Source organism: Salvelinus fontinalis, chromosome 15, assembly GCF_029448725.1.
Source record: "Salvelinus fontinalis isolate EN_2023a chromosome 15, ASM2944872v1, whole genome shotgun sequence".
In the NCBI taxonomy this organism is placed as follows: domain Eukaryota; kingdom Metazoa; phylum Chordata; class Actinopteri; order Salmoniformes; family Salmonidae; genus Salvelinus; species Salvelinus fontinalis.
In genome coordinates this window covers 22,499,447-22,640,613 of record NC_074679.1, presented here as the reverse complement: position 1 = coordinate 22,640,613, position 141,167 = coordinate 22,499,447, and the positions used below count along the sequence as shown (strand labels likewise).

Below are 141,167 nucleotides of genomic sequence, written 5' to 3'. Positions count from 1 at the left end.
TGTAAATTGCGCTGATAACACGATTTTCGTGGTATTTAACTCTTAGAATTAAAAGATTAGGCTACCCCCCGATTGGTCACTGAATAAGCGCACCGAGCATCCATTGGGTAACTCCATGGCTGAAGAAAGTCATCCTGGGATACGTGGTTTTCCTCGTTATGATGTAAGAACGCGAGAGGTCACGACTCAATTGTAAATTACTACAATATCCAGCCTGCTACGCTATAGGGCCAACATGTGGGCAAACATGCTGACTACCTGCTCACAGGGGATTTGTATTGTTGCAATGTTGAATGTTGAACAGGGCTGCAGTGTAGAGGCTTACGTCAGAGTCAGAGAGGGGATTAAAAAAAAGTGACAAAACGCATAATGCTACTAGCTGGCAATGGGGAGGGGGGGGGGGGGGGGGGGGTAGGCGAAATTTAAAAGCACATCACATTAGTCCCAGGGTTCTTGGGGTGGATCATCACACTACAAATGTTGGCAAGAAATAAGCTATGAAATAAATTAAACTCCTTTTAATAAAACATTTGCATATTGAGTACCTTGACATGTATCAAATTATTTAAAAAATTGCTAAAATGTAAAGTGTTTGTAGGTAAAAAAAAAAAAAACACAATATATTATAAAAAAGAAATATGGAGTGAAAACGCTATAAAAAAGGTAGATACAAAATATATGCATGTCACCATGAGAGAAAAGTATTTAACAGTGAGGAACTTTCACAGTATGCAATGCAATTTGATATTCTTTGGGATGGATGAATACCTATCTAATTCATGTCCATAGGAGCATAGTTTTCTCACAAAAAAAGTTTTTATTTGTTCTCTTCCTCAACAGTCAATCAACCAGGATGAGTGTCACTGTGTGTTCCATCAGTCCAGTGTGTCACTGTATTTTTCGACCCCAATTTATCAGTGTTTTCAACTTGCCCCACGGCACTCAATGACAAGGTTCCGCAACTCCTCCTGAGCTTTCTCTAGGTGCACAGCATGTTGGGTCCAACGCAGGAACAGACCTGATACACATCCAGACAGAGGAATCTTGGTAGTAAATAATGTATTTATTTACATGATCTACCATTTCATTGCTTAGTACTCATCAATTAAGACATTTCCTTATTTGATACTCTTAATGTAATAACTATTCAAATTCACCCATCCAACATACTGTATGTCAGAGGGCTGCAGTAAGGGAAAGCAGACTCAGATCTGCCTGTGTTACTATAACTCACCTCTCCAGAGCTGCAGGGACTGTGGCTGAACGGAAGGCCAGATGGCCAGCTCAGTGGGCTCATACAGGGGGTTAGAGTAACGCTCCCTCTCACTGGGCTTCAGGAGGAACTGGAACAGACAGTGGGTTCTCTCCTTCACCCCTGCAGCACACCTGATGAGAGCGAAAGAAAGAGGGAGAGATTAAGAGTAAGTGGAAAGATACAGACAGATGGACAGACGGCCGTGGATTTAGTGTGGATACACTAAACTCTTGGACAATGACTGTGGATATAAGGACAGTCTGGACAACGCATGAATGTCTCACCTCTCCTGGTCACTGTTGCAGAGGAATGTGCCATAGTCTGAGGCGTAGACCTCCATGGCCAGCCGCAGCAGCAGAGGCTCAGAGAAGCCCATGGCCAGAGGGAACTGTCGTGCCAGCTGCCACACACAGTCCAGCAGCAGCACGAACACTGGAGCCTCCAGCCTCAGACGTGCGTGGGAGTAGGCTGAGTGGGCACAGCGCTGCTGGAACGGGTGACCTGCCTGTGGAAAGGGAGTACGCACACACATCAACAGATCAAAAACACACACACTGAGATAAAAACACAGATAAAAACATACACACAGCTTCAGCTAGTATAGCTAGTTAGCCATTGAATGTACACAGGACTAATGTACACATTACCAGCTGTCAATCTACAGTATATGTGGGTTTGAAATAGTTGTGACATAAGAGGTAGCGTGTGACTATTTTAGTGGTCTCACCAGTAGCCACTCCCTCTCTAGGAGGCCCAGAAAGCCGGCCAGTGTGCGTGTCTTGGGGTCCAGGATGAGCTGGGCCAAAGAGCTCACCAGAAGGGTGGTATCTGTGCCCTCTGAGCCATGGACTAGAACAGAGTGGCCATCTCTGGCCAGAGCACCATAGAGGGTTACATAACATAGAACAATGTTACACGTAAACAAGATATTGTACAATACAGGAAACAAAACAGCACATCAGCCATTTAAAAAAAGCAAAACAACACACATTATGACTCAGTGTAAGACTATGCTGCACAGTGTTCAAATCAAATTTTCAAGAATTATTTCAGAATGCAATGCGATCGGCATTTGATAGTGAGGTATTCCAGATCAGGAGAACAAAATGACTTGAGTTCCTGTATGTTACCACAATCACACCACTAGTAGTTCATCATGAAACATACACAAGAGCCTTTTCCCTGGAGAGTCCTTTCTTTCTGTCCGCACGAGAACCCTGCTGGCTGTATGGACGGGAACAGTATATCCAGAAAGAGCCATGATTCCGTGAAACAGAGCATGTTACAAGTCCCTGATGTCTCTCTGGAAGGAGATCCTTGCCCTGAGCATGTTTACTTTATTGTCCAGGGATTTAACATTAGTGAGTAATATACTCGGAAGCGGTGGATGGTATGCACGTCTCCTGAGTCGGACTAAAAGCCCACTCCGTATTCCTCTTCTCATTCGGCGGCGTCTTGGAGTAGCCCATTACACAATGATGTACTATAATTTTGTTATTTTATTTAACTAGGCAGGTTAGTTAAGAACAAATTCTTATTTACAATGACGGCCTCGGAACAGTGGGTTAACTGCCTTGTTCATGGGCAAACCGTCAACTTTTTACCTTGTCTGCTCGGGGATTCGATCTACCAACCTTTCGGTTACTGGCCCAACGCTCTAACCACTGGGCTACCTGCCGCTCCATTCTGAAAACATTACATTTAGGGTTCTGAGAGTGGAGTGCACATCTACCTCTCCACACACTCTGCCAGTAGGCCTGCTGTGGCCAGGGCAGTGTGGACGTGAGAGAGCCATTTGGAGTTCTCCAGCTTGCTGAGCCAGCGATCCACACTGTGGGAGTGATCCCCACAAGCCTCCACCAACTTTATCAGACTCTCCTGGAGCACCTTCCCCCTGGGGACACACACACACAAATATAACTATTCAGTCAACAAGCATAGAGCTACAAAAAAGGGGTTGGTTAAAGCAGAAACACCCTGGCAACTAGGTTAGATATACGTAGCCACAAACAAATGAAAAAACTCACACACAACAGGCAAACACACAGACAGACACCTTTCCAGTTGACGGTGCAGTCTCTTCCAGCAACTGTAGCTAGATTTAGATTCAAACCCGCCCCCTGTCATCCTGGCCTGCTGAGCCTGTTGGTTGGAACGGGTGTCAATGATGTAACCCAGCCCAGAGCCGTTAATCACCGCCTGGAGGAGGAGCTCATCCTCTCTGCAGCGCTTCCTATTGGCTCCTGTCAGGGGTTGGCTGCTGCGCATGATGACCTGGGAAACACAATTTTGCTATTTGATAAAGAAGGGTTCCCGAGTGGCGAAGCGTTCTAAGGCACTGCATCTCAGTGCTATAGGCGTCACTACAGACCCTGGTTTGATCCCAGGCTGTATCACAACCGGCCGTGATCGGGAGTCCCTTAGGGTGGCGCACAATTGGCCCAGCATCGTCCGGGTTAGGGGAGGGTTTGGCTGGGGTAGGCCATCATTGTAAAATAAGAATTTGTTCTTAACTGACTTGCCTAGTTAAATAAATAAAACATATATTTTTTTAAACCATCTAATGTCAAACAACATTAATTACTGTACATTGTAGTGACGTAAAAGTATTTGTGTGTGTGACTAAGTGGATCCATGCGTATCTCACCATGCCATTTTTCCTGTGGTAATAACAGAGGACAGGGAAGCGGCCCCCTTGTCTGAACTTGGCCACCTTCACCAATGTCTCATCGTCTATGGAGTGAGGGACAATAACAGCAGGGGGGTAGGAGGGACACACAGAGTAGTCCTTGTTCACATGACTCAGTCTCCACCTGTGCTGCTGCAGAGAAAGAGAGAAGATAGGAAGACACAACACAGATCAATAGGTACATATTGGTCACTGTTAAAAATAAGGGTGATTTAACATTCTACAGTATAAAGAACGTTTTTGAGGGCCATATATGAAGCGAGCCATTGAACCCTTTTGGTTTTAAATAGTATGATTTCTTCTAACAGTGCCTACACCCACTATCTTGATTCTAATAGCGATCCCCAGGTTATGTGTTTTAGAACTAGAGTAAATTCCCCATGACAAGGGCTCCACAGGAAGCTGACTATATATATGAGCATGGATTCATGTCGTTTCTCACATGTATTGTTTACACAGTCATAATGCAGTAAGTGGAACCACATGTAATCGGCTGCAGGGCTGGTATTGTGGCCTCAGCCGGATTGATTTATCTTGACGCCTCCGTTTGGTCTCCCCAGTGAAAAACCCAGCAGCGTTACAGTTCTTTACACAAACCGGTGCGCCTGGTACCTGCTACCATACTCCGTTCAAACGCACTTAAATCTTTTGTCTTGCCCATTCACCCTCTTGAATGGCACACATACACAATCCATGTCTCAATTGTCTCAAGGCTTAAAAATCCTTCTTTAACCTGTCTCCTCCCCTTCATCTACACTCATTGAAGTGGATTTAATAAGTGGCATCAATAACGGATCATAGCTTTCATCTGGATTCACCTGGTCAGTCTGTCATGGATGTTTTGTATCCTCTTAATGTTTGTGATGATTGGCACTGATTGTTGCATTTACTCTAAAACGAAAGGACATCTGTGTGTGTGTGTGTTTGTGCTGCACTCACTAGCTCCTCCATTTGAGCGTAGTTCTGTTCAGCCGATGAGAGGCCCCACTGGTCCTGCAGACTGAGTTTAAGCGGTCTGTAGAAGAATGGATACATATCGGACACAATGTCCAGAGAAGAGAGATACTACAGAGAGAGAGAGAGAGAGAGAGAGAGAGAGAGAGAGAGAGAGAGAGAGAGAGAGAGAGAGAGAGAGAGAGGGGGGGGGGGGGGGAGATAGAGAGAGAGAGAGAGAGAGAGAGAGGGGGAGAGCAGGGGGGCAAAAAAGTTACTGTCTAGTCAAAACAAAAAGCAAAAAACTAATTGTAATGTTGTTAAACCTTTATGACTGTAAAACTAGTTTTTACATGCTGGGTATGTATGTACAGCCTGTGTGTATTCTACCACCCTGCTACTGTACCTCAATGGAACGGGCAATGTTCAGGCACTCCTCCATGCCTGGAATGTCCAGCTGCAGAACACACAGGTCCTTACACTTGAGGGTGATTGTTCCAGAGGACCCGGAAGGCCTTCATATGAAATACACACACATCATTATAGGGCTTCTGTCTAACCCCACATATTACCCTCAACACTTCCCCTCAGGGTTCCATGATCTAGGCTGCCTCCCCTCCAAAAAAGCATTCAAAAAAGTAAGTCCAACCCAACCAGCTGGTGGGAGTGGAGATTCTCTAAGAGAAAGGATGTGAGGCCCGCATTTCCCCTCCATATCAACTCTTTGTCTGCACTACACCTCCAAATGTACTGTCTGAACCAGATTCATAACTGCAGTAAATGAGCACTGAAATTCCTGCATTTGGTTCTTCGCAGTTCATGACACAAAGCATATGGAGAGGATTCAAAAAGATGGCATGTGAGACAGAGCTTGAGCGAAGGTGGGATTGGTTATTATTCCTGCAGCATCAAAATCCTGTTATTTTCGCACAGTGCTGCACAGGACATGGATAGCAGCACACTGCAAAACGCACAAACACACACAGACTCACACGCAAGGTGTCACACTTATGTCAAACCTTTGACTCTGGCCTGTACTAGAGAAGAGACTGGAATAGCCCAACAGGTTTTCCACACTGGGTATGGAGGGAGAGAGACAGCGAGAAGGATGGAGGGAGAGAGACAGCAAGATGGGTTAGTGAGACATGTTTATCAACAGGCTACACAGGCACCCTGACCCAACATTCAGACTGATGTTAACTGGGAAAATATGAACATGTTAAACACTTTATTAGTAACTATTAGTTTCCCCAATGTGACAATTCGCTGTCAGCACATTGAAATACGGGGTTCAGGCAATATGGCAGCAGTTCTGTATAGTGCTATATGGTCCATCATTACACCTTTGAATATGACATTTAAATACTTTAGTGGAAAAAGCGGTCACTTAATGCCCTCGCCCCACTTACCTTTTCTCTATGGCATCGATGTTTCTGAGAAGTAACAAGACCAGCCGCGAGCTGTCTCCATCTCTGTTAGAGAAGAGCAGGTGGTGGCCAGTGACACATAACGTTCCTTGCATCGGTGGATGAAACGGCCGTCTCAGAACGACATCTTCAACGTTCGCGGTCTTTATGTGCTCTGAAAACTCCATCGCATCAGCGCAAGATGACACGCGCACGGAGATCCAAGTCGCGCGCGGCAGAAAAAGTCTTCACAGTTTATTTTCCTCTTCTGAATCTTGTTTAGGCTACTTATCTGAATTATTGAAATTAAACCACTTGACACGGTCCAAATGTTGACTGTAGCTTGCTGTAGCTACAGCTAGGCGAAGTGTTTGTTTGAAGTTAATAAGCTCTTCATAGCAGTTATTTCCTTTCGTTTTCTCATTAACCCACCCTGCCTGTGGGGACACCTCTTTAAGCCATACTTGGCTGCTTTCCAACCAGCCCCTAAAATGTGAAAACATCTTGTGGTTACAAAAGAAGGAAGTGAGCGTTTCCTGAAAGCAGTGGTGAGAGAACACAAAGTCAAAGATCCTATCTATACGGGGCAATTCATTTCAAAATGCCTATTAGTGTGTAGCCTAATATTGGGTTTGCATTTTGTAGATAATCTTGCCTAAAAAAGTTCATACAATTCATACTCGGTTCATATTAATACCCAGTTCATGATAAGATAATGGTATCGTCTGCATCTAGTCAGTCATTATAGCGTATCAACAGGGCCCTGGTACCTGCTAAAGAACTGACAGTCTAAAGACAACAAACCTCAAGACAGCAAACCTCACCACTTGACCATTGGAGTTGAGTATGTATAGAAATCACATGCTAGATTTTTTGAGTGAAATCAGCTGCTGACTGATTTCTGTCTCTTTCAAGCTGTTGTTGAACCGTCCCAGACTAGTTAGTTTACATTACTCATTGATTTGATTTAGTAGCCTCTGCTTCTAACCAAGTCGATGCTACTCTAGTGACTTCAGGTCACTAACCTAAAGCAATACCCTTCTCATTTCCTGTATGTGACCTAGTCTTTGATTTAAAAAAAAATATATATATATATATCATCTGGAGATCAAGTAATAGGTGAGTAAATGTTTACACTCACATATTGTCTAAAACATGCAGCATATTGCTATCCCATCCATCTTTCCAGCCCATTATTGGGCAATTGACCAGAAGTGTGTTCGAAAATTACCACTAGATGGAGGCATTGCCTCAAATTAGGACATTCCAATCCCTATTTCTAAGGAGTTTGTCAGCTGTTTGTCTGTCAGGAAGACCATTAACTAATTACATGATGTTTGTGTATAGCTACCTGTACCTGCCCTATTAAACATGGAATGGCTACACCACAATATTATCTGATCAAATAACATATTTGAATTACAAACATTCCATTTAAACCCTAAATGTATCGAGGAGCCATCTTAAAGAGATTCTCAGGTACTTTTGTATACTTTTTAGCCAGTAGTTCTGAAAGTAGCACTCAGGATACAAAAGTAGTCCCGAAAATTGCATACTATGTCATATGTGCACCAGGTCATTGCTCTCACTCTCTTTCTCTCTCTGCTGTGTCCACTGAGCGTTGGGCCCACACTGCAACCTTATTGGATAACGCTGGACAGGCCTCTCGCTAGCTTTCACTCAAATGTGAGGGGCTGTAGCTCATTGGCTCGAACTGGAATTGCTAGGGGCTGGCCCAGGTGGTGGGAAATGTAGGGAAAACAGCTTCAAGATAACAGTTGCTTTCAAACTAGCGATTTTGTGGCTAATTGAGGTAAGACAGTAAGTCTGCTCATAGATGATGCATTTATGAACTACACATCCTGCCCAAAGCGGGAGGTTTCAAAAATACTTTTTTAGTCGCCAAAGTACAGCAGCATGTCTTTAACATAAAACGTTTAAGAGATATGGCTACATCAATTTCATCCCATTGCCATTTTAGTGTTTAAGGAATTTAGAGGGGAAATTATACAAAACCTTGGAGCCATTGACATGTCAAATCATTGCATTCCAATGTTAAAAGCTGCACCTGGGTGCTGCCATAAGTGGACACAGCAAACTATTTGTTTCACCTTGGTGTGGTCAGGTGGATATCATGGGGGAGGCTACTTGCATGAACTACATCTCTTCTCCATAATGGATATGGGAGGCCACTTCTACTTCTCCTTAGCATTCTATAAATAAAGGATCACCAGTACACTCCAATCTAGAACTGGCAAGCCCAGCGACAGAACACTTCATGTGCTTCAAGAGGCATCGTGCTCTGTGAATAACTAATTCCAACTTTTTTGCAGCCTCTGAAATGTATTTTTACGCAGATCCTTTTTAAACGTCTAGAGCACTTGCAATGGATTTTAAAGAGCTGGGAGGTGAGGATAACCCCGACGGAGATACTGAGGGAGAAGCTGAGGATTTGAACAATGTGAAAGCACTTACCGAAAAACTAAAGTTACAAACCCGCAGACCATCATACTTTGAATGGCAGGAGCGCTTGCAGAGCCAACCATGGAAGGAGAACCCAAATGGTTCAAAAAATATCCAAGCGACTGCAGAGAAATATGTGCTCTTGCCTGAAATTATGCGGGATGAGAACTCAGATCTAACCATCCGCAACATCTGTGGCTTCGATACCATTAATGACGCGTTGGAATTTCTTAGGAAAGAGTTGGTGAGCACACATTTTTTGAATGCCGAAATTCAACATAATTACCCTTTTTTCTCCAACTCTGACACGGTTATTTGTACATGGACATGTTAGAAAATAATTAGGCTACACTTTCTCTGCATTTCCTAGATATGTAGAATACAATGAAAATATTATTGTACATATGAATAAGCAGTGGTGTGAAGTACTTAAGTAAAAATACTTTAAAGTACTACTTAAGTCGTTTTTTGGGGTATCTGTACTATTTTTACTATTTATATTTTTGACTACTTTTACTTTTACTCCCCTACATGCCTAAAGAAAATAATGTACTTTTTACTCCATACATTTTCCTTGACACCTAAAAGTACTTATTACATTTAGAATGCTCAACCAGACCAGAATTAGGGCACTCTTATCAATATAACACTTTGTCATCCCTACTGCCTCTGATCAGGTCGGACTCACGAAACACAAATACTGTGGTTGTAAATGATGTCTGAGTGTTGGAGTGTGCTCCTGTCTGTCCGTAATTAAAAATTATAAGAAAATCGTGCCGCCTGGTTTGCTTAAAATAAGGAATTGGGTGTATAGCAATTACTTTTACTTTGTACTTTTACTTAAGTATTACTTGAATACTTTTTCTACCACTGTACTTAAGTACATTTAAAACCAGATACTTTTAGACTTTTACTCAAGTATGACATTTTAGTACTTTTTCCACCACTGTGAATAAGAGGCAGTGCAACTATTTGGCAAACGTAATTACCAGGTAGTTACACTGGTTTGGTTTGGCATCCTCATGATGCACACGTGCCAGAGCATAGAGTCTCTGTGTCAGATGCCACTGTTGTGTGACGGAGAGATTTATGGGAAATAATCGTGCTTTCACTGTTTAATTTTGCTTGAATGCTTGTCTGACTAGAGCATGACTTTGTGCTATCTTTGCATCCAAAATAATGCAAACATGCTAAAACAATAGGGACCTTGTGTTAATTTCAGAGTTAAAAAATCCCCAAATAGAAAGGCAAAGTATTTTTTCACATAGATCATGTGATTACACATCAATAGCACCCACTAAATGCAAAAACCTAATCCTGGGGTCCGATTGCTAGAATTTTATATTTGATGACTGATTTCTACCCATTCTCTCTCATCTCTCTCCTTTCCGCCTGCCATCCTCAGAGGGAGATGCGGTTCCAGGACAACCGTCTAGCTCGGCAACTGATCCGCCTGCGTGTGGAGATCCACCGGCTGAAGGTGGAGCAGGTGTGTCACCACCACAAGGAGATGCTGGACGACGCCACCTACGAGCTGAAGGAGTGTGGTGAGGAGTCTGACCTGCTCTGTGACATCCCCATGAAGGCTGCCTTCGCCCTCTCCACCCCCCTCAAACACCTTGGCCTCACCAAGATGAACATAAACTTCCGACGCTTCTCCCTCTGTTAAAACATATTCCACCCTGTGAGGATGGATTTGCTGTATTAACACCTCTGTCTAATCTACGCAGGGTAATTTGAGGTGTTTCACTGCAAAGGTTTCTGTTATGACACGAGAGGGAAGACGAATGGCTGGAAGAGTGTGCAGACAGTAATTAGCCAAGTGGGAGGAAATGGAAATGACTCCTTTGATTCGTGCCCTAGCCCTGACTTGAGAGAGATAGTTACAGGCTTCCATAGTAAAGCCCTGTAAGGGCAAAACATAAACCCATCGCATAGCAGCACCTTTCTACTGTACCTCAAGGAAGGTGCTGACTGATAGGTCAGAGTAGACAGGGAAGATAGTGATGAGGTGTGGATCTGGGATAGAGTTGGTGCGAGTCTGGATCACCATGGTGTCAGATCAATTGCACTGTACAAAAGCAATAGTTAAGATGACCCTCTGATAGAATGAATAAGACTGCCATGATGGTGAACACAACTGTAACTAGAGATGTCTCTTGAGAGTTGCAAAGGGGAATTCTCTTTCTTCAGATGCAGAAAAATCTATCACAGCGCTAACACTCACTAACTTGAGTTCCATACTGTAACCCCAGCCCAGGAGGAAGTATATATAAGACACTCGTCACATCACTAGGGACATGTTCCCAAACTCTGTTGAAGGCCAGGCCCCCCACCTCTGTGTTGGCAGAGTCCCAGACAGCAGTCCACAGGAAGCTGGAGGTCACATTCCAGCATTCTTTCACCTCTTTAGAGACCAAAAATAACAAGGACCTCCATGGGGTCATGGCTTCAATGATATGACATAATTGGAGGCTATGTCCTATGTACTCCATGCATTTTATTTTCCATTAGATGAAGATAGATCACAGTCCAATGTGACAATGTTGTGTCAGATTATCAGGGTTGAGTTTAGATGTGTTTAAAGATATTGTTCTCAGGAAGAGAGATAGGAGGAGAAACTGAAAGTATCTTTGGGGAAATTAAGAGGGAGTTAATTTTGAACAGGATTTTGTGGGTTTTTATCGATGTTTGCTGAATATTACCCAACAAAGTTTAAAACTTAAAAAGTTTAAAACTTTGTTACAAAGTTGTAATACATCAAAATGTAGATTTGTAAGTGTCTTAAGTACAGAGTTTTCACCTATATAATGCAGGAATATGTTATGGTTATCATTTAATCTATGAGGGAAATATAAATGATTGGAGACAGAGCTGTTCTTTCGAGATGCTTGTTGTTAAAAGTTTTTTTGTTTGCTATTAACTCACATGTAAAAAGGCAACAAACTTGAAATTGAAAATAATGTTTTTTTTAGTTGTCTGTCAGTCTGTCTATCCATTAGAGAACTGGGTAAATGACCTATGTCATTACCTGTGACCTCACTGAGTGCTCATTTAGCTGTATGATCCTAAAATTTCATTAATGCACAGTTTCATGTTTCAACTGCATCAGGCATTAATCTTTTTTAAATGATGTGGTATAGGCTTAACTTATCAGAAAACCCCTTAAAGGTCCAATGCAGCCATTTCTTTTCTCAATATCAAATCATTTTTGGGTAACAATTAAGTGACAATTGGTTGAGCCCCACCAGCCTAACCCGGACGACGCTGGGCCAATTGTGCGCCGTCCTATGAGGCCACTCAGGAGGTCATTTCAAACAGTTCTTACACCATGAGGGCAGTTGTCATAATTGTCACAATTTCACAGTATTATTCCAACCTCATAGTGTGAAAACATAACTAAAACACAAAAAAATCACATTTTTGACTGCACTGGGCCTTTAAGGGGTACAAGCATAAATTGATAAGTTCATAACCATGTCAAGTTGTTATCAATTATTGTACAAAATGGGTACATATACAAGATGTGTGAAGTAGACGTGATATACTAGTTTATGAGATGACCTCATGTATGACGTGAGAGAGAAAGAGAGAGAACCAGGCCAATTGGAACCATTGCAATGAATGGCAGGATAAATACAGGGTACACAGGGTCTCAGGTAGTACCTTAAGGCCTGGTCCTTCATTGGATATCCTCATGTCATTTCCTGTGTAATGTGGCTTCTATTTCTAGTGTCTCTCACCTATGCTGTTTCCATTTGTCATAAAGTTCATCTGCCCTGCAGTTAAGATGGTTTTCTCTGTCCTCACTCCCCTCATATGCACTGTTAATCAACTAATAAACTGATAGCCCTAAGTACGTTATATCTTGACTGTTTCAGCATTTTTTTTTATCCTCCAGGCTAGGGTAGGCCCACTCAAGTTCATTTCCTTTGTCTGCAATCAAATACATGCAGTTGTAACTCCCTCAAGTAACTATAGTGACACTGCATTGTGTGTCTGTAGGGAAGACAAATGTAATTTCTGTCTATGTTTGTAGATTAGTTACGATACATAGAATATTCTCACAGTGCAGCTTGTGAAATATTGTAGTGTTTACTGACTTTATTGTCCCCTTAGGGAAATTATGTTGGTGGCATTATCTACACGTGATGGTTGTGTGCAATAAAATGCAAACACCACACAACTCAATGTAAAGTTTAATATTGCAAACTGCAGGCCAGCCCACTGGTCTTATTGACAAATAATACATAAGACTATGTAATATAACTATTTTAACCAGACATTCAAAAATTATACATACCGTACATTTTCAGTAAAACAAAGATAGGGTGACAGTAGCTTACCACCCCTATGATTTAATGGAGCAGATCAGGAAGCTTACGGGAAACAAGAAGCATAGCACAAAGCATTGTTTAGTTTTGAGAATAGCGGTAAGCTCATCCACTCATCAGCAGCCAGATAACACATGTATCATAAAGAAAAGCACTAAAGTGACAGGGTTTGAAAATGGGTTTTACTGCACCTAGATAGTTATCTCAATGAGCCTGCGTAAGAGATGTGATTTCAAACCCAAGTTACGAATAAGTGACAATAATCTGTAGTAGAAAAGAGAAGAGGAATCCCCCTGATTTAGACAGATGCTAATTGCTTGAATAGTTTTTTCATTTTCTGTCAATAGTTTTCACTCATTGTAGCTGCAGTCACTGTGAATGTCATGAGATTTGAGTCACAGAATCACTTCACCAAGGTGAGGGCCTTACAATAGATTCTGTTCTGTGCCTGCAGAATTTTATTTATATGGGGATAGTTGAGACATAAAGCCAGAAATGTGTGGCATGTGCTTCTCCTAAAGAGGTTCCCTCAGAGTTCTGAGGAAGGGTTAATCAGTTCACTTAAAATGCACTTCAAAAGAAATTCCTTAAAACCTTAGACTACCTGCAGGTATTGGATTATGTTTGTGACACCAACATTACTTATCTGAATAGACGTTTACACTGAATTAGCCTTGTTGCAGACCAGGCTTCCTGAAAACGGGAAGCCTGGTGAAGATCATTTTGCTTCTTTTTCTTCTTTGGAGTTTAACGGAGGTCGTCATCCAATATGTTGCATTACCTCCCCCAACTGGACTATAATATAAATCCATTATACTTTGTGATACAAAATGGGGGGGAAAGAAAACACCCTTCCAACTAACCCTACACTCATTAAAAACCCACTAGCCCATTCCACTACTTTGATCCTATCTACTCCTGCACCATGCCAACGGCCTGGGAGGACGGGACACCACCACTCAACACACCCTGTAGCTTCTCTGAAGTCAAATCTTGTATACCCAAATACTTCTCTGCAGATGCCACCACATCTATTTTCTGTGATTTACATTCCATTTATGTGGTATAGTGGATAACCATTGCTATGACCGCTAAGAAGCCAAACTTACTGAAGCATATATCACTCGTTGGCCTCTCCCTCTGTGCTGGCACAGATCTACTACTCACAGGGATCCTCTCAGGATCCCTCACCCTTGACCCATCTTCCTCTACTTTCTTCACTGCCACAGCATACGGCACTTTCTTCACAACTCTGACTCTAGCCACCTCAACCTGCCTCTTTCGCACCGGACACTTCTGATCCCCAGCAACATGGGCACCCCTACAGATGACACACACAACTTTATCCACCGAAATTACACAATCCTCTATCCCATGCCCTGCTGCACCCTTCCCACATCTTGGAATCTCCCTCCTACACACTGCTGCGACATGACCATAAACGTTGCACCTGAAACAGCGCAGTGGATTCTGCACAAAAGCTCAAACAGGATAACTGATATATCCTAACATGACTTTGTCGGGTAAGACTGATTCAAAACTCAAAAAGGGCTGACAGTGACTCCTCTGTTTCACCACACTCACCACTGGGTCTGCGTCACACCAAACAGCGGGCATCACAAACTCCAGGAATCTTCAACTTCAATTACTCCATCTCCACACTTAACTATACCCCAGAAATCACTCCTTTCAATGGTGGCCTGTTCCTAAGAGCAAAGCAGATAACAGATCTTGACCCAAGTTCTGTGACACAGAGCGCCTGCTTCCTCTGGTCAGAGGAAACACAAACAAATATCACAAGTCCACTACAGGTTACCTTCACTGATTCAACTGCACACAACTCCTTTCCCACCCACCATGAAACCACAAATGGATCCACCAAAAGGCAAGGATCCACTTTCTCCAAAAATGTCACTACTACTGGACCAGATTCTTCTTTATCATGTCCATTACTGCCAGGCTCAGGTTCCGAACTCTTCACCACACCTTCCACCTCACTTAACTCGCCCTCATTCACTTCCATTTCCCCTACAAAACTAGGTCGGGTGCTGGGTTTACTCTGTTTTGCACTTGACACCAATCTTCTTCGATACCACATCTCCATTTTTATTGCCCTCTTCCTGATATTCAAATCCTCATTCTGTTAGACCTCTTCTTCCTCTTTTTTACCCTCCATTCCTTCTCAGAAATCGACCTTTCTGTGTCCTTGTCCCAATATTCCTATTCCGAGAAAGCTCCATAACACCATGGCTGTACTAAATTCTACAGGGACTTCAGGTTACAAAAAAAAAGAAGGTATGGGAACTGTAAAAATATCTGAACATTATGAAATGGATATGAACACACACGTACTCAATTACATGCTTGCTTACACATACTGTATGGACTTATACATACACACACACACCTGATCTCGCTCTCTTCTCTCACTCCCTCTTTCTCTCTTTTCTCTTCTCTTCTCTCCCTCTCTCTCTATTGTCAAGAACTGTTTTATAATTTAATGTGTTTATTGTTTGTCTGTCTTTTTTATGTATTTGTCTACAAGTTTATATACGTTTACAACAAGCAAGGGGAAGATATCAGAATAGGGGCATTGGGAATAATAACATATTGTATGGAATACATTTGTACTGTAGTGAAGCCATCTCTAGAGTAATGCAATGTCTCTTTCATGATCATGTGAAACGTCAATTGCTATGGAAATGCTGGGATGTGTTTTTCAATTATGTTAAAGGTAATTATGATGCAACTATGATGGTGATACGATATGGATTACAATTATCATTATGAATATTAAGGCTATACGCACTACATGTTACACACACAGAAACTCAACTATGCAAATTGGAAGAGTTATTATTTATTTGGACATCACACATTATAGTCTTACTCTTATACAGACATCGTACACACTCTCACTAAATCACATCCAATATCATACACATCAACCTACTCAGATTTGCTACACACATAATATCTTGTCTCAATTTTCTAACATCTGTGGCATTGACTCACAGGCAAACAGTCAAGGGAATAAAACAAATATTGCTAGAACCTATTTCTTGAATTCTAAATATCAGACATTTGAAAGCTCTAGTTTTGACCTTCATAATATCTCTGATGGCAGTAACTTTACAAACACTAATTATGGTCAATTTAGACTGAGAATAGTATCTAGTTATGGTAAGGGGTGAAATAAGTATAGCCAGTTATAATTGTAACGGTTTAGCAGATTATAAAAAAAGAAGATCAGTCTTTACATGGCTTACTAGAAAAGGAATATAACATTTACTGTTTACAGGAAACTCACTCTACATCCTTAGATGAAGTTGTGTGGAAAAAGGAATGGGGTGGTGAAATAATTTTCTGTCAAGAACAAAGAAACTCAAATGGTGTGATGATATTAATTAACAAATATTTCGATCTGAATGTGCAAATAGTCAGGAATGATTCGCAAGGAAGGTGGATCCTTTTAAATATGAAAGTGGACGAAAAAGAGATTTGGCTCATTAATCTATATGGTCCAAATCAGGATGATCCACACTTCTTCGAAAACATTTACACCAATTTGTTGAACTTACAGACAACAAATTATCTAATCATTATGGTAGGAGACTATAACACAGTGTTAAGGACCTCAATGGACCGTAAAGGTAATCACTCTACAAACTATCATTACCGTGCCCTTAAGGAAATAACAGATATTATGGACACATTAGAAATAGTGGATATTTGGAGACTAAAAAACCCTGACCTAGTGAGATATACATGGAGGAGACTTAATCAAGCTAGTCGTCTTGACTACTTTCTTGTCTATTTCTCTCTTGCATCAAAGGTTTAAAAAGTTTTAATAGGAGACAGAATGCGATCAGATCATCATCTAATTGGCTTCACATAACTCTTATTGATTTTCCACATGGACAGGACATTGGAAAGGTAATCAAAGTTTACTGGAGGACAACTTATTTTTAACTAAGACAAAATAATTCATAACTGAATTTTTCCAGTATAATAAAGGTTCAGCAAATCCCCTTATTGTTTGGGATAAATGTACCTTCAGGGGTCATTCAATTCAATATTCATCAATAATAAAAAAGCAGTTTATGGCTAAAGAGACAAGACTAACAAGGGAAATCAATGAACTAATAGTACAGGTAGATAGCAATAAAAACGATACTACAGAGATACAAAATAAGTTAGAGGAAAAACAAAAAGAACTTGAGGAACTTGTAATGTAATCTATTACAAAAATAAAGCAAACTGGATGGAATATGGAGAAAAATGCACAACATTCTTCCTGAATCTCCAATACAGGAACGCTAACAAAAAGAATTTGCAGAAACTCGTTACTGAAGACGGAGTCATCTATGATTCTCTGAATAATATTTTAAAAGAGGAAGCTAATTATTTTAGGCAGATGTTCTCTTTTCCGTCTCATCCTTTCCCACTGAATGAAGATGATGGTAAGGAATTATTTTCAAATAATGTCAAAAATTGAAAATTAACAAATGTACAGAAAGATCAGTGCAAAGGCCAAATTACAGAGGAAGAACATTTTGAGGCTATTGAGGCTCCTTTCAGTCTGGAAAACTCTAGGGCTTGATAGCATACCGGTAGAGGTATATCAAGTATTTTTTGATATACTAAAAGCTTGTTAGATTGTTTTAATTTCGCCAGATGGCAAATTTAAACACCCAGTCTATCTAAAAAACTGGAGGCCCCTTACACTTCAATGTTGTGATGCAAAAATACGAGCAAAATGCATAGCACTCAGAATTAAAAGGGTTTTACCAGGTATTGTTCATACTGACCAGACAGGTTTTTTACATGGACGATACATTGGAGATAATATATGACAACTACTAGAAATAATAGAACATCATGAAACATATAAGAAGCCAGGAATATTTATAGCCGATTTTGAAAAGGCATTTGATAAAGTAAGACTGGATTTTATTTATAAATGCCTGGATTTTTTCAATTTCGGTAATTCTCTTATAAAATTGGTAAAAATAATGTTTAGCAACCCCAGGTGTAAAATAGTAAATAACGGCTACTTCTCAGAGAATTTTGAATTGTCAAGAGGAGGTAAACAAGGGTGTCCGCTGTCACCATATCTATTCGTTATGGCCATCGAAATGCTAGCTATTAAAATCAGATCCAATAACAACATTAGAGGATTAGAAATCCAAGGCTTAAAAACAAAGGTGTCCATGTATGCCGATGAATCAAGTTTTATATTAAGTCCGTAAACTAGATCCCTGCAATGTCTCATTGAAGATCTAGATAACTTTTCTGTACTCTTTGGACTAAAACATAATTATGATAAGTGTACAATATTACCTATTGGATCCTTAAAAAATACAACTTTTACATTACACTGCAGTTTACCTATAAAATGGGCTGACGGTGAAGTAGACATACTTGGTATTCATATCACAAAAGATATAAGCTCTCCACAATGAATTTCAATAGAAAACTGCAAGATCCTGCAACCATGGAGAGGTAAATACCTGTCTATTTATGGAAAAATTGCCCTAATTAACTCCTTAGTCATATCTCAGTTTACTCACTTATGGGGCTGCCTACTCCTGATGATTCGTTTTTTCAAATCATATAAGCAAAAAATATTTAGCTTTATCTGGGTTGCTAAACCAGGCAAAATAAAACGTGCCTATCTATATAATGAATATGAATTGGGTGGGTTGACATGATTAAATATGAAAGCACTAAACCTCTCTGTAAAAGCTTCACTCATTCAAAAGTTTTATTTGAACCCTAAATTGTTCTCAAGTAGATTACTAAGAAAAGCTTAAGTTTTAAAATGGCCTTTTTGCCATTCACGGAGTTATCAGAATTGTACGGGAAGGTCTGCTCACTCCAAGAGTACAACCAATTGATTACAGCCTTACCCCAAAAATGGAGGAGGTAGGTGGCAGCGGGAGGAGGTAGGGAACTGGTCTGTCTGCCCAATATAAAAGATCAAAACTGGCGGAGGAATAAAATAGCATAAATAGGAAAGTATACCAGTTTCATTTCAGGACCATTATGTTGACAACTGTGCCATACAGATTGCAAAAATAGTTGGGAAGAGATTTTTGATGTACCTATTCCATGGTACGAGTAGGAGTTGATATATAAAACAACGCAAGATTCAAGACTTCATGCTTATCAGCTAAAATTATTATATAGAATTCTTGCCACCAACAAAATTTTGAATATTTGGAGCATAAAATCATCGAAGATCTGCAGATTTTGTTGTGAGGATACAGAATCAATAGACTATTTATTTTGGTATTGCCCTCAGGTAGCCTGTTTCTGGTCTCAGGTTCAGGGATGGCTGACAATGCATAGCATTGAACTAAAATTGACCCTAGAAATAGTACTGTTAGGAGATCTGGAGAGACTGGTTCAGTCAATTACTAATATACTAATACTCTTAGTAAAAGTATTTATCTTCAACTCGCAATCTGTGGGTTCTATTCGATTAGATAGATTGAAATTGTACGTTAAACATCACAGCATAGTTGAAAGATATGTGTTGCGTAGAAACCCGAAGTGGGTGTCCAGCAGATAGATGGGATGGGCTGAGGGAAGCTGAGGGTTGGGATGTGGAATTGGAGACAAGTGGGAGTTGAGTTGCTGTGTGAGAGATAGAATGACAGTCAAAGGTAAAAGTTACAACAAAAAAAATACAAAAAAAACATAATAAAAAGTACATTTGAATGACACTAAGTGGCAGTGTTTTTACAACTATTGCCGATTTGCCTGGGGCTGATGCCGTGCAGGTGTTTGTACACATGTATATACGCACACTCTCATTCAAATAAACACATACAAAAACACACACACATACATGTAATAGTGCCAGACATGCACACAAACATATACAGTTGGCATTGCTGTTATGATTTTAGTTGTCCTTGATGTCCTTTGTTCTAAACCTATTATTTATTTTTATTATTTTTGCATTGTTGTTTGCTGTTTTCTTGTCTTTTCCTTTTTTCTCTTTAGTTCATTCTCTTGGTTGTTGGTGCATTGGGGGGTTCTTGGGGGTGGGGAATGGAATTAATTGCATTTTTTATTTTTCTACCTGGGGGGACTGTGGGAGGGGTTTCGAATGGTTGAGGGACAGCTATTGGGGAACTGTGGGGGGATCTTGGAGGGTTCGGGTTCACGTTTTTTGGCCTCGGGGTAGATCGGTCAACATGCCCTTGAGCAAGGCATTGACCCTGGATGCTTCTGTGTGTCGCTCTGAATGGGAATCTGTTGGATGACTGATGTGATGTGGTTGTTGAGCGGCTTCACTGCAAGTATATTGTATGTTTCGAATATTCAATAAATATATTTTTTTATTTAAAAATAAATAAAAATATTGCTCTTCTCCCGACTTTGCTTGCAGCCCGGAAGCATCCCGACGTAACGCCATTTCCTAATCGTCCTGCTCACCTCGGAAACGTGTCTTCTCTGGCCGCCAACATTTTAAGAGCATGAGAAGTGGCCTGTCACGAGAATTTTTATCCCAATGGTTGAACTCAACTATCAGTATAGCTTTGACCAATTCCCAAAAGTTTGTAAGACCCTGGTTAATGAAGAATTAGATAAAGCCCCCAGTCTGCAAAAGGTTAGTTCTTAATTCAGAGAATGTTCTGAAGTCAAAAATGCAAACACACACACACACACACACACACACACACACACACACACACACACACACACACATCACTTTTCTACCAGCCTTGGGGGCCCTCTTTCCTGTTGTCAGCTTTTTCAGAGCCATAACCAGGTTATGTGTAGTCTACCAGCCTCTGTTTTCTCAACTATACATTTCTCCCTCTTAACTTGTCCCACACATACATTATTGGATTATAGTCTTATAATTCTAATACATTTCACATAGTCTTATAATTCTAATACATTTCACATCGTTAAATACCGTTAAATACGTGAATAAAGATTCTCTGGTCTGATGAAACCAAGATTGAACTCTTTGGACTGAATCCCAAGTGTCACGTCTGGTGGAAATGTGACCCCATCCCTACAGTGAAGCATGGTGGTGGCAGCATCATGCTGTGGGGAAGTTTTTCAGCGGCAGGGACTGGGAGAGTAGTCAGGATCGAGAGAAAGATGAACGGAGCAAAGTACAGAGAGATCCTTGATGAAAACCTGCTCCAGAGCGCTCAGGACCTCCGACTGGGGCGAAGGTTTACCTTCCAATAGCTGTGCAGCAAAGCTTCCCATCCAACCTGACAGAGCTTGAGAGGATCTGGAGAGAAGAATAGGAGAAACTCCCCAAATACAGGTGTGTCAAGCTTGTAGCATCATACCCAAGAAGACTTGAGGCTGAAATCGCTGACAAAGGTGCTTCAACAAAGTACTGAGCAAAGGGTATGAATACTTATGTAAATATGATATTTCATTATAATTTTTTTATATATATTTTCAAAAATGTCTAAAAAACAGTTTTTGCTTTGTCATTTTGGGGTATTGCGTGTAGTTTGATGAGGGATTTTTTTTTTAAATCAATTTTAGGATAAGGCTGTAACGTAATAACATTTTGAAAAAGTCAAGGGGTCTGAATACTTTCCGAATGCACTGTATATAAACTCCCAGTAATGTATTGGGTAAAACACCAATGTTTCGGCATCACTGTGCCTTCTACAAAGTAAAACTATAAAACATTGTTTTCTGGATACATAATACAATTTCTGAGACACACTCATGCTTCTTATTAATGGAAAAAGTCTTCAATCGAGTGGTTTAATATGTGAGAATCACCTGTGGCAGTCACAGTTGCACATATTTCAGTGCACTTCCTGTACATGTTTGGGCTGACTTCTGTACATGCTCTAGAGTCTAAAGCTGCAGCCTGCCACTGCCACAAAGAGCGATGTGGTCCACAGCTTTGACAACGTTCCCTCACAGAGGCACAGAAGTGAGACCAGAGAGAGGAACTGGGGACCAATGACTCATTTGGCAATTACAACTAAATGGTGATGACACAAATTTCCCATAATAACGGTCTCATTGCAATATACAGAAGATCTGAATCAAAATGTCTATCGACTGCCTGAGACTCTCCTTTACCAAGATCTTACCCAATTCCCGAATGGCGCCGCGGTCTAAGGCAATGCATCTCAGTGCTAGCGGAGTCACTACAGACCCTGGTTTGATTCCAGGCTGTATCACAACAAGCCGTAATTGGGAGTCCCATAGGGCGGCACACAATTGGCCCAGCATCATCCGGGTTAGGGGTTGGCCGGGGTAGGCCATCATTGTAAATAAGAATTTGTTCTTAACTGACTTGCCGCCCTGACTTGCCGCCCTATGTAACAGTAGTTACATAGCAAGAATAAAGTAATTTGATATTTTGATATACACTACATCTAGATAGATATTACTTATATATTATACATCATATTTTCAGTCATAAATATTATAGAGCATTCACAAGTATTCACACACTAGGAGAGAGGTACTGTCTTGACCCATTTGCAGAGGAGCCCAATGTTCCCTGTGTAACACACAGCTGCATGGGTAGCACCTGTCAGAGCCACTGCCGAACAACCCTCAACCTTTCAACGACAGGAAGCCCTTTGGGCTGCTATATCTCCACTGAGGTGTGTGTATGTGTGTGTGTGTGTGTCTGTGTCTGTGTGTGTGGGTGTGCGAGTGTACGCTTGGATGGCAATGCATGAGGGAGTGATGAGATCTTCACATATAAGACTCCCTGCCTGAAAAATTCACTCAACATCCAATTGTTTCTTATGTTCTCTCCAAAAATAGTGTTATATTCTTAGTTGCTATCTTTGATAGGATTACTAGATATCTAAATCATGGATAAAGCTGCTCTGGCTGTAGACCAGTGAAATCGCTGACACCCTGTTGAAGAGCACATTGGGGAGGTTTCATGAGGTACGTCTTCAACATGATGTGCTATATAATGCACTCATCTATATTGGTGTGTTCTCCCATTGAAAGCGTCATTTATCAGGATGATTGTACAACAATGTATACACTTGTCTTCTACAGTAAATGAGCAGAATCAGAAATGTTTAGGCTATATTCAATATTGAGAAGATGTTAACTGTACTGAAAAAACAACATTTGGCTTGGCTTAAAAGGTCATACAAAACAACAGGGCAAAACTGGTCATTTAAGTTAAAACATCTGGTTTGGTGAATGCAATTCTTGTGGTTATTATGCTTTTATTACAAGTTGACACACAATTGTTTAGGGTTTTTGTTTGTCAGGGAGGGATCTGTTGACCAAGAAGGACTTTGTGATTTAGTATCCATCTTTATAGCAAATCATTACAGCTATAGAGTATCTAATATGCATATGTAAAACTTGATAATTTCATGAAAGCAACAACATATTTTCAGAGCAGTCTGACAGATCAGTTGATGTACTTATGGAAGGCCATCTTGTCGATGTAATTCATGAATACAGCTCTGTGAAGAGCAATGCAGGTTAGTCATACCACTAGGTAGCCTAAGGAGCAACGTGTCCAGTCTCCACCTCTGTGTGACCATTGTCCAACCTCCAGTATGACCATTATCACACCACACAGCATCGCAGAGAGTGGAGGTGAAACAGACAGAATCAAAAACAATGTCTCGACAAATGCAGCACAACATAATGATAATAAAGCCAACAAACCAAAGGCAGAGCACTGTGAGTCACACAAACCAATCTGGCCTTTGGCCTTGAGAGGAGGGCAGCCCATCAGCAGCTAAATATGATTCAAATACGATACCAAAAGGGGAATCCTTTCAAATGGAACATTTTGACTTTGTTTCAATTTATTTCTGTAAGAGGCTGCCAGACAGAAGCAGAAGAGATGTTACCCAAAAAACCATCCCTCTCGTCCTCCACCATTCTGTCCCTGAGCATCCCAGTGTAGGGTTAGACTATCGCTACCGGGGTCAGGCATTTCCTGACCCATCAGATTTTCTCACGGATTTGTGCCCTTGGGACAGGCAGTGACTCCAACTAGCCCACTGACCCCGTTACATGAGCCGACCAATGGGATAGGAGTGTAGAACGGGCCTGAGAGCACATTGTCATACTGTACTGCTGAGGGGTAGAGCACTCCATCCGCACCGAGAGCGTGCCACACATGGTTTAACACCGGATTAGTACGATTTTTACAGATAATCACATATTCTATCAAAGAATCCAAACTATGATTCATTCCGAAATTAAGTCAAATAATTATAACACGAAATGTACCTTGTGAAACATTTAGTAATTTGGCGTCTCAACAAAAAAGGTCTCATTAAATTACACTAAAAAAGTATGTGGACATTTGCTCGTCAAACATCTCATTCCAAATTCATGAGCATTAATATGGAGATGGTCCCCCCATTGCTGCTATAACAGCCTCCACTCTTCTGGAAGGCTTTCCACTAGATGTTGGAACATTGCTGCAGGGACTTGCTTCCATTCAACCACAAGAGAATTAGTAAGGTCGGGCACTGATGTTGGGCGATTAGGTCTGGCTCGCAGTTGGCGTTCCAATTCACCCCAAAGGTGTTCGATGGGGTTAAGGTCAGAGTTCTGAGCAGGCCATGGAAAGCCTTTTCATGAAGCTCCCGACGAACAGTTATTGTGCTGACATTGCTTCCAGAGGCAGTTTGCAACTCGGTAGTGAGTGTTCCACTGAGGACAGACAATTTTTACGCGCTGTGCGCTTCAGCGATCCTGTTCTGTCAGCTTGTTTGGCCTACCACTTCGCGGCTCAGTCGTTGTTGCTCCTAGATGTTTTCACTTCACAAAAACAGCACTTACAGTTGATTGGGGCAGCTCTAGCTGGGCAGAAATTTGACAAACTGACTTGTTGGAAAGGTGGCATCCTATGACGGTGCCACGTTGAAAGACACTGAACTCTTCAGTAAGGCCATTCTACTATGTTTCTCTATGGAGATTGCATGGGTGTGTGCTCGATTTTATAAACTGTCAGCAACAGGTGTGGCTGAAATAGCCGAATCCACTAATTTGAAGGGGTGTCGACATACTTTTGTATATAGAGTACTATTGGCAAATCTATTTAATCTATTAACCTATTATTGGCAAATCTCTTCATTGCATCTGTCACCATCTTAAGTCTGTCATATCCCAGCAAACGACACAGTATATGGATCAGTTCTCAGTCCCATGCAGTTCCTCATCACATTACTATTGGACAAGGCCTATATACAGTTTACTGAAGGCGTACATGCCAATGTGTTGTAGTATTTGAAATTGCGATGGGGGATATTTTTAAATCCTGCTACACTCTGGTTGTTGTGTATTGATGTGAAGCTACACAGAAACAAGAATGTATGTTTAATACCTCCTGATCTATTTCACCTTTTAGTCTGGCCAAGATTATTACTTAATTGTTTCACTCGGGTGATTTAGTCATATCAGGACATCCTGAGTTGTTTGTGCAGGGCTGGTGACTTAAGGGATATTTGATGTTTAAATGAATGTTAACATAAAATACATTCTGGGCAAAAAGTTTGTTTATTTGAAATTTTAAGGGATCTGAAATTGAACAGCTCTTTACTTTTAAGAGGGTAATATAATAAACTACAGCTATCTAGTTCACTAAGTCTCTTGGGAACCAAGTCTAAGTATGAGGCACTAAGCAACTATATTGTTTTACTCAAGTACTCAAAAATTGTTATTATACTTTGTCAATCAATCTCTTCTATTATGTGGTGATGTAAACTGACAGAAACTCTTGACTATGTTCCAGGTAAAATGGGATGCAACTATAGTTCAGATTATGATGATGACTGGATAGAGAACCTAGACGAAGTGTGTGACCACTGCAACTGCCCGATTCCCCCCAAGTCAGCTAAACTGGTGAGTGTGTTTCGACGGCGGCATAGCGTCTGGACGTGGCTGGGTAACTGGAGTGGAATGCGAGGAAGAGGGTGTGACATTTTTACATGGTCTCACACAAAAACACACAAACATCTCCAATATGCATTTAATTGAGGTATCAATGAATATTACCTATGCAACCATGGTCTACCTGAAAGGGTGTTGTGCATGTCAGTGCTTGGGAATTGACAATTTACATAATTTGGGAGGAAGTTGGCTTTTGTGTGGGCTTTTGTGTGGGCTTTTGTGTGGGCAATTAACATTCACTAAATGAGATCTTTTTTGGTAACTGAAAAAAATGTGCCAAAACAATTAACTTTTTGTCCCGAATACAAAGTGTTATGTTTGGGGCAAATCCAATACAACATCTTACTGAGTACCACTCTCCATATTTTCAAGCATAGTGGTGGCTGCATCACGTTATGGGTATGCTTGTAATCGTTATGTACAGGGGAGTTTTTCAGGATAAAAATTAACAGGATGGAGCTAAGCACAAGCAAAATCCTTGAGGAAAACCTGGTTCAGTACCCTTTCTTCCAGACACTGGGAGATTAAGTCACATTTCAGCAGGAAAATAACCTAAAACACAAGGCCAAATCTACACTGGAGTTGCTTACCAAGAAGACAGTGAATGTTCCTGAGTGGCCGAGTTACAGTTTTGACTTAAATCTGCTTTAAAATCTTTGGCAAACCTAAAAATGGTTGCCTAGCAATGATGAACAACCAATCTGACAGAGCATGAAGAATTTTGAAAAGAATAATGGGCAAATGTTGCACAATCCAGGTATCGCAAGGTCTTGCCCAGAAAGACTTACAGCTGTAATCGCTGCCAAAGGTGATTCTACCATGTATTGACTCAGGGGGTTGAATACTTATCTAATCAAGATATGTTAGTGTTTTATGTTTTATGAATTCTTTACAAATGTTCACATTTTTCTTCCACTTCGACATTACAGAGTATTTTGTGTAGATTATTGACCCAAAAATGACAATTAAATCCATTTTAATCCCACTTTGTAACACAACAAAATGTGGAAAAAGTAATGCGGTGTGAATACTTTCTAAAGGCACTATAGATTACAAATACAGGAGAAGAGCACATGTGAATGCCATTTTGTTGTGGGCCAGTTTGTTGGCACAAAGTAAACATTACGTAAAACCTGTTAAATGAAATGTAATCTTAATCTGGTTAAAATGGAATTGTTTTTACCGTCAATTAAATTGTAAGTGTAAATCCCCCAGACTTTTCTATTTACTGTTCTCATGCAAATAAAAACTTGAACTTCCATATTGTTAGTACACTGAATGACAATCTTTGAATTCTCAAATGGAAACCTAGGTTATTTTACTGAACCTTAACCTGCTTTGCTCTTATCAGTACACAGATCAACTGATCCCATACCCCTCTCATCTCACGCCTCCCTCTTCCCCTCTACCAGGTATGTTCTTATACATGAATATGTGGGTAAATATGTGCCATCTTCTTGGGGGTCAAATCTGATCATTACTGTTTATGTTTTCCTAACCCATGCGGGTTTTGTGTTGTGCAGATAGCCTGGTGGTTGCCATATACAGCTATGAACCCAACCACAGTGATGACCTGGGATTTGAGAAGGGGGACAAGCTGAAGATCCTCAATAAGTAAGAATAGGGGAGGATGTGTGATGATGCCATTTACTTTTTAGAGGATGTGGTATAGTTGTGTAGTTATGCAAAAGTGCGTAGTTGTTTGACGGAGCATGACACATTGCCAAGCCTTGGAAAGTATGATATAGTGAGATATTGTGTGTTAGTTAGAACAGCTATACTACATGTAAGTGTTGTTGTTGTGTGTGCTGTCTAGGGATGACCCGGAGTGGTTCATGGCAGAGTCGCTCATCACAGGCCAGAAGGGCTTCATCCCATACAACTTTGTGGCCCCCCTGAACTCCATGGAGATGGAGACGTAAGTCAATTCAGAAACTCAAATAACTGGATTTAATTTCACTTTAAGTCACGTAGGAAGAACATACATCACCCAACAGCGTCTACTCAACCCCAACACCATCTCCCCATACACAACAGTCAACACCCGTTAAGGGAAAGGGATGTGGTTTTGTTTGAAGTTCTACGCCTGTTTGTTGTGTTTCAGATGGTTTTTCAAGAACCTCTCCAGAAATGATGCCATGAGGCTCCTGCTAGCTCCGGGGAACACACAGGGCTCCTTCGTGGTCAGAGAGAGTGAGACCACCAAAGGCTCCTTCTCCTTGTCTGTCAGGGAATTTGATCCGAACACGGGAGACACGGTCAAGCACTACCGAATCCGCAACTTGGATACTGGTGGTTTCTACATCACCGCAAAGATATCCTTCAACTCCCTGAAAGAGCTGGTCCAGCATCACTCACGTACGTGCTATGACTCACATCCTGTCTGAACTCCTGGAACGATGCCTCCAGTCAGAACACAATAATACATCAGCCAAACAATACATATAGCTTTGGTACCAAAAACCGTTACCATACCATCCATAGTGCACATACTCATCTGTTTTAAAATGTGAACCGTATAAGGTGGCATTGTTTGACCTTTGACTCTGCCTGTGTTGTATGTGTCTGCAGGTGAGGCGGATGGCCTGTGCACCCGGTTGATGAAGCCCTGCCAGTCCCGTGTGCCCCAGAAACCCTGGTGGCAGGACGAATGGGAGATCCCCCGAGAGTCCCTCAAGATGGAGCGCAGGCTCGGGGCCGGGCAGTTTGGGGAAGTCTGGATGGGTGAGTAAAGGATATATTGTACTTTTTACTCCATACATTTTCCTTGACACCCAAAGGTACTCGTTACATTTTGAATGCTTAGCAGGACAGGAATAGTCAAATTCACACACATATCAACAGAACATCCCTGGTCATCCATACTGCCTCTGATCTGGCAGACTCACTAAACACGCATGCTTCGTTTGTAAATTATGTCTGAATATTGGAGTGTGCCGCTGGCTTTCCGTAAATTTTAAAAACAAGAAAGTATATTTTAAACCAAATACTTTTAGACTTTTACTCAAGTAGTATTTTACTGGGTGACTTTTACTTGAGTCCTCTTTTCTTAAGGTATCTTTACTTTTACTCAAGTATGACAGTTGGGAACTTTTTCCACCACTGTTCAGGCTATATACAACCACAGTGGACATTTTCAGAATACAAATGTGTGTGTTGGTTTACATAGATGCCCTAGATATAAAGCAACCAGTTGCTCAATCTGGTTTTGGGCCTGTCTCTCTCTGTCTGCCAGAGCAGCTTTAGTTTAGGCTTTAGTTCTGCATTGTGTGTAATTTCCTAAATACTGCCATGACTGCAGGGCTTGTTTGAGCTGGTATAAAGTCTCTTGGGATTGATGTCAGGTATCAGTTGGATTACGCAAGAGCCAGTGAGCGTTCTAGGTTGAAGATCTAGTCAAAAACCAGAGTCTGTAGCTAAGTCTCTCTGAAGCTCTTCACATTAGTTCATACATGTATGTCTATATTACAATATTTACTATCGCCTCCCATTGTGACCCTAAAATCAAACATTAGACAAGAAACTCCAAAGTTTTGATGGTGAGAATATATTGTAATGTAATCTAAACCCTCCTCACTATTTTTCCATTGGAGGGGGAGATTTCCCTATCGTCCATCTTCATGTATGTGAACACAATGCTACATTCAAAACAACCCCCTGTATCAGAGCTCAAAATAGCCTGCCATGGAACTTTGTATTAACAATTTCCTCCTGCATGCGATCTTGGCAACATGTTTGTTTTTCCTTTCCTCATCCGAACAGCAGCAACTGAATACACCCACATCATTGGGGGGGTTGTTGTTTCACATTAAATGTTTATCCACGCTTGTCAGATTGGAAAAAAGTTCATCACCATTTTTGTTTTAGATAAAATGTAGAGAAGAATGCTTTCAATAACAAAACAAGTTGATTCTCCCCCTTACAGCATAGGTTATATAACTCAACTAGTTGAGAGTGACCGATAGTGAACTTGCATGTCCTCAAGTGACTCTATCATAGGCCTACACATCGTATACTACACTACTGAATAATAACACTGTAGTGTGATAGTAGTATTACCATATACTGTATATTTATTTACTGTATCACCAATGGCCTTCCTCTATGCTGCAGGTCTGTACAACAACCACAGACGGGTGGCCATTAAGAACCTGAAGGTGGGCACCATGTCCATGGCTGCTTTCCTGGCCGAGGCCAACCTGATGAAAGAGCTGCAGCACCCGCGCCTGGTGCGCCTCTTCGCCGTGGTAACCCAGGAGCCCATCTACATCATCACAGAGTTCATGGAGAACGGTGGGTGTCACTATCTAGGTTTACATTGTTATTAGGCTAATGGTCAATGCTCGTCTTCAGGGTAAGACTAACTCCCTATACGATAGGTAACCTTGATCCTATTCTATTCAGTTCTTCTATTTTGGTGAACCTGCGGGACTTGCCTTAACTAAAATAATCAAATCAACAAACGTGAACTTTAACTCTGTTTTCCCCGACCAGCCGGGGCCTCTGATGTCTACACACCAAAGGGAAGTCTGTTCTGACTGGGAAAAAAGTGATGTCAAATAGGAGAGTGGTGATTCACCGTCTCATTGTTCAGTGATGGGACCTGTGTCAACCCCCATGGGCGCGTGGCTCCATTCCAGTGTCAGTACACAGACCCCCCCCCCCACCCCCTTCAACCCCCATAATCCCCCAGTCAGACGAGGCCTTTCAGCCACTGTCCAGTGACTACTCTCTTTCTCTCCTCACACAACAAAGAGAGAGGCTGCCTGTAAAAGGGTAGCAAACCCAGACGAACAAAAATGTCACCATGGTTACAGGTGCACTGCACTGCACACAGACTGACACTGAACACGTAACTTCATAGAATAACAACATATTTTGATACCAATATGTTCTCTCCAGTAGCCTCGGTCTTAACCTCTGACTACTGTTAGTGTATCACCTGCATGTTTTCACATTGCCCTCAAAGTTTGTTGTTGCCTTTTTGAAGGCCTTACATTGCGATAGACAATAACAAAGCACATTGGAAGACACTGTTACTCGTGCATCACCATCTTCAGTATGTAAGTGCTCCGAGCTAGTGAATGTCAGGTCTTTGTATAGTCCTCTATAAGCTGTCTCTTTGTTTGTGATTCATGTGTTCACAGACACAATTGTTGCCTCTGTTGTCACTAGAAAGGAAGGCTTGATGTTCCCATCCTCTCAATTTGTCCTTTTTTTCATCACTGAAGACAATACAACTGGAAAATTACAGGCGTGGCACCCTTAACATCCCCCGCAACCTTGGTTTATACCGCGACCTTGGCGCACATACATCAAAGGAGTCCTCCAAAGAAGCCTGTTGCCTTTCTTTCCTGGAACAGTCATTCCTCTTTTCTTAAGGCATTTCCTGCTGCTATTCTTGGCTGGCTGAGGTCCTGTGGCATCGTTCTGTTTTAATCAAACACAACATAGAGATGGAGGAGCCATGCCCTGTCAAATAGAAGCCATGCATCACATTGACTGATGGTGAACGAACTTCGTGGGAATGTTAATTTTCTAATTTAAAAATCTGTCTGAGACATCTAAATGTAGTTTGAATGGCAGTGTTGAGAGTCATTGATCTTTCCCACAAGGAATTTCACTGAACATAGATTGAGATAACATTATTTGTATCTTATAATAATTCCACCTACATTTTTTTAGGTCTTGCCAATTAATTGATATTCAAATTATTGTTACATTCTAAAATATGTGAGAATAATAATGTGGACATTGCCTGACTAAATAGATTGGATGCATGCATGCTGATTTTTCTGTAGCCTATGTGGCCGACACAGAGACACATAATAAACCCATGAATAGCAGTAGAATTCATCTCACCATTTGAATCTCACCATCACTTTTTATAATGACAGTGACCAAAAAACAGGTATTTTTTTAAATGGATGGATTTGTATTGGACGCCAAGTTGAAACCAACCTTAAGTGTTGTCCTCATAATAACCACACTTGGTTTTACCGCAACAGAGTAGTGCAACACCCTTTAAATTAAGTGACGGGAAACAAACGAAAGTGGCCACATCGCTCACAAAAACTGATCAAAAATGTAATCACAGGTAATTATAAAGGGAGCAGGAGAACTTCTAAATTGGCTACAATAATTACAATAACTTTTCAAGCACCAAGTAAGGACATTTTCAAGGGTTGGCCTATTCCAGTACAAATTCATGTTCAATAGGCTAATTCAAGCCCCTTGTAGTGTTTAAAATTGCAGGTGTAACATGGAAAACAACATGCATTTGTCATGTTAATTCATTAACAGATCATGTTGTGAATAAGCCCACTAGACGATGTCATTTGTTGTCATTATATCCAGAATAACTCATATGAATAGCGTTGGGTGTTGATCAATAGTCCTATACAAGTGTGCACAGTAGACTCAGTGTCCAATCCGAGGTACAAAAACATAAGAAAACATGAACTCATTACCTTGATGATTTCTCTGTTAAACTTAACGAGACCCTGCTGTAAATGAAACAGACAACAACCGATGATTAACCTCAATTCACTCGGGATATTAGATTCAATGTGGATCCAGGCACAATATATATTCTGGACATTCCTCACAAACACCTTTTCTTCCAGTACTTGGGCTGTTGTTGCATCGCTTACCCTATCACAACAGCTGTTCGTCACTTGACTGTCAATCAGTAAAAAGTTTGAAATTATCACAGCGTAACTAACCAATTGGACACCAAATGGCATTCAACAAGTATTATGCATAATTACTGAAGAACCACAATAATGACAGTATCGATTTAGGTTTTAAGTATCAAGCTAAGGTAGCTTTTTTGGTTAGATGCACTCGATTTTGCAATGCCTACATTATTTTGGATTTGTGTGCCCATGAAAACTGTTTTCAAGCCATACCATAAGGAGACACTAAATGTTATGTAGTTACACTGCATTTCTGATATCTCTATACAACAAACTGTCCAACAGCTAGATCCATGATTCTTACAGGGTTCAAGTTCAATGTCTAATTTAACTGATTAATGCTTAATATATGTATAACGACAACTTACACTGCTATAAATGCAAGGATTTTGGACAAATCCTTCAAGACACCAACCATGATAAAGGGTTAAACATAGGTTTTAAATCAACTGGTGAATTTTATTTACTATAGCTATGATCCCTTATATCTTAATGTAATGACATGATGAAAAAAATCTGCTGATTATTATCAATGACTTATCAACAGCTGTAGCAAATTGTCCAGTGTAGGAAATATTCACTGGTACCCTAGCTTATAGAAAGACCCATATATGTCATTTTAATAACTTGATCATACTTTATTACAGGCGCTCTTGTAGATTTTCTCAAGACGCCCGAGGGATCCAGAATACCCATCAACACCCTCATAGATATGGCGTCTCAGGCAAGTCCCCTGCTCTTTACTTCAATCTCAATAGCTCTCTATACACTGTCTCCCAAACTCTGTCTCACTATCCCCTCAAGTCGCTCTTTCCTTTTCTATTCTATTCTATTTCTATTCTATTCCCCGTGTGGCTCAGTTGGTAGAGCATGGCGCTTGCAACGCCAGGGTTGTGGGTTCGATTCCCACGGGGGGCCAGTACAAAAAAAGTATGAATGTATGTACTTGTAAGTCGCTCTGGATAAGAGCGTCTGCTAAATGACTTAAATGTAATGTAATGTATTCTCTCTGTATGATCGTCGTCGACAGGAAACAGCCCTTGCTATTATGAGGCTTACACTAATCTCCCTGTAACAATGGAGACCCCTGTGTGAGGTTTATTAACAATAACACCATAAGTCTAGACACATTGACAGAAATCTAACTGTGTCACCACCACTGTGTTACTCACCCCTTGAACTTCATAAGATCAAGAAAGCAGTTGTATTGCTGTTTGAGCCTCTCGTATAAGGACAAATTACTTAGGAGTGGTTTGACGGCCAAATATTGGGCCAAAGACGGGAGAACATCTGCTTACACCAACATCTAATTTAATTGGGCTACACTAACGTAATGTTATGGTTCAATTATATTAAAAAACACGAGCTGGCGCACACCCAGAATAATAGCTTGTGTGGAGGTGCTGACTAACAGTGAATAAACTATAAACTATCAAAATAAAGAAAGTCGCACACTCCATGTATAAACTCCCAGCAATTTCATGGGTATTTACCAACGTTTCGGCATCACTGTGCCTTCTTCAGGGTTCAATTATGTACTCTCATTTACAGTAATGGAAATTGAGCCACATGGAGGTGTAATTGGGTTACAGGGATGTCAAATAGCCAAGCTCAGAGTACTCAGAGTACTCTGTTGCAGAGGAAGAGCCTACTCTATGGAAGGTATTATGGAAAAAGACAACGTTCCTGAGCAATAGCTAGAACACTGACGGCATTCAGCATCATACATTGCTGTGAGCACGTAGTGAGTAAGAACACAACTGCCATGGAACTGCCATGGAATGAGTCCTGTAAGAAATGACTCTGGCCCAACTGGAAACTCTGTCTAGTGTATCGTGCTATTGAGAGCAGGGCTGCCTGTTTAGAGTCAGAATATCTTCACATCAACTGAAAGTGAGGGCAGAGGGGCATCTAAGATGTGTTTTTTGTGTGTGACGTGACAGACAGGGAAACAACATGAACCCTAGAGCTAGTGAGTGAAAATTTAGACATTTTTGGGCATGATGATGAGGTCAAGTTCATACAACACACGCACCTCTCGGTTTTCTCCCAAGGACCTCGGGCCCCATGACGCCTATCTGTGAGATTATTACGTCTGAAATATGCATCAATGTCTGCTTAAACACACACACACACGTACATGAAGGGGGCGGTGAGAACACACTCATTCCTACCACAGAAAAACTTGCACACTCTTACCATCATATGTTTCATAATCATACTCATTTTTCTCACACAGGAAATGTTACGGTTTTGCCTTTATTAAATTAATTTAGGGTAAAGACAAATATGATTAGATCAGTCACAATTATAACCTGCCTGTGAAAACTGGGTGGAGCACCAAGGTGAGGAACAGAGATTTGATCTAAGGAAGTGGGGAACCTCCCTGTCACAGGATTCTTCCTCTGCCCTGTCTGTCTCTAATACATACACACACCAGCAGCATACCACCCTGCATAACACTGCTGGCTTGCTTCTGAAGCTAAGCAGGGTTGGTCCTGGTCAGTCCCTGGATGGGAGACCAGATGCTGCTGGAAGTGGTGTTGGAGGTCCAGTAGGAGGCACTCTTTCCTCTGGTCTAAACAATATCTCAATGCCCCAGGGCAGTGATTGGGGACACTGTCCTGTATAGGGTGCCGTCTTTCGGATGGGACGTTAAACGGGTGTCCTGACTCTCTGAGGTCATTAAAGATCCCATGGCACTTATCGCAAGAGTAGGGGTGTTAACCCCGGTGTCCTGGCTAAATTCCCAATCTGGCCCTCAAACCATCATGGTCACCTAATAATCCCCAGTTTACAATTGGCTCATTCATCCCCCTCCTCTCCCCTGTAACTATTCCCCAGGTCGTTGCTGCAAATGAGAACGTGTTCTCAGTCAACTTACCTGGTAAAATAACGGAAAAATAAATAAATAAATAAACACACACACACACACACACACACAGTGTATTCATAAGTCTTTGCCAGGTTAAGCCCTGCCTTATCTCAGCTCACTGGTCACCATAGCAGCACCCACCTGTAGCAGGCGCTCCAGCAGGTATATTTCACTGGTCACCCCCAAAGCCAATTCCTGCTTCGGCCGCATTTCCTTCCAGTTCTCTACTGGAACTAACTGCAAAAATCACTGAAGCTGGAGATTCATATCTCCCTCACTAGCTGTCAGAGCAGCTCACAGATCACTGCACCTGTACATAGCCCATCTGTAAATAGCCCATCCAACTACCTCATTCCCATACTGTTATTTATTTTATATATTTTGCTCCTTGCACCCCAGTATCTCTACTTGCACACTCAACTTCTGCACATTTATCACTCCAGTGTTTAATTGCTATATTGTAATTATTTAGCCACTACGGCCTATTCATTGCCTTACCTCCCTTATCCTATCTTATTTGCACACACTGTAAATATATATATTTTTTAATTGTATTATTGACTGTATGTTTGTTATTCTATGTATAACTCTGTGTTGTTGTTTGGGTCGCACTGCTTTGCTTTATCTTGGCCAGGTCGCAGTTATAAATGAGAACTTGTTCTCATCTAGCCTACCTGGTAAATAAAGGGGGAAAATCCTTCCTTATGTTGTACTGCCTCCTGTAGGTGGCTGAGGGAATGGCCTACATTGAAGAGAAGAACTACATCCATCGGGACCTCCGAGCGGCAAACATCCTGGTGTCTGATGAGCTCATCTGTAAGATTGCTGACTTTGGACTCGCAAGACTCATCGAGGACAACGAGTACACAGCCAGAGAGGGTAGAATGACTTTCCTTAGTTTACACTATAAAAATGGATGTGCTTGAATGTTCTGAGTGCTTTCTGCTATGCCAGGAACTCTCTCTGTACTATAGCCCCGCCAAGTGTTCATGTAGAATGCATTGGGTGCTATTGAAATGAACATAACCATAAACTAAACCTACTTCACTTTTCAGGTGCCAAATTCCCCATTAAATGGACAGCACCTGAAGCTATAAACTACGGAACCTTTTCCATCAAGTCAGATGTGTGGTCTTTTGGGATCCTCTTGACAGAGATAGTGACGTATGGTCGTATCCCATATCCAGGTATTTGACTGAGGATACTCCACACCATTCTCCAAATAGCTCCTGTATACAGTAATCCTCAAAAATCACATATTTTGTTCACCAAAATACATTTAAGTCATTTTAGCAGACGCTCTTATCGAGAGCGACTTACAAATTGGAAAGTTCATACATATTCATCCTGGTCCCCCCGTGGGAATTGAACCCTGGTCCCCCCCGTGGGAATTGAACCCACAACCCTGGCGTTGCAAGCGCCATGCTCTACCAACTGAGCCACACGGGACCCAAAATACAACACTTTTCCCATATTATCAGCCAGACTGCATCCCCATCTCTTGTCTTCTCCCACTGTCAGGCATGAGTAACCCAGAGGTGATCCAGAACCTGGAGCGAGGCTACCGGATGTCCCGATCGGAGGACTGCCCTGAAGGTCTGTACAACATTATGAACCTGTGCTGGAATGAGAGCCCAGAGAACCGGCCAACCTTTGAGTACCTGAGGAGCGTTCTGGAGGACTTCTTCACAGCAACAGAGGGGCTGTACCAAGAACAGCCTTGCTAAGGCATACAGACATGGGATAGGAGAGGTCATGACAGACATTAACTCCAACTGTTAAAACACAGAGATATAATCCCAGGTTATATGCTTTTGATACTGTCTGTCTGAGAACCTTGCTGGATCTCCTTTCAAAACACAGTTTGTTGTCTTAGGTGTATATCTGTCTGTCTACAGAGCCTAATAGTTTAAAGAAGGATGCAATGAAAGCATATATAGTGTAACATTTTTGAGAGCTCAGGGAAGATACCACAGTACTTTTGTATCCTCTCATTTCTTTGACATTTCATGTTATTTGTTCCATTTTGTACTGTTTAGATATTGCTATAATCTATTTCTATATTTTGCTATGCGTTTGAAGACTATAAATGGAAGATGACATGATGTATCTTACAAAAGCACAAATGTTAGGCCTACTCTGTTCATTCACCTGTTAATGCCATTGACAAGAAATTCATATGAAATGTCAATGATGCTCATTCAATAAAAAGTAAAGTAAAACATAAAAAGGAATGTAAACATGAGCAATAAGTGTCCTTTTTTTTTTTAAGATGCCTACCAGAAATCCAAAACGGTCCTTGTTGTGGCGGGATGTGTCTGCAACATTGTAAACTACTACTTGATTGGTTCAAGTGACGTTCCACAAAGTAACCGATTGTATACACCCCTTTTCCCAAGTACAGCTGCCGCTTTTCGACCACTGTAGTCTGTGATGCAAAATGGCGCTGAGTTCTCAAGGAACAAAGAAAAAAGTTTGCTACTATTATGATGGTAAGTACTCATTTTGCTATACATCGAGTTATTGTACAATGTGCCATGTTAAAAGTGGTGCAAATGGTCAGATTTGTCAGCTAGCTAACTTCGGTGTGCAAACGTGCAGCATCTCTAGCTAGCTAACGTTAGCTTTGTGAAAGAGCGAGGCATTTCCAATTCCGTACGTTGATCTTTGAGAAAATGTTCACTATTGACAAATATTATTCTCCATTGTGTAATAACGTCAAGTTAACGTTACTTGTCCACAATTTATCTTTTCGGTTAACTTGATAGCTAGCGTGTACAAAGGTAGAACCAATTAGTTAGCCAACTAATTAGCTTATGCAAGCATTGGAATCCACAAAAATACTAAGCTAGCGCTCGCTACATTAGGTAGCTATACTAGCAAGCTAACAACGTTAGCTACTAGCTAACCTATTTCACTTCCTAGACGTAATAAGCATTCGATTTATAGGGATTTTCTACAAAAGAAATGCATCCAGTTTCGTTACATTGGCCAGATTGCTTGCTTAGTGACTGTCAATTCTCCTCAAATGTTCATACGTTGGTCAGAATTGTTACATTTAAAAAGTGATACTTTGGATAAAGGGCCTAATTTCCTAAATTGTCATAGCTAGAAGGGATCCAACTTTTGTCAGAATTGACTTTTCATAGCAGGTTTAGGAGAATACACGTAGCAGATGAAGGTTAGGAAAAGAGTTTGGGTTGGCTAAAACGCAACAACAAAAATATATCAACTTTTGAATGATTTTGACATGCTGGATCCCAAGTAGATATGGCCGCCGAAATTCCGGGTAGTATCTTTTCAATCAATGAAAATATTGTTTTTTACCTCAAATCACTTTGGTCCATACACAGTTTAGCAGGTGTTATGGCGGGTGCAGTGAAATGCTGTTGTTTATCAATCAATAGAGTAAATGTAAAACAAGTACACACACACAAAATGTGTGTATATATATATATATACGACGAGTCAGGTTTGGACATAACTACTCAATTATTATTATTTTTATTTTTTTTACATTGTAGAAAAATAGTGAAGACAAACTATGAAATAACACACATGGAATCATGTAGTAACTTAAGTGTAAAACAAATCAAAATATATTTGAGATTCTTCAAAGTAGCCACCCTTTGCATTGACGATGGCCAAGACTGCAAAGATTTCTCTCAACCAGCTTCACCTGGAATGCTTTTCTAACAGTCTTGAAGGAGTTCCCACAAATGCTGAGTACTTCTTGGCTGCTTATCTTTCACTCTGTGATCCAACTTATCCCAAACATCTCAATTGGGTTGAGGCCAGGTCATCTGATGCAGTACTCCATCACTCTCCTTCTTGGTCAAATAGCCCTTACACAGCCTGGAGGTGTGTTGGGTCATTGTCCTGTTGAAAAACAAATGATAGCCCCCGCTAAGCGCAAACAAGATGGGAGGTGTATTGCTGCAGAATGCTGTGGTAGCCATGCTGGTTAAGTGTGCCTTGACTATTAAATGCTTCACTATGGGACCACACATGCGGAGATCATCCGTTGGCCTACTCTGCGTCTCACAAAGACACAGCGATTGTAACCAAAAATCTAAAATTTGGACTTTTAGACCAAAGGACAGATTTCCACTGGTCTAATGTCCATTGCTTGTATTTCTTGGCCCAAGCAAGTCACTTCTTCTTATTGGTGTCCTTTAGAAGTGGTTTCTTTGCAGCAATTTGACAATGAAGGCCTAATTCACACAGTCTCCTCTGAACAGTTGATGTTGATGTCTGTTACTTGAACTCTTTTACGACTGCACATGAAGAAACTTTCAAAGTTCTAGAAATGTTCCAGATTGACTGACCTTCATGTCTTAAAGTAATGATGGACTGTTGTTTCTCTTTGCTTATTTGAGCTATTCTTGCCATAATATGGACTTGGTCTTTTACCAAATATGGCTATCTTCTGTATACCACCCCTACCTTGTCACAACACAACTGATTGGCTGAAACACATTAAGAAGGAAAGAAATTAAATTTAATTCCACGAATTAACTTAACTTCTCTAGTATATGTGAGACGCTAACGTCCCACTTGGCCGAAAGCCAGTAAAAATGCAGAGCGCCAAATTCAAATATATTACTATTAAAAATCTAACTTTCATGAAATCACACGATACAATTTAAGCTACACTTGTTGTGAATCCAGCCAACATGTCTGATTTCAAAAAGGATTTACGGCGAAAGCACACCAAACGATTATGTTAGGTCAGTACATAGCCACAGAAAAACACAGCCATTTTCCAGCCAAAGAGAGGAGTAACAAAAAGCAGAAATAAAGAAAATGAATCACTAACCTTTGATCTTCATCAGATGATACTCATAGGACTTCATGTTACACAATACATGTATGTTTTGTTCGGTAAAGTTTATATTTATATCCAAAAATCTGAGTTTAGGCGGGACGCTACTGTCTCACTTGGCAAAAAGCAAGAGAAAATGCAGAGCGCCAAATTCAACTTAATATGAAAATTACTATAAAAATCTAACTCATTAAATCATACGAAAGTTACCAAATTAAAGCTACACTGGTTGTGAATCCAGCCAACATGTCAGAATTCAAATAGGCTTTTCGGCGAAAGTAAACAATGCTATTATCTGAGGATAGCACAATAGTAAACAAAGACAGAGAAGCATTTCAACCCTGCAGGCGCGACACAACACAGAAATAAAAAATATAATTCTTGCCTTACCTTTGACAATCTTCTGTTGTTGGCACTCTAATATGTCCCATAAACATCACACATGGTCCTTTTTGTTTGATTAATTCCATCGATATATATCCAAAATGTCCATTTATTTGGCACGTTTATTCCAGAAAAACACCGCTTCCAAATTGCTCAAACGCGACTACAAAATATCTCAAAGGTTACCTGTAAACGTTGCCAAAAAAAATCGAACTACTTTTGTAATACAACTTTAGGTATTTTTTTACGTTAATAATCGATAAAATTGAAGACGGGATGATCTGTGTTCAATACAGGATTAAAACCAACTATAGCCAGCTTTCTGGTCACTTGCGTCTAACAGGACACTTAATGTGACTCTCGTTCAAGATGGCCGTACTTCATTACAGAAAGGAATAACCTCAACCAATTTCTCAAGACTGTTGACATCCAGTGGAAGCGGTAGGAACTGCAAGCAGGTCCCTTAGAAATCTGGTTCCCCAATAAACTCATTGAAAAGAGTGACCTCAAAAAAAAAACTGAATGGTTTGTCCTCGGGGTTTCGCCTGCTAAATAAGTTCTGTTATACTCAGACATGATTCAAACAGTTTTAGAAACTTCAGAGTGTTTTCTATCCAAATCTACTAACAATATGCATAACTTATCTTCTGGAGATGAGTAGCTGGCAGTTGAATTTGGGTATGCTTTTCATCCAAATGTGAAAATGCTGCCCCATCTCCTAGAAGTTAACAAGGCACACCAGTTAATTGAAATGTATTCCAGATGACTACCTCATGAAGCTGGTTGACAGAATGCCAATAGTTTGCAAAGCTGTCATCCAGGCAAAGGGTGGCTACTTTAAAGAATCTCAATATAAAATATTTTGATTTGTTAAACTGTTCCTGGTTACTACATGATTCCATATGTGTTATTTAATACTTTTGTCTTCGCTATTATTCTACAATGTAGAAAATAGCAAAAATGTATGAGCAGGTTCGTCCAAACTTTTGACTGGTACTGTATATATTTTTTATAATCAAATGAAGTACATCAGTAGATAAAGGCTATGCTGTACAGAACAATTAGCTAAGATGCATTCATTGGACATCTGCTGATGTCCACTTTCTTCCTTCAAAGGTGATGTTGGGAATTACTACTATGGCCAGGGGCATCCCATGAAGCCACACCGTATCCGCATGACACACAACCTCTTGCTGAACTATGGTCTCTACAGAAAGATGGAGATATACGTATGTTGAAAATCCTGGAACTATTCATAAGAGCAGCAGAAAGCCTGCAAACTCAATAGTTCTGAATTGAAAGGTTAATACCTAGGTAGTGAGGTCTCAGTAACTGATCTTCTCCATGTCGGTCTCAGCGACCTCACAAAGCCAGTGGAGAGGAGATGACCAAGTACCACAGTGATGACTACATCAAGTTCCTGCGTTCCATCCGGCCTGACAACATGTCGGAGTACAGCAAACAGATGCAGAGATGTGAGTTTTAGGCAGAGAGGATGTCATGTCTCAATATACCTATACAATTGAGCAGTAGCCCATGAAAAGTCAGAAATAAATACTTTGAAAAGCCTCTAGGCCAGCTTTGTCCTTATGTTTTTGAGATTAACATATTTTATGCAATTCTCACAGTCAACGTTGGTGAAGATTGCCCTGTGTTTGATGGCCTGTTTGAGTTCTGCCAGCTCTCAACAGGAGGCTCTGTTGGTAAGTTAATATACAGGTGTAGGTCTACCCTTTTAGATGACACATTTTCCCTGGATAGTTGGATTATTCTCTGGCTTACTTGGCCTCTTCTGTGGCTGTCCATTACAAGAATGTAGCCATAGTTTCATGCTCTCTGATTGATTCTCTGATTTGGCTTCTCTTCCCCTGTGTTTTAGCTGGAGCTGTGAAGCTGAACAAACAGCAGACAGACATTGCTATTAACTGGGCTGGAGGTCTCCATCACGCCAAGAAGTCGGAGGCGTCAGGTTTCTGCTATGTGAATGACATTGTGCTCGCCATTTTGGAGTTACTGAAGTGAGTACAACCGCTCCACTGCAGTTCATCAAGTTTGTGAAACGTAGGGAATTATATACCGTAACGGATCTCAATAGTAACTTCACTTTGGGACACTATAGGTACGCCATATTTAGGAGATTGTTTTCAACCTGTTGATGGTAAATCTTCTTTTCCCCCAGATACCACCAGAGAGTTCTGTACATAGACATTGACATTCACCATGGAGATGGAGTGGAGGAAGCGTTCTACACCACAGACCGGGTCATGACCGTGTCCTTCCACAAGTACGGAGAGTACTTCCCCGGCACTGGAGACCTGAGGGTGAGGCTGTCATGTCATCATCAGGGGATGCAAATTGGTGGCATTGTTTATTAAATGATGTCCAAAGGATAGATTTAATTCATACTTAGAAAACTTCACAGCCTGGTGATTGTAGTTTCATAATTGCTTTGTTGGTCAACTTTGCAGAGCTTGTGTCCACATTTGTAGTTGACTGAGTCTGCTTTGTTATTTCTCAAGGATATTGGCGCAGGGAAAGGCAAGTACTATGCTGTGAATTACCCTCTGAGAGATGGGATAGATGACGAGTCTTACGAAGCCATATTCAAGCCTGTAAGTATACTAACTTATCTTGGCTGTATTTAATCTCTCCTCCCTGTAACTCACAGACCCAAGTGTAGATAGACCACATTCTACTTTCCATTTAGCCAAACAAGCTCTTCTCTGTCCTGGTACCCCAATGGTGGAACCAGCTTCCAGAAGCATCTGAAAGGTTGCTTCAACTAATTGTCGTTCTGGGTAAGAGCTTTGGCTAAATGACTAAAATATCAATTTAATTTATGTCTGTGTGTGCAGATCATGACTAAAGTGATGGAGATGTACCAGCCTAGTGCAGTGGTTCTTCAGTGTGGAGCTGACTCTCTCTCGGGAGACAGGCTTGGCTGCTTTAACCTCACCATCAAAGGCCATGCTAAGTGTGTGGAGTACATGAAGAGCTTCAACCTGCCCCTGCTGATGCTGGGGGGTGGAGGCTATACCATCCGGAACGTGGCCCGCTGCTGGACCTATGAGACAGCTGTGGCCCTAGACAGCTCCATACCAAACGGTGAGCTCTCCTGCTGCCACCTATGCCACTATAAAAAATAAATGGTTGCACACACATTTTTGTGGGGCGCTTAAGGTGGCAGTGTTAGGGTTTTACCCAATAAATTACTGGGAGTTTATGTATAGTGTGCGACTTACATTTTGTTTTTATAGCTTTATTAGTTTATTTGCCGTTAGCACCTCTACACTAAATACTTTTCTCTGGGTGTGCTCCAGCTTTTTATTAGTCATCCTGCTGCACTGTTGATTTATGTACTTTTACTTTCTAGTATTACTATGTTTACAGTAGTATTTGACAGGTCTGAGAGGGGCATGAGTGTTTTAGGATAGATTCCACTACAGTAGATGTATGTCACTGCGTTGATAACATGACATTTTCTCCACAGAGCTTCCATACAATGATTACTTTGAGTACTTTGGGCCAGACTTCAAACTGCACATCAGTCCCTCCAACATGACCAACCAGAACACCAACGACTACCTGGAGAAGATCAAGTGAGTCGTTGACCACACTTTGTGCCTACTGTACGTAATTAGAACAATATTTTTGTTCACGATCAAACTATATTGGTCATAATGAAGTACTGTCTTTAGATTTGGGTCATAAACAGTAACTTATGTAAGCTAGTTATTGACGAGGTAATTTCAGATACCGCATAGGTCATATTACGGCACTTGTTATACATATCCTTGACCTTGAGACGTGTATCTATGATGGTATTTTTGCCATTGTTAGTTGAAGTGGTGTCACGTAGGTTAATGTGTCTCACTTGTATGTGTCCATTCAGGCAGCGTCTGTTTGAGAACCTTCGAATGCTGCCCCACGCCCCGGGGGTCCAGATGCAGGCCATCCCAGAAGACGCCGTGCAGGAGGACAGTGGAGACGAGGAGGAGGAAGACCCTAACAAACGCATATCCAGTAAGTCCCCTGTCCAAATGTTTAGACCCGACTGACAATGAAGAAAAATGTTTGTCAAATACAGTGCAATTCAGACCCCTTAACCTTTTCCACATTTTGTTACATTACAGCCTTGTATTAAAATGTATTACATTCTTTTTACCTTTCAATCTACACACAATACCCCACACAGTGAATGTTTTTTGTTGTTTGAAATGTATAAAAAAATAAACATGCCTTAATAATTACATATTCAGACCCTTGGCTATAAGACTCGAAATTGAGCTTAGGGTGCATCTTGTTTCCATTGATAATCCTTGATGTCTCTACAACTTGATTGGAGTCCACCTATGGCAAATTCAATTGATTGTACATGGTTTGGGAAGGCACACACCTGTCTATATAAGTTTTGACAGTGCATGTCAGAGCAAAAACCAAGCCATGAGGTTGACGGTCCAAATTAAATTTGGAACCACCAAGACTCTTCCTAGAGCTGGCCGCCCATCCAAATTGAGCAATCGGGAGAAGGGCCTTGGTCAGGGAAGTGACCAAGAACCCGATGGTCACTCTGACATGGCTCCAGAGTTCCTCTGTGAAGATGGTTGTCCTTCTGGAAGTTTATCCCATCTCTGCAGCACTCCACCAATCAGGCCTTTATGGTAGAGTGGCCAGGTGGATCCACTCCTCAGTAAAAGGCATGACAGCCCGCTTGAAGTTTGCCTAAAGGCACCTAAAGACTCTGACCATGAGAAACAATATTCTCTGGTCTGATGAAACCAAGATTGGCCTGAATGCCAAGTGTCACGTCTGGAGGAAACCTGGCACCATCCCTATGGTGAAGCATGGTGGTGGCAGCATCATGCTGTGGGGATGTTTTTCAGCAGCAGGGACTGGGAGACTAGTCATGATCGAGGGGGAAATGAATGGAGAAAATTACAGAGATCCTTGATGAATACCTGCTCCAGAGCACACAGGACCTCAGACTGGGGCGACCGTTCACCTTCCAACAGGACAATGACCCTAAGCACACAGCCAACAACGCAGGAGTGGCTTTGGGACCAGTCTGAGTGGCCCAGCCAGAGCCCCGACCGGAAAATGGCTGTGCAGCGACGCTCCCCATCCAACCTGACAGAGCTTGAGGATTTGCAGAGAAACTCCCCAAATAGTTGTGCCAAGCTTGTAGAGTCATACCAAAGAAGACTCACGGCTGTAATTGCTGCCAAAGGTGCTTCAACAAAATACTGAGTAAAGGGTCTGAATACTTATGTAAATGTGATACATTTGCTAAAAACCTGTTTTTGCTTTGTCAATATGGGGAGGTGACGATTTACTCCATTTTAGAATAAGGCTGTAACATAACAAACTGTGGGGAAAGTCCAGGGGTCTCCTTCCTGAATGCACTATGTGCAGTGAAATGTTGTTTTACAGGGTCAGCAATAGTAGTACAGTGCCCCTGGAGCAAATTAGGGTTAAGTGCCTTGCTCAAGGACAGATTTTTGTTCACCTTTTCGTCTCGGGTATTCAAACCAACCTTTCGGTTACTGGTACAACGCTTTATCCTCTAGGGTATCTGCTGCCACAAGCCTACAAGTTTTAAAATCTGACACACAGCCACAACACATGCGTCTCTTGGTAACACAATCTTGGCATACTTACTTTTTCTCAGAATTAACATATGAGAAATATACCTTCTAAATGCCCCCGCCACACATCTTTGTCTGAGTTACTCACATATGAGATGCTCATGTCTTCTTGTGCAGTTCGCGCCCATGACAAGAGGATAGCGTGTGACGAGGAGTTCTCAGACTCTGAGGACGAGGCTGAGGGTCAAGGGGGCGGACGGAGAAATGCTGCCAGCTTCAAGAAAGCCAAGAGAACAAAGACTGAAGAAGACAAAGAAAAAGAGGGAGAAGAGAAGAAAGCAGGTGATGAAAAGAAAGCTGATGACAAGAAAGGTATCTTAATCAATTCTCTCATTTTTGTGGTGCACAACTGCAGTCATCTAACATTTTGAAGCCTTATAGACAAAAAGTTCTATATCAGGCATACCATGTCCCATTGCACATTGAGGATAATTGTTTGTTGCTTCTTTTTTGATAGAAGTAAAAGAAGAAAAGGTGCCAGAGGAGGAGAAAATGGACACAAAGGGGTTAGCAAACATTCATTTTAAATGTTTAGGGAATATCCAATAGTCAATGTGCTAAGTAATTTTCCCTCTGTTCAACAGGCCAAAAGAGGAGTCCAAGACACCGTGAGGAGCTCCTAGCCACCTTTTTAAAGCAAATTACACCTGGGCTTAGTTTCCCAAAAGCATCTGAAGGCTAAGTTTGTTATAACGATATGGATTATTTTGCGTTTGGGAAACCGGGCCATGTTGAGAATAGTTCTGTTTGCCAGACCAGTCACCTTTACTGGCTGCTGCAAGGGAAAATCCCACCCCTCCAGATTGAAATGGGCTAAACATGTATTTTCTAGAACACTTAATGTTGCAATTTTTTATAAATACTGCTGTTTTTGTATGCTTTAAGACCATTTTGCTTTATCCTATGAATACTGCTCCCCTTACCCAAAAAAATGTAGTCTACAGTATATTAAAGGCCTGGCATAAAATTTTATAAATTTCAGTTTTAATTTAAATCATAGATATGTTGCCATCTCTTGTACCCCCTTTTGTATTTTGTCCCACTGTCGTCCTGTCCCTTTGGAAACATGACATGAAGTACACTTCTCAAAGATGTATTCATTCTGTGTTACCGGCTAAAGCTACTCTGAGCAATATTGTCCGGAGGATAGAATTAACCTGAATATTACACCAGGCCTACAGTACAGTATGTGATAAAACATAATCTAATGACTTCCATGTATTGTATTTTTAAACATGTCATTGTTTAGTTCCAATGAAATCAGAGTTCCTGGATTATTTCTCTAGAACATGGTGTTCTGGTAAGGGCACATTCCTTTAAATTAATGCCATGACAAATTTACAGATTTTATTCTACAAACATGAAATTGAAGATGTCTTCCCAGGAGTGCTTACAAATATGAAGACTAAGAAAATCTACAGCTATATACTACAAATGCATTGAATTGTTTAGTCCAGAACATCTTCAGTTGCTCCTTTTTAGAGTTGCAAAACTACTTGATGTAATACATCTGTTCATTTTGTAGATTAATTTCTAGTGGATAGACCATATGTTCAAGAGGAAATAGCCTAATTAATGGAGAGAACTAAACAATAATGACATTTTCAATTAACTCTGCAACTGCTCCAATATGACTTTCCATGTGCCAAAACATTTACATAGTAAAAGTGATTTCATGTTGGAACCCTCAGATGGTATTCACCAAGCTTGTTTTACAGCTTTAAAAAAAACGTTAATCATAATTTACATGTGATACAGCACCTGTGATAATCTGAAGTACCTAAAAGGCCACTAGATGTCATGTGATAAAGTTGTGTTAAGCCTCAACAGTACTATTGCAACCCTACTCCTTTTCCATGGCAGGGGAAACAGGTTAAGTAGACAATATTTGCAGTGACACATCAAGAGGTTAGTCTTGAACATATTCCTTTTCAAGAAATGGCAATCATGTGACAAGAACCTCAAATTTGGCCAGTTATTCAATAGCACTACTCCCTCCAGTCAACACAGGAACCATGGGTCCTGAACAGTCAGTGCAGATGGTGGATTAGTCTAGTTCAGACCCATTCACTCCTCTCGGTCGGTGAGTCAGGCTTCAGCAGTTCGTGTTGCTCTGCCGGCTCTGACTCAGTTTCTGACTCAGGAGTAGGCGGCACCGGTAACATTTCACCTGGAGTCTGAATGCGCACCTGCAACAAAGGGGTATAAAACATGATCCGCACACCCACACATTAGCTATAGTGAAACATTGGTTATGAAACCTTAAGAGCAAAATTAGTTTCTATTGGACAAATTCAGGTAGGTACCTCCTGTTTTGATTGAGAAATGTTTGCAACAGAATAGGCATAATGAATATGCCACCTGATCAGCACAGTTTAGCATTGCCGTTTGTAAGTGAAGACAGGACTTTGCGACCTGGCTACGAACAAATGTCATCCAGACGCGTCAAGGCTGCATTGGCCCACACCAGAGAGCAGTATATAAAACAGGCCCACACCTGGGGTTCAGCGCTTTAGATCTGAGAGCTAATACAAATCTTCAGGTCTCAGACAAGGTAAGTCATCATACATGTACGGGTAGTTAACTTACCCTTCTGCCATTGACAATCTTCCTTCGTCTTCTGCACGTACAGAGGCGGAGGAAGGAGGTGCAGACAGCAAAACAGCGGCCTGAGAACACCACTTCCACCACACACATTAGAATGAGAGGAACCCACAGAATAATAGTAGTTTCCTAGGGAGCACAAAGGTGTGTTAGTACGGGCTTGTAGAGGAGTATATGTCTCTTATCTTAATATTAAATTCTACCGTTGTGTGCATTTATTGAAGTTAAAAACATTAATAGCTTTTGATTAAAATACTTACATAGATCCTTGTGGGGTCAAAGGGGCACTCGTTGACACTAGAGTAGCCAATCGCATCAGGGAACTTGCAATTCTTCAGCAGGCCCCGACCTCCACTCATAATGGCCTTAACCATGGAAATGGTTAACCCCACAGTGGAGGCGATTGCCAGAAGGCCTGACACTAAACTGACCACCAACAGTGCCCACATCTGCAAGGGGCAATAAACAAAAAAGCTCACGTGAGGGTTTGAGTGGAGCTGAAGGGTGGGACTAAAAACAACTCGTTAAATAGTCTCCGTAAAAACTGAAAGTAGAAGCTTAAGTGTTGATGTTCATTAGTTTATTCCAATTAGAGGGGTTAGGGGAATAGATACAGTGCCTTGCAAAGGTATTCATCCCCCTTGGTGTTTTTCCTATTTTGTTGCATTACAACCTGTAATTTAAAAGGATTTTTATTTGGATTTCATGTAAATGGACATACACAAAATGGTCAAAATTGGTGAAGTGAACTTCAAAAATGGAAAAGTAGTGCGTGCATATGAATTCACCCCTCTTTGCTATGAAAGCCCCTAAATAAGATCTGTTGCAACCAATTACATTCAGAAGCCACATACGTTAAATAAAGGAGAGCATTAATCAGAGAGGCAACAAAGAGACCAAAGATAACCCTAAAGGAGCTGCAAAGCTCCACAGCGGAGATTGGAGTATCTGTCCACTCCAGAGCTGGGCTTTACGGAAGAGTGGTCAGAAAAAAAGCCATTGCTTAAAGAAAAAAATAAGCAAATGTAACGGATGTGAAATGGCTAGCTAGTTAGCGGGTACGCGCTAGTAGCATTTCAATCAGTTACGTCACTTGCTCTGAGACTTAAGTAGTGTTGCCCCTTGCTTTGCAAGGGCCGTGGCCTTTGTGGAGCGATGGGTAACGATGCTTCGTGGGCGACCGTCGTTGATGTGTGCAGAGGGTCCCTGGTTCGCGCCCGTGTCGGGGCGAGGGGACGGTTTAAAGTTATACTGTTACATTGATGCTGTTGACCCGGATCACTGGTTGCTGCGGAAAAGGAGGAGGTTGAAAGGGGGGTGAGTGTAACGGATGTGAAATGGCTAGCTAGTTAGCGGGTACGCGCTAGTAGCATTTCAATCAGTTACGTCACTTGCTCTGAGACTTAAGTAGTGTTGCCCCTTGCTTTGCAAGGGCCGTGGCCTTTGTGGAGCGATGGGTAACGATGCTTCGTGGGCGACCGTCGTTGATGTGTGCAGAGGGTCCCTGGTTCGCGCCCGTGTCGGGGCGAGGGGACGGTTTAAAGTTATACTGTTACACAAACACGTAAACATGTTCGCCAAAAGGCGTGTGGGAGACTCCCCAAACATATGGAAGAAGGTACTCTGGTCAGATGAGACTAAAATTGAGCTTTTCGGCCATCAAGGAAAACACTATGTCTGGCGCAAACCCAACACCTCGCATCACCCCGAGAAAACCATCCCCACAGTGAAGCATGGTGGTGGGGATGTTTTTCCATCGGCAGGGACTGGGAAACTGGTCAGAATTGAAGGAATGATGGATGGTGCTAAATACAGGGAAATTCTTGAGGGAAACCTGTTTCAGTCTTCCAGAGATTTGAGACTGGGGTGGAGGTTCACCTTCCATCAGGACAATTACCCTAAGCATACTGCTGAAACAACCGTCGAGTGGTTTAAGGGAAAACATTTATATATCTTGGAATGGCCTAGTCAAAGCCCAGACCTCAATCCAATTGAGAATCTGTGGTATGACGTAAAGATTGCTGTACACCAGCGGAACCCATCCTACTTGAAGGAGCTGGAGCAGTTTTGCCTTGAAGAATGGGCAAGAATCCCAGTGGCTAGATGTGCCAAGCTTATAGAGACATACCCAAAGAGACTAGTAGTAATAATGTGTTATTTAAGTGTTCTCTTCACTATTATTCTACAATGTAGAAAATAGTCAAAAGAAAAACCCTAGAATGAGTAGGTGTGTCCAAACTTTTGACTGTTACTGTGTATGTGTAGATATACACTGCTCAAAAAAATAAAGGGAACACTTAAACAACACAATGTAACTCCAAGTCAATCACACTTCTGTGAAATCAAACTGTCCACTTAGGAAGCAACACTGATTGACAATAAATTTCACATGCTGTTGTGCAAATGGAATAGACAAAAGGTGGAAATTATAGGCAATTAGCAAGACACCCCCAATAAAGGAGTGGTTCTGCAGGTGGTGACCACAGACCACTTCTCAGTTCCTATGCTTCCTGGCTGATGTTTTGGTCACTTTTGAATGCTTACAGTGCTTTCACTCTAGTGGTAGCATGAGACGGAGTCTACAACCCACACAAGTGGCTCAGGTAGTGCAGCTCATCCAGGATGGCACATCAGTGCGAGCTGTGGCAAGAAGGTTTGCTGTGTCCGTCAGCGTAGTGTCCAGAGCATGGATGCGCTACCAGGAGATAGGCCAGTACATCAGGAGACGTGGAGGAGGCCAACAACAATTTTAGCACAATTTTTTTTATATTTAAAATATATATATATACACACACACACACACACACACTGTACAGCGCCTATATACTGTAAAGTCTACACCCCCCTTGGATTTCCTTACATCTTATTGTGTTAGAATTGATTTAATTGTCCTTTGTCTATGATCTATACAAAATACTCTGTCAAAGTGGAAGAAAAAGTATTATATTTAAAGATTAATTAAAAGGAAACACTAATGTACCTTGATTAGATAATTATTCACTTCAAAACATGTTAGAAATACCTTTGGCTGAGTCTTCTGTTCTGCAATATTTGGCCATTCTTTTCAAAATTCTTCAAGCGCTGTCTAGGTGTTGGGTCCATGGCTAGACAGCAAGTTTCAAGTGTTGCCATAGAGTTAAGCAAACTTAAGTCAAAACTGTAACATTCACTTGTCTCCTTGGTAAGCAACTCCAGTGTAGATTTGGCTTTGTGTTGTAGGTTATTGTCCTGCTGAAAGGTGAATTCCTCTCCCAGTGTCTGGTGTAAAGTAGACAACCATGTTTTTCTCTTGGATTTTGCCTGTGCGTCGCACCATCCTGTTTCTTTTTATCCTGAACAACTCCTCAGTCTTTGCCGATGTCAAGCATACCCATACCATGATGCAGCTACCACAATGCTTGAAGATGAGGCAATTCCTCAGTGATGTGTTGTGTTGGATTTGTCACAAATATAAGGTTTTGCGTTTAGGCCAAAAAGTATCTTTGCCATGTTTTTTTTGCAGTATTACTTTAGTGCCTTGTTGAATACATATGCATATTTTCTCAATATTTGTATTATTTTATCATTATTGTAGAGTCACTACAATGTCGTTGAATCATCCTCAGTTCTCCCATCACTGCCAATGGCCGTTTTAAAATCAGTAATGGCCTCATGGTGACGTCCTCTAGCAGTTTCCTTGCTGTCCTAACTAAGGCTTAGTTCAGAAGGAGGACTGCATCTTTGATGTGTGTGTAGTTTAATACATCATCCACAGCATAATTATTAACTTGACTATGCTAAAAAGATACAGTATATTCAATGTCTGATTTGTTATTGTTACCCATCTACCAAACACTGCCCTTCTTTATGAGGCTTTCAAAAAGCTCCCTGGTCTTTGTAGTTGAAGCTGTGCTTACAAATGTATGTATGGGGGACAGAGGAAGGGGTAATCATTCAAAAATCATGTCAACCCTTATTATTTCACAGAGTCCAGATAACTTGTGATTTGTTAAGCCAAAGTTTAGTTCTGAACTAATTTAGGCTTGCCTAAACAAAGGGGGTGAATACTTATGCAATGACTATATATTTTAGTTATTGAATTATCACATTTGTATAATTTTTTTCACTTTGATATTATGGAGCATTTTGTGTAGATCAATGATAAAAGTATATTTAAATCCTACTTTGTAATGCAACAAAACAGTGTAAATGTGTATATTATGCCTATACAGTATATATTGTTTGACTTGGCTGACAAGTAAGTTTTATGACTGACTGACAGTTAATATGTAATTCCAATTATGTATGTGTATGGAGGGTGGGTTCCATTTTTGCATGTGTATTGATATTGCCTGCCTTCATTTGAATGTACATGGCATGCAATACATTTTTGAATATGGGTTTAACTCACACACACACATAGATAAAGAACCAGAGGATACTAAATGTGCCCAGACACAAGGGCAAGTTCTGACAAATACAAACACAAAACAGTATTTTGCCCAGTCCCTGATAGGTGGAGAAGGAAACTACTGTAGGAGAGAATGAAGCAATATTTACCAGAATCCTGTTTTTCAGGTTTTTGGAAAGGACAATGGCTACTATTCCAGCTATGATTCCCTGAAGACACAGAAGTCAAGTCACATGTTAGCTAATACACTGCTCCTATTGGCCCACAGGCTAGAATGGTACAACCAACAATTCACTAACTAAAATGGCTCCAGTCTACCAAAGGACCAAACTGAGATACTACTACTATCAGGTCACATGATAAAGTTACCACAATGTCACCAAAAGGTCACAACCCTTACAATATTCTGTTTGGGCTCTGTTACTACAGGCTGATACTGTATTCCAAACAAGACTCATTACTTGATTAAAGAAAGCCAAAACACAGTATACTGCTCAAATGAGCAATACACAATGCAAGGACAACACAGGGAATAGTTTGGCTGCTGATGATCAGTGGTTTTATTATCTGTGCCAGCCTCCAGTCACTCACCACGAGCCCTGCCACCAGGGCGATGATGATGTAGATGGCGTACCCCATGACCCTGGCTTGAACATGCACGTTGATGTGCCTGAGCACAACGCCGTGTACCAGTGCTCCCAGCAAGAAGTTGACGTGTCCCACCAGCACCAGTCCCAGGCCCATTTTCATAAGGGTCTTGTTGTCCTTCAGGTCTGCACAGCACACACCTGGAGCAGAGGATAGAAACATTGCTTCAATGTTTTTCATCACCGTAGATAATCTGTGGGTAAACAGTAAACACTGACTTAAATGTACACTACATTACCAAAAGTATATGTGGACATCTGCTTGTCGAACATCTCGTTCCAAAACCATGTGCATCAATATAGAGTTAGTCCCCCCTTTGCTGCTATAACAGCCTCCACTCTTCTGGGAAGGCTTCCCATTAGATGTTGGAACATTGCTGCGGGGACTTGCTTCCATTCAGCCACAAGAGCATTAGTGAGGTCGGCACTGATGTTGGGCGATTAGGCCTGGCTCGCAGTCAGCGTTCCAATTCATCCCAAAGGTGTTTGATGGAGATGAGGTCAGGGCTCTGTGCACGCCAGTAAAGTTCTTCCACACCGATCTCGACAAGCCATTTCTGTATGGACTTCGCTTTGTGCATGGGGGTATTGTCATGCTGAAACAGGAAAGGGGCTTCCCCAAACTGTTGCCACAAAATTGGAAGCACAGAATCGTGTAGAATGTCATTGTATGCTGTAGCATTAAGATTTCCCTTCACTGTAACTCAGGGGTCTAGCCCAAACCATGAAAAATAGCCCCAGACCATTATTCCTCCTCCACCAAACTTTATAGTTGGCACTACGCAGTCGGGCAGGTAGCGTTCTCCGGGCATCCGCCAAACCCAGGTTCGTCCGTCAGACTGCCAGATGGCAAAGCATGATTCATCACTCCAAAGAACTTATTTCCACTGCTCCAGGGTCCAATGGAGGTGAGCTTTACAACACTCCATCCGACGCTTGCTGTTGCGCATGGTGATCTTAGGCTTGTGTGCAGCTTCACTGTCATGGAAACCTATTTCATGAAGCACCCGACGAACAGTTCTTGTGCTGACGTTGCTTCCAGAGGCAGTTTGGAACTCGGTAGTGAGTGTTGCAACCAAGGACAGATCATTTTTACGCGCTTTATCACTTGGCAGTCCCGTTCTGTGAGCTTGTGTGGCATACCACTTTGCGGCTGAGCCGTTGTTGCTCCTAGATGTTTCCACTTCACAATAACAGCAATTACAGTTGACGGGGGCAGGGCAGAAATTAGACGAATTGACTTGTTGGAAAGGTGGCATCCTATGACGGTACCACATTGAAAGTCACAAAGCTTTTCAGTAAGGCCATTCTACTGCCAATGTTTGTCTATGGAGATAGCATGGCTGTGTGCTCGATTTTATACATATGTCAACAGGTGTGGCTGAAATAACCAAATCCACAAATTTGAAGAGTTGTCCACATACTTTTGAATACACTACCGTTCAAAGGTTTGGGGTCACTTAGAAATGTCCTTGTTTTTGAAACAAAGCACATTTTTTGTCCATTAAAATAACATAAAATTGATCAGAAATACAGTGTAGACATTGTTAATGTTGTAAATGACTATTGTAGCTGGAAACGGCTGGAAATTTGTAATGGAATATCTACATAGGCCTACAGAGGCCCATTATCAGCAACCATCACTCCTGTGTTCCAATGGCACGTTGTGTTAACTAATCCAAGTTTATAATTTTAAAAGGCTAATTGTCCATTAGAAAACCCTTTTGCATTCATGTTAGCACAGTTGAAAACTGTTGTTCTAATTAAAGAAGCAATAAAACTGCCTTCTTTAGACTAGTTGAGAAGCTGGAGCATCAGCATTTGTGGGTTCGATTACAGGCTCAAAATGGCCAGAAACAAAGTACTTAATTCTGAAACTCGTCAGTTTATTCTTGTTCTGAGAAGTTAAGGCTATTCCATGCGAGAAATTACCAAGAAACTGAAGATCTCGTACAACGCTGTGTACTACTCCCTTCACAGATCAGCGCAAACTGTAGGCCCGCCTAATGAGCAATCATTGTCCAAACTGGGAAAATTACGTTATTGACCCACGTTCTGTTATTCATATTGTTTAATGTTACTATATTAAATCAGATAGCCAGATAGTTAGACTACATTAGGTAGATCTATGCATTATACTGGAAACGACATTGCTATAAACACGACGACATCCCATGGCAGTTCCTTTAATGACAGACCCTCTACAAAAAAAACGTCGGCATTCCGACCCCACCCAGAAAATTATGATCAGATTGGTAACTCACACTTCTGTAGTAGCCTACGTAACTTCACTTCCATTTAAACTACACATTCGTACAATGAATACAAGTAAACTCACCTAAATTTCCCATGTTGAATTCCGTTTGCACTCAAGTCATTTTAAAGGTTTTTCTGTATCGCCATTTGGCTCTTGAAGCTGCGAACGCCGCTTCTGCTTTGTTCGTTCTCTTCTCTTTCCGCACACCTGCATAGAATCCAACCCGTGCTTCAGTTTGAGGACGCTACGCTCCGCCTCGAGTTGGCTATTACCTGTGAAATAATAGTTCTCTGTCAAAACTGATCAGAAAGGAATTTCTACTGTATTTCCAATTACGTAGCCTACCTACACATATATGGGTAAACAAGTAATGTAAGGCTGCGTTTAGACAGGCAGCCCAAATTTTTTTTTTACTTATCTATTATTATATATATATATATTTTTTTTAATTCACTTCTTAAAGCGTTATTGGTTAAGGGCTTGTAAGTACGCATTTCACTGTACGGTGTACGAAATACACTACGAAATACAATTAAATTTGATATTTTTTCACTAATTGGTCTTTTGACCAACCAGATCATCTCTTTTAATTTATTTAACCTTCATTTAACTAGGCAAGTCAGTTAACATAAGGACAAATTCTTATTTACAATGACGGCCTACCAAAAGACAAAATGCTGGGGCTGGGATTAAAAATAAAATAAATAAAATACAAATATAGGACAAAACACACATCACGATAAGAGAGACAACACTATATAAAGAGAGACTTAAGACAACATAGCATGGCAGCAATACATGACAACACAGCATGGCAGCAATACATGACAACACAGCATGGCAGCAATACATGACAACGCAGCATGGTAGCAACACATGACAACACAGCATGGTAGCAACACAACATGACATCAACATGGTAGCAGCACAAAACAGGGTACACACATTATTGGGCACAGACAACAGCACAAAGGGCAAGAAATTAGAGACAACAATACATCACGCAAAGCAGCCACAACTGTCAGTAAGAATGTCCATGATTGAGTCTTTGAATGAAGAGATTGAGATAAAACTGTCTAGTTTGAGTGTTTGTTGCTGAAAAAGAGCTGATGTGAAAATAACTAATGTGATTGGTCAAAAGACCAATTTTGTGGAAGAAATATCATAATTGGGCTGCCTGTGTAATAACAGCCTAATAACAGGCCAAACAATCAGGCTAGCTATAAAAAAAATAAAAGATTGGTCAGAAGTCAGTGATATAGGGAAACTGGTTGACAATGACATTGGTAGACGTTTATGCATTTTTACAGTTCTTCACAGACGGATCCAAGGACCCAGATTGTGGGCGCACAGGAGCAGGCTTTTACATTCCTGAATTTGATGTGCAGATATGTAGAGGACAAATAGATTAACTGTCTGTACAGTTAAAATCTGTTGAAATGTTGGCAATAGTGGTTGCTCTCCAGTAGGTGGAGGACGTTCAACCTGTCAGAATTGTATTATGCTCAGATTCTCTTTCTGTATTGAGTAGTTTATCCTCAGGAAAATCTAATAGGAGTGATCTACTATTGTAAGCATTAACACTATTAAGGAGAATCGAGAGACTGGGTGTGGAAGGGAGTGAAATTGTAGACCAGATAGGCAAAACGGCTTTAAAACTAGATATAATTGATATTCATGTTCCACTGGGTAGAGCTGAGGCCAAATGTAAGATCAGAGCAATTTTGATAGATGTGTGGCAGAAGAGATGGGACTGAGACCAAGTGTAACAGTATAACTTTAGACCGTCCCCTCGCCCCGACCCGGGCGCGAACCAGGGACCCTCTGCACACATCAACAACAGTCATCCACGAAGCATTGTTACCCATCGCTCCACAAAAGCCGTGGCCCTTGCAGAGCAAGGGGAAACCCTACTTCAAGGTCTCAGAGCAAGTGACGTAACCGATTGAAAGGCTATTAGAGCGCACCACCGCTAACTAGCTAGCCATTTCACATCCGCTACACAAGGGCCGATATTTATATGCCCTCCAGAGAAATGTCGGTGGACCAAGATTCAAAGGTCAGAATAGGAAGGAAGAGGTGTTGTTTGCTCGGTTGCGCCTAGGACATTGAACTCGTCATTACATCTGGTTGGCAAGCATGTAAATGGTATGTGTCTGGATTGCATGGTCGATGAAACGGTGGAGCATGTGTTATATGGGTGTAAGTATGTTGAAGAGAGGGAAATATAGAAGTGTAGGGTTATTGATGTTGGAAGGGGATGGGGTAGGGTTTTTAGAAGTTAGTAGGGCTCTTTTTTATTTTTTATTATCTCCCTCAAAGCCCTCCTGAAGGATTTGCATACATTTGTATAATGCATACATCTATTTTTTCGGTAACTATTGAGTGGATACAATATATACAGGGGTGACAGGAAGCCTAGTGGGGTCGGCAGGTAGCCTAGTGGTTAGAGCGTTGGGCCAGTAACTGGCCCAAGGTAGCTCAAAGTGAACTTGTGAGGATTTTCTGTGTTTCTTCTGCCCAGAGGGAGCGGGCGCATCGCGTCACGCACCTCAGAACAAGACCTGTGACTAGCTTTGCTCTCCGGGGCATGGTGCCTTTGAAAGGAGTGATTATTGGGGTAGCGTTAAGTGTTGAGGTGGAGTAACTGAAATTGAAGATTCCCTGTATCTGTGACGCCCGCCGTTTGGTGCAACGCAGACCCGGTGGTGAGCGTGATGAAACTGAGAAGACACTGTCTGTCCTTTTGAGGTTTTGAAGCAGTCTTTACCTGATAGTCATGTTACGATATGTCAGTTATCCCGTGAGTGCTTTTGTGCCAAACCCACTTAGGTGTTTCAGATGCCAAGCTTATGGTCATGTTGCAGCAGTGTGTAGGAGGGAGATTATGGTATGTGAGTGTGCAGGAGGGCATGGGACAAAGGAATGTGTAGTATCGGTGGAAGAAAACTGTCAATTGTGGAGGTGCCCATGTTACTGGTGATTGAAAGTGCCCGGTGCGAAATAGACAGGTTGAGGTTGACAAGGTCAGTAGAACAGAAAGTGTAGTTTGCTGAGGCAGTGACGAGACTAGAAGATGATGGGTCAAGGGAATAGTAGGCCTTGGTCAATACAGAGTGTTACAAATTTGTGTTTCAGTAAGGTTGACTTAACATTCATTGAGTATGGTTACATGCACACAATAATGTGATTATTGTGGATAGTCAGATTAATATAATAGTTTGATGAAAACATTTACATAATTTGTAAGAAGAACTATTTCTCTAATAACCCTTAATACATGGGAACATCTGAAATCAGGCTAGCTGATGGCACTCAGATAAATGCAGAAAATCACCAATCAAAATAAAAGTTTTACCACAGCAACCATGTTATTTTTGGGAAGCATATTTGATTCTGAGCAAACAGCTCACCCACACAACACCATACATGTGGTCTGCAGTTGTGAGGCCAGTTGGATGTACTGCCAAATTCTCTAAAAACAATGTTGGAGGCAGCTTATAGTAGAGAAATTAACATTACATTCTCTGGCAACAGCTCTGATGGACGTTCCTGCAGTCTGCATGCTCCCTCAAAACTTGAGATCTTGTGGGTTTGTGTTGTGTGACAAAACTGCACATTTTAAAGGGGCCTTTTGTCCCTAGCACAAGGTGCACCTGTGTAATAATCATGCTGTTTAGTCAGCTTCTTGATATGCCACACCTGCCAGGTGGATGGATTATCTTGGCAAAGGAAAAACGCTCACTAGCAGGGATGTAAACAAGTTTGTGCACAGAATGAGAGAAATGAGCCTTTTGTGCATATGGACAATTTCTGTGATCTTTGATTTCAGCTCATGACACTTTACATGTTGCGTTTATATTTTTGTTGTATATTTTCTCTCTCTCTCTCTCTCTCTCTCTCTCTCTCTCTCTCTCTCTCTCTCTCTCTCTCTCTCTCTATATATATATATATATATATATATATATATATATATACACTGCTCAAAAAAATAAAGGGAACACTTAAACAACACAATGTAACTCCAAGTCAATCACACTTCTGTGAAATCAAACTGTCCACTTAGGAAGCAACACTGATTGACAATAAATTTCACATGCTGTTGTGCAAATGGAATAGACAAAAAGTGAAAATTATAGGCAATTAGCAAGACACCCCCAAAACAGGAGTGATTCTGCAGGTGGTGACCACAGACCACTTCTCATTCCTATGCTTCCTGGCTGATGTTTTGGTCACTTTTGAATGCTGGCGGTGCTCTCACTCTAGTGGTAGCATGAGACGGAGTCTACAACCCACACAAGTGGCTCAGGTAGTGCAGTTCATCCAGGATGGCACATCAATGCGAACTGTGGCAAAAAGGTTTGCTGTGTCTGTCAGCGTAGTTTCCAGAGCATGGAGGCCCTACCAGGAGACAGGCCAGTACATCAGGAGACGTGGAGGAGGCCGTAGGAGGGCAACAACCCAGCAGCAGGACCGGTACCTCCGCCTTAGTGCAAGGAGGTGCACTGCCAGAGCCCTGCAAAATGACCTCCAGCAGGCCACAAATGTGCATGTGTCAGCATATGGTCTCACAAGGGGTTTGAGGATCTCATCTCGGTACCTAATGGCAGTCAGGCTACCTCTGGCGAGCACATGGAGGGCTGTGCGGCCCCACAAAGAAATGCCACCCCACACCATGACTGACCCATCGCCAAACCGGTCATGCTGGAGGATGTTGCAGGCAGCAGAACGTTCTCCACGGCGTCTCCAGACTCTGTCACGTCTGTCACATGTGCTCATGTGCTCAGTGTGAACCTGCTTTCATCTGTGAAGAGCACAGGGCGCCAGTGGCGAATTTGCCAATCTTGGTGTTCTCTGGCAAATGCCAAAACGTCCTGCACGGTGTTGGGCTGTAAGCACAACCCCCACCTGTGGACGTCGGGCCCTCATACCACCCTCATGGAGTCTGTTTCTGACCGTTTGAGCAGACACATGCACATTTGTGGCCTGCTGGAGGTCATTTTGCAGGGCACTGGCAGTGCACCTCCTTGCACAAAGGCGGAGGTAGCGGTCCTGCTGCTGGGTTGTTGCCCTCCTACGGCCTCCTCCACGTCTCCTGATGTACTGGCCTGTCTCCTGGTAGCGCCTGCATGCTCTGGACACTACGCTGACAGACACAGCAAACCTTTTTGCCACAGTTCGCATTGATTTGCCATCCTGGATGAACTGCACTACCTGAGCCACTTGTATGGGTTGTAGACTCCGTCTCATGCTACCACTAGAGTGAGAGCACCGCCAGCATTCAAAAGTGACCAAAACATCAGCCAGGAAGCATAGGAACTGAGAAGTGGTCTGTGGTCACCACCTGCAGAATCACTCCTGTTTTGGGGGGTGTCTTGCTAATTACCTATAATTTCCACCTTTTGTCTATTCCATTTGCACAACAGCATGTGAAATTTATTGTCAATCAGTGTTGCTTCCTAAGTGGACAGTTTGATTTCACAGAAGTGTGATTGACATGGAGTTACATTGTGTTGTTTAAGTGTTCCCTTTATTTTTTTGAGCAGTGTATATATAGTGCATTCGGAAAGTATTCAGATCCCTTGACTTTTTCGACATTTTGTTACATTACAGCCTTATTCTAAAATGGTTTAAATTGGGTTTATTTTTTCCTTCATCAATGTACACACACTACCCCATAATGACAAAGCAAAAACAGGTTTAGAAATTTTAGCAAATTTATTACAAATAAAAAAACAGAAATATCACATTGATATAAGTATTCAGACCCTTCTACTCTGTACTTTGTTGAAGCACCTTTGGCAGCGATTACAGCCTCGAATCTTCTTGGGTATGACGCTACAAGCTTGGCACATCTTTATTTGGGGAGTTTCTCCCATTATTCTCTGCAGATCTTCTCAAGCTTTGTCAGGTTGGATGGGGTGCGTCGCTGCACAGCTATTTTCAGTTCTCTCCAAAGATGTTTGATCGGGTGCAAATCCGGGCTCTGGCTGGGCCACTCAAGGACATTCAGAGACAAGTCCCTGAAGCCACTCTTGCATTGTCTTGGCTGTGTGCTTAGGGTCGTTGAGTGGCCCTAAGGTGAACCTTAGTCTCAGTCTGAGGTCCTGAGGGCTCTGGAGCAGGTTTTTATCAAGGATCTCTCTGTACTTTGCTCCGTTCATCTTTCCCTCAATCCTGACTAGTCTCCCAGTCCCTGTCGCTGAAAAACATCCACACAGCCAGGGTTGGGGTGTAACAGATTACATGTATTACATGTAATCCATTACATGTAAGGGATTACAAATAACGGTAACTCTAATCCGTTACATTACCAGCAAAAATATTGTAATCAGATTAGACACTTTTGAAAAACTAGATTACTTCAAGGATTACTTAGAAATTCAGAAAGGATGTTTGAATTTTTTTGGGACACTTCTCCATTCTCAATGACATTCAAATCATCATTGAAAAAAGGCAAAAGTTAAAGTTCGTTCTACCTGAGCGAGTCTGACCACAGCTTTTGTAGGCTACAGTCCAAACTATGTCTTCCAATGGTGCGACTGCTGTCGGCAACCTAAGATGATCCAACTTGAATAAACACTCGGAAGTAAGGATGACAGCAGAGGTGTAGTCTACGGCGATACAGATATAACTTATTATTGATATCTACATAGCGCATTGATGTGAATCAGCATTATGCTGCCACCACCATGCTTCACCGTAGGGATGGTGCCAGGTTTCCTCCAGACATGACGCTTGGCATTCAGACCAGAGAATCTTGTTTATAATTGTCAGAGTCCTTTAGGTGCCTTTTGGCAAACTCCAAGTGGGCTGTCATGTGCCTTTTCTCATGGTCTGGCCACTCTACCATAAAGGCCTGATTGGTGTTGTGCTGCAGAGATGGTTGTCCTTCTGGAAGGTTCTCCCATCTCCACAGAGGAACTCTGGAGCTCTTTCAAAGTGATCATTGGGTTCTTGGTCACCTCCCTGACCAAGGCCCTTCTCCCCCGATTTCTCAGTTTAGCCGGGCGGCCAGCTCTAGGAAGAGTCTTGGTGGTTCTAAACGTCTTCCATTTAAAAATTATGGAGGCCACTATGTTCTTGGGGACCTGCAATGCTACAGACATTTTTTAGTACCCTTCCCCAGATCTGTGCCTCGACACAATCGTGTCTCAGAGCTCTACGGACAATTCCTTCGACCTCATGGCTTGGTTTTTGTTCTGACATGCACTGTCAACTGTGGGACCTTATATAGACAGGTGTGCACCTTTCCAAATAACATCCAATCAATTGAATTGACCACAGGTGGACTCTCCCAGTCCCTGTCGCTGAAAAACATCCACACAGCCAGGGTTGGGGTGTAACAGATTACATGTATTACATGTAATCCATTACATGTAAGGGATTACAAATAACACAAGTTGTGTAAACATCTCCAAGGATGATCAATGGAAACTGGATGCACCTGAGCTCAATTTCGAGTCCCATAGCAAAGAGTCTGAATACTTACGTAAATAAGGTTTTTTTTCCCTTTTTTTTTTCTCCATTTGCAAACACTTCTAAAAACCTGTTTTCGCTTTGTCCTTATTGGGTATTGTGTGTAGATTGAGGATTTGTATTTATTTAATCAATTTTAGAATAAGGATTTAACTTAACAAAATGTGGAAAAAGTCAAGGTGTCTGAATCCTTTCTGAATGCACTAAGTATATTTTAAACCAAATACTTTTAGACTTTAACTCAAGTAGAATTTTACTAGGTGACTTTTACTTGAGTCATATTCTATTAAGGTATCTTTACTTTTACTCAAGTATGAAAATTGAGTACCTTTTCCAACACTAATGGGGTGAGACGCCCTCTGTGTGGTAAGACGCCCCCCGTTAGTCTTACAAAATTCTTTTAACAGTTCCTTTGGTTGCAACTTGTCCTGATCAACTACAATTTTCCTGTTTTTCATCAGTTTGAAGTCATTCCATCAAAACAATGAGGTAAATATATATATTTTTTAATTGTCGTTTAGAAAAAGTTGTAGATATAATCACACTTGACCAAATAAATCATCGTCGTCAACTAATCAAATGCTCCTTTCATAAAAATGACATTTTATTAAATAAAAAAAAAGTAAACTGCAGCCATTTTCCATTATAGTTTGTTACCATAAGCATGACCATCATCCACCTAAAAATAACATTTTAAAAAGTATCCAAACTTTTTTTCAGCAATTAGACATTGATCTTAGGTGGGTAGTCTTACCCCATGTTACCCTACACATGTCGCAACTATTATTTTGGGGTTGAATAAACCGGTCAATGGCAAAAAGCTGTGGTCACTCCCAGATGTCGCTGTAGGGATTTGTGTTGAGTAGTTGTGACAGAACACCCGCCGCGCTCCCTTTTACAACGCATGCTCAGTTTTTTTTTCTATCACAAGTTTGACCCCGTCTATTTCTTCTGCGCACTGCACTGTCTATATAGTGCCCATGCTTTTCCCACGCAGTCTCTTTCCCCGGCCACAAAACAACCGTGAGTGTAACTCACCGTTCTTTAACTACTTAAAAAAAAAAAAATACATAAAATCTCAAAAATAAGTATCTGTCGTAATCTAAAAAAATATTTGAAATCACAAAATATTATTTTGGGGGGTTAATAATAGGCCTCGGGCTTAACCCGACGTTTAGGACAAATCGAATTTTCAGGAGAATACGCCGAAATTCTATTCTGTTTTAGCTGTCTCTTTTCTTTTCTCGTCAGCGAGTCGTGGAATACTTTTAGGTCAAGTGACATTTTGGTGGAAAGAGCGTCTTAGGCTCATTACGCAGAGATTCTGCCCCGGCGGACAATTCTTAACAATTCTCGTGGCTAGCGTGAGGGAAGAACTCATACATTTTGTGTACTTCAAGAAATGAACACAGCGAATGAGGGGAGTTATCCAATGGCTTCTCTATATGTTGGCGACCTGCACCCTGATATCACTGAAGCTATGTTGTATGAGAAATTCAGCCCAGCTGGACCAGTGCTGTCTATTCGAGTATGTCGTGATATGATCACCCGACGCTCTCTGGGTTATGCCTATGTGAATTTCTCGCAACCCACGGACGGTAAGAAAAAAAGCATGCCTCAAAATCGGTGTCTGTTTGCATTACGGTAAAGAGTTGATTGGATCTTTGATTTGAGCATGTTGTCCACCGTGTTATTCTGTGCATCTGTCTAAGAGTATACAATGTAAAGCACATCTTGCTTTTAATGAGTATCAATTGTGTTATGATTTCCTGTTAGAAAGTACACAATATATACACAAGTTTAGACACCCCATCAAATTAGTGGATTCGGCTATTTGAGCCATACCCGTTGCAGAAAGGTGTATAAAATCGAGCACACTGCCATGCAATGTCCATAGACAAACATTGGCAGTAGAGACTGGCCTTACTGAAGAGCTCAGTGACTTTCAACACGGCACCTTCATAAGATGCTACCTTTCCAACAAGTAATTTAGTCAAATTTCTGCCCTGCTAGAGTGCCTTAAGTGCTGAACTTAAGTGCTGTTATTGTGAAGTGGATACGTCTAGGAGCATCAACGTCTCAAACGCGAAGTGGTAGACCACACAAGCTCACAGAACGGGACTGTCTGTCCCCGGTTGTAACACTCACTACAGGGTTCCAAACTGCCTCTGGAAGTAACGTCAGCACAATAATTGTTCGTTGGGATCTTCATGAAATGGGTTTCCATTGCCGAGCAGCAGCACACAAGTCTAAGATCCCCATGCGCAATACCAAGTGTCGGCTGGAGTGGTGTAAAGCTGGCCACCATTGGACTCTGGAGCAGTGGAAACGAGTTCTCTGGAGTGATGCGCTATCCTTCACCATCTGGCAGTCCGATGGATGAATCTGGATTTTGGCGGATGCAAGGAGAACGCTACCTGCCCCAATGCATAGTGCCGACTGTAAAGTTTGGTGGAGGAGGAATAATGGCCTGGGGCTGTCTTCATGGTTCGCGCTAGGCCCCTTAGTTCCAGTGAGGGGAAATCTTAAAGCTACAGCATACAATGTCATTCTAGACAATTCTGTGCTTCCAACATTGTGGCAACAGTTTGGGGAAGGCCCTTTCCTGTTTCGGCATGACAATACTCCCGTGCACAAAATGAGGTCCATACAGAAATGGTTTGTCGAGATCAGTGTGGAAGAACTTAACTGGCCTACACAGAGCCCTGACCAAAACCCCATATAACAGCTTTGGGGTGAATTGGAACGCACACGGCGAGCCAGGCCTAATCCCCTAACATTAGTGCTTGACCTCACTAATGGTCTTGTGGCTGAATGGAAGCAAGTCCCCGCAGCAATGTTCCAACATCTTGTGGAAAGCCTTCCCAGAAGAGTGGAGGCTGTTATAGCAGCAAAGCGGGGACCAACTCTGTATTAATGCCCATGATTTTGGAATAAGATTTTAATGGGCAGGTGTCCACATACTTCTGATCATATCTACATAATTCACACCTACTTTTGATCATATTTACATCATTCACACCTATGTTACCTATATAGAGCTCTGTGGTTACCTCCCGACTCCACTACAAAGTGCAAACATACCAATACAAAGGCAATCTAAGAGGTGTAGGCTAAGCCCCAACTCTGCAAGTAACAAAATTAATGGGCGAGGATAAACGTTTTCCCTCACTGTGGACTCTCAAGTAAACTTGCTCAGAACCATGCATGGCACAGTCAGTGTACTAAAGCATACTGTACAGACTCAAACTACGTTTTGCCTTGTATGGACCAACTCTGTTGAGTGGAGAAGTACACATTTGGAATAGTATCTCTTGACCAATATAGCAATGATGGCCCACTTCTTCCATCTGACCGTGTTGGAGGATTGACCAGAATCTGCTCCAAGACTCCTGCTTTGTACATGTTGTAGCCAGGCTACTGTCTGTGTTCTGCATTTACGTTTGAATAAGTGGAGCTACAGTTTTTCTCCAGAGTACTGCTCCACACTGCCTAACCCAGGGTTTCCCAAACTCTGTCCTCAGGATCCCATGTTTTGGCTTTTTCCCTAGCACTACACAGCTGATTCAAATCAACTAATCATCAAGTTTTGATAATTTGAATCAGCTGTGTGTTGTTGGGGCAAAAACCAAAATGTGCACCCCTTGGGGTCTCGAGGCCCGAGTTTGGGAAACGCTGGAACCCAAAGTGACCCATTTCAGCTCCTATTTAAAGGGCCATCAGGGAAAACGTTCTGCATTGAAATAAATTCCCATCGCCTCCCCTGCTGCCTTACACACACAGAGAGGAAGAAAAGGCACATCTGAACATTAACTTGTGCATTTCTCTGCTTTCTTTGGATCATGTGATGTCATGCATTTGTGTGTCATCTGATCTGAAAAGAATAAGTCTGAATAGATAGCAGGAATGTATTGGTAGAAGCAGAAACTTTTCTCTGGGATGTAACAGTTTGGAATGTTTTCATTTTATACCTGCCATCACTTGTCTGAGCCAGTGTAGAGAACCCCATGGCAATATTACCTTGAGGTTGTATTTTGATCACATAAACACAATATAACGTCATGTCTAGGTTGTGAATATACAGGTTAAGACAACATCATCACAAACCTGTTACCAGCGCCATTGCTAACTAGCATAGCTAGTCCCATTGTTGCAAAGAGTTATGGGATATTAGAATCCCATTGTTTTAAAGGCTCTGAATGGTCAATTTGACCTCTGAAGTGGCCGTACTGCGACGCATACGTCAGGGCTTTCATACTTCTTGCGCTGAACAGAGCTATTGTGAAGTAAGTTGTCAAGGAAGTGAGTTTGTGTTTATACAAGACCACCCGCCCCCACCTACCATCAACCAATCATGTCAATACGGAGCTATATGGAGCCCTCCGCATTGTTTGAAAATTTGAGAGTGGCAAGGCGATGCGGTATGGCGCATGATTTGGCCTCTGCATGCCTCCCGGGGCTTCGTTATGCTGTCACTCTCCATACGAAGTCTCCGACTACATTGTCGGGTCAAGCATGAGTTGGCTTTTAACCTTTGTCATCTTCAACCTAGCATCATGTCACGAAGTAAAAGTGTAGTACAACTACTACCACATACACTGAACAAAAATATAAACGCCTCATGTAAAGTGTTGGTCCCATGTTTCATGAGCTGAAATAAAAGATCCCAAAAATGTTCTTAGTTTGTTTTACGTCCATTAGTGAGAATTTCTCCTTTGCCAAGATAATCCATCCGCCTGACAGGTGAGGCATATCAAAAGCGACTTAAACCGCATGATCATTACACAGGTGCACCTTGTGCTGGGGACAATAAAAGGCCACTCTACAATTTGCTGATTTGTCACACAACACATTGCCACAGACGTCTCAAGATGTAAAGGGAGCGTGCAATTGGCATGTACACTGCAGGAATGTCCACGAGCTGTTGCCAGAGAATGTAATGTTAATTTCTCTACCATAAGCTGTCTTCAATGTCGTTTTGGAAAATTCGTCAGTACGTCCAACCGGCCTCAACACACCAGCCCAGGACATCCACATCTGGCTTCTTCACCTGCGGGATCGTCGGAGACCAGTCACTCGGGCATCTGATGAAACTGTAGGTTTGCACAACCAAAGAATTTCTGCAGAAACTGTCAGAAACCGTCTCAGGGAAGCTCATCTGCGTGTTCGTCATCCTCACCAGGGTCTTGACCTGACTGCAGTTCGGTGTTGTAACCGACTTCAGTGGGCAAATGCTCACTTTCGGTGGCCACTGGCACGCTGAAGTGTGCTCTTCATGGATTAATCCTGGTTTCAACTGTACCGGGCAGATGGCAGACAGCATGTGTGGGCGAGTGGTTTGCTGATGTCAACGTTGTGAAGAGACCCCATGGTGGAGGTGGGGTTATGGCATGGGCAGGCATAAGCTACGGACAACGAACACAATTGCATTTTATCGATGGCAATTTGAATGCACAGAGATACCATTACGAGATGCTGAGGCCCATTGTTGTGCCATTCATTCACCGCCATCACCTCCATCACCTCATGTTTCAGCATGATAATGCACGGCCCCATGTCGCAAGGATCTGTACACCATTCCTGGGAACTTAAAATGTCCCAGTTCTTCCATGGCCTGCATACTCACCAGACATGTCACCTATTGAGCATGTTTGGGACGCTCTGGATTGACGAGTAAGACAATGTTACAGTTCCCGCCAATATCCAGGAACTTCATACAGCCATTGAAGAGGAGAGTGAGACAACATTCCACAGGCCACAATCAACAGCCTGGTCAACTCTATGCGAAGGAGATGTGCATGAGGCAAATGGTGGTCACACCAGATACTGACTGGTTTTCTGATTCACACCCCTACTTTTTTTTTTTAAAGGTATCTGTGACCAACAGATGTATATCTGTATTCCCAGTCAAGTGAAATCTGTAGATTTAGGGCCTAGTGAATTTATTTCAATTAATTCAGTTCAGATATTTCCTTTTATATGAACTGTAACTCAGAAAAATCTTTGAAATTGTTGCGTTTTCATATTTTTGTTCAGTGAATTTGAAAAGAGTAGTCTTCCTTCATGTGTCTAAAGTCACTTTGGCTGACCATCTCCACTTTCAGCATGTCACAGCTGCATTTAAGTTTCAAGACCTGGTGTTGATCATCTGAACATTCTTGTTGAATGTGTCTCCCATCAATGGCAGGCAGATAATGCTCAACTCACATTCCACACCAGCACATACTCTCAGGACCCCTCTCTAAATATCTCTCAGGCAGCCTAAATATTCCCTGCCTATAATATCTAAAACCCTAAAGTCTCCACTTAAGGGTAATGTTTGACAGAATATATTAGGGTGGCTACCTGCCTCGCCTAGAATAAACTTTTCAGTTTTCATGACAAAATACATTTATAGAATGTCACATTTACCTGTGAAGTTCACTTCAAGGGTTTTTTGTGTGTTACATTCAGTTCACCTCTTGTTTGATTTCATGTGTTTATCTATTTCTGCTATTCATCCATTCAGCAATCCCAGCTCCACATGGTGCTCATGTTTTTTCATCAAGGTTGGCCATGGGAACCTTCCAGAACTAGACAGACAATGAAAAACCATCACACACCATCTCTGAGCTGGTTTGTGTGAAGTACAATTGCACAGCAAACTGCTGATGCCAGCAGACGCAAGGGAGCTCTGTTTTGTTTACCGGACATGTTTATCTCTAAAGCCCGGGTGTGTGTTGCTGTGGAGTGACGGGAACAAAGGGGAGGTCTCTGGTTGGCACGTGTGCCCAGATGGACATGAGAGGCAGCAGGAAAATGCGAACTGGCACAACATAAATAACGATAGGCAGATCTAGAAACATAAATCGAAGTTACAGCACACTGGCAGCATATGTAGTTTGGACAAATAAAATGAATAGTGGCTGGTATTAATTAGAACCTCTAAAAGAGAACCTGTTAAAGAATGTCACGTTTTCAAGAGCCATTTGCCCCCTTTGAATTATAACCGTACATGTACAGTATGTATCCCATTGTTTATATTCATTATGAGAGTGTGCATAAATTATGACTTGTGGCCTGCAAGGCACTTCTGGTCCTATGTGTCTGAGCGCCATGTGCCCTCCCCTAACAGCTGGTCAGTGTGGTGGCAGGCGGGGGTCAGACTCAATAGTCACATGGTTTAGTTAGTAGTTAGGACACTCCAATAGTAGCGTGTTTTTTTAAAAGAAATGTGCCTTAATTAATTAACTTCTTATGGCTGCAGGGGCAGTATTGAGTAGCTTGGATGAAGGTGCACAGAGGTGCCCATATTAAACGGCCTGCTCCTCAGTCCCAGTTGCTAATATATGCATATTATTATTCATATTGGATAGAATACTCTGAAGTTTCTAAAACTGTTTGAATTATGTCTGAGTATAACTTAACTCATATGGCAGGCAAAAACCTGAGAAGTTCCACTTCCTGTTTTCTGAGGTAGCAGATTTTCAACCAAGCTCTCAATGAAATTACAGCGAGATATGGATGAGTTTTCACTTCCTACGGCTTCCACTAGATGTCAACAGTAAACAGAACTTTGTCTGATGACTCTAATGTGAAGGGGGGGGCCGAAGGAGACAGGAATGAGTAATCACTGCCACGAGCTGATCACGCATTCACCATGCGCCTTCACATGAGGAGGACGTCCGTTTTTAATTATTTCAGGGGATTTTAATGAAACACCTGATGCCTCTGCTGATCGTTTTCCTCCTAGAACGAGTCAAAACCCTCAAAATAGTAACATTATCATTACATTGTGCAAGGATCTCTGTGTTGAGGATGCCTGGCGTTATTTCAATCCGGATGCTAAGGGTTATACCTGGACCAACAAAACTATGTCACGTAAATCTAGAGTAGATTTATTCCTAATTTCCCCTTTTTCGTTACAATTTGTTATAGATGTAGATCATCAGTTGGCTCCCTTTTCTGATCATCACTTGATTTCCCTGAATTTACAAGCTACTAAAAAATCAAAAGGTACTCGAGGATATTGGAAATTAAACAATACACTTGAAAACAGCAAATCATTAGCTAAAGATATTTTTGCAAGAAAAGATTTGGGTCATGGAAGTAGATGGGAATATATATATATATATATATATATAAATATAAAGTCAGTGGTAGCCATTAAACGCGCCAAAGAGCTGATGCAATTAAAGAACCATAGAGAAAAGGAGATGATGAGCAAGCTTGACAGTTTTCTAAAGAAAGATAATCTATCTGAAGAAGAGGAGTTAGAACAGACTTACACGGATCTGGCAAAGGGCGCCTTTGTAAGGTCAAGAGCAAAATGGATTGAAGAGGGGGAAAGAAACACTAGTTACTTTTTTGCACTTGAAAAGAGAAACTACAAAAGAAAATCTATAACTGCACTCAAAATTAACGATGTTTTATGCAAAGATCCCATTACAATATCATTTGTCAATTCCTTTTATGAAAACCTTTACAGCTCTCAATTTCAGGAAGATGGTTGTGAAAGTTACATTTGCCCCATTCATAGTTGTGTCCCGGTAATTGAGGATGATTTCCACTCAGTTTGCGATTGACCTGTGTCAATTGGAGAAATTAGAGAGGCTCTGAATTCAATGAAAAAAGGGAAGTCACCTGGCCCTAATGGCCTGTCAGTTGAATTCTATAGACAGTTTTGGGAGTTGCTAGAAGACCCGATTTTCAATATGTTTCAAGATTGCATTAAAAATGGGGAAATGGTCTCCACTATGAAACAGGGCCTTATTTATTTGATTCCGAAGCCTGATAAAGACCCTTCTCTCATTGACAATTGGAGACCAATTACTTTATTAAATGTTGATTAAAAATTGATTGCTCTGGTTTATGCCAAAATATTAAAGAAAGGAATAGATACCATTTATAAATGAGACTCATACAGGATTTATGAAGGGCTGTCACATAAGCTCTAACATTCGTTTAGTCTTGGACCTTATAGATTATTCAGATGCAATTGACTCAGATGCGGTTGTCCTATTTCTGGACTTCTGTAAAGCTTTTTGACCCATTGAACATGAACTTCTCTTTAGGTCTTTTAAACTTTTTGGATTTGGTGAACATTTTATTAAAGTAATTTGCATGTTTTACAAAGATATAAATAGTTCTGTGCTACTAAACCTTTTTTATTTTATTTATTTTTTAATTCACCTTTATTTAACCAGGTAGGCTAGTTGAGAACAAGTTCTCATTTGCAACTGCGACCTGGACAAGATAAAGCATAGCAGTGTGAACAGACAACAACACAGAGTTACACATGGAGTAAACAATAAACAAGTCAATAACATGGTAGAAAAAAAAGAGAATCTATATACAATGTGTGCAAAAGGCATGAGGTAGGCAATAAATCGAGTAATTACAATTTAGCAGATTAACACTGGAGTGATAAATCATCAGATGATCATGTGCAAGAAGAGAATACTGGTGTGCAAAAGAGCAGAAAAGTAAATAAATAAAAGCAGTATGGGGGGTGAGGTAGGTAAATTGGGTGGGTAGTTTACAGATGGACTATGTACAGCTGCAGCGATCGGTTAGCTGCTCAGATAGCAGATTTTTAAAGTTGTTGAGGGAGATAAAAGTCTCCAACTTCAGAGATTTTTGCAATTCGTTCCAGTCGCAGGCAGCAGAGAACTGGAAGGAAAGGCGTCCAAATGAGGTTTTGGCTTTAGGGATGATCAGTGAGATACACCTGCTGGAGCGCGTGCTACGGGTGGGTGTAGCCATCGTGACCAGTGAACTGAGATAAGGCGGCACTTTACCTAGCATAGCCTTGTAGATGACCTGGAGCCAGTGGGTCTGACGACGAACATGTAGCGAGGGCCAGCCGACTAGGGCATACAGGTCGCAGTGGTGGGTCGTATAAGGTGCTTTAGTAACAAAACGGATGGCACTGTGATAAACTGCATCCAGTTTGCTGGACCTTAATACTTCCAAAAGATTTAGCATCAACAGAAGTGTACGACAGGGATGCCCAATTTCGCCATTTTTATTAATTTTGGTTGTGGAACTTCTATCTTTAGATATTCTGAATGATGCAAATTTGTATGGCTTAACCATTTTTAACAAAGAAATCTAAATTTCCCAACTGGCTGATGATACTACTCTTTTCTTAAGAGACAAAGACCAGGTCGCACATGCCCTTAATGCTATAACTGCATTTTCTACTGCATCGGGATTAATGCTGAATGTTTCTAAATGTGAAATCTTATGTTTATTTGACTCTGATGATAAAGAAATTGAAAATATTCCTGTAATGGACTGTGTTAAATATTTAGAAATACATCTGTCAAAAAAACAGTCAGACAACATTTGAATTTCTCTCCTAAAATTAAGAGAACTAAAAATATATTTAATAATTGGCTACAAAGAGATCTTTCTATACTTGGGAGAGTACTTCTGTCCAAGGCAGAGGGACTGTCTCGTTTTGTGTACCCCTCATTATCGTTATGTGTAAATCCAGCTACTTGTAAAGAGATCAATAAGACCTTTCTTGACTTCATCTGGAAAAATAAGTCTCACAAACTAAAAAAATCTGTCCTTTCTAACAAAAGAGCTGAAGGCGGTCTAGAAGTGTTGGATTTTGTTGACATAAATAACACTTTCAAGATAAACTGGTTGAAAAAATGTTTGCTCGATACTGATTCAATATGGTATTTCATTCCAAATAATGTGTTTAATAAATTGGGAGGTCTTCAATTTTTACTGAAATGTAATTATATTCCTGAAAGATTACCTGCTAAATTGGCTAGGTTTCACCAACAAGCTTAATGGCCTGGAAAATATGTTTCCTGCACAATTTTTCCCCTCATAAAGCTCTTTTGTGGAATAATTCAGACATAACTGTAAGGAATAAGTCAATGTTCTACCCCAGCTGGCATGAGAGGAATATTAACTTTGTTCTTGATATTTTCGACAACAAGGGTAATATTCTCACATATGAACAATTTCTAACATTGAAAGAGTTTCCAATACCTTTCAGAGAGTTTATTTCTGTGATCAAAGCCGTTCCCAGTGGTCTAACTACACTTATGAAAAGTAATCTTAATTTTGGGAATGATCACAAAGTTTATCCAGAACTCAGATTGGAAGGCGTGGGCTTACTTGAGAAATCTTGTTGTAATAAATATATAAGACAAATTCTTCATTCACAAAACAAACTTACACCGAGAGGAAAGTTTTTCAGGAACATGCTTATTCCTGACATTGTCTGGAAAAATGCATGGTTAAGGCCTTACAAATACTGTATACCAAACAAAGTTAAGGAAGTGCACTTCAAAATTTTACATAAATTATATAATATGTTACTATTGCAATGATAACAAAACCACTGAAATGATTGTTCATTTTTTTTATTCTTGTTGCCAAATACTTTATACACAAACAAAAATTCCAAAATTCTATACCAAAATTACCAATTTCTCTGATTGAATTTAATTATCTTATTAAAACACTAACCCTAGTGAATAACGACAAGAATAACATCTTCATGAATCATTATAATAAGATATTTTCAGAGTGAATATAATTGCACTTAAATTGTATATTTTTTGTATTTTATTTGTATTTATAGATATATATATTTTTTTTTTGAGCATTGTTAATACCGGTGTTTGGTTTGCTAGACATGTTTGATGTTGCAATGTAAGTTGATTTTTGTTATATGAATTAAAAAAGAGGACGTCCGTTCCACCGCTCCTCTGAAGTAAATCTAATTCTCCGGTTGGAACGTTATTCAAGATGTATGTTAACAACGTTCTAAAGATTGATTCAGTACATCGTTTGACATGTTTCTACTGACTGTTACGGAACTTTTGGACATTTCGTCACGTTATAGTGGAGGCGCTTTGTGACTTTGGAATTGTTTACCAAAGGCGCGAACCAAAGTAGCTAATTGGACATAAATAACGGACATTATCGAACAAATCAAGCATTTATTGTGGACCTGGGATTCCTAGGACTGCATTCTGATGAAGTTCATCAAAGGTAAGGAAACATTTATCATGTATTTTCTGGTTTCTGTTGACCCCAAAATTCTTCTGAGCTCCGTCTCAGATTATTGCATGATTTGCTTTTTCCGTAAAGTTTTTTTGAAATCTGACACAGCAGTTGCATTAAGGAGAGGTATATCTATAATTCCATGTGTATAACTTGTATTATCATCTGCATTTATGATGAGTATTTCTGTTGAAACGATGTGGCTATGCAAAATCACTTGATGTTTTTGGAACTAGTGAATGTAACGCGCCAATGTAAACTCAGATTTTTTGTTATAAATATGAACTTTATCAAACAAAACATGAGTGTCATTTGATGAAGATAATCAAAGGTTAGTGATTAATTTTATCTCTATTTCTGCTTTTTCTGACTGCTATCTTTCGCTGGAAAAATGGCTGTGCTTATTGTGGTTTGGTGGTGACCTAACATGATCGTTTGTAGTGCTTTCGCTGAAAAGGATATTTGTAATCGGACACTTTGGTGGGATTAAAAACAAGAATAACTTTAAAATGATATAAGACACATGTATGTTTGAGGAATTTTAATTATGAGATTTCTGTTGTTTTGAATTTGGCGCCCTGCACTTTCTCTGGCTGCTGTCATATCGATCCCGGTAGCGGGATGCAGCCATAAGAAGTTTTAAACTAGGGCCAGTAGTTTTTTTCTGACCACATGACCAGGAATAACTTCTAGTCCTGTCCACCAGGACACAATTTGGTGGAGTGAATGATTGGGAGGCGTACATATGGTGTAGCATGCAGAGTGGTGTGGTGTCCATGATTCGAAGTGGGCACTAAATAGCATAAACAACATGGTGTGGTGGACCCAGTGGCTGAGATGTTTTTAATGTTGTAAGTTAACACCCTGACTCTACCCTCTGACCTCTCCCCCTGCCCTCTAGCCGAGAGAGCCCTAGACACCATGAACTTTGATGTGGTGAAAGGGAAGCCAATCAGAATCATGTGGTCACAGCGAGATCCCTCACTCAGGAAGTCTGGGGTGGGCAACGTGTTCATCAAGAACCTGGACAAGACCATTGACAACAAGGCCCTCTATGACACCTTCTCTGCCTTTGGGAACATCCTGTCTTGCAAAGTAAGATGGAAGTGTTTCCGGCCAGACATCTGTATGACCATAGACATTATGTGTATACGTACTAGGTAATGTATTTTTTAAACGGCATACATTAATTTCTCAAACAGGTTGTATGTAATGAGAATGGATCCAAGGGATACGCGTTTGTGCACTTTGAAACGCAGGACGCAGCTGACCGCGCCATCGAGAAGATGAACGGCATGCTTCTGAACGATCGCAAGGTGTGAGTGTCTGATTAACTAGGAGAGGGTGGGGAATGTTGGTTTTAAGTTTTGGCTGACTTTTCTTAGCGAATTGAATTATGGGAAATTTCAGGCACGGAGTGACCATAATTGTACACTTGCTAACTCAATCAAAAACGAGGGCTGAGGGGCTTACATTGCCAACTTCCCTTGCTTTGTTAATCATTTGGACCAACGATAAAGATGGCCGCGGGGATTCCCCCAAGGGCATAAGGCGAGGGTAAGTGGTGGAGGGTATGTCTTTAATGAGTTTGAAACACAGCCCCTGTTCCTGGAGATCTACCCTCTTGTAGGTTTTCACTCCAATCCCAGTTGTATCTAACCTGATTCAGCTTATCAATCATCTAATAATTAGATTCAGGTGCGCTAGATTAGGGTTGGAGCGAAAACTTACTGGACGGTAGCTCTCCAGGAACAGGGTTGGAGACTCCTGGTTAAGATAAATCAAGGGCAGCTAGGATGTTGATAAGGATTGTAGTAGCTCATCTGTTTGCCTATACTGTGACAAGGCAAAAGACAATTCAACTTGTTAAGGGGGAAGTTAAACAGTTCTGGTGATAATGAAGGTGAATGAGAGAACTCAAAAAGGGTTCTTTGGCCATCCCCATAGGTATAGGAGAACCTTTTTTTCGGTTCCAGGTAGAACCCTTTCGGGTTCCATGTAGAACCCTCTGGAAAGGGATACACATGGAACCCAAAGGAGTTCTACCTGGAACCAAAAAGGACTCTAGATAGATATAACGAGCCATGTAACACCCCACACTGTCCCCATACACCCTGGCTTTCTGTGTGGTTTGTTGAACTACACAACTAACAGTGAATGATTTTTTGCAGTGCTTACTGGGAAATTAACCTTTTTTTTAAACCTACAAAACATGTCCACACTCTGGTCACCTCACACCCCGTGTTAGCTGAGCGTCCGTCTGTACGTTTGTCCACCCCGTCTGCCTGCCTGTCGTGTGTATGTGTGTCTAACCACGCTTGTGTGTTTTAGTGATGGAGCGAGTGCAGGGATGCAATACTGGAGCACGGATTGGGAGAGGTCTGCATAGCAAGGTAAAGTCTGAGTTGAGGAAAATGATCCAACAAGCTCGTTTGGTCCTCAGCTTTCCTCTTTATGAACCTCTGTCCCTCCATCCTTCAGGTCTTGGACCAGGACATGTCATTCTTTGTGTGCTGTGTTCTGGGTGTATAGCATGAATGCTCTGTTTTCCTGATTGTGGTGCCACAAACCGTGCAAGAAGTTTGATCAATGTTGTTCCTGAGAGGTCCTTGACTGACTCAATGTGCTCTTATACGAAGTGCTTCCTTCTATTTAGTAGTCATGTCTGGGCATCCTCAATGTCAGTGCTGTGAACTCCAGCTTGAAGCCAGAAAACATGTATCTCAGATGAAAAACATGAGAGTTGGATCACAGTCCCTTTCTCCCTCCTGCTCAGGACTGTTTTACAAGAGTTGTGTCGCTGCTCTCTCGCTGTGTTTAGGTTCGTTGGACGTTTCAAGTCTAAGAAGGAGAGGGAGGCAGAACTGGGGGCCAAAGCAAAGGAGTTCACCAACGTCTACATCAAGAACTTTGGAGACGACATGAATGATGACAAGCTAAAGGAAATGTTTGACCAATACGGTAAGCTGTGACACACAGGTTCATACTGAGTTTTCTCATTAGTGGAGCCATTTAGTTTTTCACATATTAGTCTTGAAATCCACCCACGCAACCTAAACATGAACTTGCCTTTCTCCAAACTCATATACCGGAGTCCCAATTATTCCCTTTTCCTCCCTGCAGGTAAAACTCTCAGTGTGAGGGTTATGGCTGACCCCAGTGGCAAATCCAGAGGTTTTGGCTTTGTGAGTTACGAGAAACACGAGGATGCTAACAAGGTAGGTATATTATACCCACATAACAACAGTTGTCAATACAAGTCAGTGGGATTTCATGGTTGGTGGAAAAATACTGAGACAATCACTCATCACATTGTGTTAACTTATGGGTTTACTACATATACACTGGTTGTAATGAATTAATCTCTACTCAGGCATGTGAGGAGATGAACGGTCAAGAGTTCAACGGGAAGACCGTCTTCGTGGGGCGTGCTCAGAAGAAGATGGAGCGGCAGGCAGAGCTAAAGAGAAAGTTTGAGATGTTGAAACAGGAGAGGATCAGCCGTTACCAGGTCAGTCACCTCCTCTGGCACCACTATGTCTAACAGAACACTGATAAGAAACAAATGCCATCATTCAACTTGACATATTGTTTCATAGTACCCACCCATTAGGCAACAAGCCAGGCTGAGAATGTGTGTCATGACTGTGTATTTCTGGTTTCAGGGCGTTAACCTTTACATTAAGAACTTGGACGACACCATTGACGACGAGAAGCTGCGAAAGGAGTTTACCACATTCGGGTCTATCACCAGTGCCAAGGTGAGCGCGTTTAGCAGAGGTCAATGTGATCCAACAACACAATGACCCCTTTTTACTTTTCTAGTTGGAGTATGTTATCCAGATCTAACACAGCTGACTTCTTTCAATGCAGGTGATGCTGGAGGAGGGGCGGTCCAAGGGCTTTGGGTTCGTCTGCTTCTCCTCTCCTGAGGAGGCCACCAAGGCTGTGACTGAGAAGAACGGGTGCATCGTGGGCTCCAAGCCACTCTACGTGGCCTTGGCTCAGCGCAAAGAAGAGCGCAAGGCCCACCTCACTAACCAGTATGTGCAGCGCATCGCTGGCATGAGGGCCATGCCAGCCAACGCCATCATCAACCAGTTCCAGCCCGCCAGCGGATACTTCATGCCTGCAGTACCACAGGTTAGTATTGAAGGGAGAGCGTGTTCAAATGGTTTTGAGAGTTGTGTGCTTTACTGGAAATGCCCGTCACAACAGCCATGTCAGGGTTCTGACAGTTGATTTGATAGACTGCTGTGCATATGCCAGTAAGAATCTTTTTTTTTTTTTAATGTAGAGTAAGATTGAGAACTTTAATGTTGTGCAACATTATGTGTGCGCGCGTGCGTCAGGCCCAGAACAGGACCACCTACTATGCACCCAATCAGCTGGCCCAGATGAGGCACAACCCCAGCTGGCAGCAGCAGGGTGGCAGAGGCCAAGGTGAGGGTTAGAGATGACATTATACACAATGACTGAATCTATCATGAGTTGTATATCCAGGCAATGTTTATTCAAGTACTACATGTCCTGGTGACATACTGTATTATGGGGACTTTAACTTCTGTCCAATAATAACCCTGCCTCCACCTTCCTTCCTAGGTGGGTTCCAGGGAATGCCCAACTCCCTGCGCCAGCCTGGTCCACGTGCCAACCTGAGACACCTGACTCTCAATGCCAGCGCCCAGGGCCCCCGAAGCATGGGGCCTTCTGGAGCTCAGAGAATTGGTAAGACTGGATTGCCTCAGTACATCTGATTACAATTGACATTGTGGAAATAATACCTCATCAAACTTCATATGCTTGGCTCATACATACTTTGTTTAATCCCTACCATTAGGAATTGCTGGCCAGGCCATGGGTCCTCGTCCCTCCATGGGAGTCCCTGCCCCTCGGGCCATGACATCCTACAAGTACGCCACAAGCGTACGCAACACTAACCCCCAAGTGGTGCATCCCATCGCCTTACAGCAGGTAAAACTCACTAACCTGGCGGCAGGTAGCTTAGCGGTTAGAGCATAGGGCCAGTAACCGAAAGGATGCTGATTCGAATACCCGAGCCGACAAGGTGAAAAAATCTGTCTGTCTCCTTGAGCAAGGCACTTAACCCTAATTTTCTCCAGAGGCGACGTATTACCATGGCTGACCCTGTAAAACAACACATTTAACTGCACCTATCTGGTGTATGTAACCATAAAACGCATATACAGTTGAAGTCGGAAGTTTATACACTTAGGTTGGAGTCATTAAAACTAGTTTTTCAACCACTCCACAAATGTCTTGTTAACAAACAATAGTTTTGGCAAGTCGGTTGGGACATCTACTAGCTTGGAAAATTCCAGAAAATGATGTCATGGCTTTAGACGCTTCTGATAGGCTAATTGACATAATTTGAGACAATTGGAGGTGTACCTGTGGATGTATTTCAAGGCCTACCTCCTGTCCTCCCGGGTGGCGCAGTGGTCTAGGGCACTGCATCACAGTGCTAGCTGCGCCACCAGAGTCTCTGGGTTCGCGCCCAGGCTCTGTCGCAGCCGGCCGCAACCGGGAGGTCCGTGGGGCGACGCACAATTGGCATAGCGTCGTCCGGGTTAGGGAGGGTTTGGCCGGTAGGGATATCCTTGTCTCAGTATGTAAAATGTAATAAAATGTATGCACTCTACTGTAAGTCGCTCTGGATAAGAGCGTCTGCTAAATGACTAAAATGTAAATGCAGTGCTTCTTTGCTTGACATCACGGGAAAATCAAAAGAAATCAGCCAAGACCTCAGAAAAAAAATTGTAGACTTCCACAAGTCTGCTTCATCCTTGGGAACAATTTCCAAAAACCTGAAGGTACCACGCTCATTTGTACAAACAATAGTACACAAGTATAAACATCATAGGACCACGCAGCCGTCATACCGCTCAGGAAGGAGACGCGTTCTGTCTCTTAAAGATGAACGTACTTTGATGTGAAAAGTGCAAATCAATCCCAGAACAACAGCAAAGGACCCTGTGAAGATGCTGGAGGAAACGGGTACAAAAGTATCTATATCCACAGTAAAACGAGTCCTATATCGACATAACCTGAAAGGCCGATCAGCAAGGAAGAAGCCACTGCTCCAAAATCGCCATAAAACAGCCAGACTACGGTTTGCAACTGCACATGGGGACAAAGATGGTACTTTTTGGAGAAATGTCCTCTGGTCTGATGAAACAAAAATAGAACTGTTTGGCCATAATGACCATTGTTATGTTTGGAGGGAAAAGGGGGAGGTTTGCAAGCCAAAGAACACCATCCCAACCGTGAAGCATGGGGGTGGCAGCATCATGTTGTGGGGGTGCTTTACTGCAGGAGGTACTGGTGCACTTAACAAAATAGATGGCAGAACTGAAAAGGCATGTGCGAGCAAGGAGGCCTACAAACCCAACTCCGTTACACCAGCTCTGTCAGTTGGAATGGTCCAAAACTTATTGTTGGAGGCTACCTACATTTAACATTTAAGTCATTTAGCAGACGCTCTTATCCAGAGCGACTTACAAATTGGTGCATTCACCTTATGACATCCAGTGGAACAGCCACTTTACAATAGTGCATCTAAATCTTTTAAGGGGGGTGGGGGGTCAGAAGGATTACTATATCCTATCCTAGGTATTCCTTAAAGAGGTGGGGTTTCAGGTGTCTCCGGAAGGTGGTGATTGACTCCGCTGTCCTTGCGTCGTGAGGGAGTTTGTTCCACCATTGGGGGGCCAGAGCAGCGAACAGTTTTGACTGGGCTGAGCGGGAACTGTACTTCCTCAGTGGTAGGGAGGCGAGCAGGCCAGAGGTGGATGAACGCAGTGCCCTTGTTTGGGTGTAGGGCCTGATCAGAGCCTGAAGGTACTGAGGTGCCGTTCCCCTCACAGCTCTGTAGGCAGGCACCATGGTCTTGTAGCGGATGCGAGCTTCAACTGGAAGCCAGTGGAGAGAGCGGAGGAGCGGGGTGACGTGAGAGAACTTGGGAAGGTTGAACACCAGACGGGCTGCGGCGTTCTGGATGAGTTGTAGGGGTTTAATGGCACAGGCAGGGAGCCCAGCCAACAGCGAGTTGCAGTAATCCAGACGGGAGATGACAAGTGCCTGGATTAGGACCTGCGCCGCTTCCTGTGTGAGGCAGGGTCGTACTCTGCGGATGTTGTAGAGCATGAACCTACAGGAACGGGCCACCGCCTTGATGTTAGTTGAGAACGACAGGGTGTTGTCCAGGATCACGCCAAGGTTCTTAGCGCTCTGAAACCTGAAACGTTTCACCAAAGATAAACAAAGGCAATGCTAACAAATACTAATTGAGTGTATGTACATTTCTGACCCACTGGGAATGTGATGAAAGCTGAAATCATTCTCTACTATTATTCTGACATTTCACTTTGTTAAAATAAAGTTGTGATCCTAACTGACCTAAGACAGGGAATTTTTACTAGGATTAAATGTCAGGAATTGTGAAAAACTGAGTTTAAATTTGGCTAAGGTGTGTGTAAACTTCCGACTTCAACTGTATGCATACATAGGTAATACCAGTCAAAGGTTTGGACACACCTACTCATTCAAGGGTTTTTCTATATTTTTACTATTTTCTACATTGTAGAATAATAGTGAATACATCAAAACTATTAAATTACACATGTAATCATGTAGTAACAAGTGTTCAACAAATCTAAATATATTTTATGTTTGAGATTCTTCAAAGTAACCACCCTTTGCCTTTGACAGCTTTGCACACTCTTGGCATTCTGTCAACCAGCTTCATGAGGTAATCACCTGGAATGCATTTCAATTAACAGGTGTGCCTTAAGTTAATTTGTGGAATTTCTTTCCTTACTGCATTTGATCCAATCAGTATTGTTGTGACAAGGTAGGGGTGGTATAAATAAGATGGCACTGTTTGGTTAAAAAAAAGTCCATATGTCAAGAACAGCTCAAATAAGCAAAGAGAAATGACAGTCCATCATTACTTTAAGACATGAAGGTCAGTCAATCCGGAAAATGTCATGAACTTTGAACATTTCTTCAAGTGCAGTCGCAAAACCCATCAAGCGCTATAATGAAACTGGCTCTCATGAGGACCGCCACAGGAAAGGAAGAAGCAGAGTTACCTCTGCTGCAGAGGATAAGTTCATTAGCGTTATCAGCCTCAGAAATTGTAGCCCAAACAAATGCTTCACGGAGTTCAAGTAACGGACACATCTCAACGTCAACTGTTCAGAGGAGACCGCATGAATCAGGCGTGCATGGTTGAATTTCTGCAAAGAAACCACTACTGGACACCAATAAGAAGAAGAGTTGCTTGGGACAAGAATCACGGACATGGACACTAGTTCCAACCTCCATGTCTTTTGTGAGAGGCAGAGTAGGTGAAAGGTTGATCTCCGCATGTGTAGTTCCCACCGTGAAGCATGGAGGGGGAGGTGTAGGGGTGCTTTGCTGGTGACACTGTCTGCTTTATTTAGAATTCAAGGCAATTTACCAGCATGGCTGGGGGCTATCATTTGTTTTTCAACAGGACAGTGACCCATCAAACCCTCAGGCTGTTTAAGGGCTAATTGACCAAGAAGGGGAGTGCTGCATCAGATGACCTGGCCTCCACAATCTCCCGACCTCAACCCAATTGAGATGGTTTGGGATGAGTTGGCGCAGAGTGAAGGAAAAGCAGCCACCAAGTGCTCAGCTTATGTGGGAACTCCTTCAAGACTGTTGGAAAAGCATTCCAGGTGTAGCTAGTTTGAGAGAATGCCAAGAGTGTGCAAAGATGTCATCAAGGCAAAGGGTGGCTACTTTGAAGAATCTCAAATATAACATATATGTTGATTTTGTTTAACACTTTCTTGGGAACTACTTCATTCCATATGTGTTATTTCATAGTTTTGATGTCTTCACTATCATTCTACATTGTAAAAATAAAGAAAAACCCTTGAATGAGTATGTGTGTCCAAACTTGTGAATGGTACTGTATATTCATCACTTCCCCCTGTTTTTAAACTCTTTGTGGCCTGTCTTTCTCTTCTCAGTCTCAACCAGTTGTTGATGTGCAGGGTCAGGAGCCTCTCACAGCCTCTGTGCTGGCTGCTGCAGCGCCTCAGGAGCAGAAGCAGATGCTTGGTGAGTGAGTACTGGAACAGATTGGCGGTGTGTCATATTGTTCCCTGGAAGTTCTAGAGTCTAGACCCTTTGGAGGGATTTTGAACATCAATGCAACAAGGTGCAATTATACAGTATAATTTTACCTGTGAGAACCATTCTTAACCTTCCATCTCCTCTCTCTCTCTCTCTCTCTCTCTCTCTCTCTCTCTCTCTCTCTCTCTCTCTCTCTCTCTCTCTCTCTCTCTCTCTCTCTCTCTCAGGGGAACGCTTGTTCCCCCTGATCCAGGCCATGCACCCCAGCTTGGCAGGGAAGATCACTGGGATGCTGCTTGAGATCGACAACTCTGAGCTGCTGCACATGCTGGAGTCCAAAGAATCCTTGCGCTCCAAGGTACCAGCAACAGGATAATATCAGAATAAGATCATAAGGGATCTAGAGTCATAGTTTTGTCCAGATCTCTGACTGTCTCCTATTGCACTGTGTGTGTTTGTGCAGGTGGAGGAGGCTGTTGCCGTGCTCCAGGCCCACCAGGCAAAGAAGGATGCCACACAGAAAGTGGGAGTCATCACTACAACCGCTGCTGCCGCTACCTCCTGATGTGTAAAGACCGCTTACTAAATGTTTAAAAATAATAATAATATTTCTCATCCTATGCTTGTTTTTCTTTTTTGTACACAGGCAACTGAGAAAAGGCGGGTAGAGATTACTACATTGGTTTCAAATGCCTGGGTCATCAACAAAATCCTATGCAAAAATAAAAAACAAGGTTAAAAAGAATACATTTTAACATACTTGAGCATTAACCCATTTAATCCCGAATTTTTCCCAGACATGAAAATATCCAAATCAAGTGTCATTAGTAACCCTTTGAAGTAATCAATCATTCTTTTTTGAAATTTTAATGGAAAAGTAGGTGAAAAAGTGTGTTTTATGGTCGGTCACAATTGTGACCGGTGGGATAATGTTACGTATACTAAATTAACATATTTCTCCTATGCAGTTAGCAAAGTTCTTATAAATCCCAACCCAGTTATTAACACATTTAAAACTCTGTCACTGGCAGTCCCCAGCATTGCCACTAGAATGCCCCGTCACGTTCTAGTGTGACTATTTACCACATCAAAAACCCTTATACAACACGATATGAACACTGAGAGCAAAGACAAAAAAACCACCATCAGAGTATTTCAACATTGTTACTTTATTGTAACATTGTTACTTTAGTGCAACATGTATTGAAACATTAATATTGTAACTTTATTGTAACTTTTGAACTTGTACTTTAGTGCAATATTCACTGTAACATTGTCATTGTGACATTTTAGTGCAACATTCACTAACAACTGTATAGCAGTCGTGTGATTCATTCCCACTGAACATAAAGGTAACATTTAGGATAGAGGTAGCCTGTAGAATATGCATTCAAGTAGAGGCCTACACTGAACAAAATACAATTATTTATATAAAAAGTGCCACTGCACAATGAGTGCTTTTATATGTATATTTATATATATATATATATCATAGAGGTAGGCTTCAGAACCAAGTGCAAGATTAGTTTGTGCATAACTATTTTAAACTGTGATGAGTCAGACCTACTGTCAAACAGTATGTCTTGAATCAATTGACCTTCTTTTCCAAAAACATTTCAGTCATTTTGATTATCTTTTTCGTCGACTTTTCCTTTCTTCCTAGAGTCCGTTGTACTGCTTCTCCTCACCCTTTATCGACTTTTCTAGTTTTCTTTTATTGTCTTTTTCAGCCCTTTTTCATTCGCTCTTTATCTCCTTTTCTACTGTCCATGGTATATCTTGAAGCACTCAATGTGCAGTGGCGCTTTGCATTTCTCACATGCATAGGTAGTGCGTTTGTCACAATGACGACTTCTCTGGAACCGGTACATCGTGTTGATTGGCCAGTGAGAAGCTTTGTCATATCTTGCCTGATCTTCAACAGTAGCAGTCAGTAAAGACCTCCTCCGTGGCATCGTGCGAAACTTTTGCATATTTGGGCTGTATACTATGTGTTTTGGAATCACAGCGGTGGCAGGCCTCTTCGATCGTTTGAACACTCAATCTTTATTTTTGGCCACCTGCAGCTTTTCCCTTGGCTCTTCTGACTGGACCCTCTGGCGGGTAGAGGCCCTTGGCTCTTCATTATCAACAATGAAGGGGTGTGGGGGAGGTTGTGGATGGGGGGGTGAGGGGTAGGTCATCATCACTGATAACGTTGTTCCTGTCATGATCTGTTTGCATAGGTTCAGCATATGCATTCAACAGCCTGGTTGGCAAATGGCCTGTCCATAGTCCATATCTGACCCATCGCTATCACAATCACTCAGGACAGCATCTTTCTCATTTTGAGGGATAACTGCAATGTTGCATGCCTTGTCTGGGCAGTCACCTAGATCCAACATATCCAGAACTTGACTCAAAGTGAAACTAACAGAAAGAACAGAGTAGAAAGTTAGGTAGAACAAGACCTATGTATGTGTATCAGTATGTGTATACCTAGATGCACTGTGATATCCCACGGGTCACTATTGTTGCCGTCAACATGTTTACACATTCTATGACCACACTGAACAAAGTTGAGTAATTGCAAATGCATGTATCAATACTAGACACCTTAAACATGATGTGTACCAAAAATCTTTGTCCTATCTTTATGTTAACATACTTTACTGACCTTTTGTTTGGGAGCTTTGATGCAGCCATCCTCTTCTCATGGCGCAACCAGGAAGTAAACAGCTCTGGTCATGTGACAATTTACACTAAACATGTGACACTACACATCTTTCATTGAGACCCTTTAATATTTCAATATTTGCTGTAAATGCATTGATACGTCATTCAGTAAAAGATTTAGAGCCTTATAACGGATTTTTTTTTTACGGTCACTATTGTGACCGATGGGATTAAATAGGTTAATAAACTAAATATTACAATACTTAATTTTTCTAGTTGTGTAACAATTTTAAACTTCATCAAAAGCAAAAACTAATGGAATTCTTCCAACTAAGGCCCTTTATTTCGTGGCCAGGACAGAACCGTTTTCTGTAAGGAAAATTAGCTTTGCTGTTAATTCTTTGTTTGAAAGTTTTGTGTTTAATGATTTGAACAATTGGATTCCTCCAACCCATCATGTTATCATGGGTGGTGTGGTATATGTTATTCTCAATAAAGGGATTAATATATCAAGTGTACCACATTGTCTGTTTTTTCTCTTCCACTATAGTTTGCGTACTACCGTAACCCCATAGTGTGTACACATTGCATTGCTCAAGTGAAGCATTTAAGAAATATTCGATTTTGGTGAAATGATTAATTCATTTCACAAAACCAAAGAATTATGGTACATTAAACTAGCTACCTTCGCAGACTGGGGAGCATAAAGTAAATATAATTTAGGATTTGAGGACTGAGACCACTATTATACCAACTGGCCAACAACTGACAAAAAATTACAATTTTTATGAGTTGACGAGGCCATATAATTTCAGCTTGGTGGAGTGTCACTGGGGTGTAATCATGCCAAACAGTTGGAAAATGTTACATTTTGCAATGAATACTAGCGTTTCTATTGGACAGGTTCAGCAAACAGGGAGGGACCTACAGTGCCTGAATCTGTCCTATAGAAATGCTTGTTTTAGTTGCAAAACAGAAAGTTTTAGAACTAGAATAATGATTACACCCCTGGTTATGCCTGAGCCAGCATTTTTAAATTGCAAAGATGGGTGGCGCCAGAGCTCAAAAGTGGATCACCGGAGTGGCAGGCTTTGGTATCCCACCTTGGTTTCTCCCTCAATCAATGTTAGACCTAGGGTAGATTCAGTAAACAGTGTAAGTGAACATTTAAGAACTCAGTACTATGCTTTCTTGAATATATTCACTGATGGATCTAAGGACCCTAAAACAGGGAGCACAGGTGCAGCTTTTAGTGTTCCTGATGGCTGTGACAAAAATACCAACGGATAATTTATCAGTGTACACAAAGGAGTTCCTGGCCATACTCATGGCTACAGAGTGGGTGGGGGAGGTGAGGCCAGACAGGGTAGTCATCGTCTCTCATGTTCAGCACTTTGCATCACGGAGCAGACAATGTATTGTATGAGATTTTGCAGTGCCTGTTTAGGTTGAGATAGATGGGGGTATTTGTGAGGTTCCTCTGGGTACCAGCTCATGTGGGAGTAGAGGAGAATGAGGAGGTGGATGTTCTCGCCAAGCAGGCTCTCAAACATCCTAATGTTGACATGGAAATGTCAATCAGTAAATTCAGAAGCCAATGGGTTAATAAGAACTGTGGTTAAAAAATGTCAAGAGTTGTGGAACAGGGAGGGGAAAGGGAAGACACATGTATACAATTCAGGAAGAAGTGGGGACAGGGACGGCCTCGGGTCAAGAGATAAGGGAGGAAAGTGTAATCACAAGGCTGAGACTGACACACAAAGCTCAACAGCACATTGAAATTGGTAGGAAATCATCCAACTGGGAAGTGTGATCACTGTCAAGAGGAGATGGAAACCGTGGAACATGTTCTATTTCAGTGCCTGCACTATTTAATGGGAGGGAAAGGGAGAGATTGTAATTCGATTTAAGGAGTAATGGTATTCAAGAGCCAAGTTAAGTGAATTGTTAAAGAAATCTTCAGGTGATGTATTTACTTGTGTAGTTTGTTTTTAATGAGACTATTTTTGTATTTTTTATTAAACCTTTATTTAACCAGGAAGGGCTCATTGAGATTTAAAATCTATTTTTCAAGAGCGTCCTGGCCAAGATAGGCAGCACCAAGTCATTACAAAAAATGACATACAAACCACATGAAAAACTACAAGTAATCTAGTAAAAACCATAGAATTCACAAGAGTATAACAAAATCAAAAACAGCAAATTAAAAACATTGACAGGTCAGGGAATCAGTATCAAGATCATTCATCAGTGATTTAAAAATACCAATCGGGACAAGTTCTTCCAGTTTAAAGTATTTTGTAAGGCGTTCCAAGACGATGGCGCAGAGTACATAAAAGCCCTTTTACCAAATTCAGTTCGACATTTGGAACAGTTAGCAGGATAAAATCCAGCGAACGTGGAGAGTACCCACCACATTTCTGAACAATAAAAATGCCCAAATTTAAAGGTAAACTCAAAATGGCTTAGTAAATAAAAGTATACCAGTGACTGAGCCAACGAGTGACTAGAGAAGGCCAGCCAACCCTGGTATACAAAGTGCAGTGGTGCGTAAGGGTTTTGCAGTTTAAAATAAATCTCAAAGTGACATGGTAAAGGGTGTCAACTGATCTCAAACACTGAGCACAAGCATTCATATATAAAATATCCCCATAGATGTATTTGATACTAGCCTCCTTCTGGCTTCAAAAGAAAAACAGGCCTTATTCCTAAAATAAAATCCCAATTTCAGCCTCAATTCTTTTGTAAATTGTCGAATATGCAATTTAAAAGAGAGGTCGTCATCAATTAAAATTACAAGATATTTATATGAGGTTACAGTCTCAACTAGAATTAATGGGTAGTGTTTTTAGACCTTCCCTGTCTCTGTTCAACAGTCCAGTCCAGTTGGTGGCCTACCGCCATATAAAATCCACAGAAGAAGAAAGTGCGCTTTGGTTGTAATGGACCAAACATGAGTTTTGCTGAGGTAAAGGGTTTAGTGTTGCCATGTTCATGGTTTCCCGGGCACGCAGGTGGCTACTGCTAAATTACGCTAAGGCCGCCATGGCATTTATCTTGAAAAATATACATTTCGCTGTGACATGCTGCTGACTATCAGAGGCTGTTACTGAATGGTTGGGGCGGCAGGTAGCATAGTGGTTAGATCGTTGGGCCAGTAACTGAAAGGTTGCTAGATCGAATCCCCGAGCTGACAAAGTAAAAAAATGTATGTTGTTCTGCCCCTGCGAAAACAAACACCCACTGTCTCCCGGTAAGCTGTCATTGTAAATAAGAAGTTGTTCTTAACTGACTTTCATAGTTAAATAAAGGTTATATATATATAAAATATTTGGGTACTTGAGTGAAATTCAGTTGATTGGGAATCCCTAGTTAAAAGTAAACTGCATTCTAATGTCGACTTGTCATAATGTATAAACTTTACGTCATCCCCTCGCCCCGACTCGGGCGCGAACCAGGGACCTTCTGCACACATCAGCAACTGACACCCACGAAGCGTCGTTACCCATCTCTCCACAAAAGCCGCGGCCCTTGCAGAGCAAGGGGCAACCCTACTTAAAGTCTCAGAGCAAGTGACGTAACTGATTGAAATGATACTAGCGCGTACCCGCTAACTAGCTAGCCATTTCACATCCGTTACACTAAGGACAAACGGGTCTGGAGTGATACTGAAATGGAAATTATAGAATTCATATGTGTACCAAGGAAATTACGAGAACATATATATATTTTACATTGATAACTAGCAAGGCATCTCAGGGGTTTGTGGTATATGGCCAATACACAGTACCACCGCTAAGGGATATGTCCTCAGAACAGCCCTTAGCTCGTGGTATATTGCCGATATACCATACCTCATTGGGCCTTATTGCTTAATCATAGCAGTCAAAACAAATTAAATCGACATCCATTGATGGAAAATGATCTGGAGAGTTTAAAAATGGTGATTTATCTTTTCTTAAACTTGCAATAATTGTTCCTACTTCGTTAAAAATGACGTCGATATTTATTTTTAATTCGCTGATAACGTAATGGAAAAGTGTTTATTGGATCAATGTGGAAACTCCTGTCTTTCTTCGAAAACATGTTTTGGGGTATTTTTCAGGGCTTGTAATTCGTCTGGACGTGGCAACCCTGCAAGGGTTAAAGCAAGATGGCTTCGACCAAACGAGTCCTTTATGTTGGTGAGTTGGATACGCATCACTTTTTTTTAATATATATTGTTGCTGTGTAGTTGAATGAAACCTTACCTGGCAATTTAGCTTCACATTTAATAGCTTGCTAAAGTTAGTTGTTTAACGTTAGTAACGTACGCTAGCATTTTACCATTGTTTAGCTAGGCAAGTCAGTTAATTAAGAACAAATTCGTATTTACAATGACGACCTAGGAACAGTGGCCTTGTTCAGGAACGACAGAATCCCCGACTTTGTCAGTTCGGGGATTCGACCCAGCAACCTTTCGGTTACAGGCCCAACGCTCTAACCACCAGGCCACCTACCGACCAGTAACGTTAACTCGATAACGTTTAGCAACTTATTGGTTGTTGTAGCTAAAGCCCCATTCATTATTTTAATACGAAGTCAAATACACTTAAGAAACCGTTTAGTTTATCTGATCATTTACTACTTTGATTGACTAGCTAGCTAACGTGACTGTATGTGTTGACAGGTGGTCTCACAGAGGTGGACGAAAAAGTGCTGCATGTGGCGTTCATTCCGTTCGAGGATATCACAGATATTCAGATTCCAATAGACTACCATTCAGTGTTTTGCATAAACGTAAAGCGCAATCAGTGAAGAGAAACTCATCCATCCTGACTGGCTACTTAGTCAGAGTTAGCTGCTACTGGAGATGAAAACCTTAACGTTAGAGCAGAAGTTCATGTCTCATGAGTGTGTTCATAAAATCAATCTGGTGTGCGCTCTGGGCGTTTGTAAATCCAGAGCGATGTCAGATTGTCCGTTCGTAAATTCAGAGCGTTTCGCTCTCGAAGCTTTCAGAGTGCACACTGGACGCTCTGGCAGAGGAGTAGGGTTGATCCGGGCGTTCAGACTTCACAAAGGCAGTCAAGCATCCAAGCTAACGTTGGATAGCTTACTTAGATACTTCCCGACACAAATAAGAACACCTCACTGACCATTTTACCGCCCAAGCAGGCTGTTTTCATGTTATCCAGAGCGTTGGTGACTAACTGTGCTGCTGGCAACAATTTAATAACGCTGTTTGCCAATGTTTACTGACACCGACCATATTCAACGGGTGTTGAACGTTGTTTGTAAATTCATCAGTTATTCTGTGCTCTGGCACACAGACGAGTGTTCTGAAATCAGAGTAGATGGCCAGAGTTAATTTACGAATGCACCCTATATTGTTTGCTTTGCAGAGAAGCACAGAGGATTCGCCTTCATTGAATTTGAATTGGCTGAGGTAAGTTTAATAAACCTCTATGCAAGTATGCCATATTATGTTGGATATGGCCAGTTAACAAATGTGTGTGTATTCCAATGGCTCAGGTTTCAGCATGGACCGCCATCTAGTGGTTGTGGTGGATGGTCATTGGCCATCAAATCAAATGTTATTTGTCACATGCACCGAATACAACCAGTGAAATGCTCACAGTAATGATTGTGTTATAATGTTTTGCTCCAACCACCCTAGTCAGACTGTTCTCTCTGCTACCACACAGCAAGCGGTACCGGAGTGCCAAGTCTAGGTCTAAGAGGCTTCTAAACCGCTTCTACCCCCAAGTCCTAAGACTCCTGAACATCTAATCAAATGGCTACCCAGACTATATGCATTGCCTTCTCCCCCTTTTTTATTTTTTTTACACTGCTGCTACTCTGTTGTTATCATCTATGCATAGTCACTTTAACTCTACCTACATGTACATATTACCTCCACTAACCGGTGCCCCCGCACATTGACTTTGTATATAGTCTCGCTATTGTTATTTTACTGCTGCTCTTTAATTACTTGTTACTTTTATTTATTTTTCTCTGGGGGGTTTTAAACTGCATTGTTGGTTAGGGGCTCGTAAGTAAGCATTTCACTGTAATGTCTACACCTGTTGTATTTGGCGAATGTGACTAATACAGTTTGATTTGCTGTGATTCTTTCATCCCCTTCATCTTCCACAGGATGCTGCTGCTATTGATAACATGGTGAGTGAAACACTGTCTGCTTCTAAAGTCAGTTTGGTTTTACTAATAGACCTTTGCATTATCCCCTGTTTTGGTACTATGTACTCTGAGACAGTGACTCTCATTTTCAAAGCTGTGGTTTGAACCATTCTCATTGATGCAGGTTTTCCCTCTGTTTTATTGACAGAAGGAGTCAGTTGTTTGGAAGAACCATCCGGGTCAACATCGCCAAACCTATGAGGATCAAAGAGGGCTTTTCTCGTCCAGGTGAGTGATATTCATTAGTCTCTCTATAAATACTTAGAGTATTGGCTCATGGCTTTGTCCCATGGCTTTCACCTATAATGAAACTCCATAGATGTGATAAAATCGCTAACTTTATGCCATTTCCTCAGTTTGGGCAGATGATGATTGGCTGAAAAAGTTCTCGGGAACGACCGCTGAAGAGGCTGAGGTGACGGAGTCCACTGGAGAATCAGCCAAATCAACAACAGCAGATGAAAGTTGTGTGTGTGTTCCTGTCGGTCTCTGTGAGTGTAGTACATTGTGTAATAACATCTTATATTGTAAAAGCCTGTCACAATAATATATTATCATTGATTGATTGCAGAGTGAGCTCCCAGCCAAGAAGGGCAGAACAAACCCCCAGGTTTACATGGACATCAAGATTGGCAATAAGCCAGCAGCGAGACTGCGCTTCCTGCTCCGAGCAGACATTGTTCCTTTGACTGCAGGTATCCATGCGCCTCCTTGTTATAAAGTACCAGGGACATTTCTGAAAATAGAACCCTGTCATTAGAGGAATATTTGGACTGTATCAAAATAGATCATATGTAAAGCTGGTAAGATTCAGCCAATTAAGTTTCTCTAGTCTGCAGTTTTTCATGCCTGTTAAATAGAAGCAGCATCCCTTAAAATCTACTACTCCTCTGCTCTGACATCTCCCATAGAAAACTTCCGCTGCTTGTGCACACATGAGAAGGGCTTTGGCTTCAAAGGCAGCTGTTTCTACCGTGTCATCCCACAGTTCATGTGTCAGGGAGGAGATTTCACCAACCACAATGGCACTGGGGGTAAGTCCATCTACGGACGAAAGTTTGAAGATGAGAACTTTGTCCTCAAACACACTGCTGCAGGTGAGACATGTCCCTGTCCAGCTGTAAATATGTCTGTCTGTGAATGAATGTGTAGAGTGGTGAGGAAGTGCATGATGCATTTCCATATTGCTCTTAAATGCAAGTAAAACTAAATGCATGCTCTTTAACCGATCGCTGCCCGCACCTGCCCGCCCGTCCAACATCACTACTCTGGACAGTTCTGACTTAGAATATGTGGACAACTACAAATACCTAGGTGTTAGACTGTAAACTCTCCTTCCAGACTCACATTAAGCATCTACAATCCAAAATTACATCTAGAATCTGCTTCCTATTACACACGAGAGAGAGGTGCATTTATCCTCATGTGATCAGAAACTATACTCATTAAAATCTGCATTTTTTTATTTCACCTTTATTTAACCAGGTAGGCTAGTTGAGAACAAGTTCTCATTTGCGACCTGGCCAAGATAAAGCAAAGCAGTTTGACACATACAACAGAGTTACACATGGAATAAACAAACATACAGTCAATAATACAGTAGAAAAAGTCTATATACAGTGCAAATGAGGTAGGATAAGGTAGGTAAGGCAATAAATAGGCCATAGTGGCGAAGTAATTACAATATAGCAATTAAACACTGGAATGGTAGATGTGCAGAATATATATATATGAATGTGCAAGTAGAGATACTGGGGTGCAAAGGAGCAAGATAAATAAATAAATACAGTATGGGGATGAGGTAGTGGGTGGGCTATTTACAGATGAGCTATGTACAGGTGCAGTGATCTTTGAGCTGCTCTGACAGCTGGTGCTTAAAGCTAGTGAGGGAGATATGAGTCTCCAGCTTCAGTGATTTTTGCAGTTCGTTCCAGTCATTGGCAGCAGAGAACTGTAAGGAAAGGCGGCCAAAGGAAGAATTGGCTTTGGGGGTGACCAGAGAGATATATCTGCTGGACCGCGTGCTGCTATGGTGACCAGTGAGCTAAGATAAGGCGAAGCTTTACCTAGCAGAGACTTGTAGATGACCTGGAGCCAGTGGGTTTGGCGACGCGTATGAAGCGAGGGTCAGCCAACGAGAGTGTACAGGTCGCAGTGGTGGGTAGTATATGGGGCTTTGGTGACAAAACAGATGGCACTGTGATAGACTGCATCCAATTTGTTGAGTAGAGTGTTGGAGGTTATTTGTAAATGACATCGCCGAAGTCGAGAATCGGTAGGATGGTCAGTTTTACGAGGGTATGTTTGGCAGCATGAGTGAAGGATGCTTTGTTGTGTAATAGGTCAGCTCTCCATGGATAACTCTGGAGCAAACAGCAACGGCTCTCAGTTCTTCCATCACCTGTGACAAAACGGATTGGCTGGATAACAAACGTGGTGTTTGGAGAGTTGATGGAGGGCATGGAGGTGGCAAAAGCCATGGAGGTAAAAGGGGAGGGACATGCTGGGGAAGGTTTTGAGAAGGAGACGATGAGAGGGGATGCGAGGAGTAGGCAATTGAGATTCTCCCATGGAGGGGGAAGTAGGGTCCTATAGGTTGTTACAGATTGTGAAGAAGTTGTGCACCAAGACTCATGTCATGTTTTCTGTCCCCACAGGCACAAGGAACAAAAGAAGGCAAGCCCAAGCAGAAAGTGATAATTTCAGACTGTGGAGAGTATGTTTAACTTGAAGCACAGAAGAGTGACTGTTGTAGCTGTGTGTGTGACTATATTTGTGAAAAATATGCAGTGTCAGACTGAAGAATGGTAAACTGCTCAGTTTTTATCATGTACTACACATGTCCATGACTCATCTGCTGTACATGGATTCTCCCTGTTCGTCCCACCTTCTCTGTAAATCTTACAATAAACACTTTTATACTAAACATAAACACCTGCTGATAAATGTCACATTTTCTAAATTGTAAATAAAACGTTTTCTTTGTTGATACAGTGTAGGACTGTATAGTGAATACAAATACTTACATTTCCTCTAGAAATCTGTCTTTTAGGATTTTTCATTCAAAATGTACCACAACATTTCTAAGAGGTTGCATTATATATTTAATTTTATGGGTCTTCAATAAAAAAAAAGACTCGATATTTATGACTAAAGGTCTGAAATAAAGCCTATGATCAGCCGCTCCACTCTGAATAACATTTAAATGACCGGCGAAAACACTCAGCTCGATGGTTCGTTCACGAGCCACACCTGGATAAATGGAACGTTGTACGGTAACGTCGCTATGTAAATTCCCTTGGTCATCTGTGGGGGCGCAGTAAAACCATGTTTCTCCATTACGATACGAACTGCAACTTTCCCGACGGAGTTTATGGTCCTTTCTATATAAAGTAATTTTGAAGTGTAAGTACATTATTTGTTTAGATTCCCACCTGCGAATCAATAGCTAGCTGTACTATAAGGTTATTAGATAACGATTGCGAGATCAAGTTTGGGTTATTTTTCGAAGATTGCAGTGATTGCATTTGAGACAAGTTTTCTCTGCAGAGCACTGACTAGAATCAACAACAATTTCCACAGCCTAACTGTGTTATAAAAACGATACATGTGTCCGTTATTAATGTTTAGGCCTATGAATGCAATAGTTAGTGTCTTCAGAAAGTATTCAAACCCCTTGACTTTTTCCACATTTTGTGTTACAGCCTGAATTTAAAAATGTTAAATTCAGGCTGTAACACAAAATGCTGTAGCACAAAAACACAAAATCAATTGAGATGTTTTGTCAGTGGCTTACACACAATACCCCATAATGTCAAAGTGGAATTATGTTTTTAGGAAAGTTTACAAATTACTAAAAAATGAAAAGCTGAAATGTCTTGAGTCGATAAGTATTCAACCCCTTTCTTATGGCAAGCCTAAAATAAGTTCATGAGTAAAAACTAGCTTAAGTCACATAAGTAGCATGGACTCTGTGTGCAATAATAGGTTTTAAACATGATTTTTGAATAACTACCTCACAAACACGTATCCGTAAAGTCCCTCAGTTGAGCAGTGAATTTCAAACACAGATTCAACCACAAAACCAGAGGTTTTCCAATGCTTTGCAAAGGGAAACTATTGGTATATGGGTAAAAATGAAAGAATCCATTGAATATCCTTTTGAGCATGGTGAAGTTATTAATTACACATTGTATGGTGTATCAATACACCCAGTCACTACAAAGATACAGGCGTCCTTCCTAACTCAGTTGTCGGAGATGAAGGAAACCGTCCAGAGAATTCACCATGAGGCCAATTGTGATTTTGAAACAGAGTTTGGCTGTGATAGAAAACTGAGGGATCAAAAACATTATAGTTACTGCACAATACTAACTTAATTGACAGAGTGAAAGGAAGGAAGCACCTACAGAATAAAAATCTAAAAAATATGCATCATGTTTGCAACAAGGCACTAAAGTAATAATGCCAAATCTACACTTGAGTTGCTTACCAAAAATACAGTGATTGTGAGTAGCCGAGTTACAGTTTGGACTTAAATATGCTTGAAAATCTATTGCAAGACCTGAAAACGTTTGTTTAGGGCAAATGTTGCACAATCCAGGTATGGAAAGGTCTTAGAGACTTACCCAGAAACTCACAGTTGTAATCGCTGCTAAAGATGATTCTAACATGTATTGACTCTGTTTTTATTTTATTTTTACAAATTACATTATTGCGTATTTTGTGTAGATCATTGACAAAAAATGACAATTAAGTCCATTTTATTCCCACTGCAACACAACACATTTAGAAAAAGTCAAGGGGTGTGACTACTTTCTGAAGGCACTGTAACTTGCTACTCAACAGAAATACTGTCATGTGCTTTTAGGACATGGGGGCTTTTATCATCCTTAATATATTAACTTTATTATTCAATTTAATTTTAAAAGAAGACCGCAAGTGTGAAAATAGCTACCAGTTATTTGGTTGGGAATTACTTTTTACACTTGGGAAAACAGGTGACACCAGTTGTTTGTGTCCTTTTGTTCACTCATACTCAAAGGCATAATCTTTTCCCCACTTCCTCTCTCTTTTTCTTAAGATCGCTGAAAGTGAAGAACACTCCAGAATTTTACCTGAGATCTCAACCAACAGTGGAAATAGTTTCTCACTAATTATTCCGTAATAACTTTCGTCAGGGAGGTAGATTGTGAGTCAGTCTCACAGTGAACTGGGCATTCCTCCAGAGCCTCCTCAGTGGGGTGAACAAGTACTCCACGGCGTTCGGCCGCGTGTGGCTGTCCGTTGTCTTCCTCTTCAGGGTCATGGTGTTTGTCGTGGCAGCCGAGAATGTGTGGGGCGATGAGCAAAAAGACTTCACGTGCAACACGGCCCAGCCTGGCTGCCACAACGTCTGTTACGACCACTTCTTCCCTGTGTCCCACGTCCGCCTGTGGGCCCTGCAGCTCATCTTCGTCACATGTCCCTCTCTCCTGGTGGTAATGCACGTAGCCTACAGAGATGAACGTGAGCGTAAACACACACTAAAATACGGTGAGGGCTGCCAGAAAATCTACATGAACACCGGTAAGAAGCGTGGAGGGCTGTGGTGGACCTACGTCCTGACCCTGGTCTTCAAGATCGCTGTGGATGCCACCTTTGTGTATTTAATCTACCATATCTACGAGGGCTATGACTTCCCCTCCCTCATCAAGTGTGAGCAGAAGCCTTGTCCCAACAAGGTGGACTGCTTCATTGCTCGCCCCACTGAGAAGCGGATATTCACCATCTTCATGGTGGTCACCAGTCTGGCTTGTATCCTGCTCTCCTTCTTCGAGATCCTGTACCTGGTGGGGAAACGCTGTAAAGAGGTCTTCACCAGTATGCACAAGAACTCACCCTCCTCCACCATCCAGCCACGCCAGATGGCCATGGCTACCTCCCTGGTGGTTGGTGGCAAGAATGGAATGCAGTCCAACTCACTAAAGCTGCCCTCAATAAAGCTACCCAGCAAGGATACCTCAGCCCCATCGTATAGCGTTGTCGTGTATGCCTGAGGTAAAGACTGGACAAAGACATTAGAGACTGAATGAGAGAATGCAAAGAAGACAAATAAGTATGGAGGCAATGGGAAATATCTTCCATTTATCTTCAGGCCCTCACTGGGCGAGAGAGAAGTCATTCAAGACTGTCTTCTCATTACCTGAGCTACAATGGAACTGGATGGCTCTTGACATTCCTGGATAACTTGTTCACCTACCATTCTGCCATTGACCGGGTTATTAAACAAATCAATTAGTCACTTTAAATAAAATATCCATCATTTACAGAGGAAAGTTTCACGCTAGGGCTGGGAAATGTAATTTATTCTTATGTTATTTGTTCGCTGTCTACCACACCTCACAACTTTACCAGTGCTATTTTTATGAAAGGACTCAACCATTGCCACACTGTGCCCATACCATTGCTGTTCTTATGCCCTGGAGAAGTTGTTTTCCCTGTCTCATCCTCCATTACGAATGGCAGAGACTGCATCAGTCTTTGTTGTGAAAAAGATGGAGCAAAGAGCAATGTATTTTCAGACAATTAAAAATATTTAATTTCTTCTATGGACTTTGAGAGTATTTTTCTGGTCAGATGTTAGTCTATAAATTATGCACAAACATAGCTTGAAAAATGAGTATGGCTATTCTGTGTTTATGTTTTTTACATTGTATATTCTAAAATACATACACTGCATAAAGCCAGTAGAGATAATGATTTTAGTGTGTTTCTGTAAACTGTTGATGAAACTGTGTATCTCAAAATACATGGATGTAAACATATTTGGGGATATTTACAGTGTCTTCAGAAAGAGTTCATACACATTTACTTGGTTCATATTTTGTTGTGTTACAACCTGAATTCAAAATCTATTACATCTTTTTTTATCTCACCCATCTACACATAATACCCCACAATGACAAAGTGAAAACATGTTTTTAGAAATGTTAGCAAATTTATTGACAATTAAATACAGAAATATTCAATTTACAGTAGTATTCATACCCCTGATTCAATACTTTGTAGAAGCACGTTTGGCAGCAAGTCTTTCTGAGTAAGTCTTTAAGAGCTTTCCACACCTTGATTGTGCAACATTTTCCATTATTCTTTTCAAAATTCTTCAAGTTTTGTAAAATTAGTCATTGATCATTGCTAAACAAACCATATTCAGGTCTTGCCACAGATTTTCAAGTAGATTTAGGTCAAAACTGTAACGAGGCAACTCAGGACCATTCACTGTCTTCTTGGTAAGCAACTCAAGTGTAGATTTGGTCTTGTGTTTTAGGTTATTGTCCTGCTGAAAGGTTAATTAATCTCCCAGTGTCTGGTGGAAAGCAGACTGAACCAGGTTTTCCTCTAGGATTTTGCCTGTGCTTAGTTCTATTCCATTGATTTTTTATCCTGAAAAACTCCCCAGTTCTTAACGATTACAAGCATACCCATAACATGATGCAGACCCCACTATGCTTGAAAAAATGGAGAATGGTACTCAGTATTGTGTTGCATTGGATTTGCCCCAAACATAACACTTTGTATTCAGGACAAAAACTGAATTGATTGGCCCCATTTTTTGCAATATTACTTTAGTACCTTGTTGGAAACAGGATGCATGTTTTGGAATATTTTTAACATACAAACAAGAGACCATACTCATTGTGAGAGAAATGCCCCTATTCAGTACATTTTTATATGATGGCACCTGTGTTAATTCGTTACAGACAGTATTCAAATGCTTTTTCTTGGTTCAGAGACTTAGATAAGGATCAAGATCATGAAAAGTCCCTTAGCATTGAATTTCCCATTCAAAAGGAATCAGTCCCATTTTACTCTCTTCTTAGCTGATTTCAAATCAAATTTAATTTATCACATGCACCGAATACAACAGTGAAATGCTTACTTACGAGATACTAAACCAACAATGCAGTTAAAAAAATAAAATAAAAATCTAGGTAAGAATAAGAAATAAGTCATTAAAGAGCAGCAGTAAAATAACAATAGCGAGACTATACACATGGGGGTACCGGTACAGAGTCAATGTGCAGGGGCACTGGTTAGTTGAGGTAATATGTACATGTAGGTAGAGTTATTAAAGTAGTAGCGGTGTAAAAGAGGGGAGGGGCAATGCAAATAGCCTCGGTAGCCATTTGATTAGATGTTCAAGAGTCTTATGGCTTGGGGGTAGAAGCTGTTTAGAAGCCTCCGGTACCGCTTGCTGTGCGGTAGCAGAGAGAACAGTCTATGACTAGGGTGAATGGAGTCTTAGACAATTTAGGGCCTTCCTCTGACATCGCCTGGTGCAGAGGTCCTGGATGGCAGGAAGCTTTTCCACACTGATGTACTGAGCCGTACGCACTACCCTCTGTAGTGCTTTGCGGTCGGAGGCCGAGTAGTTGCCATAACAGGCAGTGATGCAACCAGTCAGGATGCTCTCGATGGTGCAGCTGTAGAACCTTTTGAGGATCTGAGGACCCATGCTAAATCTTTTCAGTCTCCTGAGGGGGAATAGGTTTTGTCGTGCCCTATTTACGACTGTCTTGGTGTGCTTGGACCATGTTAGTTTGTTGGTGATGTGGACACCAAGGAACTTGAAGCTCTCAACCTGCTCCACTACAGCCTCGTCGATGAGAATGGGGGCGTGCTCGGTCCTCTTTTTCCTGTTTTCTACAATCATCTCCTTTGTCTTGATCATGTTGAGGGAGAGGTTGTTGTCCTGGCACCAGTCGTCCAGGTCTCTGACCTCCTCCCTATAGGCTGTCTCGCCGTTGTCGGTGATCAGACCTACCACTGTTGTGTCATCTGCAAACTTAATGATGGTGTTGGAGTCGTGCCTGGCCGTGCAGTCATGAGTGAACAAAGAGTACAGGAGGGGACCTGAGCACGCATCCTTGAGGGGCCCCTGTGTTGAGGATCACTGTGGCGGATGTGTTGTTACCTACCCTTAACACCTGGGGGTGGCCCGTCAGAAAGTCCAGGATCCAGTTGCAGAGGGAGGTGTTTAGTCCCAGGGTCCTTAGCTTATTGATGAGCTTTGAGGGCACTATGGTGTTGAACACTGAGCTGTAGTCAATGAATAACATTCTCACATACAGTTGAAGTCGGAAGTTTACACTTAGGTTGGAGTCATTAAAACTCGTTTTTCAACCACTCCACACATTTCTTGTTAGAAAAAATATAGTTTGGGCAAGTTTGTTAGGACATCTACTTTGTTCATGACACAAGTCATTTTTCCAACAATTGTTTACAGACAGATTATTTCACTTATAATTCACAACAACAAAGGACCTTGTGAAGATGTGGAGGAAACAGGTAAAAAAGTAACTATATCCACAGTAAAACGAGTTCTATATCAACATAACCTGAAAGGCCGCTCAGCAAGGAAGAAGCCACTGCTCCAAAACCGCCATAAAAAAGTCGGACTACGGTTTGCAACTGCACATGATACAAAAGTAGAACTGTTTGGCCATAATGACCATCGTTATGTTTGGAGGAAAAAGGGGAACGCTTGCAAGCCGAAGAACACCATCCCAACCGTGAAGCACGGGGGTGGCAGCATCATGTTGTGGGGGTGTTTTGCTGCAGGAGGGAATGGTGCACTTCACAAAATAGATAGCATCATGAGGCAGGAAAATTATGTGGATATATTGAAGCAACATCTCAAGACATCAGCCAGGAAGTTAAAGCTTGGTCGCAAATGGGTCTTCAAATGGACAATGACGCCAAGCAAACTTCCAAAGTTGTGGCAAAATGGCTTAAGGACAACAAATTCAAGGTATTGGAGTTTTCAAGGCTGTGGGTAACTGGTGAAAAGGAGTCAGGCGCAGGAGAGCTGAGATGCGTGGACAAGGTATTTAATAGAGTAAACACCAGAACAAACACAATACAATGGTGCAGGACAAATACCGGAACCACGAATAAACGGGCGTAACAACAAAACCCACCTATTGTGGGAAGCTTGTGGAAGGCTACCCGAAACGTTTGACCCAAGTTAAACAATTTAAAGGCAATGCTAACAAATACTAATTGAGCGTATGTAAACTTCTGACCCACTGGGAATGTGATGAAATAAATAAAAGCTGAAATAAATCATTCTCTCTACTTTTATTCTGACATTTCACATTCTTAAAATAAAGTGGTGATCCTAACTGACCTAAGACAGGGAATTTTTACTCTGATTAAATGTCAGGAATTGTGAAAAACTGAGTTTATTTGTATTTGGCTAAGGTGTATGTAAACTTCCGACTTCAACAGTAGGTGTTCCTTTTGTCCAGGTGGGAAAGGGCAGTGTGGAGTGCAAAAGAGATTGCATCATCTGTGGATCTGTTAGGGCGGTAAGCAAATTGGAGTGGGTCTAGGGTTTCTGGGATAATGGTGTTGATGTGAGCAATGACCAGCCTTTCAAAGCACTTCATGGCTACAGACTGTGAGTGCTACATGTCAGTAGTCATTTAGGCAGGTTACCTTAGTGGCACAGGGACTATGGTGGTCAGCTTAAAACATGTTGGTATTACAGACTCTGACAGGGAGAGGTTGAAAATGTCACTGAAGACACTTTCCAATTGGTCAGCGCATGCTCGCAGTACACGTCCTGGTAATCCGTCTGGCCCTGCGGCCTTGTGAATGTTGACCTGTTTAAAGGTCTTACTCACATCGGCTGCAGAGAGTGGGATCACACAGTTTTCCGGAACAGCTGGTGCTCTCTGTTTCAGTGCTGGTTCTGACTGCTGAGATTAGTCCCATATCAGCACCAGTGCATTGGTCACATATCATTCTATATGGGGATCAGAACATACAGTATGAGCAACACTAATTGTATAAGAGGACCGGTCCAATCCCCAGTTTTATACATCAGCCAGGGTGGTAGATGACCCTCCCAGTGGAGGAAATTGACCTGTCAGTCTCTGGGACAGGTGACTCCTCTGTTTACATGGAAATTAGAGATCATAAAAGGGATGATATCGTAGTAGTAAGGGTTAAACACAGGGCTGTGAGGTGAAATCGAACAAGTTAGTCTCACTTTGTATTCCAGAAAGGGGAATTTCAGTTGTTCAGTGAAGTGTATGTTTTTGTGTTCTGTAAAAAATTGACATTTACATTACATTTTAGCAGACACTCTTCTCCAGAGCGACTTACAGTAGAGTGCATACATTTTATTACATTTTTACATACGGAGACAAGGATATCCCTACCAGCCAAACCCTCCCTAACCCGGACGACGCTATGCCAATTGTGCATCGCCCCACGGACCTCCAGGTTGCGACAGAGCCTGGGCGCAAACCCAGCCCAGCCTGGGCGCAAACCCAGAGACTCTGGTAGCGCAGCTAGCACTGCGATGCAGTGCCCTAGACCACTGCCCCACCCGGAAGTCTACCCGGATTATTAACTCTGTAATAATCAACCAGGAATCAAGGTTGGACCTGGTCTGTTGACACATAATGTTATTTCATAATGTTATTTCTCTCTATTCAGCCTCTTGAATCAGGACTTGTGGGTCTTTCACTATGTAGACAAAGAAAATAACACATGATGGCAGCAGCAAGACTGTACAGGATTCTCTTTTAGTTCTGCCCTAACTCCTCATTTTCCCTGTTAGCACTTGCCCCTGCTGTTTTCACTGTCTAATAGAGCGGTGTACAGACAGACACAGAACATTGTAGTCATTTTCCTGTTCTCTCAGCATGTGGAGACATGGTGTGCATTCTGTCAGGTGCACCCAGCAAACTGCCTGGACCAGTTCTCGAACTGGAGCAGAAAAAAGAACTCCCTGTATCCTTAAGTGCAAAACATACAGCAAGTTTCCAAGGCAGATGTCTTATACAGTGACCAAAAATATAAACGCAACATGCAGCAATTTCAAAGATTTTACTGAGTTACAGTGAGGAAATCAGTCAATTTAAATAAATTCATTAGGCTCTAATCTATGGCTTTCACATAACTGGGAATACAGATATACATCTATTGGTCACAGACCCCTTTAAAAAAAAAGGAAGGGGCGTGGATCAGAAAACCAGTTAGTATCTGGTGTAACCACCATTTGCCTCATATATCGCAACACATCTCTTTTGCAGAGTAGATCAGGTTGTTGATTGTGGCCTGTGGAATGTTGTCCTACTCCTCTTCGATGGCTGTGTGAAGTTGCTGGGTATTGACAGAAACTGGAACATGCTGTCGTGCACGTTGATCCAGAGCATCTCAAACCTGCTCAATGGGTGACATGTCTGGTGAGCATGCAGGCCATGGAAGAACTTGGATATTTTCAACTTCGAGGAATTGTGTACATATCCTTGCGACATGGGGCCATGTATTATCATGCTGTAACATGAGGGGATGGCGGAGGATGAATGGCATGACAATTGGGCCTCAGGATCTCGTCACTTTATCTCTGTGCATTTTAATTGCTATCGATAAAATGCAATTGTGTTTGTTGTTCGTAGCTTATGCCTGCCCATGCCATAACCCCACCTCCACCATGGGGCACTCTGTTCACAACGTTGACATCAGCAAACAGCTTGCCCACATGATGCCATACATCCTGTCTGCCATCTGTCATGTACAGTTGAAAGAGTGAAGAGCAGCGTGCCAGTGGTCATTAAAGGTGAGCATTTGCCCACTGAAGTCGGTCATGACGCCGAACTGCAGTCAGGTCAAGACCCTGATGAGGATGACGAGCACGCAAATGAGCTTTCCTGAGGTGGTTTATAACAGTTTGTGCAGAAATTCTTCTCTTGTGCAAACTCACAGTTTCATCAGATGTCCTGGTTGCTGGTCTCAGACGATCCCGCAGGGGAAGAAGCCAGATGTGGAGGTCCTGGGCTGGTGTGGTTGCACGTAGTCTGTGGTTGTGAGGCCGGTTGGATGTACTGCTAGATTCTCTAAAACGATGGTGAAGGTGGGTTATGGTAGAGAAATGTACATTAAATTCTCTGCCAACAGCTCTGGTGGACATTCCTGCAGTCAGCATGCCAATTGCACGCTCACTCAAAACTTGAGACATCTGTGGCATTGTGTTGTGTGACAAAACTGCACATTTCACAGTGGCCTTTTATTGACCACAACACAAGGTGCACCTGTGTAATGATCATGCTGTTTAATTAGCTTCTTGATATACCACATCTGTGGAATACCTCCCTCTGCAACTGGATCCTGGATTTCCTGATGGTCCGCACCCAGGTGGTACGGGTAGGTAACAACACATCCGCCATGCTGATCCTCAACACAGGGGCCCCTCAGGGGTGCGTGCTCAGGTCTCCTCCTGTACTCCCTGTTCACTCATGACTGTACAGCCAGGCACAACTTCAACAACATCATTAAGTTTGCAGATGACACAACAGTGGTAGTCCTGATCACCGACAACGATGAGACAGCCTATAGGGAGGAGGTCAGAGACCTGACCGTGTTGGGCAAGGACAAAAACCTCTCCCTCAACATGATCAAGACAAAAGAGATAATTGTGGACTACAGGAAAAGGAGGACCGAGCACGCCCCCATTCTCATCGACAGGGCTGTAGTAGAGCAGGTTGAGAGCTTCAACTTCCTTGGTGTCCACATCCTCAACAAACTAACATGGTCCAAGCACACCAAGACATTAGTGAAGAGGGCACGACAAAACCTATTCCCCCTCAGAAGACTGAAAAGATTTGGCATGGGTCCTCAGATCCTCAAAAGGTTCTACAGCTGCACCATCGAAAGCATCCTGACTGGTTGCATCACTGCCTGGTACGGTAACTACTCGGCCTCCGACCGCAAAACACTACAGAGGGTAGTGCGTACGGCCCAGTACATCACCGAGGCTAAGCTCCCTGCCTTCCAGGACCTCTGTACCAGGCGGTGTCAGAGGAAGTCCCTAAAAATTGTCAAAAACTCCAGCCACCCTATACATAGACTGTTCTCTCTGCTACTGCACGGCAAGGGGTACTGGAGCGCCAAGTCCAGGTCCAAGAGGCTTCTAAACAGCTTCTACCCCCAAGCCATAAGACTCCTGAACATCTAATCAAATGGCTACACAGACTATTTGCATTGCCCCCCCCCCCCCCCCCACCCCCACCCACCTCTTCTATCTATGCATAGTCACTTTAATAAATCTACCTACATGTACATATTACCTCAATTACCTCGACACCGGTGCCCCCACACATTGACTTTGTACTGGTACACCCTGTATATAGCCCCGCTATTTTTATTTACTGCTGCTCTTTAATTATTTGTTATTCTTATCTCTGACTTTTTTTTAGGTATTTTCTTGAAACTGCATTGTTGGTTAAGGGCTTGTAAGTAAGCATTTCACTGTAAGGTCTACACCTGTTGTATTCGGCGCATGTGACAAATACAATTTCATTTGATTTGATTAGGTGCTGCATCAGATGACCTGGCCTCCACAATCACCCGACCTCAACCCAATTTAGATGGTTTGGGATGAGTTGGACCGCAGAGTGAAGGAAAAGCAGCCAACAAGTGCTCAGCAAATATGGGAACTCCTTCAAGACTGTTGGAAAAGCATTCCAGGTGAAGCTGGTTGAGAGAATGCTTAGAGTGTGCAAAGCTGTCAACAAGTTAAAGGGTGGCTACTTTGAAGAATCTCAAATATAACATATATTTTATTTGTTTACCAATTTGTTGGTTACTACATGATTCCATATGTATAACATTTCATAGTTCATTTCATGGCTTCACTATTATTCACTATTATTCTACAATGTAGAAAATAGTAAAAATAAAGAAAAACCCTTGAATGAGTAGGTGTGTCAACTTTTGACTGGTACTGTACATATAGGAGCCTTTTTGCCTTTGTTGTTGTGTCATGTGTGAGGAAGTCGGAAGTTGAAGTCGGAAATTTACAAACACCACAAATTTCTTGTTAACAAACTATAGTTTTGGCAAGTCGGTTAGGACATCTACTTTGTGCATGACACAAGGAATTTTTCCAACAATTGTTTACAGACAGATTATTTCACTTATAATTCACTGTATCACAATTCCAGTGGGTCAGAAGTTCACTTACAGTAAGTTGACTGTGCCATTCAACAGCTTGGAAAATTCCAGAAAATGATGTCATGGCTTTAGAAACTTCTGATAGGCTAATTGACATAATTTGAGTCAATTGGAGGTGTACCTGTGATGTATTTCAAGGCCTACCTTAAAACTCAGTGCCTCTTTGCTTGACATCATGGATAAAATCAAAAGAAATCAGAACCTCAGAAAACCTCAGAAAAAAATTGTAGACCTCCACAAGTCTGGTTCATCCTTGGGAGGAATTTCCAAACGCCTGAAGGTATCACGTTCATCTGTACAAACACTAGTAGGCAAGTATAAACACCATGGGACCACACAGCTGTCATACCGCTCAGAAAGGAGACGTGTTCTGTCTCCTAGAGATGAACGTACTTTGGTGCAAAAATTGCAAATCAATCCCAGACCAATAGCGAAGTACCCTGTGAAGATGCTGGAGGAAACAGGTACAAAAGTATCTATATCCACAAAATGAGTCTTATATTGGCATAACTTGAAAGGCCGCTCAGCAAGGAAGAAGCCACTGCTCCAAAACCGCCATAATAAAGCTAGACTACAGTTTGCAACTGCACATGGGGACAAAGATCGTACTTTTTGGAGAAATGTCCTCTGGTCTGATGAAACAAACATAGAACTGTTTGGCCATAATGACCATCGTTATGTTTGGAGGAAAAAGGGGAAGGCTTGCAAGCCGAAGAACACCATCCCAACCGTGAAGTATGGGGGTGGCAGCATCATGTTGTGGGGGTGCTTTGCTGCAGGAGGGACTAGTGCACTTCACAAAATAGATGGCATCATGAGGCAGGAAAATTATGTGGATATATTGAAGCAACATCTCAAGACATCAGTCAGGAAGTTAAAGCTTGGTCGCAAATGGGTCTTCAAATGGACAATGACACCAAGCATACTTCCAAAGTTGTGGCAAAATGGCTTAAGGACAACAAATTCAAGGTATTGGAGTGGCCATCACAAAGCCCTGACCTCAATCCTATAGAAAATTTGTGGGCAGAACTGAAAAAGTGTGTGTGAGCAAGGAGGCCTACAAACCTGACTCAGTTACACCAGCTCTCTCAGGAGGAATGGGCCAAAATTCACCCAACTTGTGAGAAGCTTGTGGAAGGCTTCCCGAAACGTTTGACCCGAGTTAAACCATTTAAAAGGAATGCTAACAAATAGTAATTGAGTGTATGTAAACTTCTGACCCACTGAGAATGTGATGAAAGAAGTAAAAGCTGAAATAAATAATTCTCTCTACTATTATTCTGACATTTCACATTCTTAAAATAAAGTGGTGAGCCTAACTGACCTAAGACAGGGAATCTTTACTAGGATTAAATGTCAGGAATTGTGAAAAACAGTTTAAATATATTTGGCTAAGGTGTATGAAACTTCCGACTTCAACTGTACAGTAACGTGATAGCGTTGAATAGAAGCAAATCTCCAAACAGAGCTAACATGTTCTGACATGGATTGGGCATTAGCGCAAGCAGACAGATGTTCTTTTCCATTCACCAATGACAATATTTGTGGTTGCCCACAAATATTATCCCAACAAAGATGCTCTTATGGCCACCTGAAAAGATACTGAGACACTTTGTCCTATGAACGTCAACCCAGCAATACAGTAAAAGTTATTGTGAACACTCTATATGAAAGTGGGTGTGGTATCAAAGAGATTAGCCACATCCCATTTTCTTGGAGATTTGGATTTGGATTGATCTCCATTTTCCATAGTAAGCCACCCCTGGCCTCTCAATGTCCATGAATAATAAGAATAAGGGAAGGGAATAAAGAGACCACATAGGACAGATGATACCTCTCAACTATTGTTTTCTAAAGCAACCATGTCAATGCAACAAACAAAAGTCAAAATAATGTTTGTTCAATGAATAGAGGGTAAAGGAACACAACGAAAATGCAGGTAACTTAAAGGTCCAATGCAGAAGTTTTTATCTCAATATCAAATAATTTCTGTGTAACAATGAAGTATCTTACTGTGATTTTCAATTAAAATGATTTAAAAAAATATATATATATATAGATTCTTAGCAAAGAGAAATTTCTCAAGCAAGATTATTGCTTGGACTGTCTGGAAGTGGGGAGGGGGAAACTGAAAACTAGCTGTTATTGGCAGAGAACTCTCTTTCTTAGTTGTCTATTAACTAACTAAAAACAAAAAAACTATGTTTTAAGTGAAGTTGTCTGAAGCCGGAAAATAGGGGAAATTAACATGAGCACCACAATGCCTACTCCACCCAAGCTCTACCAAGGTTTTCAAGCACACAGCTTTGACCTACTATTTTATTTATTTATTTTACCGTTATTTTACCAGGTAAGTTGACTGAGAACACGTTCTCATTTGCAGCAACGACCTGGGGAATAGTTACAGGGGAGAGGAGGGGGATGAATGAGCCAATTGTAAACTGGGGATTATTAGGTGACCATGATGGTTTGAGGGCCAGATTGGGAATTTAGCCAGGACACCGGGGTTAACACCCCTACTCTTGCGATAAGTGCCATGGGATCTTTAATGACCTCAGAGAGTCAGGACACCCGTTTAACGTCCCATCCGAAAGACGGCACCCTACACAGGGCAGTGTCCCCAATCACTGCCCTGGGGCATTGGGATATTTTTTAGACCAGAGGAAAGAGTGCCTCTTACTGGCCCTCCGTTATGTTTTAGTGCAACCCGGGTTGCACTAGAGCAGAGCAGGGTAGGCGTGAGTCTTCCATTATCGTTAACACCAAACCCTTTCTGGTTCCCATTTCACTGGCGGGCTGTCCCTCAGGTGTTGTCTCTACAGCTCTAGTAGACTCCGGTGACGCGGGGAACTTTATCAACCAGGCCCTTGCCTCCTCCCTGAAGTTAACCTCATACCCTCTCTCCTCTTATTTTCCTGTCCAAGCCCTGGATATGCGACCATTGGGATCCGGCACAATTACTCAGGTCACAGCACCACGCACCCTCACCATGGGACCCAAGCACCAGGAAAGCCTTCCCTTCTTCATCATCGTACCCGCACCTTACGGTCTCCTGGTCAAAGATGAGAATCTCCGCCTGGGGACCAGGATCCCGGAAGACCTTCTTTCCCACACCCTGTGGTTCCACGTCAGTGGAGGGTCCTGTGAGTGTCCTCCAGCCCAACAAGCGGTCCTCCTGTATCGTTGGCCCCGTGTTTTGGGACGTGAATGTGGACATCGGCCAGGCTCTGGAGAGGGAACCCACTCCTGCCATCTGCCCTCCAGAGTGCATGTACGTCCCCATGGGGATGAGAGATCGGCTGTTGACTTGGGCATACACATCCCTCGCCACTGAACACCCAGGTATCACCCGCACCATCCAATCCCTCTCAGATAAATACTGGTGGCCCACCTTGGCGCAGGACGTCACCAACTATGTCTACTTATGTTCTGTATGTACTCAATCCAAATCCCCCCGGCACGCTCCAGCAGGTACACTACCTCCCCTTCTTGTGCCTCAGCGGCCTTGGTCACATCTGTACATAGACTTTGTAATGGATCTCCCGCTTTCTGATGGTTTTACCACTATCTGGTTGTTGTTGAAAGATTCTCGAAATCCTGCTGTTTTTATCCCTCTCTCTGGTCTACCTGCCGCTCTCCAGAACGCTGAAATACTATTCCAGCAGGTTTTCCAGCACTATGGCCTTCTGGAGGACATAAACATAAACTAAAGCAAAAAAAGAAACATCCCTTTCTCAGGACCCTGTCTTTCAAAGATAATTTGTAAAAATCCAAATAACTTCACAGATCTTCATTGTAAAGGGTTTAAACACTGTTTCCCATGCTTGTTCAATGAACCATAAACAATTAATGAACATGCACCTGTGGAACGGTCGTTAAGACACTAACAGCTTACAGATGGTAGGTAATTAAGGTCACAGTTATGAAAACCTAGGACACTAAAGAGGCCTTTCTACTGATTTTGAAAAACACCAAAAGAAAGATGCCCAGGGTTCCTGCTCATCTGCGTGAATGTGCCTTAGGCATGCTGCAAGGAGGCGTGAGGACTGCAGATGTGGCCAGGGCAATAAATTGCAATGTTCGTACTGTGAGACGCGTAATACAGCGTTACAGGGAGACAGGATGGACAGCTGATCGTCCTCGCAGTGGCAGACCACGTGTAACAACACCTGCAAAGGATCGGTACATCCGAACATCACACCTATGGGACAGGTACAGGATGGCAACAACAACTGCCCGAGTTACAACAGGAACGCACAATCCCTCCTTCAGTGCTCAGACTGTCCTCAATAGGCTGAGGGAGGCTGGCTTGAGGGCTTGTAGGCCTGTCGTAAGGCAGGTCCTCACCAGACATCACTGGCAACAACGTTACCTATGGGCAAAAACACACCATCGCTGGACCAGACAGGACTGGCAAAAAGTGCTCTTCACTGACGAGTCGCGGATTTGTCTCACCAGGGGGGATGGTCGGATTCGCGTTTATCGTCGAAGGAATGAGCGTTACACTGAGGTGTGTCACAGCATCATCGGACTGAGCTTTTTGGCATTGCAGGCAATCTCAATGCTGTGCATTACAGGGAAGACATCCTCCTCCCTCATGTGGTACCCTTCCCGCAGGCTCATCCTGACATGACCCTCCAGCATGACAATGCCACTAGCCATACTGCTCGTTCTGTGCGTGATTTCCTGCAAGACAGGAATGTCAGTGTTCTGCCATGGTCAGCGAAGAGCCCGGATCTCAATCCCATTGACCACATCTGGGACCTGTTGGCTCAGGGGGTGAGGGCTAGGGCCATTCCCCCCCCCAGAAATGTCTGGGAACTTGCAGGTGCCTTGGTGGAAGAGTGGGATAACATCTCACAGCAAGAACTGGCAAATCTGGTGCAGTCCCTGAGGAGAAGATGCACTGCAGTACTTAACGCAGCTGTTGGCCACACCAGATACTGACTGTTACTTTTTATTTTGACCCCCCCCCCCCCCCCCCCTTTGTTCATGGACACATTATTCAATTTCTGTTAGTCACATGTCTGTGGAACTTGTTTAGTTTATGTCTCAGATGTTTGAATCTTGTTATGTTCATACAAATATTTACACATGTTAAGTTTGCTGAAAATAAACTCAGTTGACAGTGAGAGGACGTTTCTTTTTTTGCTGAGTTTAGTTTCCGACCGTGGTCCCCAATTCAAGTCACGGGTCTGGAAAGCCTTTATGGAGAAGCTGGGGGCCATGGTCAGCCTCACATCCGGGTACTGGCCTCAGTGTAACGGGCAGGTGGAGAGGACCAACCAGGAGAGGTGGAGGTTCATAAGGAGTCACTGCCAGGACCGGCAGGGGGAGTGGGCCCGCTTCCTTCCCTGGGCGGAATATGCTCAACTTACCGTCACTCCTACACCGGGCTTAGTCCCTTCCAGTGTGTCCTGGAATATCAGCAGTGTGGAACATCGCTCATGGGAGGCTCCAGTGCGCCGTCCTTCATCAGAAGGATCAGGCGGACCGCCACCGCAGTGAGGCTCCCGTGTTACATCCTGGTGATCGCGTCTGGCTCTCCACCAGGAATCTTCCGCTCCGCCTGCCCTGCTGGAAGTTGAGCCTCCGGTTTGTGGGGCCTTCAAGGTCCTCCGGAGGGTCGATGAGGTAACCTATCAGATAGAACTCCCCGCCAACTACCGGATTTTACCCTCCTTTCATGTTTCCCTCCTCAGGCCGATGGTTCCTGGTCCACTGGCTGATGCCACCCCCCCCCCCCCCCCCCCACCCCGGACATCGAGGGGACCCCTGCCTATGCTGATTGGCTTCCGTCTGGCCACTCTACCATAAAGGCCTGGTTGGTGGAGTGCTGCAGAGTGGTTGACCTTCTGGAAGGTTCTCCCATCTACACAGAGGAACTCTGAAGCTCCCCCCGATTTCTCAGTTTGGCCGGGCGGCCAGCTCTAGTTAGAGTTTTGGTGGTTCCAAACCTCTTCTATTTAAGAATGATGGAGGCCACTGTGTTCTTGGGGACCTTCAATGCTCCAGACATTCAATGCTACCCAGACCTGTGCCTCGATACAATCCTGTCTCGGAGCTCTACGGACAATTCCTTTGACCTCATGACATGGTTTTTGATCTGACATGAACTGTCAACTATGGGACCTTATATAGACAGGTGTGTGCTTTTCCAAATCATGTCCAATCAATTGAATTTACCACCGGTGGACTCCAATCAAGTTGTAGAAACATCTCAAGAATGGTCAATGGAAACAGGATGTACCTGAGCTCAATTTCAAGTCTAATAGCAAAGGGTCTGCATACTTATGTAAATAAGGTATATCTGTTTTTTTTATTTGTAATAAATTTGCAAACATTTGTTAACCTGTTTTCGCTTTGTCATTATGGGATATTGTTGTAGATTGATGAGTAAAAATGTGTATTTAATACATTTGACAACAAGGATGTAACATAACTACATTTGACAATAAGGATGTAACATAACTACATGTGGAAAAGGGGAAGGGGTCTGAATACTTTCTGAATGCACTGTATTTCCTATTTAACAAAACTGCATGAATTTTTTCTAAATATAGTATAATCAATTTATAAAATGGCTAAGTATAAGATTTCACCTTCCTTATAACTGTAAAATATGTATTTGTATATTTAGTGTTAGAGAACATGTCTGTAAATCGATATCTGAATGTGCTACAGCGAAACGACTCTCTCCTGCTGCGTTGTGATGTAAGGATTCCAGGCATATACGTTGTTAGTGGCTGTGATGTAGGGTTCAGCCAGGAGTGGATGGACTGTCGGAAGAGGGAATGAAATGGTAGGAGTGTCATCCCAGCTTCAAGTGGTGTCAGATTTCCCATCCTGCTTCACACAGGCAGAAGATACAGTAAGTAACAGGTAATATGATAAGTAATTGTTTTGCCTTTATGGAAAAAATTGAAAGGATTAATTCCCTTGATGATTTGAGAGTGCCCCCTCCCTCTCACCCACTGCCACGACCCACCTCTTCATCCCACAATAGAGTTACCTTGCACCAGGTAAACCTTTGATACTTTCCACCAATCAGGTGTGAGGAACAGCAGAACAACAACAACTGTTATTCACCTCTGGGTGTGGTGGTCTCTTACGTTAGTGGAGGGCTGGAGGCCTTCTGGAACAAGTTTTAACTGGAAGAAAGGACTGTGCATGGAAATTATTTATTGTGTTAGTAATTTTTTTTAAATCGGTTTGAGTATTGTAGTTCTTTCACCAAAACATTATTAGGCTAATCCATTGTTGTCACTAAGAATCATCTGACATTTACCATAATATCTGAGCTCTAATTGATGGACACAGTAAACTATATAAAATGGGTCTATTTGCTTTTGTGCTACTAAGGGATTAACATAGGATAGTTTGATAATTAGCCAAACCAGATGTGTTTTTATTGTATTTGACATATAATAGGCCATGTGAAGGACAAAGTCACAATTTCTTTATCATTGTAAAAGTGCAGTCTGGACTGTCAGGAGGCAGATATCTATCGAACTAGTGTGATTAGTGGATGCATCAGACCGATCATAAAAGAGCGAAGAGTTGTGTATTCCAGCGAAAAAAAATCTGTTAATCCTAAAGCTACAAGAATTTTTTTCCCCCACCCACAGGCATACTCCAAAGACCCATTACTCAAGACAACGACGTTCTACCTGTAGAGCGGGCTAAATCTCCGCGTAAAACGAATTAGCCCAAGATAAATCTACAGAAAAAGAAAAGTGATTTATGAACAAAAGCACAAACAACGGATTAACATTTGTTAAGTAAGTGGAATGTAGGCTATCTATTTTTTAAATGTAATCTGTTACTTAATTTTGGTGTGTGAATGAGTTGAGCATGGGGTGTAGGCATTTGTATTGTTTTATTGCGTTGATGTTGAATTGTAGCCTACGTTTTGACATGCGTCACCTATTCCATTTACGTTGTTTGACAAAATTCGGAGATTTACCGTACATTGTACCAACGTATCATAAAAGTGTATACTCAGCCACCTGAAAATGCGCAATAGAAGAGGTTATGAGTAAAAAAAGCTAGTTTGATGAAGAACCATGTTGCCTGTACGTTGAACTGTATCCATTCCTTTTTTGGGGATAATGTTTGAACAGTTCACATTGGCTTTATATGTTACATTTCTAAGCAGGCATGAGCAATGAGGGGAACAAAGAAAAAATAGAGAAAGATGATGGGCACTGATGTCCTTCCCTGTACAGCCAAACAGTAAACATCTGATTTATTAGGAAAATCATACTTATCCAATATCACAGACATCCCAACTGTTATAGCTAGGTCAGTGTTTGGTAAAGCAAGTTCAACGAAGACCTACTATAGCAGCATATGCCTTCATTTGCATTCCCACCTTGCCCAATTGTAATTTCCCCCCCAAAATTCGAATTGATCAATTGCCACAAAGTATTCAGACACCTTTACCTTTTCCACATTTTGTTACGTTACAGCCTTATTCTAAAATGTATTAAATTAAATACCCCATAATGACAAAACAGGTTTTTAGAAATGTTTGCAAATGTATTACAAATAAATACCTTATTTACATACAGTACCAGTCAAAGGTTTGGACACACCTACTCATTCCAGGGGTTTTCTTACATTGTAGAATAATAGTGACGACATCACAGCTATGAAATGACACATATGGAATCATGTAGTAACCCCAAAAGTTTTAAACAAATATAAAATATATTTTGATTCGTTTTTATGTATTCACTATTATTCTACAATGTAGAAAATAGTACAAATAAAGAAAATCCCTGGAATGAGTAGGTGTGTCCAAACTTTTGACTGGTCCTGTAAGTATTCAGACCCTTTGCTATGAGACTCGAATTTGAGCTCATGTGCATCCTGTTTCCCATTGGTCATCCTAGAGATGTTTCTACAACTTGATTGAAGTCCACCAAGAACCCGATGGTCACTCTGACAGAGCTCCAGAGTTCCTCTGTGGAGATGGGAGAACCTTCCAGAAGGTCAACCATCTCTGCAGCACTCCACCAATCAGACCTTTATGGTAGAGTGGCTAGACGGAAGCCACTCCTCAGTAAAAGGCACATGACAGCCCGCTTGGAATTTGCCAAAAGGCACCTAAAGACTCTCAGAACATGAGAAACAAGATTCTCTGGTCTGATGACACCGAGATTGAACTCTTTGGCCTGAATGCCAAGCGTCATGTCTGGAAGAAACCTGGCACCATCCCTACAGTGAAGCATGGTGGTGGCAGTTTTTCAGCGGCAGGGACTGGGAGACTATTCAGGATCAAGGGAAAGATGAATGGAACAAAGTACAGAGAGATCCTTGATGAAAACCTGCTCCAGAGTGCTCAGGACCTCAGACTGGGGCGAAGGTTCACCTTCCAACAGGACAACGTCCCTAAGCACACAGCCAAGACAACGCAGGAGTGGCTTCAGGACAAATCTCAATGTCCTTAAGTGGCCCAGCCAGAGCCCGGTCTTGAACCCGATCGAACATCTCCGGAAAGACCTGAAAATAGCTGTGCAGTGACGCCCCCCCCCCCCCATCTAACCTGACAGAACTTGAGAAGATCTGCAGAGAAGAATGGGAGAAACTCCCCAAATACAGGTGTGCCAAGCTTGTAGCGTCATACCCAAGAAGACTCGATGCTGTAATCGCTGCCAAAAGTGCTTCAACAAAGTACAGAGTAAAGGGTCTAAATACTTATATAAATGTGATATTTTTTTAAATATTTTTTTATAAATGTGCAAACATTTATAAAAACCTGTTTTTGCTTTGTCATTATGGGGTATTGTGTGTAGATTGAAGGGGGGGGGGGGGTTTAATACATTTTAGAATAAGGCTGCAACAAAATGTGGAAAAATTCAAAAGGTCTGAATACTTTCCGAATGCGCTGTACCTGTGTGTAAACCTTTTGGTTGTGTAAACCTCCTCAGGTAAAGATTACAAGGATAAAAAGTGATCTTTGTTGATAAAGTTAACTTTATATGCATGTCAACATGTGGGATATGTGGAAGTAAACTAATGACAAATCTATTGAAAAGGGGAAACAAAATGCCAGTGCATTCAAGTCAATTTCTCAAAAAATAGATATTATACTTCTGGTTCCTATAAAAGGCACATCAAAGTAATAGCCCTACACCCAACAATCTTCAAGTGTTTGTGAAGATTGTGAAATTAATTCATACCATGATCCAGGTTATATTGATGCCTCTCTCCCCCATCTTCTCTTTTATCTACTCAGGTTGCTCCAGTAATCCATAGTACTCAAACTAAAGAAAGCTCATTCTAAAAGGGGGCTGTCAACATCCAGCCCCAATCATGGATTGGAAGACCTTCCAAGCCCTCCTAAGTGGGGTGAATAAGTACTCCACTGCGTTCGGCCGTATCTGGCTCTCTGTGGTGTTTGTGTTCAGGGTAATGGTGTACGTGGTGGCGGCAGAACGCGTGTGGGGCGATGAGCAGAAGGACTTTGACTGCAACACCAAGCAGCCCGGCTGTGCTAACGTCTGCTACGACCACTACTTCCCCATCTCCCACATCCGCCTGTGGGCCCTGCAGCTCATCTTCGTCACCTGCCCCTCCTTGATGGTGGTGATGCATGTGGCGTATCGCGATGAACGTGAGCGGAAGTACCACGCCAAGCATGGCAACAAGGCCAAGCTGTACGAGAACACAGGCAAAAAGCACGGCGGCCTCTGGTGGACCTACCTGCTCAGCCTCTTCGTCAAGACAGGCATCGAGATCTCCTTCCTCTACATCCTCCACAAAATCTATGACAGCTTCTACCTGCCCAGGCTGGTCAAGTGTGAGGTCAGCCCCTGCCCCAATCAGGTGGACTGCTACATCGGCCACCCCACAGAGAAGAAGGTCTTCACCTACTTCATGGTGGGCGCCTCGGCCCTCTGCATCGTGCTCAACGTCTGTGAGATCATCTACCTCGTCTCCAAGGGCGTCGCTCGCATGGCACAAAAGATGAAGAGAAGAGAGCGCACCTTGGCCTTGCATGAACGGTACGACAAGGATAATTCCTGCAGCGCCTGCAGCACTCTACCTATGTCTCGGCTGGAGAAACAATCCTTAAAGCCCCAGTTTCCAGGCCACCTACAAGCCACCTTACCGGCTCACATGCATGCGTCTGCCCCTAACCTGTCCTAGAGTGGATGTCCACTCTATCCCAAGACTGAACCAAACATGGAGGCCTATGGAGCCAGGCCTCATCTCATTGGTCAAGCCTGTCAAGCCTGGTCCTCCTGTAAGACTTTGTATGAGAGACAGACTTTTCTCAAAGTCTCTACTGCCCTAGCTATTACTGCCCTATACTGCCATGGAGCAAGGCTTTGTATTGATGTCCATGACCCTGGGGCTAGACAACCCTGTCGTGAGCCACATTCCATTTTATACAACTAAACTCTTACTTCCAGACTGAATAACCAGCCCTTCCAACCCATTTCCCTTCACTATCAACGTTTCCCTTTCAATGCAACATAGCGAAACGAAATTAACTATGCAAGAACTATTGCATTGACACGCACGACTCAGACCGTACTCTACACAGACCGGTGCGGCATAACCAATCAGAGCTGCAGTAGGCCTATTTAAGAAATTAGTCCCGCTGGGGTGTGGTTTATGGCCACTATACAGCGTGCATAAGAAGGGCTGTTCTCTGCACGACGCAATGCGGAGTGCCTAGACACAGTCCTTAGCCGTGATATATTTGCCATATACCACAACCCCCCAAAGTGCCTTATTGCTATTATAAACTGGTTACCAATGTAATTAGAACGGTCTGATATACCATATCTTTCAGCCAGTCAGCATTCAGGGCTCGAACCACCCAGTTTATAAATGCAAATTGATCATTGCCATATAGGGATTTGTGCCATTCGCTTTGAACTTGACTGTGTTTACAGCATGAGCGGTCGTGAGTAGATGCACTTTTTTATTTATCAAAGTGAGAGCTGTATGTAGCCACATGTGCACATTTTGTTCATATCCTTTGCTAGTTAGTGAGTTATTAGCCCAGTTATAAATAATGTATAGTCAGCAATGGGGGAGTGATTGCTTCATACAAGAGCACAAAATGTGTAAATGTCTTTGAAAATGTGATTCGAGTATGAGCTTTTTTTTGTTGTCTTAAATGGGCAGTGTTGTATTTTGAGACAGGTTTGACTAAACTAAGTAGCCAATAGGCAGCAGAGGGTAACATCATTTGTCTGATTCTCTGAAATAGTGTTATGGGAATAATACTGCATGTTATTTTGTAAAGTGGTTTCTTACATCAAACAATACAATAACCTTTTCAGTCACCTCCTTGTCTGAAGGACAAGGTAATGTCAAGCCCTGCATGTTTTTTTTTAAGTCTCATGGAATGTAGGCTACATTGAACATCCCACATTGGCTGTTACTGTAGGGTGAATGACAGAACAGCTATTTCAATGTTAAAATGTTATGAGACGCATTTTCTCCATTGTTTATTTATGGTTGGCCACTCTGGTAGGCCTACATTATGATCAAATAGCCACAATAGCCCTTTTGACCACCGTCTGAACCGGTAACTTGAAGTGGGTACAGCCTCAGCGTTCACATTAAACGCGCGCTGGAAGTTGCACAGAATTTTCACAACGGTCAAGTTTGAGCTCAGCAGACCTGAAATTTGCTCTGTGCCAAAAATATTTGAGGGAATATAGGGTGAAATGCTCATAGGGAACTATTTTGTCAGAGTGACAAGCATGTATTCAAGACACACGGAGGCGTGTATTCACCCACATCACCAATACTTTGGAGGTGTGCTAAGGCGCTATAGAAACAGGGACTACTAGAAAGAAAATGCATTTCAGAGGTTTGCTTATTAATTACTGAAATGTGTTGTTACTTGCCTCAAAGATATTTGTATACTCTCTGTTTTATGACTTCAATATGAGACAACAGAATGATAACAAATATCTTTGCTTTGACAGTGTTGGTGCAAGATTAGTCTAAACTGGACAGTGGCTTACCACTACTTGGCAATTGTGCACCAACATAATTAATCATTTATTTGGTTTTATTTAAAGCATGCATTCTAATAGAAGCTCCTCTATCATTTAATCACTTTTTAAATTGTTTTACTCTATTACAAGACTACATCAAATCAAATTTCAAATCAAATGTATATATATAGCCCTTCTTACATCAGCTGATATCTCAAAGTGCTGTACAGAAACCCAGCCTAAAACCCCAAACAGCAAGCAATGCAGGTGTAGATGCACGGTGGCTAGGAAAAACTCCCTAGAAAGGCCAAAAACCTAGGAAGAAACCTAGAGAGGAACCAGGCAATGAGGGGTGGCCAGTTCTCTTCTGGCTGTGCCGGGTGGAGATTATAACAGCACATGGCCAAGATGTTCAAATGTTCATAAATTACTAGCATGGTCAAATAATAATCACAGTAGTTGTCGAGGGTGCAGCAAGTCAGCACCTCAGGAGTAAATGTCAGTTGGCTTTTCATAGCCGATCATTAAGAGTATCTCTACCGCTCCTGCTGTCTCTAGAGAGTTGAAAACAGCAGGTCTGGGACAGGTAGCACGTCCGGTGAACAGGTCAGGGTTCCATAGCAGAACAGTTGAAACTGGAGCAGCAGCACGGCCAGGTGGACTGGGGACAGCAAGGAGTCAACATGCCAGGTAGTCCTGAGGCATGGTCCTAGGGCTCAGGTCCTCTGAGCCTACATCTGGCTCGGGTCCTACATCTGGCTCAGGTCCTACATCTGCATGGTTCCTCTCATATTTATGTTGTAATGCCACAACAGATTGTCTGTGTTTGTACATGCTTGTACACAAACGTTCCTCATCCAAGGCCTATGTTGATTCAAATGAGAGACAAGGAATGCTGCTGTTTAATTTATCAAGTCCACTAAATGCTGGCATCTTGGAAAGTTGGAGCACAACATCTGACTACAGAGAAAAGTGGACAAAACAGTGTTTCTCAGTGAACAATGGTGTGGACACCTGATAGCCTCACATTGTCATGAACAGAACCTTCACTATCAGCTTCAAACTTCTGTTTTGTACATTATTTTGTATAAATAAAATATTAACATTTATTTTACTTTGGCATCATTCATATTACAGTAGTGGACTTAATTCCCGTTCCTGTTTCACTTTATCTGGACAGTTACTCTTCAGGTAACTCGGTATTCAGAAATATTAGATATTTGGCCCCATTTCTGTCTGACTTAGCCTGAGTGACTAGATCAGAACATATCTAATCAGGACCTTAAAACAGCCCCACGTGACATACAGGACCAAGCCAGCAGCACAGGGCAATGACGTCCTGTTATACAGGATGTTTAATTAATTAATGTACACACATGCACAGAGTGAATAGATGTTCCCAACACAATCTTGGTTTTTGGCATACCATTGCTTTAGGGTTCATTTTAATTTAGAAGTCAGAATTTCTCTGATGTTTATGTCCACGTCATTGTTGGCTCATACGTATCAACCAGGAAAGGACAACATTTTATTTGAATGTTTCTCTGGGACTCTGAAGTGTAAGCAAGCTAAAGGAATCTCAGTATAGCAGGTCCAGCTTCTCCGTCAGGTTCTCTGTCGTTTACTACTAGGTGTGGAAGACAAACACTGCCTGTTTGTTCTGTATCTCTTGCTTTACATTAAGTGCAAAATCCCAACCTCTCAGAACATGACTCAACCATTACCTCCCACCACTGAGATGTCGGTTAGGGTTCCATTCAATCAGTATCGCGTGATCTAAATTTTCGACTGAGCTGACATATGCAGCGTTTACGGTGAATGTAGTCTCCGCTAACGCGGGAACATTGCCTTTACATTTCTATCACGCTGTAACACTGAACACTGAAGTCTTTAGAAGAATCAGATTGGACTCCTGTACAGTACGTCCTATGGTTTACAAGTATCTCAATGGTACCACCTTTGATTGGTTTTGAAGTGCCATGAGTGAATAATTATATATATGTTTTTACCTTTATTTAACTAGGCAAGTCAAATTCTTATTTACAATGACAGCCTAGTTTAACTGCCTTGTTCAGGGGCAGAACGACAGATTTTTACCTTGTCAGCTCGGGGATTCGATCTAGCAACCTAGATCGCCCAACGCTCTAACCACTAGGCTACCTGCCGCCCCAATGTGGATTCCTCAACTAGTCTAGTGTTATAAACTCACCAGAACTCTAGGTGATTCATCTCTATGTCCTGGTTGGGTAGGCAGTGTCATGCTGGTAGATATTTCAGCTACACTTCCGTAGCTGTGTCACAGACACTGGCTGTGTAAATGCACAGGGTTATGCCATTTGTTCGATTAAATATGCATAACACATTCATTAAAGAGTAAGTATTTTATTTATTTAAATACAGCAAAGAATTTAGGTTCCTTAGATTTGTGATAACCTTTTCTAACAGCATCATTTCAGTAGTGCAACCTTTTACAATAAATATTTACATTCACAATGAGACACACCAAAACCAAGAATTAAACAGACGAAAACATTAAAATTCTATTCCAACTGCTGGAATGACGGACTTTACTGCCCTAATATGGTAGGTTTGCAAATCCCAAGTGGTTTTCAAGTAAGGATAGTCGTAAGATTTGGAAGATGACAATAACAAACATGACAACACAATGGCTAAATCCTGTGACTCCCTGTCTCATAATAGAAATCAATTTGTTGATTCTCATCAATAGATCTGGTTTCTATTCCACTCTACAAACATCAAGGTCTGTTTTAGATACCTACTGCAATATACTGCCATTACCCATCCTTAGCCACAGTTCCAACAGCTGGCTGAACATGAAGATTGACAAATAAGGACAAGGCTGTTTGTACACCCAAATGGTCAATAAACAATAAGTGTCAATAATCCCTTCATTTAACTTTCTGTTGATTTAAGTTTGGTATGAGATACATATTCAACAGCATAATTTACTCTGAATAAACCGTTTGTGCATTAGCAATGATCATGTAACACACAGAGGGAGAGGACAACAAGGCACCAGGTGTATGGAGGACATGACAAGAATGAGAAGGCACCACTTGAGCAAGGCTTTCCAACTATTTTGATGTTTTCATTTATAAGAAAGGTACTTTACTTATATCAAATAACGGAACACACACAATTCTTACAACCGTTTTTACCTACAGCTAAATCAAAGTATATTACATCTAAGTGGCACAGGTGTGTGTGTGTGCTTTGCCTTGGTAATGCCTTCTGGCAATGTCTGTAGGTATCATTCGTGACATCCCTCTTATAGGCCTTCGTGGAGCCAGGTTCAGAGTTTGCAGGTTGCCTGGGCCACTTTAGAGCTAGTCTTTCTGTTCAGGGAACTACAGATGAACGCTCCAGCATCCATCAGCTTGGGCAGGTCCACTCCCTGAGACAGAGGGAGAAGGAGGACAACAGAGTCACACACTGAAACAGGGAACTTTACATGTGTACTGACCAGTTTATAAAGAGAACTGGGACTCCTCCAGATCAAACGTGTTGTGTTAAAAGTAAACACTGAAGACAATTCATTTTTCAATACACAGGAAGTAGAACATTTTCTCGTAACAGATTGCCAGACTCTATTGGACTGAGGGAGGAAGTGAAAGAGGGAGACTGATAAAGAAAGAGAGGGAAGAGGTGAATTCTCACTGTCTGAATGCCGAGTCCATGCAGCATGTACACCACATCCTCTGTGGCCACATTCCCAGAAGCCCCTTGTGCATATGGACACCCGCCCAGGCCAGCCACGGACGAGTCCACAACACTGATGCCCATCTGCAAAAATAAACAGCATCTTCATCAAATGTATGCCAGAAGTATTGCAGTACTTTTTATACACCAAATCAGAGGAGTCCTCTATATTGCACTCAGTTTCAGGTCTTACTGTGCAGTACCTGCAGGGCGATAAGGATGTTGGCCAGAGCCTGACCATAGGTGTCATGGCAGTGGACTGCCAAGGCGTCAACAGGCACCTCCCTGCTCACTGCCTCCAGCATCTCAGTCATGCCGCCCGGTGTGCCCACACCTATGGTGTCGCCCAGAGAGATCTCATAGCAACCCATGGAATACAGACGCTTGGCTACCTGCATTAGAGAAAGCAACAGGTGAAATCTTCAAGCAGGTTTAAACCTCTATGACACTGTTAATAAAATCTATTTGGAGTATAAGTGAGGGAAAATGAAGAGACCGTTCTCAGTGACAAGTAATAGAATGCTGGGCTTGGTCTGAGTCAGAGGAACTCACCTGAGCCACTTTGTCTGGTGACACCTGGCCCTCATATGGGCATCCCAGCACACATGACACATACCTGAGGGAACAGAGCAAGGCGGTGAGACTGATGCCCTGGAGTCAAACAACCTGACGTCTTAGAGAACTGTTAACAACCCTACAGCATTTTAAAGACTTTCCCATTGAAAATCACAACCGCTACCATTTTCTTCCTCTGCCTCTCCCTATGTCTGTCTGTCAATCTTACCCTCTGACTCGCACACCGGCCTCTTTGGCTGCTTTGGTGACCTCCTCAAAGCGCTGCAGGCTCTCATCCACAGAGCAGTTGATGTTCTTCTTACTAAACAGCTCAGAGGCTGCCCCAAATATGGCCACCTCTGCTGCTCCTGCCTTCACCTGAGACAATAACCAGCAACATACTTGCTCAATACCTACAGTCAAAAAATACCACATTGCTTACAATGGTTTAATAATTAGCTTTGATGGAATTATTAAGTTACTGAGTTACATGAGTTACTCAAACATCTCTGTGTTTCTGTTATGTGTCTATTTGATGTTGAGGTGACACAGTAAGCACAGTAACATGTGCATGGAGCCAATCAGAGGTATGTACAGCTGCCTGGAAGCCCTTGAGGTTGGGGGTCAGTACGGGATAGGACACACCAGGCCGTCTGTTGATCCCCTTCATCACCTCTACCTGGTCGGCCATCTGTCAATCAGGAGGGACAGGACACATCACAAATTATACAATTGCAACTATTTTCATAATTGAATGAATACAGTATCCATAATAAACATCTGTAAAGCAAATTATGGTAGTCACATGGACACCGATATTCAGTGATGATCTGGAATATACAATGTGAAAGGACATGTTGTTGAGTAAACAAAACACTCCAGTAAGCTCACCTGTGGGACCCATTTTGGAGAGACAAAGCTTGTGGCTTCAATGACAGGAAGACCCGCCTCTGAGAGCATGTCAATCAGGTGAATCTTAACTTCAGTAGGGACAAGAGTCTGACAGGGACAGCAGGAGAGAGACATGAGTTATGACAATAACATCTGCAACAGGTGACTTTTGACACAGTTCCCCAGAACTGTAAAAATACTTCCTGGTTCCTCATGAGTTTGAGCGACACCCACTCAGCCACACCTGCTCAATTCAATGCACCACCAAAAAGATGTAATTCACCGGTGGACTCAGAAAAAAAAGCATAAAATCCTAATGAAGTGGAATACTACTATACCTTTTCATTCTGAAGACCATCTCTGGGTCCAACCTCCACTATCTTTACCCTCTCTGGGAGAGCCTTCCCTGCAGATGCACCAACCTGAACCTGTCAACAACAGAGGTATGTGTGAGACAGTACACGTAGCTAACTACAAGTAAACACACACACACACACACACACACACACACACACACACACACACACACACACACACACACACACACACACACACACACACACACACACACACACACCATTATGACTATGGCATTGCTCGTTATACCAAAATATAGTATTTCACACACATTTTAAAAGCGGTCCTTAGCATTAATTTTAACCAAAAGTTAGCTAGTACTCTAGTAACCTTAGCTAGCTAAGTTAGGCTAATAACAGGCACTTGTTTAATCAAATAAAAAATGTATTTAAAAAAAAAAGCCACTGCACTGGAGAGATGTTGAAGAAAGAAAACACACGGACTTACTGATTTCGCCACTGCTGCTGAACAACTGAAGAATAAACATTGATGACCCATTCTAGAACCAAAGGTGCTTCGGTTGACAAATCTCATGACAGCCGCCATGTTCGTCCAGCCTTAGCAGTGACGTAAATTTCTTCTTCTTCTTTGGGATTGGGTTGGCAGATAGCATCCAACGTTAAGGTGCATACACCGCCACCTACTGTACTGAAGTGTGAGGCCAGCCACGGCCTACCTACGTTAAATTATCTTCATTATTCCTGTTCTTAGGAAAAAAATGCACCACCAACTAACCCTACCCCTATGTACCACTATTTCCTAAAATTTCAAAACACCACCCCATTAAGTCTTCTGCAGTAACATCTCATACACCCAGGTTATTCTCTACAGTTAACACCTACACTCATTAAAAACCCACTACCCCATTCCACTACTTTGATCCTATCTGCTCCTGCACCATGCCAACGGCCTGGGAGGACGGGACACCACCACTCAACACACCCTGTAACTCTTCTGAAGTCAAATCTCGTATACTCTCAGGATTCCTCCCCCTTGACCCATCCTACTGTACTTTCTTCACTGCCTCAACATACAACAATTTCTTCTGCTGGTCCTCTACTCCACAAAAAAAGTAGTACATTACCGCCACCTACTGACCAGCCCAGATATAGCCTACATTTGCACCAGGTGTAAAGTTGACTTGAAACACCTCAAAATGTTTTGAAAATGATATTGGAAAGTGAAGTTACATCATGAATGTGACTGACTGTAGTGTCTTTAACTTTAATGTTTTATTCTATCTCATAACCTTTATTTTGACTTTGGTTCAAATGGTTTACAACATTATAAACCATTTGTGAGCAAAGAACAGCCGCAATATGGCCCTAGACCCCACCATAGATAATCAAACTTAACTTGAAAGACATTTCCTGATGAATCAATCAAACAAAGTCAACTTGGAATTCTTATAAAAATATACATTTTATGTGTGTAAAATAAGTAGAAAAGATAATAAATAAACATGAATGATACATCAATAATAATCATGGTCAAAATAATGTGTAGTAATTCATTTGTAAATAAAAACAAACAATTAATAGTAAACAATTAACAGAGTAAAACATTCTCTACACAAAAACGTGCAAACACTGTCCACTGTAGTTGACTTAACATGAAAGGCATTGGCAAACATATATAAACACCATTGACTTCCCTTTGACGTCCCTTAAAATCCTCACTAACATCAAAGTTGTGAAGAGTATTTGGCTCGAAATAAGTGTTAATATTCTTGATGCAAAGAAAGATGAAAGCTGACAAACAAAATGGTAACATTATACATTGTACATTGAATATCAAACACTTTTTCTTTTCATATTAAACTGAAAATACAAGCTTGAAAACGTCTCGTTGAGAATAAAAGCAGTCTATTATATTACAAATTCTAATATTTACAGTTATAAACACTGATTATTCAACATAACTTTCTCCAATGAATAGTCATTCAAAATGTGGATGCTTATATATAATCACTGACAATAAACGTTGAGAAATATCACAGACACTTATACACAAAAGTGCCCAGTCAAGCAAACACACACACACACACACACACACACACACACACACACACACACACACACACACACACACACACACACACACACACACACACACATTTTCACTGAAGCTCCTCATCGCTGTCTTCCACTTCCTGTATGATAAGGTCAGCTCCTGAGTCTTCTGCCAGGTCGTCATCATCGGTTACCAGCCAACTCCTCTGTGTGTCTCCATCCTCCTCCTCCCCGTCCACCCCCAGCAGCAGGGTAGGCTCCTCGCTAGCCCCCTCCAGGCCATCGATAGGCAGATCCTCACAGCCCGTCTCCTGGATGCACTCAGTACACATTCGGTAGCGCCGCAAGCCCTCACACACTACCCGCCCACTCTGCTCTGTCACCTGACGCTTACACTTCCTGCACACCAGCTTCCTGGCCTGATGGATCTGTAGAGCATCAATCAGGGAAACAAATTGAGAAATTCTACAGGAAAAACACTAATAGAATGTCTACACTTGTAAATCTGCCCACCATGTTTTAGCCCTAGATGACTCACCGTCTCGAAATGGCTGCGAAGGTGCTCCAGGCGGGTGAAGCGTTTGTTGCAGGCCTGGCAGGGATACGGCCGCTCGCCCGTGTGACAGCGCAGGTGCCTCTTCAGGTCTGCCTTCCTCTTGACCGTGTGAGTGCAGAACGGGCACTTGAAGCGCATGGAGGGGTTAGGGTCTAAAGTGAGATTAGGGGGACATTAATTAGAACCTGTGTTAACCCTAAGAACCTAATAATTAATAAGGGTCAATAATAATATCACCGCACTCACCTTTGTTAAAGAGTCCCACAACACCCACAATGGTAGGTAGAGTGGCATACAGTTCATCTGCCTTCTGTGCCGTTTGTGACCGGGCCTCTTGTATGGCCAGGGCCTCATCTGTTGAGGAGCGCATGCAGTAGGGTTTCCTCTTGCCAGCCCCTTTCCGTCTGCGCTCCGCACGAGGCCGGGCAAACTGGGGCTCCTCTGCATCCGGCAACACCTCCACCTCAGGGCTGTGCTGCTGGCTGGGCGGAGGGGAACTGAGATCCTGCTTTAGAACTGCAGCATCCAGGTCCAACTCCTTCACCAGGTACCTGGAGGACTGGGGCCTGGAGCTGTCGTGGGTCCAGAGGGCAGAGGGAGGGCTGATGGAGGTGGCTGCTTGGTGGTCTATGGCGTTGTCCTCCCTACCCCCCTGAGGATAGCTGTTCTCAGACAAGCTGAGGTAGCGGACATCATCCTCTTTGGCACTGATCTCCAGGGAGGACTTGATGAAGTCCTTGCAGTAGCTGATGACGTTGTTCATCTGCAGGTAGCTGGCAGCGGACATCACCTCGATCACATTGTGGCTGGAGAGGTCCAGCTGTCCAGAGTAGATGAAGTCCAGGATGACGGTGAACGTGTCGGGGCTAAAGACCTCGAAGGAGGTGCTGACCGGCTCTGCGTTGTCATCGGCCCCATGGGAAAGCAGCATACGGAAGTAGCCGCTGCTGCCGAAAAGGACATTGCGGTGGGCCTTGAAAAGCTGGCCCTCCACCAGAACGTTGCAGTCACAGAACAGCTCCTGACGCCTCTGATTATCCAACTGCTTCAGCAGATAGCTCTGGTGATCAGCTGTGATGTCCGTATGGTACCACCGCTGGGCCTGTCTGCAACACACAACAGACATATGTGACAGGTGAATATAATGTCACACAAAAATTATAATAAGAGGAAAATTGTTGAGACTGATCACATGATATGGATTGTAAAATCATTCAACATGCAAATATGAATTCACACCACCAAGATAAACTGAAATAAAAGTGAATTCAATTAATTATTTATGAAAACAATTATACACCCCAAAATGTGCAATTTTCATCCTCTTGTGTAACCATCACTGACTGCCTTTTGATTTCTAGGTGGAGCCAATCCAACTCAGTGATTTATATAAACACTAGATGACTAGTGGGGCGCTGTGTTGAAGCCACTGTGCCTCTATCTTGGCACTCCCCCACGTTGTAAAAAATATTTGAAAGCTATAATAATGACTTTATTAATGTCCACATTCATTTTTGCAACATTAATTTTAATCCATACTTTTAAACTCTATTATATGAGCTAAACATACAAATAAAATAACTGTAAACGATATTATTAAAAAATGTATTTAAGTATTATATTTTTTTAGATTACTAATGTTACTGTCCCCACCACAGCAAAAATAAGATGGACAAAAGTACATGTATTTAAGTCTTTGAAATATTTAATTGAAATACTGCAGTATTCCATTCATTCCTATGGAGGACTAGCCTACTAGGGAGTGCCAATATGGCCGACTCATGGCTTCAAAGCCTCTCAATGGCCAATACATAAATTTACAATCCAGGGTTTATATACGCCATTGATCCAACTCTTCAGAGAGTCAGCCTACTAGTCCCCAACCTGCACCGTGAGTGGTTGCCTCAGCCGTCAATCAAGCGCTTTATTATCTGAGGGGCTACACCCGACTCACTGACACCATCGGGTAACGAAACCCTGCAACCATCCCACAGGAGAATATAAACCCTCACCAGAAAACTCTTCACAAATAGAAAATGACAGTAATGAGAGATTATGAATGTGTGCTGCGCTCATACACAGAGGGTATATTTGCTTTGTGGATTTATTGGAGGTTTTGGTTATTTAAAACCATGTCAAAATTTTCTCGTTTAGCCATGTATTTATCCCTAATTACTTATATCTAATTAGCTGATAACGATTTTAAAAAATATCAGCATTTCGTAATAAATAAATGGAATACACGAAGAGCTGCATGCAGCACTGCGCCCACTTAACGCCCGGTTGGAGTGGATACCCTATAAATCAACGAACTAATTCCCCCCAATATATATAAATCAATATACCATTTAATTCAAAAGCATTTACGCATCCATATCTTAAAATTACTGTGAACAATAATAGGCTACTACAGCGCATCGAAATAAAATCGGGTAGCTTCAGTGCCTGTGCGCGAGCGCAGGAGAGACGCCCACTTACAGCTCCCGCACAATGGAATTACAGTAAAACAGAGATATTATGGTAGACTTCATTCGATCAAGCACAAACAAATACGAATCATAGTTATATCCCAGGTGCCAACGGACCGCATCACCTTCACACCCGATTTTGGATCCATTGATCACCCCTTTCATGCCCAAACTCCAGAGCTCAGTAGGCTGCGAGCAGCGAGGAGAATTTCCGTGCTGCGGAACCTAGTGCATTTTCCTCAGGCGAGCGATGTCCGCAGGACCCGCTTACGCCCTATAGGCTAGACTGCTTACCCGCGCTCCCTGCTTCTGCCAATGCTCTACCCACGACAAAGGTATCGATACTCACAGGTGATTTGGTTCGCCCGTTGCCCGATATGCCCCCATCTCTGTCACCATTGCCATTTTTTTTTTTTTTTAGTTGGCAATTTTACTCCTTCTTTTACTGGTTCGGGGTACACATTCGCTCCACTTCCTGCTCAGCCCTAAAGACCGAAACCCGTTTATAGACCGAGAAAAAACGGCAGTGCTGACGTGGGTGTTTAACTGAGCGCCCGAGGGCCAAGGAGCCACTTAAAGTACAAGTGCCCCTTTTAGAGACTATACTCGCCTTTTTCGGCCTTGAAATGGGAAAGTATTGAAATAGTAACATTCCTAAAATACCTGATCCTCCTCGTTTTTGTTTAAAACACAATTTGAACAGATTATTTGTTTCAAACACATAGTCTATCCCATAGCCGCAGGAAGTATGGTGCTGTAGCGCCCCCTGATAAATCGAAATTTAAAACAAATAATCAATAAAAATAACAGAAATAAATATTGTTCAACAACATTTTTGAACCTGGCCTTTATTACTCCTGTATTAGCAAGAAAATACTCTTCAAATAATCCCCCCCAACAAACCAACTCTTACCAGGGTCATCAATGAGGTCAAGGAAATCAAAACACAATACAATTTCTTTATTTCCCCATTTTATGGTTATAGACTCAACTATTAAATAATTACAGAACATGTCTATGACAATAGTATAAATGACAAGACAAACAGAGATAAGACATGGCATTTTTTTATCTAAGCATTAGAGAATCATCTTAGTGAAAGTAGCTGTAAGGAATCAACAACATAATATTAAATCATTATGAAATATAAATCATTCATTTTGTCTTGAGGTCTCTTCATGTGTGAATGTGATAGAAAAAATGTGCTTTGGCCCAGTAATTTAGGAGGAAGTGAAGAAGGTACTCAATGAGATGAACATCTCATGAAGACGGGCCGTTATTGGTGAATCCAGTTGGGTTTTTGGACTGCCAGCGCCACAGGTCCTTACCTTGGAAGACATTACCAGAGGCATGACATTATTACATTTTAGTCATTTAGCAGAAGATAATTTATCTTATCCAGAGTAACTTACAGGAGCAATTAGGGTTAAGTGCCTTGCTCAAGGGCACATTGACAGTTTTTCACCTAGTCGGCTCGGAGATTAGAACCAGCAACTTTTCGGTTACTGGCCCAACGCTCTAAACAGCTAGGCTACCTGACGCCCCGTATTATTATTATACATTATGCTCTATGGAATCAGGATTGTGCATTGTGCTGAGGACTGGGGCTGTCATGGTGTGTTGACAAATGATGTATAAACTCAGAGTAACAGTAAGTGGTAGGTAGTTCAATAAAGGTTTACTTACACATTCTCTCCAGGTTGAAGTCAGCTTTCCAGCCCAGCTCTTTCTCAGCCAGACAGGGGTCAGCATAGCAGGACGCTACATCTCCTCCTCGTCGGGGGGCAATCAGGTACATGATCTGTGGCAAAGACAATCACAACAGTACAACCACCCCCACATGAAACTGTTTGGTCTGAAATTAGCGGTCAGACAGGTACCGCTTGAAGTAGCTGCTTTCTACACATGAAGACCTAAAAAGGATTCCATTCAAGGTAATTAAGAAGTAATAAATATAATATACAGGAATACTGATGGATGAAGGCTCTGAAGTTTTTAAAAGAGGGTTAAGTCACTCACCTCTATCCCTGAGGCCTTCTCCATAGCCTTTACCATCTGGAGCACAGAGTAACCTGTTCCTGTTCCTAAGTTATACACCTAGAGGGAGATAAGGGGAAAATGTCACGTTTCTATAAGACAATGGATGAGAAAAGAGCAATTGTGAATGAATGAGGAAAGACAGGACACATGAAACATGCAACAGTGGGGTCAGGTAAACCAGCCTATATACTGTACTTTGCATCCACAATTGTCCTTCAGTTTCTTGAGAGCAGCTATGTGTCCTTTGGCCAAATCCACAACATGGATGTAATCTCGCACCCCTAAAGAGAAGAAGGATTATTCATAATTGGATGCATTTCTGTAAAATAAATATGATTTGACATTTACCATCAGACAAGGTTATGACTGATTGATTTAAAACAGCATTGAATAAAATTCAATGTCAATCAAACCTATTTTTTTCTTTAAGCATAAAGTCAGTCATCATTACCTGTTCCATCAATAGTGTCGTAGTCATTCCCAAACACATTGAGGTGTTTTCTTCTCCCAATGGCAACCTGGGTTAGAGAAGAGAGAGCCACAGCACCTAAAGTTAAGTCAATTATACTCAACAAAAATATAAAAATGCAACATGCAACAATTTCAAAGATTTTACCGAGTTACAGTTCATAAGGAAATCAGTCAATTTAATTCAATTCATTAGCCCCTAATCTATGGATTTCACATGACTGGGAATACAGATATGCATCTGTTGGTCACCGATACCTTAAAAGAAATGGGCCTCACAATGGGCCTCAGGATCTCGTCATGGTATCTCTGTGCATTCAAATTGCCATTGATAAAATGCACTGTGTTTGTTGTCCGTAGCTTATGCCTGCCCATACCATAACCCCCGATACCATGGGGCACTCTGTTCACAACCTTGACATCAGCAAACCACTCGCAAAACACGACGCCATACACGTGGTCTGCGGTTGTGAGGCCGGTTGGATGTACTGCCAAATTCTCTAAAACGAGGTTGGACAGGTAGAGAATATGGTAGAGAAATGAACATTCAATTATCTGGCAACAGCTCTGGTGGACATTCCTGAAGTCAGCATGACAATTGCATGCTCCCTCAAAACTTGAGACATCTGTGGCATTGCGTACACATGTGTAATGATCATGCTGTTTAATCAGCTTCTTGATATGCCACACCTGTCAGGTGGATTGATTATCTTGGCAAAGGAGAAATGCTCATTAACAGGGATGTAAACTAATTTGTGCACAACATTTGAGAGAAATAAGCTTTTTGTGCATATGGAACATTTCTGGGTTCTTTTATTTCAGCTCATGAAACATGGGGCCAACACTTTACACGTTGCTTTAATATTTTTTGTTCAGAGTACAAAACTACATCCCGGTGAAAAGAACAGAAATTAGAAAAGCAATAGTTGGAAGTGGGATACCACATCATTCATGGTGGATAAACATTATTTGTAGGTACCTGGGCGACATAGGGCAGCAGGTTGTTGGGGATGCCCTGAGGGTCTTCTCCGATGAGCCCAGAGGAGTGAGCCCCAATGGGGTTGAAATACCGCAGCAGCACTGCGTTCCAGTCCTGGGAATACATTAAGTAGTATGGGCATTATTATCATTATACACATTGTTATACAAACTGTTATTCAGGACATCTATCATGCATGGGATGTATGTGACCAATGGTCAGGGTGTGTGTTGAAGAATAGAGAGCCTGGGGTAGGTACAGTACCTTCTCTGCCTTACACTGGTCCATAATCATTTCCTCTATGAAGTACTTGGTCTTGCCGTAGGGGTTGGTGCACCCCCCAACAGGGTGCTGTTCGTCTATGGGAAGCCGCTGGGGGTCTCCATACACCGTGGCTGAGCTGCTGAAGACCAGATTGTGCACGCCATGAGTCTGCATCATCTGGGAGACATGCAGATGCACACACGACACACACACACGGACAGCAGCCGTTGAGACAGCAATCTAAAGCACACACGCTTCAGCATACAGACTAACATCCCGAGGTTGGTTGAGATTATTGCAAGCAACATGTAAACATTAGTAGCTAGTCATAAAGTAAGACACAAGAACAGTGCTACAAAGTTATAAAATCAATACACACCGGCACCCATGCACTTAGGTAGCAGTTCTCGGAAAGCAGCCATTACAGAATAGGTCACATTAAATGATGCAAGGCAAGCTGAGATTGAGGTGTTCTAACTTACCTCAAGCAAGTTCATGGTTGCAGTGAGGTTAACCTGATAGTACCTCAATGGCTGATCAACTGACTCACCCACCGCTTTCAGACCAGCAAAATGCATTACAGCACTGAATGAATGCTGTTAAGACATTAAGACAGAGACAAACAAATAAACACTTAATAAAGACAAAGGTGAGTGATGTCTTGAGCAAAACTCATCATAGGACCAGGAGCTGTCACGGACCACATGACCTGAAGAGTAAAACTCTGGTGCCTAGTTAAAGTAAATGCATTGGAACACTGTTCAGCAGGGATGAGTGTAGTTTCTAACCTGTTTGAAAAGCTTCTCCAAGCCTGGGCGGTCCAGCAGGTCCAGCTCATGGAACTCAATGCTGGTGTTCAGGATCTTCTCTATCCTCCGCAGGCTCTCAGGGACATCTCCTTCTCCTCCATAAAACATCAGGATGTGGAACAATGATCAACACACATGCATGTGCACACACACACAGAAACACACCTTTACTGTAACTGTTCTCACCCAAAACAAACAGTAACTGTCAAACAGACAACGTGCGTTACATCACTTTCACTCTCAAAGTTACGCCGGGCAAACTAAGGACACTTACCTCGGACAGCATTGCTGAAGTTATCTATGACCACAGGGCAGAATCCTGCGTCAATCAGTTCCACCACACAGTGGCTGCCGATGTAGCCTCCTCCCCCAGTAACCAGGACCTTCTGTGCCATCCTGAATGCCTGCCTTACAAAGACAGAACACATCACACAACAGCAACACACATGACAACAACATTAGTGGACACAGCAATCTACTAGAGACGTGCTCAGATCTACCTTATTGAATTCCTAAGGGAAAACAAATGCAGAGGAGCATGTTTTATGATGAACAACTCATGGTGTGATTATAGGAATGAACAAACCCTTAAGAGTTTATGTTCCCTGCTTATCTTGTGTAATTTCTACCGGTGTACATATGTGTAGATTGCATTTGATTAATGCTACAGTGCTATTTGGCTTGCTAAATCAGATTTGACCCACCATTCTTAATTTCTTGTATTTTTTCCCATACATTTGAATTGTTTGACATTTTAATGCATTGTTAGGAGCTACACTGAACAAAAATATAAACCCAACGTAAAGTGTTGGTATTACAGACAGAGGAGTATTTCTGTCTGTAACAAAGCCCTTTCATGGGAAAAACTCATGATTGGCTGGGCCTGGCTCCCCAGTGGGTTGGCCTGGCTGCCAAGTGCTGGGCCTATGCCCTTCAAGGCCCACCTATGGCGGAACCCCTGCCCAGTCATGGAAAATCCATAGATTCGGGTCTAATGAATTTATTTAAATTGACTGATTTCCTTATATGAACTGTAACTCAGTAAAATCTTTGAAATTGTTGCATGTTGCGTTTATATTTTTGTTTGTGCTGTAACACAAACTGTGTACACAACCAATAAACTTTGATTTGATCAAACTTTCATTAGACTGTAATAGTATTTCAGGAACAGCCCAGGTTACCTTTTGTCTAAGAGAGCAACCCATAAAACCTGGAGGGCTTGACAAGCTAGGATTTTTTAAAGAGGTATGCGGTTTGACTATTCAATTTCAGTCCCCCACCCCACCCAGTCCCACGTCACCATTCAGTGCACCTGTTTGACCAGGATATAGAGGATGAAAAGATTACATTGGTGCAGTAGAGAGAGGCTGTGTTCGAGAGGATAAAAAGCATAATGTATCATGGGTAAATTGTGACTGAGTGACCAATCTACAAACCTATTTATAACTTTACATCATAAATAACTACTCATTATTATTTGTAGATCCGTCAGTCACAATTTACCCATGAGACATTACGGTTTAGATCCTCTTGAACACTGCCAGTGTCCCTAATATCAGATTACACTGTAGTTGCATTGAACATTATCTGCAATATGACTGATTCCTGGCCTTTTTTTTTGTGCATTTCCTGACATCAAGGAGACACATCAGCATAATCAGTCAGTTATAAAATGTCATTGGACTGCTATGTTATGCTTGACTCTCTCAATCCTGTCTGTAATAAGTCATCAGCCACTAAAGTCTTAAGTCCATTATACAGCTTATAGCGGCAGTAAACAAGTAAACATTCATTCAACTCTTCTGATTTTAGTTATTGCTAAGCTGTCATCACTGGGTAACTCCTAACACTGTCATTCACCCAGAAAATCATTCATGAATGAAAATACTTACTTGTACGTCCTTTACACCAAATGAATTGTATTCGCGGGAAGGAAGACGTCCGGAGAATATAGGAGTGTGTAAAGGACTGCTTGAACAGAATTAAGCTATCACCTGAAACAAGGGACGTCTCTCCCTGTCCTGTTTGGACATATTTCTTGCTTCCTGTTCAGAGAGCTACGTGGAGCTGTGTTAAGTCAAAACAAACAGATACTACATCCGGTAGCGTATGTCTGTTTTTTTCTCAAAATAAAAGCCATGTTTTCTGTAATGAATAATCATTTACATTTACATTTAAGTCATTTAGCAGACGCTCTTATCCAGAGCGACTTACAAATTGGTGCATTCACCTAATGACATCCAGTGGAACAACCACTTTACAATAGTGCATCTAAATCTTTTAAGGGGGGGGGGGGGGCAGAAGGATTGCTTTATCCTATCCTAGGTATTCCTTGAAGAGGTGGGGTTTCAGGTGTCTCCGGAAGGTGGTGATTGACTCCGCTGTCCTGGCGTCGTGAGGGAGTTTGTTCCACCATTGGGGTGCCAGAGCAGCGAACAGTTTTGACTGGGCTGAGCGGGAACTGTACTTCCTCAGTGGTAGGGAGGCGAGCAGGCCAGAGGTGGATGAACGCAGTGCCCTTGTTTGGGTGTAGGGCCTGATCAGAGCCTGAAGGTACTGAGGTGCCGTTCCCCTCACAGCTCCGTAGGCAAGCACCATGGTCTTGTAGCGGATGCGAGCTTCAACTGGAAGCCAGTGGAGAGAGCGGAGGAGCGGGGTGACGTGAGAGAACTTGGGAAGGTTGAACACCAGACGGGCTGCGGCGTTCTGGATGAGTTGTAGGGGTTTGATGGCACAGGCAGGGAGCCCAGCCAACAGCGAGTTGCAGTAATCCAGACGGGAGATGACAAGTGCCTGGATTAGGACCTGCGCCGCTTCCTGTGTGAGGCAGGGTCGTACTCTGCGGATGTTGTAGAGCATGAACCTACAGGAACGGGCCACCGCCTTGATGTTAGTTGAGAACGACAGGGTGTTGTCCAGGATCACGCCAAGGTTCTTAGCGCTCTGGGAGGAGGACACAATGGAGTTGTCAACCGTGATGGCGAGATCATGGAACGGGCAGTCCTTCCCCGGGAGGAAGAGCAGCTCCGTCTTGCCGAGGTTCAGCTTGAGGTGGTGATCCGTCATCCACACTGATATGTCTGCCAGACATGCAGAGATGCGATTCGCCACCTGGTCATCAGAAGGGGGAAAGGAGAAGATTAGTTGTGTGTCGTCTGCATAGCAATGATAGGAGAGACCATGTGAGGTTATGACAGAGCCAAGTGACTTGGTGTATAGCGAGAATAGGAGAGGGCCTAGAACAGAGCCCTGGGGGACACCAGTGGTGAGAGCGCGTGGTGAGGAGACAGATTCTCGCCACGCCACCTGGTAGGAGCGACCTGTCAGGTAGGACGCAATCCAAGCGTGGGCCGCGCCGGAGATGCCCAACTCGGAGAGGGTGGAGAGGAGGATCTGATGGTTCACAGTATCGAAGGCAGCCGATAGGTCTAGAAGGATGAGAGCAGAGGAAAGAGAGTTAGCTTTAGCAGTGCGGAGCGCCTCCGTGATACAGAGAAGAGCAGTCTCAGTTGAGTGACTAGTCTTGAAACCTGACTGATTTGGATCAAGAAGGTCATTCTGAGAGAGATAGCAGGAGAGCTGGCCAAGGACGGCACGTTCAAGAGTTTTGGAGAGAAAAGAAAGAAGGGATACTGGTCTGTAGTTGTTGACATCGGAGGGATCGAGTGTAGGTTTCTTCAGAAGGGGTGCAACTCTCGCTCTCTTGAAGACGGAAGGGACGTAGCCAGCGGTCAGGGATGAGTTGATGAGCGAGGTGAGGTAAGGGAGAAGGTCTCCGGAAATGGTCTGGAGAAGAGAGGAGGGGATAGGGTCAAGCGGGCAGGTTGTTGGGCGGCCGGCCGTCACAAGACGCGAGATTTCATCTGGAGAGAGAGGAGAGAAAGAGGTCAAAGCACAGGGTAGGGCAGTGTGAGCAGAACCAGCGGTGTCGTTTGACTTAGCAAACGAGGATCGGATGTCGTCGACCTTCTTTTCAAAATGGTTGACGAAGTCGTCTGCAGAGAGGGAGGAGGGGGGGGGGAGGGGGAGGAGGATTCAGGAGGGAGGAGAAGGTGGCAAAGAGCTTCCTAGGGTTAGAGGCAGATGCTTGGAATTTAGAGTGGTAGAAAGTGGCTTTAGCAGCAGAGAGAGAAGAGGAAAATGTAGAGAGGAGGGAGTGAAAGGATGCCAGGTCCGCAGGGAGGCGAGTTTTCCTCCATTTCCGCTCGGCTGCCCGGAGCCCTGTTCTGTGAGCTCGCAATGAGTCGTCGAGCCACGGAGCGGGAGGGGAGGACCGAGCCGGCCTGGAGGATAGGGGAC

At 42.2% G+C, this 141,167-nt stretch overlaps 13 protein-coding genes across 22 annotated transcripts in view; 7 read left to right on the top strand and 6 right to left on the bottom strand.

Moving 5' to 3' along the window:
* Nucleotides 1-397, bottom strand: part of LOC129811560 (L-threonine 3-dehydrogenase, mitochondrial-like) — a 5,253-nt gene extending 4,856 nt beyond the window's left edge. The window contains exon 1 of the mRNA XM_055862965.1: nt 1-397. This exon is cut by the window's left edge and continues 119 nt beyond it. The gene's annotated coding sequence lies outside the window, so the exon portion shown is untranslated.
* A 106-nt stretch (nt 398-503) lies between these two features.
* On the bottom strand, nt 504-8,022 carry zgc:154055 (uncharacterized protein LOC556036 homolog). 5 transcript variants are annotated; one of them, XM_055862960.1, is made up of 11 exons: nt 6,287-8,022; nt 5,870-5,953; nt 5,284-5,392; nt 4,884-5,009; nt 3,903-4,076; nt 3,312-3,529; nt 2,988-3,149; nt 1,983-2,124; nt 1,540-1,760; nt 1,235-1,386; nt 504-1,018 (listed from the first exon to the last, which is right to left on the bottom strand). In XM_055862960.1, exons 1-11 carry the CDS (start codon nt 6,469-6,471, stop codon nt 924-926), a joined length of 1,668 nt encoding a protein of 555 aa, XP_055718935.1. In that variant the 5' UTR covers nt 6,472-8,022; the 3' UTR covers nt 504-923. The 5 variants fall into 5 exon arrangements, with proteins under 5 accessions (XP_055718935.1, XP_055718936.1, XP_055718937.1 ...); XM_055862961.1 differs by having other exon boundaries at nt 3,903-4,073; XM_055862962.1 differs by having other exon boundaries at nt 5,897-5,953.
* A 614-nt stretch (nt 8,023-8,636) lies between these two features.
* Nucleotides 8,637-12,610, top strand: LOC129811561 (protein FAM167A-like). Its single transcript, XM_055862966.1, has 2 exons — nt 8,637-8,990; nt 10,152-12,610. The coding sequence occupies exons 1-2, from the start codon at nt 8,670-8,672 to the stop codon at nt 10,413-10,415; spliced, it is 585 nt and encodes a 194-aa protein (XP_055718941.1). The 5' UTR covers nt 8,637-8,669; the 3' UTR covers nt 10,416-12,610.
* A 10,123-nt stretch (nt 12,611-22,733) lies between these two features.
* Nucleotides 22,734-37,786, top strand: LOC129811555 (proto-oncogene tyrosine-protein kinase LCK-like). The gene is made up of 12 exons (XM_055862956.1): nt 22,734-22,995; nt 25,826-25,935; nt 27,335-27,395; nt 27,507-27,597; nt 27,800-27,901; nt 28,088-28,341; nt 28,555-28,707; nt 30,097-30,276; nt 33,329-33,405; nt 36,282-36,435; nt 36,612-36,743; nt 37,078-37,786. Exons 2-12 carry the CDS (start codon nt 25,831-25,833, stop codon nt 37,281-37,283), a joined length of 1,515 nt encoding a protein of 504 aa, XP_055718931.1. The 5' UTR covers nt 22,734-22,995; nt 25,826-25,830; the 3' UTR covers nt 37,284-37,786.
* Nucleotides 37,787-37,940: 154 nt separating this feature from the next.
* Nucleotides 37,941-48,237, top strand: LOC129811556 (probable histone deacetylase 1-B). The gene is made up of 13 exons (XM_055862957.1): nt 37,941-38,048; nt 41,882-41,994; nt 42,123-42,240; nt 42,394-42,468; nt 42,645-42,783; nt 42,945-43,086; nt 43,285-43,377; nt 43,621-43,870; nt 44,256-44,364; nt 44,658-44,788; nt 46,528-46,722; nt 46,868-46,916; nt 46,995-48,237. The coding sequence occupies exons 1-13, from the start codon at nt 37,997-37,999 to the stop codon at nt 47,020-47,022; spliced, it is 1,494 nt and encodes a 497-aa protein (XP_055718932.1). The 5' UTR covers nt 37,941-37,996; the 3' UTR covers nt 47,023-48,237.
* Nucleotides 47,743-56,684, bottom strand: tmem54a (transmembrane protein 54a). The gene is made up of 6 exons (XM_055862959.1): nt 56,390-56,684; nt 53,996-54,192; nt 53,554-53,613; nt 49,275-49,463; nt 49,000-49,143; nt 47,743-48,599 (listed from the first exon to the last, which is right to left on the bottom strand). The coding sequence occupies exons 1-6, from the start codon at nt 56,400-56,402 to the stop codon at nt 48,468-48,470; spliced, it is 735 nt and encodes a 244-aa protein (XP_055718934.1). The 5' UTR covers nt 56,403-56,684; the 3' UTR covers nt 47,743-48,467.
* Nucleotides 56,685-64,753: 8,069 nt separating this feature from the next.
* On the top strand, nt 64,754-88,107 carry LOC129811554 (polyadenylate-binding protein 4-like). 4 transcript variants are annotated; one of them, XR_008752901.1, is made up of 14 exons: nt 64,755-65,385; nt 76,704-76,897; nt 77,005-77,120; nt 78,624-78,763; nt 78,926-79,020; nt 79,176-79,313; nt 79,468-79,563; nt 79,676-79,945; nt 80,155-80,245; nt 80,405-80,530; nt 80,643-80,776; nt 84,829-84,919; nt 85,188-85,292; nt 85,398-85,487. XR_008752901.1 is itself a non-coding variant. In XM_055862954.1 (14 exons), exons 1-14 carry the CDS (start codon nt 65,190-65,192, stop codon nt 85,497-85,499), a joined length of 1,920 nt encoding a protein of 639 aa, XP_055718929.1. In that variant the 5' UTR covers nt 64,755-65,189; the 3' UTR covers nt 85,500-88,107. The 4 variants fall into 4 exon arrangements, 2 of the variants coding, with proteins under 2 accessions (XP_055718930.1, XP_055718929.1); XM_055862954.1 differs by having other exon boundaries at nt 85,162-85,292; nt 85,398-88,107; XM_055862955.1 differs by lacking the exon at nt 85,188-85,292 and having other exon boundaries at nt 64,754-65,385; nt 85,398-88,107.
* Nucleotides 88,108-91,214: 3,107 nt separating this feature from the next.
* On the top strand, nt 91,215-96,701 carry LOC129811553 (peptidyl-prolyl cis-trans isomerase E-like). 3 transcript variants are annotated; one of them, XR_008752900.1, is made up of 10 exons: nt 91,215-91,532; nt 91,695-91,773; nt 92,974-93,017; nt 93,728-93,751; nt 93,918-93,997; nt 94,126-94,260; nt 94,341-94,464; nt 94,681-94,803; nt 96,112-96,253; nt 96,427-96,701. XR_008752900.1 is itself a non-coding variant. In XM_055862953.1 (6 exons), the coding sequence occupies exons 3-6, from the start codon at nt 94,228-94,230 to the stop codon at nt 96,498-96,500; spliced, it is 354 nt and encodes a 117-aa protein (XP_055718928.1). In that variant the 5' UTR covers nt 93,024-93,751; nt 93,918-93,997; nt 94,126-94,227; the 3' UTR covers nt 96,501-96,701. The 3 variants fall into 3 exon arrangements, 1 of the variants encoding a protein (XP_055718928.1); XR_008752899.1 differs by lacking the exon at nt 96,112-96,253 and having other exon boundaries at nt 91,218-91,532; XM_055862953.1 differs by lacking the exons at nt 91,215-91,532; nt 91,695-91,773; nt 92,974-93,017; nt 96,112-96,253 and having other exon boundaries at nt 93,024-93,751.
* Nucleotides 96,702-97,895: 1,194 nt separating this feature from the next.
* On the top strand, nt 97,896-100,357 carry LOC129812091 (gap junction beta-4 protein-like). Its single transcript, XM_055864040.1, has 2 exons — nt 97,896-97,899; nt 98,966-100,357. Exons 1-2 carry the CDS (start codon nt 97,896-97,898, stop codon nt 99,805-99,807), a joined length of 846 nt encoding a protein of 281 aa, XP_055720015.1. The 3' UTR covers nt 99,808-100,357.
* A 15,922-nt stretch (nt 100,358-116,279) lies between these two features.
* Nucleotides 116,280-122,807, top strand: gjb3 (gap junction protein beta 3). The gene is made up of 2 exons (XM_055862952.1): nt 116,280-116,559; nt 119,022-122,807. Exon 2 carries the CDS (start codon nt 119,099-119,101, stop codon nt 119,933-119,935), a length of 837 nt encoding a protein of 278 aa, XP_055718927.1. The 5' UTR covers nt 116,280-116,559; nt 119,022-119,098; the 3' UTR covers nt 119,936-122,807.
* Nucleotides 122,808-124,115: 1,308 nt separating this feature from the next.
* On the bottom strand, nt 124,116-127,857 carry hmgcl (3-hydroxy-3-methylglutaryl-CoA lyase). The gene is made up of 9 exons (XM_055862950.1): nt 127,720-127,857; nt 127,254-127,343; nt 126,916-127,023; nt 126,620-126,715; nt 126,254-126,402; nt 126,022-126,085; nt 125,673-125,861; nt 125,428-125,553; nt 124,116-125,164 (listed from the first exon to the last, which is right to left on the bottom strand). The coding sequence occupies exons 1-9, from the start codon at nt 127,816-127,818 to the stop codon at nt 125,063-125,065; spliced, it is 1,023 nt and encodes a 340-aa protein (XP_055718925.1). The 5' UTR covers nt 127,819-127,857; the 3' UTR covers nt 124,116-125,062.
* Nucleotides 127,858-128,675: 818 nt separating this feature from the next.
* On the bottom strand, nt 128,676-132,847 carry zbtb8a (zinc finger and BTB domain containing 8A). The gene is made up of 4 exons (XM_055862949.1): nt 132,658-132,847; nt 130,087-130,946; nt 129,823-129,992; nt 128,676-129,712 (listed from the first exon to the last, which is right to left on the bottom strand). Exons 1-4 carry the CDS (start codon nt 132,711-132,713, stop codon nt 129,392-129,394), a joined length of 1,407 nt encoding a protein of 468 aa, XP_055718924.1. The 5' UTR covers nt 132,714-132,847; the 3' UTR covers nt 128,676-129,391.
* A 291-nt stretch (nt 132,848-133,138) lies between these two features.
* On the bottom strand, nt 133,139-138,946 carry LOC129811549 (UDP-glucose 4-epimerase-like). The gene is made up of 11 exons (XM_055862948.1): nt 138,761-138,946; nt 137,143-137,276; nt 136,848-136,963; nt 136,542-136,655; nt 136,060-136,236; nt 135,796-135,909; nt 134,800-134,866; nt 134,544-134,629; nt 134,328-134,405; nt 133,995-134,109; nt 133,139-133,636 (listed from the first exon to the last, which is right to left on the bottom strand). The coding sequence occupies exons 2-11, from the start codon at nt 137,261-137,263 to the stop codon at nt 133,569-133,571; spliced, it is 1,056 nt and encodes a 351-aa protein (XP_055718923.1). The 5' UTR covers nt 137,264-137,276; nt 138,761-138,946; the 3' UTR covers nt 133,139-133,568.
* Nucleotides 138,947-141,167: the final 2,221 nt, after the last annotated feature.

Coding starts and splice junctions, on each gene's coding strand:
- hmgcl (XM_055862950.1), bottom strand. CDS start 127,818: ATGGCGGCTGTCATGAGATTTGTCAACCGAAGCACCTTTGGTTCTAGA. Junction 126,716..126,915: donor CTCCAAAATGGGTCCCACAG/GTGAGCTTACTG, acceptor CCTGATTGACAG/ATGGCCGACCAGGTAGAGGT. Junction 125,165..125,427: donor ATGGACTCGGCATTCAGACA/GTGAGAATTCAC, acceptor CCTCTGTCTCAG/GGAGTGGACCTGCCCAAGCT.
- LOC129811555 (XM_055862956.1), top strand. CDS start 25,831: ATGGGATGCAACTATAGTTCAGATTATGATGATGACTGGATAGAGAAC. Junction 27,396..27,506: donor TCCCTCTTCCCCTCTACCAG/GTATGTTCTTAT, acceptor TGTGTTGTGCAG/ATAGCCTGGTGGTTGCCATA. Junction 36,744..37,077: donor TGGTCGTATCCCATATCCAG/GTATTTGACTGA, acceptor TCCCACTGTCAG/GCATGAGTAACCCAGAGGTG.
- LOC129811553 (XM_055862953.1), top strand. CDS start 94,228: ATGAAAGTTGTGTGTGTGTTCCTGTCGGTCTCT. Junction 94,261..94,340: donor GTGTGTTCCTGTCGGTCTCT/GTGAGTGTAGTA, acceptor GATTGATTGCAG/AGTGAGCTCCCAGCCAAGAA. Junction 94,804..96,426: donor CAACCACAATGGCACTGGGG/GTAAGTCCATCT, acceptor CTGTCCCCACAG/GCACAAGGAACAAAAGAAGG.
- zbtb8a (XM_055862949.1), bottom strand. CDS start 132,713: ATGGCAATGGTGACAGAGATGGGGGCATATCGGGCAACGGGCGAACCA. Junction 129,993..130,086: donor TGTGGGACTCTTTAACAAAG/GTGAGTGCGGTG, acceptor ATCTCACTTTAG/ACCCTAACCCCTCCATGCGC. Junction 129,713..129,822: donor TTCGCAGCCATTTCGAGACG/GTGAGTCATCTA, acceptor GATGCTCTACAG/ATCCATCAGGCCAGGAAGCT.
- LOC129811561 (XM_055862966.1), top strand. CDS start 8,670: ATGGATTTTAAAGAGCTGGGAGGTGAGGATAACCCCGACGGAGATACT. Junction 8,991..10,151: donor AATTTCTTAGGAAAGAGTTG/GTGAGCACACAT, acceptor TGCCATCCTCAG/AGGGAGATGCGGTTCCAGGA.
- gjb3 (XM_055862952.1), top strand. CDS start 119,099: ATGGATTGGAAGACCTTCCAAGCCCTCCTAAGTGGGGTGAATAAGTAC.
- LOC129811554 (XM_055862954.1), top strand. CDS start 65,190: ATGAACACAGCGAATGAGGGGAGTTATCCAATGGCTTCTCTATATGTT. Junction 79,314..79,467: donor AGAGGATCAGCCGTTACCAG/GTCAGTCACCTC, acceptor TTCTGGTTTCAG/GGCGTTAACCTTTACATTAA. Junction 80,531..80,642: donor TTCTGGAGCTCAGAGAATTG/GTAAGACTGGAT, acceptor CCCTACCATTAG/GAATTGCTGGCCAGGCCATG.
- LOC129811556 (XM_055862957.1), top strand. CDS start 37,997: ATGGCGCTGAGTTCTCAAGGAACAAAGAAAAAAGTTTGCTACTATTAT. Junction 42,784..42,944: donor GCCATTTTGGAGTTACTGAA/GTGAGTACAACC, acceptor CTTTTCCCCCAG/ATACCACCAGAGAGTTCTGT. Junction 44,365..44,657: donor GACTACCTGGAGAAGATCAA/GTGAGTCGTTGA, acceptor GTGTCCATTCAG/GCAGCGTCTGTTTGAGAACC.
- zgc:154055 (XM_055862960.1), bottom strand. CDS start 6,471: ATGGAGTTTTCAGAGCACATAAAGACCGCGAACGTTGAAGATGTCGTT. Junction 5,010..5,283: donor ACATTGCCCGTTCCATTGAG/GTACAGTAGCAG, acceptor CTCTCTCTGTAG/TATCTCTCTTCTCTGGACAT. Junction 3,150..3,311: donor CTGCACCGTCAACTGGAAAG/GTGTCTGTCTGT, acceptor GTGTGTCCCCAG/GGGGAAGGTGCTCCAGGAGA.
- LOC129811549 (XM_055862948.1), bottom strand. CDS start 137,263: ATGGCACAGAAGGTCCTGGTTACTGGGGGAGGAGGCTACATCGGCAGC. Junction 136,656..136,847: donor TGGAGAAGCTTTTCAAACAG/GTTAGAAACTAC, acceptor ATGTCTTAACAG/CATTCATTCAGTGCTGTAAT. Junction 136,237..136,541: donor CAACCATGAACTTGCTTGAG/GTAAGTTAGAAC, acceptor CATGTCTCCCAG/ATGATGCAGACTCATGGCGT.
- tmem54a (XM_055862959.1), bottom strand. Junction 49,464..53,553: donor ACCTGAAAAACAGGATTCTG/GTAAATATTGCT, acceptor TGCCCCTTGCAG/ATGTGGGCACTGTTGGTGGT. Junction 49,144..49,274: donor TTGACCCCACAAGGATCTAT/GTAAGTATTTTA, acceptor TGTGCTCCCTAG/GAAACTACTATTATTCTGTG.